The sequence below is a fragment of the Crassostrea angulata genome, chromosome 6 (assembly GCF_025612915.1).
Source record: "Crassostrea angulata isolate pt1a10 chromosome 6, ASM2561291v2, whole genome shotgun sequence".
Taxonomy (NCBI): domain Eukaryota; kingdom Metazoa; phylum Mollusca; class Bivalvia; order Ostreida; family Ostreidae; genus Magallana; species Magallana angulata.
This window is the reverse complement of record NC_069116.1, coordinates 57,216,881-57,338,776: the sequence shown is the minus strand read 5'-3', so window position 1 is coordinate 57,338,776 and position 121,896 is coordinate 57,216,881. Positions and strand designations below refer to the sequence as shown.

The 121,896-nt window shown below is 35.1% G+C and overlaps 12 protein-coding genes across 22 annotated transcripts; 6 read left to right on the top strand and 6 right to left on the bottom strand.

The window, feature by feature from the left end:
- Positions 1-3,742: 3,742 nt before the first annotated feature.
- LOC128186834 (argininosuccinate lyase-like) lies at positions 3,743-12,425 on the bottom strand. The gene is made up of 16 exons (XM_052856762.1): positions 12,288-12,425; positions 12,100-12,207; positions 11,735-11,821; positions 10,661-10,744; positions 9,194-9,348; positions 8,895-8,972; positions 8,404-8,481; positions 8,229-8,281; positions 8,056-8,118; positions 7,516-7,630; positions 7,267-7,351; positions 6,737-6,796; positions 6,539-6,622; positions 6,372-6,452; positions 5,952-6,058; positions 3,743-5,670 (listed from the first exon to the last, which is right to left on the bottom strand). The coding sequence occupies exons 1-16, from the start codon at positions 12,291-12,293 to the stop codon at positions 5,523-5,525; spliced, it is 1,392 nt and encodes a 463-aa protein (XP_052712722.1). The 5' UTR covers positions 12,294-12,425; the 3' UTR covers positions 3,743-5,522.
- A 2,939-nt stretch (positions 12,426-15,364) lies between these two features.
- LOC128186837 (E3 ubiquitin-protein ligase RNF34-like) lies at positions 15,365-29,227 on the top strand. 2 transcript variants are annotated; one of them, XM_052856767.1, is made up of 9 exons: positions 15,379-15,497; positions 19,806-19,921; positions 22,440-22,625; positions 24,368-24,667; positions 24,864-25,064; positions 25,505-25,642; positions 26,343-26,550; positions 26,665-26,691; positions 26,819-29,227. In XM_052856767.1, the coding sequence occupies exons 3-9, from the start codon at positions 22,458-22,460 to the stop codon at positions 27,001-27,003; spliced, it is 1,227 nt and encodes a 408-aa protein (XP_052712727.1). In that variant the 5' UTR covers positions 15,379-15,497; positions 19,806-19,921; positions 22,440-22,457; the 3' UTR covers positions 27,004-29,227. The 2 variants fall into 2 exon arrangements, with proteins under 2 accessions (XP_052712726.1, XP_052712727.1); XM_052856766.1 differs by lacking the exon at positions 19,806-19,921 and having other exon boundaries at positions 15,365-15,497.
- A 400-nt stretch (positions 29,228-29,627) lies between these two features.
- On the bottom strand, positions 29,628-53,560 carry LOC128186829 (segment polarity protein dishevelled homolog DVL-3-like). 7 transcript variants are annotated; one of them, XM_052856749.1, is made up of 17 exons: positions 53,298-53,559; positions 50,519-50,588; positions 50,088-50,212; positions 49,423-49,502; positions 39,682-39,735; positions 38,005-38,222; positions 37,468-37,537; positions 37,204-37,291; positions 36,948-37,076; positions 36,605-36,831; positions 36,332-36,463; positions 35,910-36,077; positions 35,490-35,507; positions 34,038-34,340; positions 33,550-33,810; positions 31,500-31,697; positions 29,628-30,851 (listed from the first exon to the last, which is right to left on the bottom strand). In XM_052856749.1, exons 1-17 carry the CDS (start codon positions 53,456-53,458, stop codon positions 30,829-30,831), a joined length of 2,325 nt encoding a protein of 774 aa, XP_052712709.1. In that variant the 5' UTR covers positions 53,459-53,559; the 3' UTR covers positions 29,628-30,828. The 7 variants fall into 7 exon arrangements, with proteins under 7 accessions (XP_052712709.1, XP_052712708.1, XP_052712714.1 ...); XM_052856748.1 differs by having other exon boundaries at positions 29,628-31,697; XM_052856752.1 differs by lacking the exons at positions 29,628-30,851; positions 33,550-33,810 and adding an exon at positions 32,071-32,394 and having other exon boundaries at positions 31,560-31,697; positions 53,298-53,560.
- A 232-nt stretch (positions 53,561-53,792) lies between these two features.
- LOC128186827 (E3 ubiquitin-protein ligase MIB2-like) lies at positions 53,793-63,951 on the top strand. 3 transcript variants are annotated; one of them, XM_052856746.1, is made up of 19 exons: positions 53,793-54,222; positions 54,303-54,369; positions 55,241-55,468; positions 55,588-55,759; positions 55,872-55,993; positions 56,134-56,328; positions 56,419-56,558; positions 56,669-56,779; positions 56,926-57,030; positions 57,236-57,404; positions 57,882-58,015; positions 58,240-58,388; positions 58,618-58,774; positions 59,242-59,396; positions 59,588-59,714; positions 59,967-60,176; positions 60,747-60,925; positions 61,872-62,044; positions 62,232-63,951. In XM_052856746.1, exons 3-19 carry the CDS (start codon positions 55,246-55,248, stop codon positions 62,426-62,428), a joined length of 2,718 nt encoding a protein of 905 aa, XP_052712706.1. In that variant the 5' UTR covers positions 53,793-54,222; positions 54,303-54,369; positions 55,241-55,245; the 3' UTR covers positions 62,429-63,951. The 3 variants fall into 3 exon arrangements, with proteins under 3 accessions (XP_052712706.1, XP_052712705.1, XP_052712707.1); XM_052856745.1 differs by lacking the exon at positions 54,303-54,369; XM_052856747.1 differs by lacking the exon at positions 54,303-54,369 and having other exon boundaries at positions 53,796-54,222; positions 55,872-55,987.
- A 3,189-nt stretch (positions 63,952-67,140) lies between these two features.
- Positions 67,141-68,199, top strand: LOC128186843 (uncharacterized). The gene has a single exon (XM_052856772.1). The coding sequence runs from the start codon at positions 67,355-67,357 to the stop codon at positions 68,156-68,158; it is 804 nt and encodes a 267-aa protein (XP_052712732.1). The 5' UTR covers positions 67,141-67,354; the 3' UTR covers positions 68,159-68,199.
- A 5,930-nt stretch (positions 68,200-74,129) lies between these two features.
- On the bottom strand, positions 74,130-77,520 carry LOC128186841 (uncharacterized). The gene is made up of 2 exons (XM_052856770.1): positions 77,450-77,520; positions 74,130-75,838 (listed from the first exon to the last, which is right to left on the bottom strand). The coding sequence occupies exon 2, from the start codon at positions 75,640-75,642 to the stop codon at positions 74,746-74,748; it is 897 nt and encodes a 298-aa protein (XP_052712730.1). The 5' UTR covers positions 75,643-75,838; positions 77,450-77,520; the 3' UTR covers positions 74,130-74,745.
- Positions 77,521-78,947: 1,427 nt separating this feature from the next.
- Positions 78,948-81,038, bottom strand: LOC128186844 (uncharacterized). The gene has a single exon (XM_052856774.1). It carries the CDS (start codon positions 80,696-80,698, stop codon positions 79,901-79,903), a length of 798 nt encoding a protein of 265 aa, XP_052712734.1. The 5' UTR covers positions 80,699-81,038; the 3' UTR covers positions 78,948-79,900.
- A 154-nt stretch (positions 81,039-81,192) lies between these two features.
- On the top strand, positions 81,193-86,291 carry LOC128186845 (E3 ubiquitin-protein ligase RNF185-like). Its single transcript, XM_052856775.1, has 5 exons — positions 81,193-81,451; positions 81,669-81,800; positions 83,094-83,148; positions 85,194-85,311; positions 85,538-86,291. Exons 1-5 carry the CDS (start codon positions 81,306-81,308, stop codon positions 85,633-85,635), a joined length of 549 nt encoding a protein of 182 aa, XP_052712735.1. The 5' UTR covers positions 81,193-81,305; the 3' UTR covers positions 85,636-86,291.
- A 4,235-nt stretch (positions 86,292-90,526) lies between these two features.
- On the top strand, positions 90,527-102,659 carry LOC128186826 (uncharacterized). Of its 2 annotated transcripts, XM_052856744.1 has the most exons (31): positions 90,527-90,665; positions 90,772-90,787; positions 91,294-91,344; positions 91,563-91,762; positions 91,867-91,913; positions 92,612-92,790; positions 93,027-93,143; positions 93,471-93,546; positions 93,712-93,797; positions 94,177-94,337; positions 94,467-94,603; positions 94,824-95,058; positions 95,342-95,434; positions 95,645-95,768; positions 96,241-96,317; positions 96,653-96,764; positions 96,925-97,017; positions 97,233-97,316; positions 97,409-97,484; positions 97,690-97,763; positions 97,955-98,079; positions 98,676-98,791; positions 98,903-99,012; positions 99,436-99,583; positions 99,973-100,136; positions 100,325-100,407; positions 100,516-100,582; positions 100,732-100,902; positions 101,293-101,511; positions 101,818-102,003; positions 102,147-102,659. In XM_052856744.1, the coding sequence occupies exons 4-31, from the start codon at positions 91,620-91,622 to the stop codon at positions 102,372-102,374; spliced, it is 3,531 nt and encodes a 1,176-aa protein (XP_052712704.1). In that variant the 5' UTR covers positions 90,527-90,665; positions 90,772-90,787; positions 91,294-91,344; positions 91,563-91,619; the 3' UTR covers positions 102,375-102,659. The 2 variants fall into 2 exon arrangements, with proteins under 2 accessions (XP_052712704.1, XP_052712703.1); XM_052856743.1 differs by lacking the exon at positions 90,772-90,787.
- A 139-nt stretch (positions 102,660-102,798) lies between these two features.
- LOC128186842 (uncharacterized) lies at positions 102,799-108,241 on the bottom strand. The gene is made up of 6 exons (XM_052856771.1): positions 108,219-108,241; positions 105,626-105,818; positions 105,181-105,328; positions 104,924-105,069; positions 104,659-104,838; positions 102,799-103,622 (listed from the first exon to the last, which is right to left on the bottom strand). Exons 2-6 carry the CDS (start codon positions 105,813-105,815, stop codon positions 103,441-103,443), a joined length of 846 nt encoding a protein of 281 aa, XP_052712731.1. The 5' UTR covers positions 105,816-105,818; positions 108,219-108,241; the 3' UTR covers positions 102,799-103,440.
- Positions 108,242-109,796: 1,555 nt separating this feature from the next.
- LOC128186838 (SWI/SNF-related matrix-associated actin-dependent regulator of chromatin subfamily B member 1-A-like) lies at positions 109,797-120,348 on the top strand. Its single transcript, XM_052856768.1, has 10 exons — positions 109,797-109,944; positions 116,026-116,131; positions 116,427-116,553; positions 116,878-117,018; positions 117,316-117,443; positions 117,569-117,735; positions 117,838-117,946; positions 118,061-118,142; positions 118,379-118,510; positions 120,071-120,348. Exons 1-10 carry the CDS (start codon positions 109,855-109,857, stop codon positions 120,108-120,110), a joined length of 1,122 nt encoding a protein of 373 aa, XP_052712728.1. The 5' UTR covers positions 109,797-109,854; the 3' UTR covers positions 120,111-120,348.
- On the bottom strand, positions 111,633-115,594 carry LOC128186830 (uncharacterized). Its single transcript, XM_052856756.1, has 4 exons — positions 115,259-115,594; positions 114,688-114,791; positions 113,831-113,988; positions 111,633-112,795 (listed from the first exon to the last, which is right to left on the bottom strand). Exons 1-4 carry the CDS (start codon positions 115,454-115,456, stop codon positions 111,726-111,728), a joined length of 1,530 nt encoding a protein of 509 aa, XP_052712716.1. The 5' UTR covers positions 115,457-115,594; the 3' UTR covers positions 111,633-111,725.
- Positions 120,349-121,896: the final 1,548 nt, after the last annotated feature.

Genomic DNA, 121,896 nt, shown 5'->3' with positions numbered 1-121,896 from the left:
CCTTAATGCAATCTTCATTAATTAATTACTGCTTAGTTAATAATATTTTAGAAAATTTCTCTCGGTAAATCTTTTTCTACTCTTAAGTGCTTTAAATGAATATCAAAGTATTAAATCCATGATGAATATTCAAGGTTGGAAAACTTGGTCCTAATATGGATCGGTACCTTAACAGAGAAGAATTATACAAAATCTCAAAAGTTCTCAAATATCGCCCAACTGTGACATCCAAGATGCTAGATGCTACCTTTTTATGTCGACATGCAACTTATTTATGTTAACATGCAAGATAAATATGCTGACATTCAACTTATTTATGTCAACATGCAACTTATTTATGTCAACATGCAACTTACTTATGTTGACATGCAATATGAATATGTTGACATGCAACTTAGTTATGTTTACATGCGAGATAAATATGTTGACATGCAACTTATAAGTTGTATGTCAACATAACTAAGTTGCATGTCGACATAAATATGTTGCATGTCATGTTTCCCGCAAATATCTAAATGTTCGCTAACTTTTATTTTACGGTATTCTGGATGTTGAATTTGCTGTTTGTGTACTCGGCTCCTAGTACGGAGTGTAGTTCCGGTTTCGTCGATGTAGTATTGTCCACATCCCACGTACGTTATACAATATATTAAATTTTTGGTTCCGCACGTCATGATGGGGCTTACTTTAAATTCCCTGTCTCCGATTTTGAAGATTTTTCCTTCCGTTAAATATGGACAGGTTCCACATCGTTGATCTGGACATTTTCTTACTGTATGCAAATTGTTATAGCGAAAGTTAGATTTGCAAAATATGCATTTCAGATTTTTAGGTTGTCTTTTACTTTCTAATACGCGGAAATTTTCAAGAACTTTAGACATCCTTTCATCTGTTTTGAGTAATTCGTTTAGGTGTTTAACAAACGGTGTAATGTTCTTATTTTTAACTTATAACTTGTACCTTCCATTTGTCGCGAAACGAATTGAAAGTGTCATGATTCTTTTCCTCAGCAAAAAAATGTGGCAGAGATTTATGAAAACCAACTTTTGCTCAAAACGCTGATATACATGTAACCTTTGACCCAACCGTAGTGGTTCACAAGTAGAAAGATAACCCAGAATTACCACAGTAAGTGCCAGGATAGTTTTACTAAACGACTTGTATTTGTAAGACCTTAAGGTCTATAAAAGAACACTATCAGCTGTTTCTTGATTTGAAGGAAGCAATTTTCCGTATGTCAACAGTTCAAAAACATGAAAAGTTTAGTTGTTTGCCTTTCTCTGCCGAAGACACTATCAGTTGAAGGCTCTTCCGTTTGCTTTGTCGTCTGTCTTATAAGTGACATCTGTAATAGGGATACTCTTTGGGCTTCAATGAACACTATCGTACCAGTATTTAGACTGTTTGGAATAGACAACATATTTGTGGTTCTACTCAACGAAGAACAAAATTGAACATTTGGGAGGACTTTGTTCTGTAGTTGGGAAAAATTAGACTTGCCGAGAACCCAAACAATCAGCTACAGGAGGCAGTGACCAGCTGGTTAATACAACCATACACAGTGTGATCTGTTTTTTCTCCATCTGTTCTCCATCTGTCTAAATTTATGATCTTTAAAGTACCGTTATCTACTTGCATTATGGAGGTCAATTGCACTCCGAAAGCATTTTTATCCCCTGATTAGCATATTCCGTAGTATGATTTAGACAGGAACGATTACAATGGTTTTTTACATCAGGAAACAATGTGTGGGAGCTCCTTTCAATCCTCTTTCCTATGAACATGGAAATTGTGGTATCAGTCAAAGGTTATACCATTAACCATTCATATAGCAGGAGCAGGCATACTTTTAAGGAAGATGGTCAGATACACACTTCTCATAAGATCAGAGTCAGGCATTATATTTCTATTGGCATCGGCAGAAAATCACAAACGACTTACCGTTCTTGAAAAGAACTCCCTTAACCTCTGTCGTATGTGTCCTGATGAGGGACAACCGAATATATACTGTTTCTGAACATAAGGCTATAGGAACGAGAAGACAAATGTCATGTTTTGTAAATTGCGCAACTTTAGCCTCGTAGATTGTCGTTCCCAGCGAATCTTAGACTGAAAATCAGAAGATGGAGTGATTAGAATGGGGAAATTCCTGAATTATCACAGGAAGCAGAACAAGAAAATGACCTTGGTTTTTACAGCCGAACAGCTACTAAGGTGAGTGTGACACTCTGGTAAGCAAAGTAGCCAACTAGTATAGCTTGTTTGAATTATCTGTATTTTGCATAGACATCCCACATCCCCCATCTTAATTTGTAAACCGCCTATACAACAAAATGAACAAGGCGTTGATTAAGAAGTATAGAAGGTATACTTTTTTGTATACAAATTAAATGAAAATTGCATTTATTGTTATTACCAACTGGTCCATATAATAATTTGTTGATAAGTAGTTGTGTACTGTTTGAGATTCGTGAAAAACATGCCAACTGAAACCATTACCAAGTGGTGGACAAAATTGTTAGTAGATTTCTCTCCAAGCCCCCCCCCCCCCCCCCCAAAGCTACGTGCCTGCGCAGGATAAAATATGATGTAAAGGATTTTTACCGTTCGCTCCAAACGCTGAGATGATGACCCAATCAAAGTGGTTTACCATGGGAGAGTCCAAAATTACCGCCTAGTGCCTAAATGATAATTCACATAACAATTTTTTCTTACCACTCCACACCCCCCCCCCCCCCCCCCAAAAAAAATTAAAACAACAACTGAGGAACTGAGTCTCATGATGACTGAGTACATGTATTGTAAAATTCAACTGAATATTTGGAAGGTAGAGAGTACTATCTCCTAAAATCTCCTAAAACTTAGAGAGTTTTCGGGACTTGAAGGAAGCGTTGTTCAGTTGTTGACAGTTTGACAGCATTTATTTGGGATTTTTTCTGACAGTTTTGTCATTGGGAGTTATCAGTCTCACTTTTCGAGAATTCAAACAACCACCTTGAGGAGGCAGTGACTAGCTGGTGCAACAACCATACACAACGTGCTCTCCTGTTTCTTCATTGATTTCAATGTTAGAAATCATTTCAATGTCTTGGCAGTATTACTATCAAGCATAATGGAAGTCAACTCCACTGGACTATAACATGGACTTGGTGGATGAGTCGGATCTAGAACTTTCTGCCATCATCCGCCAATTATAGCAGGAACAGGATTCCTGATGCACTCTTCAGGATGAGGGTTAGAAAAATTAGAAAAAAGTGGGCATTAGATAAGGTGAAAGTCATGTGATTTATGGCAATTAGAATATTTTGGCATAGAGAGAAAATAAACGTCCTCCTGTCCTTTAAAAGACCATTGAGCTTTGTGGATAGATAGTTTTTCAGCATCCTCTTGAGGGAATAGTGGATATATACCATTAATTCGATCATTTTAAAGGTTCTAGAAAATATAGAATCAAAGAATACTCAGATTCTGTAAATGTGCATCGTGGTGGCTTCGCAGATCGTGATTTCCACCAAAGTGGTGAGCGAAGTTGCCCACGAGTAGGTTGTTCAAAATATTAGTATTTTGTTGTGACATATAGAGAGAGAGAGAGAGAGAGAGAGAGAGAGAGAGAGAGAGAGAGAGAGAGAGAGAGAGAGAGAGAGTGTGTGTGTGTGTGTGTTGATTTCATTTATTTATTTGGAGTGCATGCGAGGTTTGCATAATTATACGAAATGGAAAAAAATGATTGAATATTTAATTGCTGAAAATTATATAAATATAAGCAATAAGGAGTCATTCTTATATTTATGTTCGGGTGTGATCAAATCTATCATAAAGCCCTTCAGGCTTTATTGAAAATGATCACATTCCGACCAAATTTATCACCTCATAATATTCAAAGAATGATTCTTATAATATTCAAAGATTGATTCTTGAAAACTGTATGTGAAAAACAAGCCAGCTGAACAATTACCACGTGGTGAATGTTCTTTTATAAATAATTTCCATGATAAAATTTAGCAACGTTTGCAGATGTGTCTAACATTCATAAAGGTTGTATTATTCAGTAGATAATAATTTTAGAAATTTTTCCAAAATTGCTATGAATGAAGATGCAATACAGATCAAAGAAATTGTAACGAAAATAAATTGCATACGAGTCCAGCAGTGCTTGATCTGATATTCAAATACCTGATTACATACTGACATTGCTGTAATTGACGGTAGCATACAAATTACAACCAAACAAAATCTGCATTTATATATAATCATATACCACACATCACCCCCCAGTGTTGGTGACAAGTGTTAATTAAACCAATAGAAACAAAGAGGGGGTGTTGATGATACAAACTGCTACAGAAGTAATTCTATCAGTTAATAATTTCAGTGAAACATTCTAATAGGATCTTATATTGGCAAAACGTTGATGCATCTAATAAGTTCCAATTTTAAACAGGCATTTCAACCATGTTATCTTTTTTTAAATAAAGAAATAAAGAATTCTGTCTTTGTTCTGGATTATTTCTTTATTGCTGTAGTCAGTAGGTTCTCACACAGTTAACTGCTGTAGCCAGGACTGTAAGTTTTCTATCTGTGCTGTAAATGCTGTAGCCAAGACTGTAAGTTTTCTATATGTGCTGTAAATGCTGTAGCCAAGACTGTAAGATTTCTATATGTGCTTTAAATGCTGTAGCCAGGACTGTAAGTTTTCTATATGTGCTGTAAATGCTGTAGCCAGGACTGTAAGTTTTCTATATGTGCTGTAAATGCTGTAGCCAGGACTGTAAGTTTTCATTTCTATATGTGCTGTAAATGCTGTAGCCAGGACTGTAATTTTTCTATATGTGCTTTAAATGCTGTAGCCAGGACTGTAAGTTTTCTAGATGTGCTGTAAATGCTGTAGCCAGGTCTGTAAGTTTTCTATCTGTGCTGTGACTGCTGTAGCCAGGACTGTAAGTTTTCTATCTGTGCTGTGACTGCTGTAGCCAGGACTGTAAGTTTTCTATCTGTGCTGTGAATACTGTAGCCAGGACTGTAAGTTTTCTATCTGTGCTGTGACTGCTGCAGCCAGGACTGTAAGTTTTCTATCTGTGCTGTGAATGCTGTAGCCAGGACTGTAAGTTTTCTATATGTGCTGTGAATGCTGTAGCCAGGACTGTAAGTTTTCTATCTGTGCTGTGAATGATGTAGCCAGGACTGTAAGTTTTCTAAATGTGCTGTAAATGCTGTAGCCAGGTCTGTAAGTTTTCTATCTGTGCTGTGACTGCTGTAGCCAGGACTGTAAGTTTTCTATCTGTGCTGTAAATGCTGTAGCCAGGACTGTAAGTTTTCTATCTGTCCTGTGACTGCTGCAGCCAGGACTGTAAGTTTTCTATCTGTGCTGTGAATGCTGTAGCCAATACTGTAAGTTTTCTATCTGTGCTGTAAATGCTGTAGCCAGGACTGTAAGTTTTCTATCTGTGCTGAAAATGCTGCAGACAAGACTGTAAGTTTTCTATCTGTGCTGTAAATGCTGTAGCAAGGACTGTAATTTTTTTCTATCTGTACTGTAACTGCTCCAGCCAGGACTGTAAGTTTTCTATCTGTGCTGTAACACTCTCCTTTCCTGTCCCTCCATACACATTGTACTGATCCACTGACATCTCATAATTCCAGATGGATAAAATGTCGTCAGTGAACTCTTCACTGCAAAATATATAGCAAGAGATTTTGTGATTAGTTGAAGCTCATGACCTTTAAAAAGAGCCAGATGGTCACGTCCATTTTGGAACTTCTTAACAAAGGAGTTCTGTATAGAATTACAGGAAAATATTTAAAATACATTTAATTCTAAAGCTGTTAATGATGATTTCAAATTTATCAAGAAGTAGTTTATGGCTAGGAATATTATGTTTAAATGAAATCTGATTCAACTTCACTGTATTCAAAATTCCTCTGAGCCTGGATCATTTTGGTGCTTGTCGTACCTTACGGATTTAAAGTCTTCCAGACTTAGACTAGATAGAGGGCACTGCTTCTTCTCAGCGAGAGCCACACACATTCCAGATAAACCATGAGCTTCTCGGAACGGGATCTGTAAGTTACCAAAGTGATAAGAAACTATATTTGACAACTCTAACTTTACCACTTTACCTAAAACAGAACTTTATAATATTGTTAACTTTATAACATTTTAAGAAATTCCAAAGATAAATTCATGTAAAGGCCATTACAGTAATTTATTTACATACCGGTATATCTTTTTTGATTAAAATTGAGGTAAATAGAACAGCAATATATTTTCACAGTTTTTATATAAAAACTGTGAAAATATTCCATTTTTCAGCTTTAAGATTTTAAGAATAAACAAGGTATATGTACTAACTGTGAGTACTTTTATGACTTACTCCTTTTCTGACCAGATAATAGGCTATGTCTGTGGCCAACATCTCAGGACTCAAAGCCTGTCGCATCTTGTCTCCATATATCTGAAAATCAAGGTCATTCCACATCATGAAATCTCAAACAAGACTTTCTTAATGTTGTATAGTTATCGTAATTCTATTAGACATACCTTTAAGGTAGATAGCACACCTGTGGCCACCTTGATCACACCTAACAAAGTGTCATACACATCAAACATGGCTTCCTTATCTTCCTGCAAGAAGAGAAACAGTCATTAATGTTTGCAACAAAACATCCTCAAAATTAATTGAATCTTCTAGGTAAAATGTAAAACATTTCTGAAATGGAGGTGAACATAGAGGCTTGCCTGTAGGTCTTTGTTGTAGGTGCTGGGAACACCCTTCAGTGTCATCATAAAGCCCGAACACTGGGTAAATGAGAGAATAAGGGATATGGTTGAGGCTACATACTGACTTAACATAATACGAATAAAGGTTTAGCATTATAAAAGGCCCATTAGGATCTCTTTTGACCATTAATACATGTACCCATATTTCATAGCGTAAGGGTGGTTAAAAAGAAAGAGAATCAAGAGGAGTGATTGTGATTAAAAATTATAAAATTAGGAAGACAATAAAACACTACAACTATCTTACTTGACAAGCAACCAAATGCAGAGTTTAATATCATTTTATCTATTACCTTAGTCTTTTCATTTCTAACCATGTAACCAATTATAGCTTTTTTGCACGAGAATACTTGAATATTCATTTAAAGGAAAAAAATTTGAAGGCAATTAAACAATATGAAATTAGTTCTGAAGTGTATGCCTCTATAAAAATTCTATATCTTCTACATTTTTCTGTCAAAATTTAAGATACATTTTAGAAAACTGACATGACCAAACATCCTTCCCGCCTTTCCTCTAATTAGCTCCAAACTGTCGGCGTTCTTCTTCTGGGGCATCAAACTACTTCCTGTGCTAATATAAAGACAAGATACAAGTGTTATTCTGACCTATGACAATGAAATGAGAAGGAGGGGAGTACCCAGTCAGTAAAACTGTGAATACACGATTAAAACTGATTAAAAGAGGAGATTTTGTTCTCACAAATAGAATATCAGTAAAAAATACAGTTGACAGACCTGTAGGCATCTGCCAGTGTCACAAAGCCAAACTCCTTGGAGCTGTACAGGATAAGATCCTCTGCCCAGCGACTCAGGTGGGTCCCCAACATGGACGCCCAGAATAGGAACTCCGCTACACAAACACAAAAATTATATATATAGTAGGGTGTGTTATTTGTTTTAACATTTGGATCTTATATCTTGACCAGCATCTACAAGGTGAGTAAATTGTGAATACTACTCCATACCATACAATGAAGCTGTGTGTTTTTTGTGTAAACAACATCTACGACAATAATCATTTTATATATTTCATTACTGTGTACAATTAAATTCATTTCACCTGTCTGCATTTTACACAAATTTATTTGATACCATACCATCATCATCAATATGCGTGTAACTATTACTTGGTTACATACAGAACAAACTTTTTTTACAGACCTCAAGATGACCTGCATGATCTCACTTATTATTTTTGCTACTGTTTTGCTTTTATTTTCAATCTCACTGTATATCATTAAGAATATTACAGTCATCAGTTGAATCTTCACCTACCTACAAAGTCTCTATCACTCACTGCATCCAGGCTGTTACCAGACACCTCCATAAACCCAAGGTCTGCAGCAAAACAAGACCAGAATCTATACAATTACATTAGGTCACATCTACCTTGAAACTTACGAGAGCAGCATCAGCAAATATCATGATTCACCTGATTCGTTTCTTACCTGTTGCCAATGATTTTCTGTCAATGGGGAAAGGATTTCCTGCCAGAGCCCCACTAGAAAAAAAAAGTTTCCCCATGTTTATATCTAATGGGGAAAATTAGGAAATTTCAATTAGTAAATGTTGATTCATTTTTAACTTCTTTAAATGTTTATAACATTGGATTGTAGAGGTCACCTTCCCAGTGTCAAAGAGTTCACACGTGTCTGCAGTCCCAGCATGCGCTCAATGTCTCGCTTCAACATCCAACCATAACTGAAAATAATCAGGTGAAATATTGGTTGAAGATACCAAATACCATTGTTAAAGCACTTGGTAGGGGCAATTTTGAATCGATGTAACTATATTTTATTTATCCAATAAGTTTACAATACAAATGTATGGTAAGGTGGTTGAGACTGACTTCACTGTGAATTGATGTAAGCGTGTTTGCTGTATAATAATTAGGATTAGTTGAGTCAAGGTCAAAGGGGTCATAGTCAGAAAATTAATAAACAGATGGTCTCCTCAATATGCATCTTTTCAAAATTTGATGCAAATATATGTACATGTATCTTCAGCAGAGTTTTGAAACTGGGCTATAGGCAAAGTGTGATGAACAAACTAAAGGGCGAGAAGATGGATATTACACAAACTATATGCAAGGCAAAATTTCTATCCTGCTCTACCTGAGCAGCCAGTGGCTCCATCTGATTGGCTGAGCCCTCTGAAGATGTGTGTAGCCAGGCATTAAAACATCTATCTCCCTGAAAAACGATGTTGATAATAATAATAGTAAAACAATAACATTAATGCAATATATATGTGCAAACTCAATATTCTGTCCATTAAAAACCTAGCTTGCTGAAATTGATACATATCTAAATTAAAGGATTTCATTTTTAAATGAATTGTTTCAATGAATATTTTTAGCAGAATATAAAAAGAAAATGAATTCTTTAATCTGAAATGGGTGAATGCTACTTACTGCTTGGCTCGTGTGATGATGACCGACATGAAATTCTGCACCTCGGCCCCAAGTTCAGGAAGAGCGTTCTTCATCCACAGCCTCATGTCAGTGCTGACCTGGTCGTTACGACTACGACCTGTGTGTAGTTTGCTGGCAGTTATACCGATCAACTCCTGTAAAAGATTACTGCAGACTTTAGCTGATTTGTTGAATGAAAATAAATTATTAAGCCAACTGTTCAGCTCTCTTGGAGGTTATCCAATAACAAACATTTAATGTTGGCCACAACTAAATGATAGAATTCTTTGGATTTTAATAATATTGCATGACTGAATTAATCCCACGTCTCCAACAGGCTGATATTCACATTCTTGAAATCACAAAATATTATCACACCTTCATTTGACATATTAGGTGAATATATCATTTGATTTCTTTTTATTTAGGACTAAAAATTATATATAGATTATCCCTCATGATTTTGTGATGGTATATGATTTCTTCCAATGAGTAGTGAGTAATGCAGTATAAATATAACATACAAACAAAGTATAAAAAGTGCAGTGCTGTTTCAACTGAAAATGAACCATTTCAATAAGACCTTGGACTTTCAGTAGGACGTGACTTTCAATTTCTTGCATCAAAACAAGTTAAAAATGATGCTGATTTCCTGTGAAATATGCATAGATTGCATAGTCTTAGCTCAAAAGCAAGAAAACTTGTGTTGATTTCAAAGAGCCATGGCTGAGTGGCCAGCAATGAAATAGACAGACCTACGTCACATTGCTGTTCGACACATCTACACTAAGTCCAAACTCATGTTATAACAGCTCTAAGTATATCACTCCACCAATCACTTGTTAAATAAGCTTCATTTGTGTTTACCCACCCTGTTAGTAATTTATTATACACACCCTTAGATTTTGTTGTGTATGTGTTAGAAATTGTTCTTATTAATTAGTACAAAAAGATTAGGGTAATGAAAACATAAAACTTGTTAGTCCACTTCCAATCTTCATACATACCACAGTTAGAGACCCTGTAAGAGATTCCATTACAGCAAAAGTGATCATATAAAATTACAAATGCTGGAGCTGTCCAAAGCAAATATAATCAACTTCAAGTCAGCTACTTGGCTTATTTGCTTTAACTATTACATTGATTTTCTGCAGTTATTAAATCTCCCCCTCTTGCTAATAAAAAATATTGCCACAATTAATTCTAAATTAATCAATATAGCTGCAGGTAAAATTATGGTTTTTCTAGTATTTGAAGAGCTGGAAATCAAACATATGGATGAAATTTGCTTTGTTGATTATTTCTCCAGATAACATCTCTAAGATTTATTGAATGATTTAATACATCCAAGATGTGGAAAATTTCAGTAAATAAAAAGTTTCAAACTATAATGCACTCCCAAATGCTAAATCATGCACCTTGCCATAATACATCAGTATGTACACAAGGATACTATGTAGATCATACCTTGAGTCTCCTCTCATTGGCAGTATGAATGTCTTCATCAGTCTCTTTGATCTCAAACTTTCCACACTCCCATTCACCTGCTACCTGACATATTTATTGGAACATTTATTTTAACACAAAAAGTATAGGTTTCTGTTGACAATGTGGACATTAAATGAGATAAAATAAACAAGAGGCCACATCGCTCACCGTGATAAAATCAGCTATGACTATCAGTATGGAGTTATAAATTATACAAAATATCTGAACAATGTAGTAAAATAGATCCTGTATAAAAAGATTTTCACAATTTTCACCAAATAGTATTATGCTAAACATTGGGCCCCTTTTGTAACTGGATGATTTCATGGTCATAACACATATTAAACATTAAAGTTCTCAAGAAGATTTAAAAGATCAAGTTTTCACATTAATATAAACCTGAATCAAACTTGAATTGTCCAGGGGCCACAGTTAATCGAAAATCAAAAAATGTCAAGATGCTTGTATATAGGTACATGCAATACCATATATTATAACAACTGAGTTTTTGAGAGTATAATCAACTTTATTTCCTCCGTAAAAAATGCACTATTGCAGGTCCCATTGTAGCCTCATTCTATCCCCAGAGATCGTGTTTTGAACAAACTTGAATCCACACAACCTGAAGATGCTTCAACACAAGCTACAGCTTGTCTGGCCGATTGGTTTCTGAGAAGTAGATTTTTAAAGACTTTTCTCCACATACATATATATATATATCTACCTAAAAATTCTACCCCCCAGTGTGGCTCTACCATACCCGCTGGATCATGATTTGTACAAATTAAAGTACTCTAGCTAGTCTAACTAGCTATTTAAAAACTGCTTCTGAGAAGAAACAAAATTTTTGCAGAACTGAAAATTAAATTGAATTTGAGAGATAAACTTCTGTTTACCTATATTCTCCATCAGAGATTTATTCTCATTCCTTGTAAAAATTTATGGTTCCACTTTCAATACTTATACGTGTACATAATTGTTTTTTTTTTTTATTCTAAACTGACTTATTCATTTCAAGAAAGGTGTTTAGATAAAAAAAAAAAAATAGCTTACTTTTTCTAATCCTGACAAAATCAATTTGCATTCATCTTCTGTTACTAATCCAACTTTCTGGATAGCTTTGACATAGGCTTTGCTTCCCTGGAAATCAAAAGTTAGCGTTTATATTTTTTGGCAGATTCAACAACAAATCTCTCTCTCTCTATCTCTCTCTCTCTCTCTCTCTAACAACATCCCTTCCAAATTCTTTTGTCATTGTTAATTAAATGCATCCTCTGCATTCTCTTAATTGCCAGTCAATAAAAGACGAATGCACCTTTCCTTCCTGAAACATCTCCCTTTCTCTCTATATTCGGTTGTCTCTCTCCCGAGATTTTGTCATTGTGATTGAATACACCCCCCTCTCTCTATCTTTCTACCTGAACGTCCTCTCTCCACATCCTCTTGTCATAATGAATGGATGCGTTGAATTTCTCCATGACTGGGTCCGTAGCTCCGGTAAATCGTCCACCCCATAGCTTTTGCTTCTTCAAGTCAAGAAAATCATACTTAAAATTGTACCGAAATTCAAAAATAATGTTTATTTGTTTGTTTGTTCAGTTTTTACCTCCATGTCTTGATTATTTGGCGCTAAAACGTCGACTGATACGCAACACTAAATAAATTCAATACGTGTCCACTTTGCAATCGTTTTAAGTCTCACAATCGCTTGTATTATAGAAAATCTATCCGCAATCGAGCAGAGGCAATGTTAATCTCAGCGAGATTCGCCGAGACTGAAAAATTTTTGACGGACGTCTCTTCCGAATCTCAGACCAGTGCCACACAAAGTGATTCGGGAAAATTTGCACCAACTTCGGCCGGTTGTTATGTTAGAAATACGCTGAATTAAATCATCTGCTCGCTTCAACTTTTTACTTTGAACATCCCTTTAACTCCCTATCAACATAAAATGTTAGGTTCCTACCGTTAAAAGATTTATATCCCACAAAATATGAGCTTGTTTATTTTTCAATTCATTTCCACACTCATTCACATCTCCAATGCTGAAGAGCTCCAGTCAAGGTCACAAATAGACTGTTTCAAAATATGTTGTATTCGTAGTTTTACATAGAAAACTATAAAAGGGCAAACAAAAACTTTATAAATGCATTTAGATGTCAAGTTATTTGCCAAAAAAATAAAATATGGATTTTATAATATATAAAAAGGAAATATCCGGTATTTATAACTAAACCTTTTAATTTTATAATGAAATATTCATAAAATGATAAGGTTGAAACCTTTGAGTACGACATATTCTGAAACAGGCTATTTGTGACCTTGACTGGAACTCTTCAGCATTGGAGATGTGAATGAGTGTGGAAATGAATTGAAAAATAAACAAGTTCATATTTTGTGGGATATAAATCTTTTAACGGTAGGAACCTAACATTTTATGTTGATAGGGAGTTAAAGGGATGTTCAAAGTAAAAAGTTGAAGCGAGCAGATGATTTAATTCAGCGTATTTCTAACATAACAACCGGCCGAAGTTGGTGCAAATTTTCCCGAATCACTTTGTGTGGCACTGGTCTGAGATTCGGAAGAGACGTCCGTCAAAAATTTTTCAGTCTCGACGAATCTCGCTGAGATTAAGGCAATGTCAGCCCCTGTGAATTATCGATGCTAAATTGCTAATGTACATCACACATTGACATTGGTAGTACTTTGTTGACATCACGTGATCAGAGTTTTGTTGGAAAGATAGTGCGGATAGAATTGGAAAATAAAATTTCATGCTCTCGAAAAAATAATTTATTTTTAATCAGGTATACAATGTTTACAAATACATTACGTAGTATTTACAAGAATATTGATTAAAACTAAAAAATGGCAAAATAAATTGGTTTTACTCACATCCTAAGGAACTGAAAAACTTAAAAAAAGAATTGGTTCGCAAAATATTCTTGTAATATGCCAGACACAATTAAGAGACATAAATACGTTATTTATGTCTCTGCAGGGCAGTGCAGGCACGTATCATGATTTTTAATGGGGGAGGGGATTACACTATACATAAATCTTGACGAGTATTGAATAAAAAACATGCAGCGCGCATATAGTCTCAGGTGCGACAAAACTCGTAAGTTTAAATGATCTGTATCGAGAGGTTGGATGGGACACTCTACACAATCGTAGACAAAAACATAAACTAATAAAATTCCACACCATGGTCCATAGAAGTGCTCCAGATTATCTATCTTCTCTAATCCCCTTAAGAATCAGTGAAACACATCATTATCCCACAAGAAGATCGCACTGTATTACTCAACGAAAGTCTAATACAAACCACTATTCACAATCTTTTCTACCGTCCACTACACAGCTTTGGAACGATCTTCCGATAAGTGTCCAAGAAAATCCTCCAGTATCCAATTTGAAACGTGTGCTTAACTCAAACTGTTGTAAAACCCCAAGACACTTTCTATTTGGTAAGCGCACAGAACAGATCTTACACACACGACTTAGACTCAATTGTAGTATACTTAATTCGCATTTATCTGAAAAACATATCATAGATAATCCTAATTGTGCCTGTGGACAAATTGAAACAACAATACACTTTTTATTGGAATGTCCTCTATACACTGATGCAAGGAAAAAATTCATTGACCCATTAAGACCGGTCACTTTAAACATTCTGTTATTTGGAGACCCAGATAGAAATTATTCCTATAATACAAACATTTTCAAACATGTACATCAATTTATTTCTGCTACTAAACGATTTGTAACTTAATTCCACTTGCTACCATATTGTCGATTTTGTTATTTTTGCATCGTACGACTGTTTATTACTCGGCACTTTTAATGCTAATTCAAGTTATGATATCTCTCTCTGTATATTTTCTATCATATTTTTTCCTTTTCATTTTTTTGTTAAATTTTTCATCTTTTTTTTCATTTGTTGTTCCTAATATACTTGCCATTCAGCAAGGGCAATTATTGTTTTTAATAGTTGAAAGTCAACTTAAGGAAACGGATTAATATATGTTGTAACAACTTGTTTCCGAATCCTGTTTGTATTATTTATTGTTTATATTGATGTACAATTCAAATGAAATAAAGTTTAAACTAATAAAAAACACTTTCGCGAATCCTCAAAATCAAAAATTATAATCCATTTGGGGATAGTGCAAAGTACTTAAAACTTCCACATCTAATAATTTTCTCAATTTTATCAAGTTCTCAACAAGTTAAAGTGGGTGTCGGCCCTTTCAAAACTAAATTTTTTATATTCGTAAAGAACTTTAATCAAAAATTCAGCGTGTTATGCTAAACACGTGCTTAATTGTACTGAATACAGTATTTTTTCGATATTTAATTAACATAAGTCTGAATAAAATTTTAATGTATATTTTATGAATTTTCTATTGAACACCTAGATACACTGTAAACCATCAAAATATACTTGCATAACAAATGTAAGACATATGAGAGAGAGAGAGAGAGAGAGAGAGAGAGAGAGAGAGAGAGAGAGAGAGAGAGAGAGAGAGAGAGATGTTATGACTATGCCACTAGGTAGTTTGCTTGATGTTTTAAAGCACATTTTCCGTATTAATCCGTAAAAATACCGGGACATTTTTTTTTTACTTCTGTAAAGCATCTTTTAGAATCCGATGATTTATAAGCGTATCAAAGATTCGGAACTTGTGACGTAAATTTGAGGCATTGGAGATTATGGCGCATTGACAGAAGAAACTAGAACTTGAAGTTGTCATGAAACCGAAAGAGTAAGAAGACAACATTTAGTCTCCGTTTCTTTAATCTTTGAATGTAAGTATGTTGTCATCCCTATCGTTTTCACGCACAGCTGTTAATTTGACGTTCATTTACTCGAATCTTGTCAATTTACCTGCTCAATATCAGATTTTAAAATGAAAGCTGCAATCATATACTCAGTAACATGGTCTTCAACATTCAATGGGTGCGTTCTTACAGCTTTCAATATATCATTGGTACAATTGGATGACAATGGTACTGTACCAGTTGTACCAATAAACCCTGAACGGGTTTGGCATACAAATGCTGTTGACAATGTAACCATGCAATGGGAGTCTAGATTGGTCAGGTCCAGTGCAGTCACTAAATTTAGCTAGCAGGGGTTTTCCTACTGTTTTTAAACTGGGTCCAGGGTCCGTGGAATTGGGAAAATTGACGCGTAAACTGTTCAAATTGGGAAAAATTACAAAAACATACTAGTTTTAGTTGATGACCAACCTATGGCAGAATTTTATATGCCCACAGAAATTAGTGAGAAGTTTGGAAGACTTAATTTATTTTACGATATAACAATGATATATACAGATTTTAAACTGAATTTTTAAATAATAAGTGTTACTGAAATAAAATAGAAGGAGACACACACTTACATTCAAAGATTAAAAGAAAACAGTTTCCTCCAAATTTCTTAAAGTTTTCCAATTTGTAAAAGTTAAATAAATTCATGCATTTTAACCTTTTATAGATGAAATGTTTTATAATTATGTAAGCCAATTGACAAACATGCAATGAAATAATTCTTTGCATTCTATGGCAATGATATTTGCATTTTGGGGTATTAGTCTTATCCTTTGACCCAATTACAACCATTATACAACTGCAGAATTACAATTTTATGATAGTTTTAGCATTTAATTGGCACAATTATTAATAATTATAAATCACCAATTTTAAAAATCATCACTTAATAAAAGCAAATAACATCGGTTGAAATTAATGCACAGGATGAGGATATTCTGGCGAAGTTACGGAAAGCGAATGTGTCAATGAAGTTGCCCCTCAAGTTGGACTATTATTTATGCTCAGTAATAAACAAATATGAAGAAAAAAAGCTGTTTAAGTTGCATTTTATATACCAGCAGAACATGTTCTGATATTTTAAAAATATTGACACTTGATTGGGAAAAATGGATCTGGATTTGGGATAATATCAGTAATTTTTGGATTGGGAATGGGTCTGGTAACAGACCCAAAACTAAGCAAGGAAAACTCCTGGCTAGGTAGCTTGAATTACCTACATAGCTTTATTTACCTTTAACCTACCTTTATGAAATTTTGCATTTTATGTAAAACAGACAAAAGTCGCAAGGAACTGTCAGCCTGTATTTGTACTGTGTAGTTTTAGAAAAGCAACTCAGAGCAAAATATGGTTGACAAAACATTGCTGCTTTTGAGCAGATTTAAGCAAAACATGCATTTCTATTGTTTGAGTAACTGCATGACACCTTATGTGCAATGAGGCATATGGATATATGTGATTTCTTCATATTGCATTTTGCTGAATTGTAACAAATCAGTTATGATGTTAACCAGAACTGTTCTCTGTTATTCCATTTAAGAAGTACCTGTTTGGTAACACATAAACAGTTACACTTAGCCTCAAAACTGCAATTGTGCTGAAAGAGCAACATTTTAAAGAGTGATTTTTTCATGAATTTTTTTCAGATCAGTTCAAAGTTGAAATTATTTCTGCAACTAAGTGTGACTTTTTGTACAAATGCCCATATAAGATTAAAAGTACGATTGAGTAGCTGAATGAAATTACTTCAAGTAGGTAAATAAGCTAGGTAAGAAAATTCAAGCTTACATACCTAAATCTAGTGATTGTACTGGACCTGATGGTAAAGTTGATATTTGTAAACATGTCAAACAACAAACATCTTTTTACTGCAGTAATTATACAACAACAACATTTTTATCATATATTGCACATCAGTCATCATATTAAGAATGAAAATCGCTCACCAAAACTGGGATCTAATGGCTTGATTTTCGTGGCCTTGTCTATCATGAGTTGTGACGTCATTTACCAATACTTCCTACGCTCTAGATCGTCTGCAGAAAAATATACCATTTGCAAAAAACATTTATATTACCAATGACATGCCAATGGTAGTTAAAAATTTACCAACAGCAACTTTTGTTTACCAAAGGCAGAACTATGAACACGATCTTTCGATCATCATTAGCTTCAATTTATACAGTATCGGGGAACGTCAAATTTTTGTTTTTTATTTGTTTTAAAAATCCCAAACGTAATCATAAATAAAAACCAACAGGTGAAGTGCTTACCAAGCTTAAAGTACACTCTTATTTCTGTTATAAGTTTTATAAGAGAAGTACCGTAATGTATCGTGTATAATACGCACTCGTGTATAATACGCACCCCCCAAAGTTGACCAAAAAATAGCGAAAAAACAGCAGGTCCTATGTATAACACGCACCCAAAAAATGGCAAATTCAACGGCCGCAATTTCCCCCAAAACAATCGATGTTTCATGATAATTTTATAATCCATGCGCAATTTCTTTAATTTTGTGATCGGAACATAGCACAGTGATGAAAATCGACGGCCGCCAATTTTCCAAATAACTATCGATGTTTAATGATAATTTTGTAACCCAAGCGCAATTACTGTAATTTCGTGATCGGAACATTGCCCAAGCGATATTAGAGTCAAAGTTCTTAAAATTTTACTTAAAAAGGACGGCATGATTTACATTGGCGGTATCAAATATCATTAGAGTGGAAAAGTTGAAGATCATCATACGTAGGGAAGAACGGCAACCGAGCTTAAAAGTTATAATGTTTGCAGATATAAACCAAAACAACATCAAAAGAAATGATTTAATTGATTAATTATAGTCAAACTCATTGATTGTTGTTAAATAAACATTCTGAAGAAACGTATGTATGTCGTATATCGTCATTATCAAGTCGTACAAATGATCGATGTATTTTTAGCTGTGTCTTTGTAAAGCAATAACGTTTAACTGCATAACTGGACACGAAGTAATCAAGTTTAATAAAATCAGAATAATCGCTAATCTTCATGCACTTGAAAACACCATGTGAAGTCCGACACAAGACAGGTGCATGCTTCTGACACCGGAAATTGTTAAACAAACATTGACCACGCGCCGAGTCAACAGGTGATTGCTTACGTAATGGCGAATACACTGGCGATATTTAAACTTGTTTGATGCAAGAAATAGTGTTGAGAGTGGATAAATATTTCAATACATGGAAATAAAACTAAGAATAAGGTATTTCTGATGCAGTAAATTTAGTATTTAGTTTACACTCGTACAACCTGCATAACGCGCTATATCAGCAGAAAATGTACACTCATACAACTTGCATAACACGCTATATCGGCAGTCACGTCTCCCGAGGTATTAAGCATGTTAAGAATCACGGCTTGAAAAAATGGGGTAAAATTTTAGTCCTATGTATAACACGCACCCCCCACTTTTGATCAAATTTTGGCTGAAAAAAAGTGCGTGTTATACACGCGACATTACGGTATATATACGAACATCTTAGCTGCAGGTCTGTAGCTCCTGGTCTGTAATTTATGGGGCACAAAAAATTGCACTAGTTTTGGACTAATTAACCTTATTTTCACACAAATACTGTGGAAAAAATTAGTACCATTAAATTCTTTAGTCAATTTACTACAGTAAGTGATATAGGTACTTTACGTGTCTCAAACTTAAACATGCCAACTGACCTCGGAAATTGAAATTTGTTAAATTCATGTTGAGAACAAGAGTCGCCATTTTAAATGTAAACAAACTGCACCACTTCGCTAAAGGAGGCTGGTGATGGTGTTTAGAAGAATATCAGAGGCAAGTAAATTGTTGATATCTGTAGTAAAATGTATGAGGAATTTTTCGGAATCAAATATTTGAATATTAATTAAAGATACATTTGGAAATAAAGTTAATCAGTTCAAAACTATTTTTATACAAATATTTTGCACATTTATCTGAGAAAGAAAAAATTAGAAACTTAGATTATGTTAGATTAGATTATATGAAGGAAATGATAAAAAATGTCTTTTAAATAATAATATTATCCACAGTTACATGAAAATTGTTGTGCAAATGATTAATTAAAATTTCTTTAAAATAATTTATAGTTTTGAAAACGTGCATAAAATATGTTCCGTAATCATATAATGAGAAATGAAGCAATGCATCAGGGCTTGTAGAGAATGCAGACTCTTATGTTAGGTGGTTGTCTTATTTTCTAAGAGTGTACAGGTAAAATTAGATCTATCACCTTGTTCAATGGTAGGTCACACTGCCACTGTTTAAGATGGCTGCAGTGATGAATTAACCACGATGGTGTAACACGGAAAGGATTAATTAACCTCTGGGGGAGCTTGGTTAAATAAGGGATCTGCGGTGATGGTACTGTATAATGCAATAACCCACTCAGATTTTGATCACATATGTCGATTATAATTAAGGGACTTTGGCAATCGCTATTTTCAAAAGTCATTTGGAAAAATAATTACAGTAAAACCAGTTTAGTTTTAACACAGGTAGAGCGAAATCTTTGATAAAGCGAAGTTTTGTGGAGTCCCTGGCAAAATTCTTAACAAATCCTTGCTAAACCTTTACGGTTAAACGAACTCAGTTATAATTAATTAATTTACGTATATAACGAACTGATTTTGAGTGTCGTAGAGGTGAAAATTAATGAACTTTACATCTTTTATACAAATTGTTTTATAGTTTTAAAATTATACTTGAACCAAATACCAATAGACATAATTGTTTGAATGAATTTATTTTTGCAAAAATCCTATTTTTTACCAATTATTATTTAAGGTTTCTAAGGAAGGTATTTTATTTTATGCCTCAGTAACCACAAATGGTAGTAATCTTGAAGAAAACATGGATATGACAAATTTGCTATACTTATTATTACGAATTTGCTATACGTATATTTAAGAAATAAAAATATGCCAGCAGAGCAGTTGCTATTCATAACGCCATGTTCACCAAATAATTGTTGTTTATTACTTATATAAATTGCATTTTACCACTTGCAAATACCCTTTATTAGCCTAGACCTTGACATTTAGCTATTGCATCAAAAATAAACATTTAGACTGTTATTATAAGACATGTTTTAATTAAATACATTAATTTTTTGGAATTGGAAAAAAACACATGATGTATCATCAAAAATAAACATTTAGACTGTTATTATAAGACATGTTTTAATTAAATACATCAATTTTTTGGAGTTGGAAAAAAACACATGATGTATCGTATAGTGGTTTAAATCTATAACGTCATGGAAAAGTATATGACGTCACACCTTTATGATATCATAGTATACAGACAGAGCAATTGCGATTATAGAAAAATAATTGCAGTTCCTCCGTGTGCACTTACAGTGGAAAAGAACAATGGATATACAAATTAATATAACGAATTACACAGCGAAGTAAATCCAGTGGTCCCTTGGACTTCACTATAACCGAGTTTTACTGGAACTGACAAAATGTAACAGGGATATCTGTCTGTCTACCTAACTATTCTTCTCTCATTCAGTCCTTGACCACTGTTTCTCTGTATGACTGAAGTCAACTACTTAGTTTGTGATCAGTCTGTCTATCTCCCTTACTCAGTACATCTATATATTGTCCCTTTGTCACTCAATTAGTCAATCTTTGGTTACTTTGTCAGTGTGTGTGACTGTCCCATTGTCAATCACTCTGCCTGTAATGGATCTGATCATCTGTCATTACTCAGTCTATGGTCACTTTATCTATCTGTCCCTTTGTCACTCCGTCAGTGGTCACTGTGTGACGGTGACTGTCCATTAATATTTGCACATCTCTCTCTCTCTCTCTCTCTCTCTCTCTCTCTCAATTACTTTTAGCTATATGTTTTTTCAAAAGATATGATTACAATGTATATATGGAGCTCATGTCTTGGTCACATTTCCTGTGTACAGATTCAGTGTCCTTATATTTATTGTGGTGAATGAATATCGGTATACCTTTGTGAATCAATTTTACTCGGTGGTCTTTCTGTAATGGGATATCTCACAGTTCCAAATAAAATAGCCTTATTAGTTAATGAGGAGGAAGAGTAATGAGCATAATGAAAAAATCAATGTCGTCGGGAATTAAAAGACTCTGCTCGCTTAGACAGGTGTACTGAGCAGTTTCAAGGCCAGTCGTCATGGTTACTGGACATCTCGAGCTCCTTTGTTTCAATCTTTAATCTGACTAATCTTTGATTCAGTGTTAAATAATTGATCCATTGGCAGACTGAGTAACTTGTATTTTTGTTTTAAATATTTCCTTCAAAGATTCTGGAACAGGCTGGCCGGCTTATATCATTTAATTATTATTTGATAATCATATTTAATTCATATCTTAATGTAATTAAATTAAATAATCAATCAGAAGATTTTATCAGTAAATTGTTGCATTTTGTTTTTAAATATTTTCTGCATGGAATGTGAATCAAATCTTTCATTCACTGTATGAAGAATGTGTTTTAAGTATGTGAATCAATTGCCAATCTTTCATTTATTGTAAAGTGTTTTTCTGCAAAGATTATGTACCGGTATTACTAGAGTAATTTCACCAAAATGTCATTAACACATGATGACAACGGCTTAGGTCAGTGCTATTTATTGCTTCAAGTATTTCGCAAAAGTTCAGTCATGTATAACGTAAGCGTGACTGTGACATTTATATCCTTCTGGTATCAGTGATTATTTAACTCCTTGTTTATCTATGATCATACCTTATATATTTTTAAAATTTAGTTTTGACTACTTCTTGCCCGGCTAGCTATGCTTTATTACACAGCTGTTTATTTACTCTGCTCTACAGAGAAATGAGTTGTGTGAAGTGCCCCTGATCTCTAATCATGCAGCTGACTCTGTTTTCATACTTAGGTGTCGTCATCTTTCTGAATGGGACAAGGAGCCAGTTTTGTGCGCGATGACATTCAGACAACACATGCGTACACGACATCACAGCCCGGCACCAACCTAGCTAACCCCACTAACCCCACTAGACCCACCTCCCCAGAGATGGTGTGCGAGTCCTGCAATGCCAACTTCCACATCTTCAACAGAAAGGTCAGTCAGTCAGCGGACAGTTGTCATTTAATCTGTTTATTTTTATTTGTATACTCTTTCTGGGAACCAGGAAGTTCTTTACGATACAACTGATAAACAACGTGAAACTGGGTCAATTTACGCCTGTAAAAGTTTCCCTCATAGTTTGACGTGTCCTGAGATTGTAACAATGTATGGTGACAAAAAGTTACAATGATTGTATTATAATACATGTATTTATGTTATTTATTGTATTTAGTACATTGTTGTGAGTCTGATGTCAGAGTTTCAATGCTAGACTTAACAAGGAAATCTTGTTTACTCTCATGTGTAAAGGATTCGTAGAAGTATTAAAAATCTGCTTACATAACCTTATTATAAAATCAATAGATTTTTTTTTTTAATTTAATGGTTCATAAATTACAAATAAAAATTTGAAATTCAAATGCAGTTACAGTAATAATGCAGATATAAACATCTAACATAAACATCCGGTAAATGTAAACAGGTTGGACTTTGTTAGGAGATTAGGAAGGGTTGCAAGCTTAAGATAAATTTAATCTTTGAATGCACAACTTTATGATTTTGGTCTATAAGTAAAGAAACTAAATTCTTGTGCATGTTGTGTAAGAAAATGCAAGAATACATTCCTATGAGGAAGTTGGCCAGCCACCAAGGTCAGCCATTAGTGATGTGTTTGATGTAGACTGATGATAAGTGACATGTATGTAAACTTACATATAAACATCAGAAGGAAGCATTTCACATTTACTCCAGTCTGTCACACACTCTATAGTCAGTACGGTATAGTGGTGGGATGTAGATGTGAAGATCAGCCTTCAGACATTGTCTATCTTTTGCAGACTCTGGTGAGGCTTTCTTGGAGAAATATCAACAGTATTTTGCATCATTTAGCAATTAAATGTTTTCATTAGAGTTTAATTATTCGTTTTAGGGCTGTGAATTTTGGTTTTGGTCTCATGTCATACATTGACATACCGCTATATGAAATTCATATTTGCTGAAAAATTCCTACAAGATGACGTCACTGAAATGTGATACATGTATATGATCTGTATGAAAGTCAGGGTTGGAAACATAACTTTAATTTTTCACTACTCCAGTCTCTTGGGCTTTTATCTGGAATGTGCATGCACTTGTCAATTTAGGATTTTCACAGCCTCATGTCCCATTAGACCAATATGTTGAAAAGAATTAACCGGCCTAAAATACTATTCAGAAAACAATATAAGCCCAGTTTTAAAAAATAAAAATAACTGATTAGAGACAATACGGCCATTAATTATTTGTGAGCCCTGTAAGTGTTTAATACACTCATATATCCGGTATATTTATAAAACCTGGAAGATTAGAGTGCAGTGCAAGACTTAAATGTAAAGTAAACAACATGAATGGTAATTACATAAGCATACAACCTAAGTATGAAGTGTACAAAATCAAGATGTTAGAAATCTGTTTGATAAGTTATTTAACCTGTATGTTTGGAATGTGAAGATTAAAGTATGAGAACAACTTGTATCATATGTTATTGTACAATTTATTTAATAAAATTTAATAAAGATCAAATCTATATAACAAGCATACCATAAGTGTATTTTAAGTGAAATAACCTGGCTGGAATGTATATCATTCTGTGTACTACAGATATAATCTGCATGATATATGTACAAACTGTTTGATAGGTATATAAACAAATCTGATTGTGGTAGTTATATCGCTCACGTTCATTTATTTGCTTGTAGAAACTATGTAAGGACTGTGGTCGCTACTTCTGTGCTAACTGTGTGATGCAGCTACAGGAGAATGTCAAAAAATCACATCGCCAATGTAAGAAGTGTAACATCCTGACCTCGGGTAGATTCACACGACAAGACCTCCAGAAATGGAAGGTCAAGGACCTGCGGTGTGTGCTGCACAAGCGAAACATCTCCACGGAAACGTGCCGAGAGAAGCACGACCTGATTGACCTGTTGGTCATCACGTTCGGTGTGGTCAGTCAGAACAACTCAGAGGAAAGGTCTTCCAGCTCATCTCAGTCTGCCGTAAGCTTTAGTTATCTTATTGTATGGGTAATTTCACTTAGTTTTCAATAATATTTTCTGACTGTTTAATATTTTATATAAATTTCTTGACTGTTCCTCTAAGTTTATAATGTAAATCAGTCTTTTATAGAAAACTCTTTTTGGCTGCATTTAGAAATTAATGTATTTTTGAATTTTTATATATTTTTTTTTGTAGACTACAAATATACATGGTAACCGTGGTAATATCCCCAATCCAGATTCCTCATCAGGCAGTAGTAGTAGAACATCACCCTCCAACTCTCAACAGGAAATTCCCCAGAGGTCCCGGATGGCCACGGATCCTGTCCCTCCCCCAACCACATCCACCAATCAGCAGCGATCTCAGTCCCTCCAGGAGGGCCTGCCTCCTCACCAGGTATACTTATAATGATCTGTGTACATGTATACAGTAAAATACAGTTATAGCGAACGCTTATAATGAATTGACACTTACAGTGAAAGGATTTTCATTCCCCATGACTAATTAATTAGATGTAAACTTGACAGGTATAACGAATTACAATTAAAGTGAAGGAAAATCTCCGTTCCCTGGCACTTTGTTATAAGGAAAACATTATACCATTGATCTCTGTATAAACTCTGGCCTTTCTCCACACTTAGTGTACTTATGATCTGGGTATAATGCCTGTAAAGAAACAATCTTCATGTTTGGTGTAGTATGATCATGGGAAAGTAATCTTCAAGTGATTCCATGCCAGTTTAACAAATTTCTTCTTTATAAAAGAATATGATACTTTTATCTGCATGGTGATACTGAATGGAATTCATGGTATATTTTGTGGGGGGTTTTTCCAGGAAGAGCCCCAGCGATCCCAATCTTTGCAACAGAATGAATCCGAGGCAGCTAGAGCGGAACGATTACGTCAGCGTCAGCAGGAGGAACTGAGGGCTGCTGCGAGACTTCAGGAGATGATGCGGCAACAGGAAGCTCAGGTTAGAGATCATCACAGAATCATTATGATGGGCAGTAGTTAAAATTGTGTTTAAGTGTTTTTCTGTCTGGCTGTCAAAAGATTAGTTTTATATAATCATCAGATTTTTTGGAGGCAGTGTTTTCATGGTTTTTGATGGTGTGAATTTATGGTGTCACTTATGAGACTGTTTTCACTATTTGTTGGAGACCCCATTAAGAGGGCTGGATGATAGTGGCCACTTTTAGGCTATATTTACCTCTTTTAAACAAAGAGCTCTGTAAAAGATAAAGGAAAATTTTCAAATTTTAAAGCTAAAATACTGTGGAATCATTAGAATTCGTGGTGGCTCAATTTTCGTGGTATTCGTGGGTAACCCTCCCCCACGAATTTACATCCTCAACGAAAACAATTTTGAAAGAGTATCTTTGTTCCTGAAACTGAAAATCGGTGCATCCACGAAATTACATCCCCACAAATAAGCAAAAAACCCACAATCCACGAAAATTGGCACCCACGAATTTAAATGATTCTACAGTATTTTTTTGTTTTTTTCTTTACTAAATTTAAGTTAATGGCCAAAAATATGAAATTTAATTGTTTACGACAGACTGTTGACCATCCAGCCCCCTTAGATCAATGAAATCTGCAAAAATTGATCAAACATTGACCAAGCTGAATTCACAATACTCTAGTAATGTTTTACAAATGTTAACTCACAGAACCAAGTTCAAGAGCAGCAGGAGAGAGTGAAACGGTACACATTGGAGGACATCAAGTCGGAGGAGGAAATCGACGGCCTGACCGTGCGACAGATGAAGGAGGTGCTGGTCAATAACTTTGTGGATTACAAGGGCTGTGTGGAGAAGAGTGAACTACATCTGAGGGTCACTCGGCTGTGGAAGGAGCATCAAGTCAATAAACAGAAAAGTAAGTTTAGGAAAATGGGTTTTCCTCAATCTTCCAATCGGCTTTGTAAATTTGTTTAATCTCCATAAAAAGAACTCTTAGAAAAATATATTTTGGGGATGTTTTTTCTTTCAGCACAAGAAATAATTAGTGCGTCTGACAGTGAGTACCTATTTTATGTCCTGTTTTAATCAAGTCTAAAGGAAACTTCTGCTTCCTGCAATTTGTACTGAATTCTCAAAGCTATTTTTCTTTCTACATCCTTTCACCGAGTTTAAATATTTTGCAGGTGCCCCCAGTAATGTGGCATCCGCGGAGGATGAGCTGTGCAAGATCTGTATGGACGCAGCAATTAACTGTGTCCTTCTGGAGTGTGGCCACATGGTGACATGTACCCAGTGTGGGCGTCGCCTTGCGGAATGCCCTATATGTCGGCAGAATGTGGTGCGAGCAGTCCACATATTCAGGAGTTAATGACCATGTCATTTAAGTGCTCTGATTTTGGACAATGTCTACAAAGGACCAAATCAATTGTGATAAAACATTATATACAGGAATCAATCTTACTTTTGAAGACAACTATATAGTTCCCCAGCACTGCACAGTCCAGTACCCTGGTGCCATATACGAGTGACATGAGCAATTTTGCTCTTTTCTGCCTAGCAGGCTGTGGTAGAAAATTTTTTACATAAACATCGCTGAGTGTGTGTGCATGTGTTATCTGAGATTATTATATGCTTTCCCCCTGTAAGAATTTTATATGCCGTACAGAACTTACAATTAATTGTGATATATCAGTATTAATTACAATGTCTTGTCTATGGAATACACTTGCAAAGTGGGTGACATTATAACATGCTGAATGCAGGAATTAATTAATATGCTTTATTACATATCAGAGAAGATCAGAATATACTTCAGAGTGTTTCAGTCACTAGGGAGGATGCCAGAAATCTATTGTAGTGAAATAATTTTGTTTGTAGTGTTGAAATGTACCTTTGTAAGTTTTTGTTTTAGCTAGGCTTTTATACTGGCAGAGAGAATACATGGAGGGTTGCTACATGTATGTTACCCATATCCCAAAAATACATGTATTTGATAAGTTCTTGGGGTATTAATGTTTAGATGTTGTTGAATACCCAGATATAGTTATTTTTTTACAACATGCAGATTTATTGGCAATCGTACTTTACCTAGCTGTTCCAACATTTACATGACTGTAGAACGGTACCAGCTTAAACAACAGTCAAATTGTCTATATGAATCCTGATGAAAGTACTCCAGTCAAATTGTCTATATGAATCCTGATGAAAGAACTACAGTCAAATTGTCTATATGAATCCTGATGAAAGAACTACAGTCAAATTGTCTATATGAATCCTGATGAAAGAACTACAGTCAAATTGTCTATATGAATCCTGATGAAAGAACTCTACAAGTCCAGAGCAAACGCATCATAACAATCATGTGTCTATTAATGTCTATTTTAGTTTTCTTGTTTTTTTTTTTAAACTTGCACAACTGCTTTCCACTAATGATATGTCTCGTATACATGTTATTATATTTTTTATTTTTTCAAGATATGATCAGGAAATAAACTCAGATATATGTAGCTATTTTTAAGAAACATTCAGAACCCAATGTTAGCATGACTAACAAGATGACACTAGCACTGGACAGTAGTAATTTACAGTATTATCTGGAGACAACAACGTACAATGATAATGTTCAGTATTATCTCTGACAGTGTACAGTAATTAGATATTTGAGTCAATATCTACAATAATGAGACACGATATATGTTGAGAATCACCTTTGTACAGTTTTATGTCAAGATAACATTTTACAGTATCATTAAGAAGGTACTGTACAGTATTATCACAAAACACCATCAAGTTGTAAAGTAATGCTAGACAAGATCAGATTTTCTGTAGGAATACCACATACAGTAAACTCTTACAAGTAGTGCTATCCTTTAAAGAGTATCATAAGAGCATCAATAATTTTTTTTTTTTTGTGAACCAGAGACTCAAACTTCAGTATAGCAAGTTTTTGTGAGTGTATTTATTACATTTTAATGCAAAAAGCATTCTTTTTTTTTTAATGACTTTTCACGCTCTTCAACACTGTCAGTGTTTAAAAAAATAGTACTATTGGAAACAAGTTCTGCCATGCAGATGTAACGCTCTGACTAAGAATTGTTTTCTGTCACAGCGAAATGTTTTAATATTCATTGTTTTTCAATCACAATTAACTATGCCTAAATGTTTTTGTGTATTCTTTTTGTTTGATTTGTAAAATCATTTTTACAAGCTGTTACTTTTTGATTTAGAATAAGCTCAATATTCAGAATTCAGGTGAGGGCCAATTGTTAAAACAGTAGTCTGATTTATGTCGAATCCCTTCTCCATTGGGAGAAGGAAGAAAAATTCTGTTCAGACTGTTAAAGCAGAATTAAATGCATTTATCATTATATTTTTGTGATGGATTGTGGCTTTTGTTCATTTACTCTTGAATATCACAGCAAGTGTTTTGATACATCATCATGACTCTGCGAGTCCACTGTAGTTTAGAATACGTTTTGTTTTACTTTGTTCTCGAAGACAAGGGTTAAAAAGAAAGTACAGTGTACTAATTCTTGTCACCAGGATAATTTCCATTTTGTTTGAAAAATAAAAGTATTTCTGAAAAACAATCATTCTTTGTTTCTTTTAACCATTCCTTAGCAAGGTTCTTTGGTATTGTTTCCATGTATATATCGATTGTTACAGTTCATGTTGTCATGGAAATAAATAATCAAATAAATACTGGTAACTGGCATATGCGACCTTACGTGCAGAATGTTGCTCATACAGGTATTTAGCATTTGCTACTGGAATATTTCTAATCACCAGTGGGCCGGGAATCTGTTTCTCAATTTGAACAGCATTTTCTTATTCAAGCAAGTAAACAAACCATATTCACCCTCCTTTATAATCAGGAGGAGATGCATGAGCACATTCCAGATTTAGGAACTTTTGTGGCAATTGAAAGGGTAGATAACACAAGCTTTAACTACATATATGTAGTTTTGGATAAAGATATAAAAATAAACACTCTATGCTTGTGAAATTTTTTTAATATGGTCAGGTGACCCTCATGTACATTCTACAATTCAGCATATAATACTATCAGATGTGACAAAAGGTTAAGACAAATGTGACATGATTTGTTGGGGACTTGACAGAACCCACGGTTTGTTCGATGTACATGTATCTACAAATGGTTCAATAGGACATTACTACAACCACACTACCTCTCTAATTACTGGACAGTCTCGCCATGTTCCGCTATCAATGGCAGTTTGTTTCGATAGAACACAGCTACACTCAATTCCAACATATCTACATTTGGGTTATTCATTTTTCAGTCTGAAGCAGTTAAGAAATGTATGGACATAAAAGAAGGCACAGCTTAACAACCTTTTATAAGCATCATTTTAAATTTTTGATGAATTTCAGCATGCACATGGTGATTTGAAACTGAACTGATAAAGTGATTGCAATATAAAATTCTTTACACACTAGAGAATAAAACTCTCTATCATTGTGTGTCATCACAGAGCAGGGGAAATCCCCCACTAAACAGCCTGCTCATTACAGCTAAGGAGATGGTTTATAATGCCTTGCATAAAGATAAGATATGTTTGGTGGGCAAATCACAACAATTGGTACAAAACTTCACTGATTTTGGCAGCTGTTACCAGGGTAACAATTCACAGAATTAAATTCACATTTATCAGCACCAAATGAAACAAGAACCAGGGAAAAACTGAAAGCAAAATGTTGGGAAAAGAAACTCAATGACAGAAGAAATAATTCCGAAACAGTTAGATCTGAGATGTCATGCACAACTTAGGCTGAACAAAAGGAAGAGAGATTTGAGAGCAAGGTCTAACTCATGCAACGAACTAAATATTGAAATACTGTAGACATTTTGAAATAGAGTAAAACAAAGAAACAAGATTAAAGAGTTTTGATCCCAGTTAAAAGAAAACATAATGGGAAGGTGAAAAGAATGAACATGAGGTCAGAGCCATGCCAACTGATAGGTAGCCACAACACGGACCGGTTATCACATGTGGGATTGAAGGAGTAAAATATGAAGAGAGATTATGTGTCAGGATTCCTCTTATGATTACATCAGCCAACCAATCAGCACCAAGCATAGACTCCTAGCAGCGGTACATGCACCACGTCAGCCACTCCACATATGGAAGTCGTTGCCATGGACACTAGAGGGATCTAGGAAGGCCAAAGGTCATGAATCCATGACAGAGTCGCCTAAAGGAGAGAAAAGTCAGCATCATCAGCAATGTAGAACATAGATCCGATAGTGTTGTTAGCTATGACTTGTTTCTTTATGTAAGCAACAGAGGAAAGCACCATTTAAAATTCTGAGGATATTCAGTAACCTGTGAAATAGTGGTAATGGTTAAATATGGGAAATGACTTGTTTAACAAAATCAAGTTTACAACAAATGAAATACAATGTAATTGCACTCTGAAACACTTATTTATAAAACAAGCATAAAATAATACAAAAAAATCACATCCATTTTGGAAAGATTTTCTTTCACACTCTCACACTTCATTATCTTTCTCCCAAGGTTTTTTTTTTTCTAAATAAATAATACTTCTGCTGGCATGCTATAAAACATCAATTAAATGTTGACAAATAAAATGAATTATCATGCAACTATAAAATTATTCTAATATACAAAACAGATTTGTACCATAATGCTCACACGTCATTACACAGAGTCTCTGGCTGCCTTGTACAAACCAGTTGTATTGACCATGTATTGTAGTCATATTGCAGCCAAAACCAAAACAAAGTATAGAAGAAAGGATCATGCAAACTTGTGTATGAAATCTGATGGCTGTAAAGGGGCCACATGACTGATCACATGACATCCACAAAGAACTCACAAGGATTTCCCATTGCCATTTTGAAAGACTGTCTACTACCACTAAGGTCCTGTGGCACATTGGATATATTTCTGGGTGATGGTTCGAGGGTTACCCGCCTTGCGCTGGCCAAGCTTGCATTATCCGAGTCGCTTCCACTTCCCGCCGGACTCCCAGACTTCCCTTTGTCTTTCCTACTGCTTCCCGAAGCACTGCTTCCTAAAATGACAAGAAGAGAGTTTAATAACATAGCATATAGTTAGGTCAAGCAATATCAGGATTACAGAATCCAGTGGTAAATAGGACACAATGATATAGCAAACTCCATGCGGAACCATATCTACAGAATTCTATATAATATAATGTCATCACTGCATTACTCCGGTAATCTGCTGCACACAGACTAGCAGACAGACGGTCACTCGGTGAGAGTGGTGTGCTGGAGGCCACAGAAGCATGAAGCAGGTTGTCATGGCTACACTCTGGTGGTTGGAGGTCAGTGTCTACAGAGTTAATAGAAGGCCATGCATTACTTCCCCTGAAGCTCTGCGCACTTCATCCCACACACATGCACACAAGTAAACAGAAGTACCTTCCTACAGGAAGATGTGAACCTTGTCACCTTCTGGTGACTCGGCCTTGACCTCCTGACCTTCCTCAACACTGTCCTCCGAATTCTCTTTAGTTCTCACCATCTTAGCTGGTTTTACTTTGTTTTCATTTACGTTTTCCTGTTTGGTGTCATCAGATTTTTTCACAATTTTCTCTTGCCCCTCTTTTTTTATTTCTTTTGGTGAGTCGGTGGGTTTTTTCCCCTTTACATTGTTGTTTGGTTCACTTCCCTCACAAAATGCTTTTGAGAAAAGTTTTTGTGCAGCGGGTTGTAGATTTACCGGCAAACAACAGGCATTGTGAACTGCCAAAAATTAAGGGTACAGGGTCAAACGGAGACATCACAATCTACAAGGTTTGCTAACTATCTTTATCATAAAACATCTTGTGATTATCAGATCAAGGAAAAGACATTTCAATAGAATCATGCTTAGACAGAAAGATATTGGTACATAGGGGAGTTTTGTTAACAGTATAATCTTAGCTGTTTAGGAATTCAGTACATGTATCAGGTTTTTTATAAGTACCAGTACATTAACAGTAAAGGGACAAACTCCTCTGAAGTAGAAAACAAATATATCTCTCTTAGAAAACCATGAATGGTAGTTAAAAATTACAAGCTGGGTTATGAAAAAAAGGATTTGTTTAAACAATAAGAAGCAAAATCTGAAAAGCAATTGTGAAAGCTAATAAAAGTTAAAACATAAAATGTTAAAGAAAAAGCTTATATTCTTGAACATTGATATACTCGACATTTATCAAATCAATTAAGAAGCTTTAGTCAGGATCCAGAAGTCTGTTTTTTAAAGTTCAAATCAAATGGGCAAAACATTTTTTGCATTATCATTTACATTACATTATTCATTAAAACCCCTTTCCTAAGAATATTTAATCACTGAATAAACTGCTCTTAGGCTTAAATGAGACATGTTGGAGTTGCAGCCAAAATTAATGCTTCATTTTGTTTTAAAATTGTCTGTTCCCATGTTGAGACAAAATAAGGCAACATAAAAATGAAGGTAGTTATTAATATATAAATATATGTCTCATCAGGTCATTAATGTTAATCAAAAGCGGATGAAACAAATAAAATAGAAATGAAGGTGGCAGGGTGTAACAACAAATAAAACAGGAAGTAGCAAAGAGCAACAGGGGGCAGAGAGATGAAATGACAATACGACTTGTTACTGTGTTACTGACAATTGACATGAATCTTTAAGAGCATGCACATAGAGAGATAACAGTGTAGTTTTGGCAATTCACAAACCCCTGTGTGGACCAGTAACTCTAGAGGATGTTCTGCACAACAGCTGTACATTACACACACCTGCAAATACTCCATCACAAACACCCCCAAAAACTGCACTCACACCCTTAACATGCAAGACCTACAGTAAGGAGCCTCCACAGTGTATACTGGGGCATTGATAATGAGGTGAAGTAATCAAATAGTCATTACCAGTTGAGCTAGCTAAAGACGTTTTCGAATACGCTGCTTGGATCCTGGGATCTGATACACAGTTAGCTCCCCCTGTCAGCGTGCCCTGGGTCCTGGCGTGATCATGCCGGTGATCTGTGGGGTGGGGGTCTCCCCCTGTGTGGGTCCCTGTGCTATGAACATGCTGATGTTGATGATTATAAAGTTCTTTATCTTTGTCTGTCCATAATTTTCGGATATGATTGTAAGTACTGAGTATACATGTGCAGTCTTTGGGGGTGACTGGAAAAACAAAACATGGACATGCAAGCTTCAGTACAAAACTAAATCAAAAAGCTGACAGGATTAGTTGCATGACAAACTAGCAAAACAAAATAAAGCTACAACAAAATCAGAGTCAGGGCCATGGACCAATTAATCAAATACATACAAGTAAAATGGAAAAACAAAAATAAGATGCATTTTTCTGTAACAATTACAAACTTTGCTCATGCAATACAAGACCTTACCTGAGGCACTATGGACACTTCCTGCACTGTTATTGCCCCCTCCTGCACCCCCGGCTCCCGCAGTGAGCCCCGTCATACCACTGACCATGCTTTTATCCCCGTCCACAAAGCTACCAATATAGCTCTGAGAGTCTGTGCTGGTATAGCTATAGGGAGGGATATAACTAAGGTTTGGGGGCAGGTACCCTGGGTTACTGCCGTAGGGGTACTGGTTGTTCCAGTGTGGGGGTGGGAGGGGGGCCAGGGTGTCACGGTCGGCCTCCGACACTGAGTCCACATCCTCCAGACTTAATGCTGACAAATCTGTAACAAAACAATTGACAGAGTGCAAACAGTATGAAAAACAGAGTTACCTGAAAGCAGAAAGAGCTGTCAACAACTACCTATCGCATTGAATGATTGATAATGAATGACTGGATGACATATGATAATGAAACCATACCGGTAATCAATTTTCTACATTTAGAAGTTAAGTTCATTTGATATCAAAACAGCTTTGATACAAGGTAGCAATCATTTTGTAACAGCAGCTTGATGAAGAGGATAAGACTGATAGCAAAAGATCGGCTATCACGTTCATTACAGTTTTACACCGGCATGCATTTATAATATGGAAGCCAAGCATGAGTATATGACAGCAACAGCATAGACATAAAGTCATAAATAAATGCAACAGACTGAAACTTACATGTAAATGGATACAGTTCTTAAGCACTAAATCAAAATAGACTCTTTACTTATATGCAAGCATTAAAACATTTTGTAAGATAATTGAGTAGTTAAATGATGATGAAAAATGGCATGAAGAGTTATACAAGGACATATTCAATTAAGCTGCATTCTTTCTTGTTTTGCAAAGATTTGAAAATGGCTTAAATGATATATTTTATGAAAGGAAGGGGTAAAAGAAAAGATGCTGAATGAATCATTGCAAATGAAGTGGTAATAGTTTGTACCAAGAACAGTTCCCCAAAACCCAGAACACTACTAACTAGTAATGAAAAGAACAGGTCACTTTTTGGAATGTGAAAGAGGAGTTAACTGTACCCCTTAACTTTAGAAGATTCATAGCTAAAAGTAGCACATCAGCTGTATTAAACTGACAAACATGTAACTGCATAATCAAAGAAAGTTTAATATTGTAGTACTTAGAGAGAAACAATATCATGCTGTTAAAATATTTGAAAGTTGAAAAATATAGATAAGTTGTTTTCGTATTTAACTGGAAAATTTGTTAGGAATGAAAGATCAAGCTAAGTGTATTCTGCATGCAGTAAAATAAACAATTATATAGATGCAACCTAATATGTTATTTCTATGAAAATAACACATTTTCTCTTTAGGTCATTTTTGGTATATGTATATGCAAAACTAAAATAAACTGAAATGACCACAAGATACTTATGCGTCTCTACTTCTAACTGTACAAGGCAATAACCTTGACCTACTAACCTGGATACATGGGCCCATCTACAAGGACAATAAAGTCTGGTTAACCATATTAGCCCATTGGGCAAATGTTGAAGAATTGTAGTTTCCACAGAAATCATGTGGTGAAGCTTCTGATGACAATGAAATGATTTTTTCAGCTCTTGGATACAACTTTATGATTCTGGCCTTGGTCAGAAGACTTAGCTATGGAGTGCTTGATTGAGTAGTTGAGTTTGACCGACAAAGCCGAGTGAGGGAGTTGCCAAAGTGCTGGGTTAACCTACACTGTTATTGTTACTACCTCTCACTTGCACTTGGTCTACCTTGATACCAAAAACCACTGTTAGCCAATTTCTGATTCCAACAGGTATATATCAAAAAGCTCCAATTAAAACATCAATGTCCAAAATTACATTTCACTGTTTACAAATGTGTACTTACTTCCGTAAATATCTCCAAATATATAGTAGCACTGTTCTGAGAATGTGATTTTGTTGACCGTGTGTCGGATAAATCCTGCTTTCAACAAGTTACAGGCATACTTCCTGGCATCTCTTCTATCAGCAAAACCATCTACATGAGTGAATAACCAGTCCACCAAGTCTGAGCCTGCAACACAAGACAAGACTTACACAGTAACTCAATGTGTCACAAATATACATACCACAATCTCTCAGATAGCTACTGAATATAACACATGTATATGTATATATAAAATTCAACATCAACATGGCAAGATTTCTATGTCAAGATTTCTTATTGCTGGCATGATTATCCGTTGTTTAATTCTGAATTCCATAGAAACATAAGCATTCCATCTATGAGTACATGTATTATCTAATACTACATATAATGTGACCAACCTATAAATGCGTTGGGTATTGTGATTTTTAGCCACATTCTATCACGGATTTCCAAGCCGGAGTCTGGCTGAGCCATGGCTTTAACCACAGTGGCCATGTCAGTGTTGATTGAGAGATTCAGGTCATCGAATCCTGAAAATCAGAGAAAAACAGGGTACGTCATCGAAGCATTCCAACATGCACTTCGTTAATCTAAATCATTTCACAGTTAGTCATTAAATTTATTCTCTAGCAGTTTGTACAGCAATTAAATGAAGAGCTGGTTGAACCTACTCTCTGACTCAGGTATTGAGCTGGTCAGTGAGGAACTGGTGGATGTCATATTGCTGATGGAGGGGGCGGGGCCACCAATACGACTCATGTACTCCCTCTGCATTGCCGTAGTGTGAGCCACCCAGGCCGAGGGGTCAATAGGTCGCACCGGTTCCTGGCGAGGCACGGTGAAGTACCCTTTGGTGGGGTTAGGGTCCCAGCATTTGGCTACGACTAGAGTGATGGGACTGAAACAGTTGTTTGTACACATTAATACAAGCCCCTCATTTCTTACCTACTGGTGAACAATATACTGAGGTCTATAAAACAACAATGTACTTGGTAATTTGGAATTGGATCTTACCCCGGCTTTGTTACAGCCTCCCGTAGAGTGCGTACAGCATCGTCGTTACTCATGTTCTCGAAACTAACACCGTTCACCTCCAGAATCATATCTCCTGGTTCTATACGACCGTCCTGTGCCACCGCACCTCTGTACCAAAGCAAGACTCTCATGTTATATCACATTGTATCACATAGAAATAATTGAATGAAATCATGTCAAATTTCTGAGTTAATGACATATGTAAACATTCTTACTCTACTGTGTTGTCACCTACCCTTTCATTATGGACCCCACATAAATTCCTCCATCCCCTCCTTTGTTACTTTGGCCAACAATACTGATTCCCAGGAAATTAACTGTGTCTGAAAAACCAAACATCATACCATGACATGAAGATTCCAACTGCATCAAATTTTAAGTATACTAAAATAAATCTTTACATTCAATAGCAGTTTGATAACTTGAGCAAATGAAGTGCAGTCCACAAGAATAAAGTACCTTGTTACGGCACCAGAGTAGAGCATACAGAGAGACTTACCCATATTAAGAGTGACTGTGATAATGTTCAGAGACATGGTGGAGTCAGTGATACTGCTGAAGGATGAGGCCTGAAAGTACAAGGTTCCTAGTCAGCATACTAATCAACTTATATACTGTTACAGTCCCAAATAGAGAAAAATTGTTAAAGACTGCAACCAAGGTTTGAATTTCTGTATCTTAAAATTAAATCAGGAAAAAATGAAGTAAGCTTGCCACTACCAGTTAAAGTAAGTGAAGTGAATTCTTTAAGGCTCATTTTCTGTGCAAGGGACAGAACAATAAGAACTGAACAATCTGTATTACAGAAATGAATCAAGCACTAAATGGTGGGACTTAAATGTACAGAAATGAGCCTATTTCTTACTCAGTTCAAAGGATGGACTATGTGCCAACTTATTGGAGATTTCTCAGTGTACACATGAATTACAACACCTTAGTATAAGTCTTACCCATCCTATCCATCTACTGTTAGTGCTTTAGTCTAATCTAACTCTAACTCGACTTATAACAGAAGTGCTTTATTCTAGTCTCTTACTCGGCTTATCGGCGGGAGCTTGTGCTTCCTCCTCCTCCGTCGTTGTCGGCCGTAGCGGGAGGAGGATCTATTGGTGGTGTCTGTTACTGTAGAGAAACGACTGTCGTCCTCTGAGTCAAAGAAACTTGTGGTGTCAAGGTCACTGCTGGCCATAGTGGATGTGTCGCCATACATGTGCCGGTGTCGGTCACGTTTAGGGTGGCCATTAAGACGAGGAGCTGCAAGGGGAAAATCATCACTAGTTACTATCAAAATACAGACAAAATTTGATCATTTATATCTAAAATAAGTGAGAAATCATTATAAATATATTTAAAATATGTTAAACAAATTTATCAATAATAAGAGTCTATGAAAAAAACAGACAAAATTTGAATATGGCTATAGTTGTAAAAAGTGAGATACCAGTCTAAAAATACTACAACTAAGTTAAACAGATAGAAGTATCTTCAAAATAACCGTTTCTGTTTATATATAAAACTAAGGAGTGCAATTGGATAATTTCTGTTTGAATACCAAACTGCCATGTAATCTTATGCTTACAATAAATCAACTTTAATTTTTTTTTTCTTCTTTGAAATGTCATCCAGCATGAAGTTTATAAAAATTTTGTTTGCATCTGATTTACATTTCAATGATTAAATCCATGTGCTAAACATCCATATGCACTTTAAAATGACTTAAATCAGAGTGCTGTGGAAAATAAACAGAAACGAATGTGAGCCTAAAATTAAACTATTTTCATATTTGATTTACAAGCCCAATCTATTCATCATTGTGAATGGAAATAGACCGCATTCACACCCACTTGAAATCTTTTAAAGTTTTAAGTTATTAAAACATCATACATAAAAACAGGTGACATCAATGATCTACGTCAGTTCCTGACCTAGTAGGCCACCCTACACTTCACAGCTCACCGACAAGTGTAGGTAAACAGACTATACCTGGTCATTAATTAGTATATACAGGGCAACATGAACAGAGAGAGGTGTACTTTAACAACAAGACAGGCAGGTGACCAAACACAGAGAGAAAGGTAGTCTGGATCTGTCTGTTGAATTTAATTACACATAAGTCATTACAAGTAGACTTCAAGGTAACATAAAAACAATCTAATGAATGAATCTGTGTATTGTCCAAGACCCATTTAGGGATAGAGGAGTAAATGCATTACCTCACTTTCAATAGGGAATTGCAACAAATCAAATTAATTATTTCTATGGGTATAATAAGTAATTCAGTTATCCAAATCTTCCCTCCCCTCCCTTGCATAAATATTGCAGAAAGCTGTAACTCAGAGTTAGTGTAAAATGCTGTAGACTTTATTTGCATTATGTAGCAGCAAGATTCCTGAGACAGGGGGTGTAAGCAGAGCAACTTCAATAGCCAACAGCAGAGGTAACATTACATACATAAACCAGCAGACTTACGGTACATACACTTTAGTGCAAAGCTACATTAACCAAGTTTTTATTAGAATGAACATTTAATTCAAACAGAGTATTTTAGTGAAGCGACACAGCATGGCCTCTCCTCAACAAGACATGACTGAGTGACTGAGGGGTTAGGCAGCAATAGATGTGAGCCTCGTCAGAAGCAGAGAGAGGCGTGTACAGTGAAGGGGGGATTACTGTTAGGTGCAGAGGGTGGGAAGGGATGCCACATGAAGCTTACCATTTGGATCATTGTTAAGGCGGTGGTGGTTTCTATAGTGCCTAGATCGTCCATCTATTGAAACAAAAACATGAGCTACAGTCTACCAATGGACACACTCTGTCTACCAATGGATACACTCTGTCTACCAATGAACACACTCTGTCTACCAATGGATAAACTCTGTCTACCAATGGATACACTCTTTTTACCAATGGATACACTCTGTCTACCAATGGATACACTCTGTCTATCAATGGACACACTCTCTCTACCAATGGACACACTCTGTCTACCAATGGACACACTCTGTCTACCAATGAACACTCTGTCTACCAATGGACACACTCTGTCTACCAATGGATACACTCTGTCTACCAATGGATACACTCTCTCTACCAATGGATACACTCTGTCTATCAATGGACACACTCTCTCTACCAATGGATACACTCTGTCTACCAATGGACACACTCTGTCTACCAATGGACACACTCTCTCTACCAATGGACACACTCTGTCTACCAATGGATACACTCTCTCTACCAATGGACACACTCTGTCTACCAATGGATACACTCTCTCTACCAATGGACACACTGTTTATCAATGGACACACTCTGTCTACCAATGGACACACTGTCTATCAATGGACACACTCTCTCTACCAATGGACACACTCTGTCTACCAATGGACACACTCTCTCTACCAATGGATAAACTCTGTCTACCAATGGACACACTCTGTCTTCCAATGGACACACTCTCTCTACTAATGGATAAACTCTGTCTACCAATGGACACACTCTGTCTACCAATGGATACACTCTGTCTTCCAATGGATACACTCTTTTTACCAATGGACACACTCTCTCTACCAATGGACACACTCTGTCTACCAATGGACACACTCTGTCTACCAATGAACACACTCTGTCTACCAATGGACACACTCTGTCTACCAATGGATACACTGTCTACCAATGGACACACTCTGTCTACCAATGGACACACTCTGTCTACCAATGGATACACTCTGTCTACCAATGGACACACTCTGTCTACCAATGGACACACTCTGTCTACCAATGGACACACTGTCTACCAATGGATACACTCTTTTTACCAATGGACACACTCTCTCTACCAATGGATACACTCTGTCTACCAATGGACACACTCTGTCTACCAATGAACACTCTGTCTACCAATGGACACACTCTGTCTACCAATGGATACACTCTGTCTACCAATGGATACACTCTCTCTCCCAATGGATACACTCTGTCTACCAATGGATACACTGTCTACCAATGGACACACTCTGTCTACCAATGGACACACTCTGTCTACCAATGGACACACTGTCTACCAATGGACACACTCTGTCTACCAATGGATACACTCTGTCTACCAATGGATACACTGTCTACCAATGAACACACTCTCTCTACCAATGGATAAACTCTGTCTACCAATGGATACACTCTGTCTACCAATGGACACACTGTCTACCAATGGACACACTCTGTCTACCAATGGATACACTCTGTCTACCAATGGACACACTGTCTACCAATGGACACACTCTGTCTACCAATGGACACACTCTGTCTACCAATGGATACACTCTGTCTACCAATGGATACACTCTGTCTATCAATGGACACACTCTCTCTACCAATGGATACACTCTGTCTACCAATGGACACACTCTGTCTACCAATGGATACACTCTGTCTACCAATGGATACACTCTGTCTATCAATGGACACACTCTCTCTACCAATGGACACACTCTGTCTACCAATGGACACACTCTGTCTACCAATGAACACTCTGTCTACCAATGGACACACTCTGTCTACCAATGGATACACTCTGTCTACCAATGGATACACTCTCTCTACCAATGGATACACTCTGTCTATCAATGGACACACTCTCTCTACCAATGGATACACTCTGTCTACCAATGGACACACTCTGTCTACCAATGGACACACTCTCTCTACCAATGGACACACTCTGTCTACCAATGGATAAACTCTGTCTACCAATGGACACACTCTGTCTATCAATGGATACACTCTGTCTACCAATGGATACACTCTTTTTACCAATGGACACACTCTCTCTACCAATGGACACACTCTGTCTACCAATGAACACACTCTGTCTACCAATGGACACACTCTGTCTACCAATGGATACACTCTGTCTACCAATGGACACACTCTGTCTACCAATGAACACTCTGTCTACCAATGGATACACTCTCTCTACCAATGGATACACTCTGTCTACCAATGGACACACTCTCTCTACCAATGGATAAACTCTCTCTACCAATGGACACACTGTCTACCAATGGATACACTCTCTACCAATGTACACACTGTTTATCAATGGACACACTCTGTCTACCAATGGATACACTCTCTCTACCAATGGACACACTGTCTACCAATGGATACACTCTCTACCAATGTACACACTGTTTATCAATGGACACACTCTGTCTACCAATGGACACACTGTCTATCAATGGACACACTCTGTCTACCAATGGACACACTCTCTCTACCAATGGACACACTCTGTCTACCACTGGATACACTCTCTCTACCAATGGACACACTGTTTATCAATGGACACACTCTGTCTACCAATGGACACACTGTCTATCAATGGACACACTCTGTCTACCAATGGACACACACTGTCTACCAATGGACACACTCTCTCTACCAATGGACACACTCTGTCTACCAATGGATACACTCTCTCTACCAATGGACACACTGTCTATCAATGGACACACTCTGTCTACCAATGGACACACACTGTCTACCAATGGACACACTCTCTCTACCAATGGACACACTCTGTCTACCAATGGACACACTGTCTACCAATGGACACACTCTGTCTACCAATGGATACACTCTGTCTACCAATGGACACACTGTCTACCAATGGACACACTGTCTACCAATGGACACACACTGTCTACCAATGGACACACTCTCTCTACCAATGGACACACTCTGTCTACCAATGGACACACTGTCTACCAATGGACACACTCTGTCTACCAATGGATACACTTTCTACCAATGGACACACTCTCTCTACCAATGGACACACTCTCTCTACCAATGGATACACTCTGTCTACCAATGGATACACTCTGTCTATCAATGGACACACTCTGTCTACCAATGGATACACTCTGTCTACCAATGGACACACTCTGTCTACCAATGAACACTCTGTCTACCAATGGACACACTCTGTCTACCAATGGACACACTCTGTCTACCAATGGATACACTCTGTCTACCAATGGACACACTGTCTACCAATGGACACACTGTCTACCAATGGACACACACTGTCTACCAATGGATACACTCTTTTTACCAATGGACACACTCTCTCTACCAATGGACACACTCTGTCTACCAATGGACACACTCTGTCTACCAATGGATACACTCTGTCTACCAATGAACACTCTGTCTACCAATGGACACACTCTGTCTACCAATGGACACACTCTGTCTACCAATGGACACACACTGTCTACCAATGGATACACTCTGTCTACCAATGGACACACTGTCTACCAATGGACACACTGTCTACCAATGGACACACACTGTCTACCAATGGACACACTCTCTCTACCAATGGACACACTCTCTACCAATGGATACACTCTGTCTACCAATGGACACACTCTCTCTACCAATGGATACACTCTGTCTTCCAATGGATACACTTTCTACCAATGGATACACTCTGTCTACCAATGGACACACTCTCTCTACCAATGGATACACTCTCTCCCAGGCTCTAGTGCAGATCGATACATGATGATTAAGAAAAGAAAATTGTTCGATAAACTATGTATTTTTTCTTTATTTTCTCTCCATTTAAATGGTTTTTGAGAGAATAAATAAAATCAGCTACTGTTACTAAATAGCCACTGACCAAGATTTCAATATTTGTTTTATCAATATCAAATGTCTACCGGTAATCAATTTCATGTCTACCCAAATTTGTTTTTATTTGATCACTTCTCAGATGACAAGAATTGCCTAGTTTAATGGATAAACTTCCTCCCATTGTTATCAATTATTAACTTCCACTAAGATAACATAACCTAGAAAATCTTCAACAGCTATTGTTAATTTAATTCCTTATTCAGAGTACAGTAGAACTTGTTAATACGTAGAAATTGCAATGTTTTGCGGTGTTCCAGCAAAAATCTTAATTTCTTTTAAATCCAATCTAATTAACAATTAAAACAAATTTTGATATAACAAATCTATAGATAAAGCAAATTAATTAAAATCTTATAAACATTGAAAGTAATGAAATTTACATCTCTTATTATAAAGCTAACAATATTTTAAAATGACTTAATTTTTACAAGTTTCTACTAATATTTCAATAAAAATACATAAAATTACAAAATGATAGTTTCAGTTCTGCTAGCCAAAGTAAGTTTGGTGCTTAAATATATGACCTCACTGGGTAATCAGAGAGAGGAAAACTTGTTAATTCCAAGATCTTTATACTTATTATTACAAACTTGTTATATGGAGATATAGTGAAGTAAGTCAGAGATCCTTGGTAATTAGCTGTAATCAAAATAACAAGACTTCTTCTTGCCAGTAATTTAATTGCAAAAACAACTTTGTTCCAAAAGGTAGCTTATTCTAAATGATTTGTTTTATTTCCCCATCAATCACTACCCAAAATTTTTCAAAAACATTGGGGACATCTAGATATGTAACAGCAAAATTTTCTGGTTTGCGCAAAATAGAAATAAAGATCAGAAAACCAAAAAAGACAATGCCAGCATTAATCATTTATATGTTTGATATACTCCGACCCAAATTTTTCATGGTTGGTAGGTAGGCAGCGCTTTTATTTTTTTTAATTTTCTTGCACATTGATATTCTAAAAATCAGACAATTTTTGTGTTAATTTCTATGCTGAGAAAGTAAACAAATTCAATATTTGTTGATACAAAAGCATAATCCAATTTTTTTTTTAATATGACAATCAATTTTTTAAAAAATCATCAAATTTAAAATGCTAAAAAAATTATTGGATAGGGGCAATTTTGATGGGTTGATTTTTTGTATTTTTGATTTTTATTATTTCCCCCCCCCCCCCCCCCAAAGAATCCATTATCCTATTAGGAGAATGTGTTATTAGGACCCTGCAGACTTCAGAGAGAAGTTCAATGATCAGCCAGGTACCTGTTTGAGACAGCAGTTCCTTCCTCAAGCTGTCCGAGTTGTCGATTCTAGTACAAGAAACCACAAACCAAGCCATACAGGAATAAACACAGAGCTGGTTTACACAAACAATACAGTGCCTACACAACTAGTCCACAGGTCTACATCATATCAGAGAATAATGCAGGACTCGCTAGCAGAGGCCTACAGCATCTCAAAAACAGTCCAGGACCTACTCGCACAGGTCTAAATAATCTCATAGAAAACTCCAGGACTCGCTAGCAAAGGCCTATATCTCACAGATAATGGTCCATGACTCGCATGCATGTGCATTTACAATCTCACAGAGAATAGTCCAGGACTCGCCTCCAAAGGCCTATAAAATCTCACAAAGAACTGTTCAGGACTGATTAGCTGTGTTACATCAAGCCTGTACAGATCTCCATCCTAGGTGACCGACAGCCGAAACAACAAATTACCCTACTTGCTTTAGGTACAAGTTTAAATTCTCAGTCGATAGTATCTGATAGCCCTTTTTTCCACATTTTAAACCATGAATTAGTAAACAACTCTCTGTTGTATCCTTGCACCTTGGATGGCATGTAAGAAATAATTACTCCCTTTCCCTCTTGGGTTTTAAAACTTTTTTCAGAGATCAGCAGATATGTAATCATTTAGGAACAAGCAAATTGCACCCTTCTCCTTTTATCAAGTCCATCAAAATGATTCCTACAGAAACCTGCCATGGACCTGTTGATAAATAACGCCCGTGTGACCTTATTGAAATTTTTGAAATCACACCTGATATTTAATTTTCCAGAAGCAACAATAGGTTGATATTTAGAAGTCCTTACAAAGAGTCTACCATTTGCAGCCAAGTGGGGATTATACACCTGTTCTTAATACCTAACATTAAAGACATGGATCCTGATTTTTAATTTAATCAAACTATTCTTTTATGACATATTCATACATTGGTGTTAAAATTTCGAAGCCTAGAATTTTTCAAATTGTCAAATGTCTTTCTGGAAACCAAGTGTCATTTATGTCATCAAAGGGCTTTATGAATTCCAGTGACAAGAGAAAACTGCCCATGTAACACCCAACTGTCTGCGAGACCGGGCAAGAGAAAGCCAGGACGGGGAGAACTTTATATCCCTCCCAACATTTATCAAATCTCTTCACTTCAAAGCGGCTCACTAGCACGCTCATCACACACTCAATCTTGGGCCTGATACCCTGACTCGACTAACCCTCAACAGAGACCCATTGATAGACTAACATGCTTCTTGAGGCAACAATTTTATTACAACTAGCATGTCTGACTGCAAATTAAACTTATTTTGTGGAGGTTGCAAACTCTAATTCTCTAAACTCTTCTCCTTTAAGATAAAGCTTGCATCTGTATATTGCAATATTTATTTGTGTTTTTTCTACGATGCTGAAGAGAAAATTCATCCAGGATCTATAATTTCACAATTACACAATTCATCATCCATACACAAATGGAATTAGAAGTAACACTACTGAGTGAATGAAAGACAAACTAGCAGTATATTGTAGGTTTAGCAATTCAGTGTTGAATGAAGTCTGGTAAATGTGTCACTTTTTTGTCATATGTAAATCAAGAGGATTAGAGTAAGAATGCTACCTCATAGTATCTCCCCTTAATCACAAAACTGTCCCCAACAGTGAGATGTTTAAGCAAACAACGGTTATCTGTAGAGTGAATATTGTGTCAATCACTAGTCAAAAATTTGATTTAAGGAGTTTAATTTCTTCAAATTCTTGGGTTGAATAAATACAAAGAAGATCGAAATGTTGTGTGTTATCTCACCATATATAAATCTCTGTGTGTATCCAATGTTTTGGCGGACAGCTGCATGAGAAACACAGTGGCAGTTGAAATCATTTTATCTTAACAGGGAATTGGTAAAAAATTAAATTTTAATATGAGCGAAAATCCCTCTGAAGATTTAATACCTAGAGATCATATCACTGAGCAAATATTCTGTGATTAGGACTTGATTAGAACCCTGGTTCTGAATGCATTTTCCTTCTCCTTCAACAATGCGATTTCCACCATTGTTTTGAATTTATTTACTTTCATTTAGAGCGTTGCGTTTGGGGGATTAGGCAGCATTGGAGTGTTGTTGAGTTTATCTGGCTGCCTACAGTAACGGTGGGTAACCATCTCAAGCTGGGGATGACTAACCCGCCAACAACAACACTCCCAGGCCTTTGTTCCTGCCTCTCATTTACAGTCAAGGAGATATAACTAAAAGCCCCTCGTACACTCTTCAACACACACATAAATTTGCAATCCATTACCAGCTGTAACATTGTTTTCAATTTGTTGGTTTTGCCATATCATTAATGGTCTTGATGGCTGTCAAGGTATTTAAATTATGTGCACAAATGTATTCCTGTAATGCTGAATCAAATATTGACTGTTTTTGCACCAAGGACTATTTCTGTTAAACTTCACTTCACACAATATTATACTTCGTAAACAAGAAAAATATGCAAATTTTCTGTGCCTTGTTCATGTTATTCGTTTGAACAAGAGAGTGTTTATCAAAACATACAAAAAAAATTAGCACTACAGCTGGCTACTGCAATTCTAAAACTTCAGTATACACCTCATATTCCCTTCAATTCTTTTTCAATTCCAAAACCTACTTCACATTAGCATTTCATACATACATTCAAAAATAGTTTAAAATTGTAACTAAAGGAATGCACACAGAGGATTTAATTGCAACAAGATAATGCTGCTGATGCATTCAAGCTTAAACACACGCACATTCAATATGCCATCATTAAACGTCCGCTCAACACTGAATTAAACCTACTTCTTGTCTGAGTTTTTTTTTTCTTAATGACTTTGTACTTTCGACAAAAAAAAAAATCAATAGAAAAACACATTTAAAACGTTAATTAAAGACCTGGGCTCATCTGATGATGGTTAATTTCACCTTGACCCTAATGACTTATGATATTCTATTCAAAGCTTTCAAGGAGACCTTTCTGCTCACAATAACAAAGTCTTCATCTTGATTAAAAGTTATCGTATGACCCTAAATGAAATTTGGAAATTACAAAAACCTCAACAAAGACAATATGCCATGTGATCTTTGCTATATTGAGCAAACAAAATACTAACATGTTACATGGATTCCTACTAAATGCATTTCTCCTTTCTCAAGACATCAGAAACATTTGTTACAAACAGTCTTCTTTACATCTACAGGTTTCCTTACCTATATAGCTGGCATGCTTCTATCTATAGATGTTCATTTCAAATAGCACAAAGACTTAAATTTCATAAGTAATCGCATCCAACCCTGCTGTCCAATGTTCATTTTACATTCGATGTTATCTTTGAAATACAAACCTAAACATGAAATTTTCAAATAGGTGATTATTTTCATTCACAGGTGACTCTCGATGGTTCGAAGACCATGAGACTGAGGAAAAACTTCAAGGGATCAAGTGTTCAAGTCTTCAAGAGTTCCCAATTTTCCAGGTCGACCGTCAGGTTTAAAATTTAGTCTTACCAGATGCTATGGTTAAGCCATTTAATTTAGTGCTAACCTCATGCATGTTCTTTAACAAAGTTTGTCGTGATTTATATATACAGATCTGGATGTTTTAAAAACTGAATTTGAAATAAATATTGAATGAAGTCATGATATTTATTTATTTAATGCATCATATTATGACAGAATTGCTCAGTACTTCTGCACTGCATGACAACTTGTTGTAAACTGAGTATTACCCACTGTACAGGTTCTTCACCCGATTGCTTAGTGGTGCTACTCAGTTCTATTAATACTCTAAGTTTTAAAGTTACATGTAGAACAGTTGAAAATAATATGTTCTTTAAGTTATAAAGTCAGTCCCAGTGAGTATGCAATATTTTAATCCATAATATATTCTAAATATTTTGCATTGAAAATTCCAACAGATTGCAGTTTTATAAACACATCGAACATATTGGAAAGGATATTATTAAAATCAGGGTTTGGGTTTTTTTTTCTCCCTTAAACAACATTTTCTCCTTAACCTACACGCACATGCAACACTAAACATAGAATGAACTTATATACACAATGATATGACCTCCACAATCACCCAATCAGGACAGATGGCTGTTTTCATGATCAAATTTCACAGAAAAGAAATAATACCTGTCACTCCAATTACCTACTCCTCATGCTATGTCAATCACAATTTAACAAGACTTCACTGAGTCTTAGAACTATAAAGCATTCATTGCCCTAACCAACATTTTGGACCATATGTGTTGTAAAAGAAATTTTAGTTTAAATTTGGTTTCAACATTAATTTTGAATTATATGTAATGGCAGTGCTATCAATGGTACAAGTTTCTACTTCTACTTTGCGGTTTATATATGTACAAGATATAATCAAAATCAAAACATGCAGTGCATGACTACAGACTAGACGTATACAGGGGGTAGTGTATTGAGGGACTCACCACGGCGCGAGCTGAGGACAGAGTCAGTCTCTGTGCAGGTATCACAGGTCTGGTCACGGCTGCCTACAGAGGCGTTAGCGCTACAATGAAAAACAAGATAACAATCAAACAAAACATTATAATGACCAGAATGATGCCAACAAGCTAATAAACATAGCAGATTTATATTGATGAGTATGGATTTATCTGAATATCATAAAATAGTTGTTCATTGGCAAAAATATGTTCAGGTATAATCAATATGGTTCAATATTGCATTTATAGAACAACCACTATCATGCAATGCAATATAAAAGAATAATAACTTAGGACACTAAGGACAACCCATTGTCGCCTGGTTATCTGCCCTTGGTATGTGCGGACCAAGTTATTATCATTTTTGTCTTTAAAGTCTTTCTCCATGATTAATCATGTCAATAAACTAGAGCAACTATCACAGCTGTGAAAGTCTATCTCACTATCCTGCAGAGTGCGTGAATAAAAAAACCACATCTATCTCTTCAATATAGTTTGTACAAGTTGTCATCATAAAATATCAACAATGTGTTTTATTTGATCTTGATTAAGTTCTCAAGCAAAACTCAGTAATCATTTTCACTGCAAGAAACACTAAAGATCAGCGGAGTTGTCTCTCTTGATAATGGGATTTTTATAATGGCACTTACTGAAAAGAAGGTGGTCGGCTATCTCCTATCCCCCCGACCCTCTCCTGGGGGACATGAACATCTCCCGTCCCCGAGTCTGTACACTGGGACTGAGTATCGGATGTGCTGTTCTCTGCAGGCACCAACTACAATAAAAACATATATTGTATACACAGCAGTCGTTATCTACACTGTGCAAGACAGTGTGCACCAATATCTTGTTTAAATCTCAAATGGAGTTTATTCTATCTCTCTAAATATTTGTGGAATAAACTTGTTCTTTTGTTTCAAATCTGACATTTCAGAGAGGCTTCAAAATATTACGAGCATGCACTTATTACATAACTTGAAGTGTTTGGCATCTATCAGCTTAAGATGGATCATTTTTTTGTCTGACAAGAACAGACTGTGGAACATAATCAACACCAAATGTTTTAAAACTGATTACTTACCCAAGACACGACACGGCCATTAAAACATGGCAACCGGGCTTCATCATCAATTATTTCTTCCTTTACAACCCTGTAAAATAATTTCATTTCATTTATTAAGTCTTAATATACATGCACTTTTTAAAAAAAAGCAATTTGTGTAAGCGATGAACAATGGTAGTGACATGTCAAAGACTCAAAATAAGCCTGTTAGACTAAAAAGACTATCATGCTAAATTGGTATGTAACTGAATTAATCAAACGTAGCATCACATGCATATAATACTAGTAACCTATGTCATCCATCTGTTCATGTTTGTTTCACAACATACTTAACAAATGAATTAGGACAAGTCTTCTAATCACATGCATAAGAGTTTTGGCATCTAAAACTGGAGAAGTTATTATCTGAAATCCATCATATACATGTATTGAAAAGTGCTAAATAAAGAAATATTATTTTTTAAACTACTGAATTTTCTTCTGTGTTATAATAAATAAATTGTTTATAGTGTTAGCCATTGGGTCATTACTTTATTACTTTGTAGAATTGGTTTTATTTATTGGGGTGTGTAGGTCTTGAGAAATTACATCTGTAAATGGTAAAAGTGCCAAATAAATACATGTATTATTTTTAAATCTACTGAATTTTCTTTTGTGTTATAATACATAAAGTGTTCATAGTGTTAGCCATCGGTTCATTACTTTATAGTATCGGTTTTATTTATTGGGTTGTGGACTCCACACTGTGGAGGTCTTGTGAAATTACATCTGTAAATGGTAAAAGCCTAATACAACACATTTGTATGTTTTGTAAGTACAGTTCATAATGAATCATTGAGATTGGAAGTCTAGAATGGGTCCTAAAATTTACTCATTATTCTGTTTTTTGAAAAACACAAAAAAGATGCAACACATGAATAAATAAATGTAAGAGAATGCATAATTTTTAACATAAGGTTATATAAAATATGTCAGCAAACAAAGGGTCTAAGATTCATAGCCTACATGGATACTTAGTTGATCATTCTGTGTCCTTATTCAACAGACAGTATCCATCAGAAGCATCAACACTACTTATATTGAATTACAAACAACATGCCCCCAATGTCAAATCTGTTCTCATCTTCAGCCAACCTGCCCCTACTAGCTCAACCCCACTAAAAAATTTACCCCCATGCCAACTTGGATGCACATAAATTTGTCTCTCTATTTAATAAAATGAAAGTAATTATCTTCACATTTTGAGTTAGGTCATTAGGCTACCATGCAGGCACAACATAATCAGTTATAATATTTAGCAAATAAAATTTAAATTCTTCAAAATCACAATGATATCTCCCAATATGGCTAAAGTCTACGTTAGTAATTATGAAGGATGTACGGTAATGTGGCTATTATATGAAAGCTATAAGCAGCTGTATATAAAAAGATAATTAATTTTTGAATGAAATTATGAATTTTTAAAACAAAACTTTGGACTAATTTAAGAGATTTGGAAGGGACGAGTTGGAAATAGAGCAAAGATTACTTGAAAAACATGAGTTCAAGTTATAAGGGGGTGGTGAAAGGTGATGATAATAAGATAAATTGTCTTGCACCCTTGAGTGTGTATATTTTATTTATACAATTTATCTATGTTTCTTAATACTTATTTGTGTACAAATGTTTTATACAGGAACACAATGTAAACTAGTATATAGTTACTAATTGTGCTATCCTGTCTGAATAAAAGACTTATCCTGTCTGAATAAAAGACTTTATCTAATTATTATTACCCTTGATGATTGACTTGATCATGTGCACAGTGGTTTGCTGACAGGGTCAACTATAAAATCAGAATTGTTTTTCAGCTTTGACTGTATCTCATTCCTATCCAATTTTAGGGAGTAATTTTATAAATAATGATCCATACTAGTACCCCAATCTACCTTTAGTTAAATAGGAAATGAATAGGAAAAATTAATGAAGATACAGCATGTACACGTCTCCTTTCAAATTGAAACCTTTAACATTAAATATTATTAAAGTTTTTTCATAAAAAAAATAAAGTTTCCATTCAAAGCATTTTAAACCATTATAAACAACATTGCACAATATTACAGTAGGTATTGTGTCAATATTCACAACACTAACTTCTTGTAAGAATAAAGCGTGGTTTGTTTTTCCAAACCAAAATGCAAAATTAATGAGATTTAGAGAAGCTTCATACATTCATAACTAGAATTTTTTTTCCTACATTGATTTTTACTCAAAATGAAAGGTTAGACATAAATGATCTGCAACATTTCTTAACCCAATTGTCTGAAAGACACCTAATTGAATCAACAAAACAGATCTTTTATTTCCCAAACACTGGATACAAGTTGATCCTTTGAAGTAAAAGTTATAAGTATCAAATTTGTGGTGCAAAAAGTTTTAACACCAGATAAACGTTCTGCTATTAAAGACTATGAATCTTTTTGCATGCTAGCTTTTTTGTTAATATATACTATTAGGTATCAGTCCCTTCAGGAAATGAACACTTTAAGTAGTTTCATTACCAGTATGCTTTATGTTCTTATATGCATGCTTCTGCATGGAAGCAATGCTACTGATTGAATATGAAGGCCTAATGGATAATGAAAATTATCTCTAGTCTATTATAGTGCCGACTGACCTCACATTAAATTATCATGAGGATCATGCATCCCCCAAAGACATGACAGAAGTATCCAAAATTCACAATCAAACTACAATAATTATGGCAACTGCTAAAATTAACAAAATAATCAAAACACAAGCCATGAAAGAAACTCACCCAAAATCATCATCCACACTTTTGAAAAAGAATTTATAATTTGGTCGATTCAATGCATTCTTGAAATCGCCTAACGTTACCCGATCGGCAGGTATGGGTAGTTTGATCAGATATGGAGTATCTTCATCGTCAATATAGTATATTATTTTTGTTTCTTCCATCCCGAAGGAAGGAGAAATCAAGGGAAGTTCCTACAATGACTGTTTACAATTAAAACCAAAATGGCTGCCCCGTTGATCTGAAATGCAGTGAACCGAACGGAAATATGTAAAGTCATTTTCGAATCATTCATTGTCAAAATTCACTTTAATAGTTGATAATAAAATCTTCATTTTTCTAACAAAGATTTTTAAAATAAACGTAGAATTAACTATGCCATACAACACAAATTAAAGGTATTCGGTTGTACATTTAGGATATATATGTTCATTTCCGATATATCCCATACGTACTCCGTTTTAAAGTGCGATGACAAATCGGCTTTTTTATGAGTATTAGAACATAAAGAGAGGAAAATTGTAAAATATAGAAGTTTTAGGGATGTAAGAAAATTTTTGACTCGCAATTATATGATCGAGAATATGCAAAATGTTAGTTTCAACATTTAAAACCTTTGCATAACAAGAGCATTTTGCATAGGGGGTGTGTTTACCAGAAGAAACTTCCGTAAACAAATGTCTTCAAACGTTTTATTTGGATGAAAATGCTCGAAAACATGTAGAGAAATTACTGTCTCATGCGTTATGAATCATATGTTATATAGTTTTTGAAAGCAGTAACATATTTGGAATCTGTGAATTTTTTATTTGCTGCTGAAAAGAAAATCTACTTCCGGTACATTTTTCTTCATATCAATAATGAGAGATTGTCAGACTTTGTCTCCTTAGACAATTCTACATGAGAAGACTAGTAGTCTGTTTATAAGGTAACTCTTCTTCTACTCTTGAGGGAGAAAATGTTGGTGTGTGTATTTATAGAATTCTGATTTCACTTTTTGTTGAACAGACCTTAATCCAGAAGTGAATTGTGATCTATTGGCAAAAGTTGGAACAGTTCTGTGATTTTTATCACTGTAAGAAGTTAACATTTTAGATAACATTTTCATACACTGTGTAAAAATATTACAAGACCATATAATTGGCGGATTAATATTAAATCTGTGATTTAGAGTTGTAATTTTTTGTAACAGTGGTTGCCAAAGCTGTTGAATTATAACGTTACTGATCAAGCATCTCCTTTATTGGTGCATTGAAATGTCATGGTGCATTGTTGTTCACAAAGCAGTGTAGTATTACATTGCCATTATATCAGCCTGGAGAATCGGGCTGCACTGTACATAAAGATTTAAGTGACGGCATGTACAATTTTAATGACAGGTTACAAAGTATGTCTTTAAAAAATAAATTGAAACATCAAAATTGTTACTAGGATGTTAATTTTTTTTGTCCATCATGTTAGCTTTAATTAAATTTTAAGTAAAAAGTTAATGATATCTGATCTAAATATGCAAGTTTGCTCCTAATGTACTTTTTTATAAAATGACTGGCCCTTATTTTTCTGAATTTACCTGGTAACTTCCAGTATCTTGTGAAAATACCTAGGGTCTAATATTTATATCAAAACAAATGCATGATTTTTTACTGTGTGATGCATTACTTAATTTTCTTTCAGTAATTAATGAAAACTCAACATATCATTACGGTTTTCATTGTCTCAAAGATGCCACTTGATTGTCAAATATTTAAAACATTTTGTCATTACATTGTTTCATAATTTCATAGTTTTTTGTGTTAGTTAGTTTTATTCTAAAATCATTATGTTACTTTGTTTTAATTATTGTAGCTGATGTTAGTTTTGTTACTTTGATATGATTAAAGAACCCGTAACCAATTCTTATGTTATTGTTATTGTGATATTAAAATGACATTATTTGATTTTTACAGGTAGTATGGAGGTGGGTCTGAGAGTTGTCAGAGGCCCTGACTGGAAGTGGGGAAATCAGGACGGTGGAGAGGGACATGTGGGGACTGTTGTTGAAATCGGGAAACCAGGGAGCTCCACCTCACCAGACAAAACCGTGGTGGTGCAGTGGGACTCTGGGTCCAGGACAAACTATCGTGTGGGATATCAAGGAGCTTATGACCTACGAGTTTTAGACAACGCACCCATAGGTATATAATTAGTTAACACATACTAGTAGATATACATAGGACTACATGTGGCTACAGAATAATTTAAATCATAGACCAATTCGGATATACCTTATGAAATAATTTTTTTTTTATATTAGGTGTCAAACACCAGAACATAATTTGTGATGCCTGTAAAAAGCAAGGAATTCAAGGCATGCGATGGAAATGCACCAAATGTCATGACTTTGACCTGTGTACTGCATGTTACATGGCCGACAAGCATGATCTAGGACATGCATTTCTAAGAATAGAAAATGCTTTGTCTAGAGGGTTAGTTGATCCTTTTATCTTCTTTTAAATTACATATGGTATGGACTGAAATTCTTAAAATTTTAACGAAATGTATTTGGTGTTATCAAATTTCATTCTAAATGGTTTTTAGTGAAAAAATGCCGAAGAGAAAGGACACTCAGAACAGTACCCGAGCTCAGTCCTTTGGTATATTTTCTGGAGCCAAGGTCATTCGTGGACCTGACTGGGACTGGGGCAATCAAGATGGTAAAGGTTGAATATGATTTCCTTTTTGCATTTGAATCTCTTTTTACTATTTTATTATGATCTTGAATTTAAAATCAAAAACAGTTGGTATTTTACCATACACATTGATCATTCAAACCATAAAGCTCTTGAGTTTATGATTACAGGTGGAGAAGGGAAGATAGGAAAGACAACAGACATCCGGGGCTGGGACTCCGAATCTGGGCGCAGTGTGGCCCATGTAACCTGGCAGTCAGGCTCAACCAATGTATATAGGGTGGGACACAAAGGGAAGGTGGATCTCAAGTATATCCAGTCAGCCCCGGGCTGGACTTACTACAAGGAGCACTTACCTGTTCTAGGTAAGAAGATACAGCAAGCGTACAGAATCATCTTGTCAGAATTTGTTATGTGTGTATTTTACATAACATCTTTTTTATTTCAATGTTCAGGAGAATTTACAGATGTTGTGGCCCAGGGTGGCATTCCATGCCAGTTTAAAGTTGGAGATAAAGTCCGCGTGGACCTGGAAGCAGACATACTGAAGTGTATGCAGGAGGGACACGGAGGCTGGAATCCTCGAATGGCCGAGGTACTAAACATGTCCAACTGACAAAACATGTGTCTTAATTATTTCTAGGCTTATTTGATAATATTTAATAATATTCCATTATATATATTAAGGTGTCTTTTTTATTCTAGTACATTGGAAAGGTTGGAACAGTCCACAGAATAACAGAGAGGGGGGATGTCAGGGTGCAGTATGAAGGGTGCTCCAACAGGTGGACATTTCACCCTGGCGCTCTCACAAAGGTTATTACATGCAATTTCATACTTCTTTTCTCCCTTCATTTTTTCCACAATTTTTACCTGGTACATGTACATCCTTAATGAGATAAAAAATGATGTCTCAAAACAATTCAGCCAATCACTGACCTCTCGTGTTTGTTGGTGTTAAGGTTCATGTGTTTGCTGTTAACGATTGTGTGAGGATCTCGGACAACATCCATCAAGTGAAGGAGATGCAGAAAAGCCACGGCGAGTGGACAGAGAACATGAAAACAGTGAGTTACTGGCTTCTTATTGCTGCATTCAATGCTTTGAATTCATAGAATGGAAATAAGTGAAAACGATGGAATTTTCTTCACCTAAAAACTGCTACAGAAATGAGGAATAGATCAATAAAGGAAGTAGAACATACAAACCATTAGATTTTGTTTATCACCTGAGCACTGTATGGTATCTTGATAATACATGTTCCTGTTACAGACCCTGGGTAGAGTAGGCAGAGTGTTAAAGGTTTACGCCGATGGAGACCTGCGGGTGGCAGTGGCCAATCAGACGTGGACGTTCAATCCAGCGTGTTGTTCTATTGTTCCGTCAATAGAGCCAGATAATAACAACACAAATGGCGGACATGAACAGCGAGATCACTCAAGTAAGTCTTATAGCCAAATCTCAATAAAAAATACAGGTCTTCAGTACATACAATGTTCTGCACACAGGTGCATGACGACAGGACAGACACCCCCCTAGTTAGATTAGAAGTCATAAAAGGATGATCTAATGGGGGGAAAAAGGAGTCTATACTTGGGGGTGGAGGAGGGATTGAGGGGTGGTCCTGTCCTCAAGCACCCTCATCCATCAACATCTTTAAACTATTGATGACTTTGCTATACATGTACTTAACAAAATATAGGTATATAAGACAGCTTTTTAGTTTGAATGATTTTTCTTTGTTAATACATATATGTTTAAAAGAGGCTAAACTGGAGCAGATTAAAATATTTCATTATTTACCCTGAGAAACTTTTTATTCCTTATTTTTTGCCTTTGCCTTTTTCTGATACATATATCCTTAGTAACCATGTAAGTACTTGTTTATATCAGCTAATGGTCTTTATTATTTTTACAGCAACCCTCTCTGACCTTTTGGAGCAGTTGATGGACATCAGAGCTGATACCACCGGCCCTGAGAGATTGGTCAGGGAGGCTGCTCAAGGTCATGCTGATGCGGTAAAGGACATTGTCACAAAACACCCAGATAAGGTCAGTAGCGCCAGTCACTTCAAACTGTGTATTTACAAGTTATAGCAAAGGAGAAAAGGATAAGTATACTGAAGTATGTGTTGATACTTTTCATGTTGCTTTGTTAATGTTTTTATAATGTTGCTGTTTGTGACACTAAGGCGTTTGATTGATTGAAGAGGTTTGACAAGTACAGTTTGTGATGTTAAAAGACTGACCAATCAAGGTGTTGATATCACTTGTAGGTGGACCAAAAGAGTTCTGGGAAGTCGGCTCTCCAGGTGGCCAGTCATCAAGGTCACAAAGAAATCGTTCAGATCCTCCTGACTCACAACGCTAAGCTCACCGTACAGGACGAGGACGGTGATACAGCTCTCCATTACTCCGCTTTTGGGTGTGTTTTTTTTAAAATAATATACAATCATTAATTATGTTGGACTTATTTTAAGCTATATAGATGAAACATTGCATATTGTACAGCTGAAAATTGCAGTAAGGTAGGAAAGTTTAGAATAACAGTCAATTAATCAAATGTCAATCCAACTTAAACTTCAATAAATGTGGATCTTTGTTATTGTTATGAACTGTTATACTGATGGTTTGTAAATATCTCTCCTTGTCAGAAATCAACCTGAAGTGATGGAACTTCTACTCAAGAAAGGTGCTCAAATTAATGCATTGAACAATGGCGGATGTAGTACATTGCATGTGGCTGTCAACAAACAGCATGCGGAGTGTGTCCGAATCTTGCTTAAAAACAAGTGTAATGTAAACATACAGGTAAACAAACTAGAAAGGCTTGTACTCTAAAGAAAAGACATTTTATTATTATTTTTTGTCAACAAGTTTCTGTGCTTTTGATGAAACGAGGGAGATGATTTATGTCATTAAGAATCTAAATTTAGAGAAGTGAATTTAATTAAGAGAAAATTTACATGTTGCTGTAATGGAGAGGTAGATATGCCAGGTTGCATTTTTAGGAGTTAGCTTGGTGCATGTAAATCTTTGTATTGCTGAACCAAAATTTGCTTGATTATTTGTTTTCTGAAGATAACTTTAAATAAAAGCATTGAAAGTGAGTAAAGCCTAGTGGAGATATTAGTGCAGGGCATTACATGCACAAGTATGATGACTTCTGTTAGCTGTAGGGATATGCAGTGTGATTCATAGATGTGACTGGAGACTTGTAAGATGAACCAGTTGATGCTGCCTATTTGTAATTTGACAGCGAGTCTTCTGTGTTGTAGGATTCTTATGGCGACACAGCTTTACACGACGCCATCGGTAAAGAAAAGCAGGACATAATAGACGGCCTGATTAATTACCCAAGTATTGACTTCACTCTGAAGAACAAGCGAGGATTCAATGTACTTCACCATGCTGCCCTAAAGGGAAATAATTTGTAAGTTCATCACCAAATTTAACCCCTCCACCACTCCAAAATTTTATAGGGTTTTTTTTCTATTTTTGTTTACGAGTAATTTCAGTCATACTTTGTTGGCTTCTTGTATTTGGGATTTGAATTGCTAGGCTGGTAAATGATAAGACTTGTATGGTCTTATATTTCCATGTATATCAATAATTCTGTTACAGTGCTACAGAGAAGATTCTTCAAAAATGTCGACAGATTGTGGATATCAAGAAGGATGATGGATTCTCTGCTATTCATTTGGCAGCACTAAATGGACATCGAGATGTCACCTTTTCACTTCTGACACTGGTCAGTGGCTCATTATCTAATGTAAAACAGATAACTGAATATGTTTGTAGTGACTAACATTATCTTATTATATTTTCAAAATTCAAACTTATGCTTTTAATATTTAAAAAAGGGTACCCTTCCTTACTGAAATGTATTTGTGAATTCTGAATTTTGACTATAAAGATCGATCCCATTAGAAATACTGAAGGTTCTTCCATCTGTAAGGGTAATGGAAGAGTCATTTAAATGATGTATTAATTGTGTCTGCAGGGCCAAGCTAACATCGAGATCAGAAACAACCGCCAGCAGACTCCGCTACTTCTGGCGGTGTCTCAGGGCCACACCTCCATTGTGGAGCTCCTGGTCAGCAGCGGTGCTGACCTTAGGGTGGAGGACGAGGATGGAGACACCACACTCCACCTGGCACTGATGCGGCAGAGCGTGACCTCAGAACAGGAGAACACACCAATGTTGGATTCGGTAAGTGTGAACTGTAAAACATGTAATTGTAAGGTTTTTAAGTGTGACCTCAGAACTAAAAGACGTTAGTGTATGATGCTGTAAATGACACTTCAGAACTGTTTAATATGGAGACATATAAGTGTGACCTCAGAACTTTGAAACATGCCAATGTAAGGTTCTTTAAGAGTTACTTACTTCTGATTCTTGAAGTTCTTTAAGTGTGACCCCAGAATTGCAAAAACATGCCAATGTAAGGTTTTGTTAGTATGATCAGAATTGTAGAAAATGCTTAAGTAAAGTTCTGTAATTGTGAACTGTAAAAAGATGTCAGCAAGGTTCTGATAGTTGACTTCAGAATAGTAATCCATTAAGTGTTATATTATGTGTTTGTGTTAATGACTAATTTGACTGCAGATTTGTAATACATGGCAATGTTCCATTACCGGTAATTTGACGTGCTTATTTTCATCAAGTATGAATGCATGGCCTTCAGTTTTTTTAATATTGCTGCACAGTAATTTTAGTTCCTGATCATGCCATGTGTACATGTATGTCTGTTTCAAATACTTTTGGGTTTTTTTATGAAAGATTCGAGAACATTTAGAGAAGAAGGGTTTGGAGGACATCACCTGGGGAATTCTGATGACGTGTTACCTGGCGGAGAAAGGAGCTGACCTGTATCACAAGAACCACCAGGGAAAGACCCCCCTCAGTATCATCGGGGACTCCAAAACAGAGGAGGTGGTGCAGGAGTATGCCACTGGAAAGTGAGAGCTCTTCACTTTACAATGTCAAATTACTGTAAATTTCTCTAGGAATTATGAGATGACTTGTTGATGAAGAAATTGTGGATTTTCCCCTTTCATTGATCTTAATTGTACTTCTTTGTCAGGCTTGTGTATTTCATTTAAAGCTGCATGGTCCGATTTTTTTGCTCTTACGGTATCAAATAATTTTCCATACAAACCAGTTATCTTAGAAAGTTATAGATCTTTGCCTATTAACACCAGCAGAATCGGTCTCCTTTCAAAGTTAGAAATATACAAAGTAAATAAGATAATTTCTTTATGGGCATACAGAAAAACAAACCAAATTGCATCATGTGAATATTTAGAAAAGGAAACCGTTTGGTTTGGTCCCCTGAATGTTTGGGTTTATTCAACTCGCATGTTATGCATCAACTGTAAACAAAACAAACTTTAGAAATGCATGTATTAGTGAACAAAATGTACACAGGTTTATTTTTGATTTACCAAATTATTACAATCACAGCCGCCTCGACATCGGGGGCGAATTTTGATATGAGGCAAAATAACACTGTACCTCTTTATGTCATCTGTTTTGTTAACAAATTTATTCATCTTTTTTTTTATTCTTGATTGACAGGGAAAACTACCGCAATATCTTTAATTATGCACATACTTAGTAACTATCTTTTAAAACCGTTCACAAAATTTGATATGAAATCAGACCAAGCAGCTTTAAAGATCACCAAAAAAGTGACGGAAAAACACATCTATATTAATTTTCTGAAATTAAATATGAAAGACATAGTTTTACCCATAACAATCATTCTAGCAAATCACAGCTTTCCTGCATCTTTTGACTTTTTGATTTGATTTAACCTATCTTACTGGTTTCTTCTGTATGTAATAACACTACAAAATGCTACACCTAGGATCCTTATATCATGCCTTGCTTTCTATATTACAGTGTCACCAACATTCCCTCCTCAGAGAAGGAGTGTATTATTTGTGAGGATCAGCAGGCCAGTATCAAGTTTGAGCCGTGCGGACATGTCGTGGTCTGTCAGGAGTGCTGTCAGAGGGTCAAGAAAATCAAACGATGTTTTACGTGCCGCGCCAACATCGAATTCAAGAAAATAGGTACGCAACATCTTCTATTCTAAATCCTACTCAGTACTGCTAATTTTATCTCTTTTTAAGGTGTTTGTTATGAAGAACATGTAACCAAGACACATCATCATAGAATTGTTTTACTTTTTATGCAATGTTAAGTTTAACTTTGATTAACCTGTTATTTTTGATTTGTATGTTTTTTATGGTCATTCAGGTGACAAGGAATTGAGTGAACCGATTGACAATCCATCAACGGATGAAGACATTACGGTGTGTACAATCTGTATGGAGAGAAAGAAGGACACGGCTTTCCTGTGTGGTCACATGGTATGCCATGTGTGTGGGGAGTCGTTGCGGAACTGCCACATGTGTCGGAGAGTCATCACCAAGAAGATTCCAATCTATTTATAGATCTTATGGATACATATTGTTTATGGTTGTTTCTACAAATAAAATGATTGACTTCAGGGGCATCCATTTTTGGAAAGCACCTGATCAGAGACATAATGTCAATAGACAAGCACTGTATATGAATTACAAATGTTTGGGAGTTTTTATTGCTCTATAGCATTGTATTGAATTATAGCACATGTAATGTGTTCTGTGTGACTGTGCAATTGTGTGGAGATTTGTACATGTGTTTTTTTTTATGCATTTACATGAAATAACAGTACAATATTGTAACATTAGTGGCATTTTTTCTGCATGAATTCATTGAGTTTTATGATAATTTATGACTCTATTACAGCTATTTGCTTATGAATTTATTATAAGTCACTCTAAAATTAAATTATTTTTTTTGATAATTTTCTGTTAATGTTGAAAGTAAGAAGACAGCTAACAAATAAGACAGTATGTCATATAAAGAAAGAAATTATTTTGGTCTAGATTTGAGGAAGATGAATAGTATTCTGTGATAGAGTGGTCTCCCTTGGTGAGGCTCTCCAGGGGTTCACAAAGTGTGATAGAAGGATTGGACTCAACTGTCCGCTTCATACAAACTGTGTATTTGATATCTTTTGTTGTTGTATTTGATACACTACATTCGATGTAAACCATTGCTTTTGTTTATATGCAACCGTTCGTCGTCTCTCTCTCTCTCTGTCCTATTTTTGTGTGATACTTTCTCTCTCTTCCAGTAATGTGCCTTGCTTCAATGTTGGGCATTTTCGCACATGTAGTTTGTTTCCTGTTTGCTGAATGCATGTAGCAATCCTTGTAATCTATTTGAAATTATAGGTAAGATCTGCTCTCTTAACGCGTAAGTGAACGGATCTACCATCTTATTTTTAATTAGATTGCTATCAATGGTTTCTTATCAGAAATTACAATAATTAATAAACGATTGATTTTATTTGTGCAAGCTTTGATAACTATTAACTTTTGAAACTTAACTTTATTTTGAAGAAAAAAAGTGTTATACTACAAAGAACCAAAGAGAAAATGCTTGTTTCTTCATATTGTAAGGCGATGAACTGCTTCCTGTGGAGAGGGAACTGAGACTGCATGCATTCAACCACAGGAACTATAGAAACCTGTTTAATTTATTTATTATTTTATATAATTGATGGTCTATTTCTTGTGTTGGAATTATGTTGCTACCTCTTTGAATAAGGCATGTCCGTGATACGATTATAATGATGACAAGAACACCAAATCATGCGCTACTGTAATTAAGTAGTGGGGTTCAAACTGAGAAAATACCTAAGATAGTACGATGCAAGGAGGATTTATATAGACATTTTTATTTGACGATTTTTTGTACACCAGGTTATGTTTTCATTATTGATATAGACCTCTGTAATAATTTTATCTATTGACAAGTGTACAACACCTTGAATGGAGAATTTGTTTTGAATGTTTAAACATATGATAGTGCTACTGAATCAATACAACCTGGGGTTATTTTAACAAATAAATGTGTCATTTAGAAGGCTTTGTGTTCAGTTGTTCACTTGCATTGTAAGGTTATCATGACATCTAGATAAAAAAAGATTTCATTGCTGTATACTATTCGCACAGACTCCTGAAGATCAAGGTCTGCTACAGCACATATACATAAACCACCCAAATTAAACTTGGTATAAGAGGATGAATGAAAATGACACCACAAAACCGCACACAGGCTAGATTGGATATCTATATTATAGAAGATATTAGACTGTGAAGAGATCAGTATATAGCAGACAATGCTCCGTAAAGTTACCAAACTACAATAATTAATGCATAGCTTCATTTATAATGTTTTAGACGGATTATGAATTGAAAAGGTGTATTTCTCAAATTCTTCAATATCAAGAACAGATAAAAAAAATTGTAGAGTTAGTTTTAAGTTCGTACGTGTGAGTAAGTGCCGTTTCTATAATACTAGTATATACCACAGGCACCTGACGTTAAATGTTTCTATTGTAATTACCGATAAAAATATCCTGTATTGCGAATGCCCATTGAGATCATTTTCGTAGAAAATGTTTTTTTCGTGAAAAAACTCGTAAATTTCGTGAATAAATCCGAAATTTTCGCGAATGAACAAATTACTTCACATATTAACACAAAACTTTCGCGAATAAACGCGTAACTTTCGCGATATTACGCGAAACGTTCGTGCAAAAAAGTGTTACATTCGGGTTTACACTAAACAGTAAAACTACGAGATGCAATAAGTGCATTTCCAACCAATATCGGTTCAATATCACGTAAATATTTGGGTTTTTTTAATTGGGTATTGATGAAAAAAAATTATATACTAGTAAACACTACCTGTTTAATTCTCTTTACGATGTACGCGTACTTCCTTTAACAGTGTATGATAAAAGATATATAATACACTAGTGATATATTTCAGTACATATGTTTAACAGTAATGTTACATTTATCTTCATATTTATAAGTGCTTCCAAAATGATAAAAGAAGTTTGAAATGAATCATAGAAGAATTAATATTTATACAAATATGAATATTTATAGCTTATTTTAATCAAATATCATTGTAAAATAAAGGATATCATTTTTTTTTTTAAATGTTATATATACATATTTGTTATACCTCCGCGACATAAATTAACGTCTAGTTTGACAGTTTTATACCAGAAAAATAAGTCAAGCTTTGAATTGAAATAAGTTCAATCTACAAATTTTTTCAAGTTATTGTTCAAATTCAAATAACGTTAATTTGTCCTCGAAAATCACCTACAGATTTCCTACGTTTGAATTTGTATTAATTTCAGAAATAAGATTATTAATGATTGCCTGTTCGAACACAGGATCGCCGAACAATGAAAAATGATGCTCCACCTCCTTATTTACTTGGAACATCTTACATCTAACAGTTTTATGAAGTTTTATCAGATTTATTTATATCTACATGTATGCATGTATATAAAGAAAGCAGAAAGCTGCTTGGTCCGATTTTATATCAAATTTTATGCACGCTTTTAAACGATGGCTATGCTTAGTATATGTAAAATAAAAGACATTGCAGTTTTACCCGTCAATTATGCCAAATTTCAATGAAGAAAAATACGTACAAAATTTGCTAACAAAACAAACGATATTAAAAGGTACCGCGTTATTTCGCCTCATGTTAAATTTCACCCCTGACGACGAGACGGGTATGGTTGTATTACGACTTTGACATCGCTTTAAATAAAGGTCGAAATGATCAGACAATTACAAATAAACATGTGTACGTTTTGTTCGCTAATATTTCCAAAGTCTGCTTTCTTTACAATCGATGCATAGCATGCGGGTTGAATAACCCCAATCATTGGGGGGACGAAACCAAGCGGTTTCCTTTTCTAAACATTCCCGTGATGCATTTTGGTTTGTTTTTTCGTTTGCCCAAAGAGAAATTATTTTTATTTACTTTGAATATTTCTAACTTTGAAAGGAGACTGATTCTGCTGGTGTAAATAGGAGAAAGTCCATAACTTTCTAAGATTAATGATTTGTATGGAAAAATTTTTGATACTGTAATTACAAAAAAATCGGACCAAGCAGCTTTAAATTTTTTTTTTGATAAATCAACGTAAAAAGATGATATGATATTAATGAATAGTATTTATTTAAAACTATAAATTTATATTAAAACGCGTTTATTCGCGAACGTTTCGCATTTATTCGCGAAAGTAATGCGTTTATTATAATCCGATTATTAATCGATTTAATTATACATTGTACCAGGATCTGTAATAGCTTTCTAAGCTTCTTGCACATTTCTACACTATTATATATTTATTTTTTTTATTTTTTACCTTTATGATGAGTAATGGGGCATTTGAAAAGTATAAATTTTGTAAAATTTTCATTGCTCTGCAAGTTTTTTAATCTATGTAGCTAATCATTCTTATTTCTGTTGACAATAGGAAGAGGGTCTGGTTTTTAATAAGAGTGATTGATGAATTTTTTAAAATCATTTTTTTACTCATACGAAGTGAGTTAAGGTCAGACGACACGTTCCTCAATTTTAGATAACTTTTTCCAGGAATTTGTTAATGGTTTACTACTACTTTGACAAGCTTTCTAGCAAAAAATTAGGGTACCTTACCAGGCATTTCTGCAAAATACTAGAATATGCAATTTCCTATATAATCTTCTTGAAAATACACTTGAATTGCTGTTATAGAAATATTTCATTATAACTATATTTCCGCCGGGGCGGGGCTTTGAACTCACGACCTCTTAATCCTATAAGCTTCTGGCAGTGAGCGACCACGGTTCTAACCACTCGACCATCTAGACATGTAACCAAATTCAAGTAAATTTTGATCATTCTTAAAGTAATTATAAAATTAATATTTTTTATTGGAACTCTTTATTACGAGGAGATACAAAAAAGATTCTCGAGGAACGTGTCGTCTGACCTTAAATTGGTGTAAAGTAATAAAATTGACATGTTTTGTGTTAAAACAAATTTGTGGAACAAAAGCATACTTTTCAGGGTATTAGTTGTTTCCTCTCTATGACATCACTGGTACTATGACGTCATAATACTTTATGAGGCATATCGGGAAATTTTTGGACATTGATAGTTTGCAACATTCTTTCCAACTTCGTCTTGTGTTTTCTGGCGTTGAATCTCCGTGATGATTTGATTTTTCTACGACCCCTCGCAGTCACGAAATTTGGGATAATTAGATACAATCGTACAGAACTTATCAGGTAAAACTCGGCAGCATCTAAATAAATATACTTCTTTAAGAAATTGTCCATGATATGTCCCGAGTATTTTTAATGCTGGGAAATAAATTATTTCTTAATTGTTCATATGTCTTAGACGAAATGTATATTATTTTCATCCATAATTTTTCGTTTCAGTCGAAAAAAAACTTCTGAGAAATGGATTTCACAAATAGGAAAGACTTCTTGGTAGGAAGACTTCCCTTTAATGATGACAGAGATAGCTTGGACAGCTGTTCCCTGGACAGCTATATGAACAGCGACGCCTCTTCTCTCGGTCACTCGCCTTCGTTCCATGAGAGCGGCCGCTTGATTCCAGGGAGTGCCTACACAGAGTTGACAGACTCCACACTAACCTTGACCCCACAGAGTGCCAGGTGGCGACCCCCCACTGGCTTCTCGCCAACCAGTCCACCACCGATGTACTATCACCCCGGTCAGTATCATGGTAAACACTGCCGAAATGTAATGGGAGTCAAGGGACAGAAAGGGACCAAACCTCATGGGATCCCTGGTAGAGGATACCAACCGACACGATATGGCGGACAGTACGTAGAGGTCAGGCATGTAGACAGATATGGCCACAAGTACAAGAGCACCAAGCTCCCTGCTATCCATACAAAACTTGCTTCTGTGTATGGCATCCCTCAGACAGTCGAGCCTATAAGATGTGCAACGGTGGTCCACAAAAACACCGGACAGCGAAAGACTGGCCCAAAGCAAGAGTCCATCGGAGTGACCCTACCTCCCATACACACGGGGCATGCTCAAAGTCAATGCAGGAAAATCCAGAACAAAGCCACCAAGAAAACGGCCTCAGTTCAGGCCAAGGCGACCTCAGGGACCATCCGATCAGACCTGGATGTCTTACAAACCCGTGCTATGGCCCCACCCTTCAACACGTATGTAGACGAGGCAGCATCAGCCCGATTTGTCCGTCATTATTACGACGAGCATCGCTGAGTACAAAGGCAACTTTACAACCTAGCGAAGTATTATGATGTAATGCAACAAACAATAACTTTATTTTTTTTTTGGGGGGGGGGGGGGGGTTGAAAGAGCTTTCTGAGTCAAGGTCTGGTTCTTAGATCTTTTCTTGACCTCTCTAACGTGTTAGATTCATTAGATTCATGGGTAGCTACAGATACCTTCGTCCGTACAAGAACTGTGTATTTTTGACAATGCATGATATGTCGATTTTTTAAATTCATTGGCATAAATTCCAATGCCCATCGCAATAACTCCGGTTAAAGGACACATGTATCCAAAGCTAGTATTCCAGTTTTATAGCTAGTACTCCGCTGCATGGATGACTGGATTCGGCAAGAAAGGCAAATATATACGTCGGTGTCACAAAAGCAAGGTACCCAAAGCAAACATTCCAGCGTATCAGGAACCCGGTACCCATCGCTAGTACTTTGTGCGCTATAACATGATTCCGGTACCCGTTTATAACAATCCGGTGTAACAGATCTCTGGTACCCAAAGCTAATATTCCGGTATATCAGGGATCCATTACCATTCGTTAATTCTCCGGCATAACAGGAATCCGTTATCAATCGCTAGTCCCCTGTTATAACAGAACTCCGGTACCACAAGTACTCCGGTATCACAAGCACTCCGGTATAACATGACCCCGTTACCAAAAGTACTCCGGTATATCAGAACTCCGGTACCACAAGTCACCAGTATAGATAACAGAACTCCGGTACTCATAGCTAATGCTCTGGAATAACAGGACTTACTACCCATAATTAGTACTTTGGAGAGTCTTTCGTAACTATATTTTAAATTGAAATTTACTTTGGAATATTTATTATCTACCATATTGAGTTTTAAATGTTACTTATGTTAATTTTATCTGAATATGTATTTACTATTTACACGATTTAACATGCTAAACATATGGTCTTTTTGCAATATGCATATACCATATACATGTATTTAAATTTTAATCAATAAATAAAATAAAATGAATACTATTTAACTTGTTTTCGTCAATTTTAATACCTTTCTGGTTCAAACATTGGGGATTTATTTATTTATGGTGGTATGGGGCACCTGTCGATATTAATGTGGATAAAAGAATATTACAATTGAAATACTTTCACCGGTACATAATTTCCAAATTTTACATTATTTTACAAAAAAAAAATGTTTTAAATATTTTTGGAAAGGTAAAACTTATAAAAGCCGCAGTGGGATTCGAACTCATGGCTTACAGATTCATAGTTAACGCTCTAACCCATTGCGCATTCTATATTTTGATGTTGACATTATTTATCAATTTGATTTCTAGTGTCAAGGCCTGAAGTTAAGTATTTTTCTCATATAAACAAAAAAATAAATAATTAAATAATAAATCCTCTTCCTAATAGGTAGAGGGTATATATGATTTCTTTTTATATATGTGAAAAATATCACTCTTTGGAGCTCTATGAATAAATCTGATTATTACCGTAAGGGTTGTAATTATAATCATTGCATGTTTCTATAATATCCTGTACATTTAAACAATAAAATGCTTCCTTTTGGGGATTCATTCGGGATATGAAGGTAGCGACATTGCAGAAAAAATACATAACCCGCGTTAGCGATGATCGCTACCTTCATAACCCGCATGAATCATCAAAGAAAGCATTCTATTATTTATATGAACATCTTTCTTTAACTAATTAATAAATTGATTATGAAAAGTTAGTAAAATTCACTAAATTACTGTTAATGTACATAAGTACGTTAGCTAAAAGAAACAGCCAAATCGTCTCCTGTGAGACTTTGAGTCTGACATCATCATGATTATTTTGTGCAGTCCGTGATTTTTCTTACGCAGGTTGCTGGTGGCTTCGACCAATCGATAAACAGAGCGTGTCCATTTTATTCCTGTCAGTATCTTGTCAGTTTCAGCCGTTGTAGATTTCGACCAATCGATAAACGGGGCGTGTAGATTTCAGTCTGGCTGTTTCTATAGAGCTATGAATTAACTATATGTTTCCGTAAGAAATAGAGGAAATAATATTTAGTAGATGTAAATATATATCGTTGAAAACGGCATACCTGGTTATCTCACAAAGAAGGAAAAAGTAAATCAATTTTCTACATTAATTGATACGGTCAGCGTTGATATTCTTTCGGGGTTTTCCCAATTATTTTGTTTTGTTTCTTTGTTATTTTTCTTTTTTCTACATGAAATCAAATAGCTTGGAACAAATTTAAGAAATTCAAAAAACAACAATAAAACAACACACACCAACAGAAACCAAAAAGTTAAGTTTTTAAATGGACAACCAAGACAATGCTGTCATTTACTGAACTTTATTTTATCAAATTAGATTTAGTACAAGAGTGCCTAATTTATTATGATAAAATAATTTAGTAATGATAAATGACTGGAATGAGACTATAGAGGGTTTTTTGTTGACTAGTTGCAGAATTTCTCAAGCAACTTTATGTCTGCTTTTTTTGTCTAATAACGCAATAAAAGTTGTAATTTAGTGTTACTAGTACCATAAAATGCAAACGTATTTATTGTTTGTTTTGAAAGAAATAGGGTGGCAGTTTACTTTCTCCTTAACCAAAACTGTGCTCTGTTGCTTCTTTTCAAATACGAATTGGTCAAGCACCAAGTCGATTGTAATATGAAATGCAATATAAAATAGTTGTTTCTTCCTTAATTTTATATGGATCTGAATTTTGAACCCATCACAATGCATAATAAAAACACAAGTTATCTAACTCCGAAGTACGTGGAGTACCCCTTACGTGAATTACATTCATTTTTGGATTCGCTGTTAACGAAAAATCAGCGAACGTGTTTATTCCTTTCTACGGTAATTTATCTTGACATTTAGAGTCAGACAATTTCTTGAGAACTGCCATTCCCGATTTTTGTTTCAAGGAGGCGTATTTTCTCAAAATCTAACTTTTGAAAAAAATCATGAATACCTTAAAAATCTATGAACGCTGTGTTAAATTTCCCCAATTTGTGTCTTGTCTAGATTAGTAGAGTGGTTATGCAGTAAGTATATAGATTGTAAATTAATCCAAATTTTTTGATTGGGTTCGAATCACGGAACAGTTGGAATTTTTTTTAAACGTTTCTTTTAATTGCATATAAAGGTATTGTACATGTACGTATATAGATACTCAAGAATGTCAGAATAAAATTAGTTAAACGATTGTCAATGTAATATTTTTCATGCGTGGCAGTGGCGTAGCTACATTGAAGCAGTGTAAGCACGTGCTTACATTTTTTTAATCCCAATTCTTCAAAAATTGTATTTTTTTTTATTGCAAATTCAAAATTGGGTTTGTGCCGAAACTTTTCATGAAGCATAACGAACTTGTTCCACAGGCGCTTGTTTTTACAGTATAGTTCAGTATAATATTATAACAAAAGGTATCTTACTTCGAATTTCGAATTCCTTTTACTACCCCCTCCTCACCTTTTGGAAAAGGCATTCATAAATTTCACTTTTGAATCTACCCTACCTGAGGATGCTTCCACACAAGTTACATCTTTTCTGTTCGATTTGGTTTCTGAGAAGATTTTTAAAGATTTCTCTCTATATATTACGTTGTGCCCCCCCCCCCCCTTTTGTGGACCCACCCTATCCCTGGTGATCATGAACAAACTTGAATCTACCCAATTCTGGCCAAATGGTTTTTTATTTAAATTTTTAAAAATACCAAAATTAAAAAAAATAATTTTTAATTATCTCCCTTTGAAAGAGGGCATGACCCTTAATTTTAACAAACTTGAATCACCTTAACCTAAGGATGCTTTGTGCCAAGTTGGGTTGAAATCAACTTAAGTGAGCTAAGAACCAATTCATACCTGTTAACCTTTCAAAGCTGCTATGTGGGAGAATCTCCCCCTTACCAACTTGGCTAAGGGGGAGATTTTGCGTAAACGACGTTTTTTCACGTGAAATGCAAATATATATTAAAAATACTGTTGGATACCTTATTTTACCATTGTAATTAATGCATTTGCAGTCATTTAAAATTTTATTATTTCTATGACTACCAGTGTGCAATTACAACTTGTGTTGCTGTACATGTTCAGAAAACTATTATTTTGTTTGCATGGTACAATACAAGAAGCCAATAGTGCCACTTTTTAAAGCGCTAAGCATAGCTGCAGCGCTTTTTTGTCGCCAGATTTCTGATCCTACTTCCACTTTCGATTTTGCATTTCCGAAATACCGCCACCTACTGGCGGATGCTAGAGAAGTCGTACCCTGGAGAAGTCGTACTCGGGAGAACTCATAGCTATGCAGTAGGGAAAACATATCTTCAAGTTATCCTGCATGCAGATACATTTGTTCTATCAGTTTTAAATTGGGAATAAATTCAATTAATGAATATTATTATTATATATCGGATATGGGTGCTCCTAAAGATATCATATTCATGATGATGATTTCTTTCCAATTATAATTTTTAGGGGGAAAATGCATTTGGTTGTGTATTAGGTGTTAAGCAATAATTGGAATAACTTAGCAAAAACACATGTGCATCCATCAAGGCGTGAGAGTTTGTTACGTCGAAGTTACACGTGAGCTTAAAAAGCACAAGACCATAAGTCAAGAACTTTTCATCCTTCTTCCCCTTAAAAAAAAACAACATGCATAAAAAATTCAAATGATCTTGCATTATTACACAACTTGGATCGTCAGACACCTTACACATGCTTTTTCATTACATAAAAGATTATCCCTTGTCGCAGGTGGAAATGGCCCAAATTCGAAGGAAAAATCGGTAATCATTTTTCCTCAGCCCTGTTTTGACGTGACCTAAGATGAAATACTGTTGTGACAATTGAATCGGCGTCCATGACAACACCCTTTAAATTAAATTATGTTGGAACACGCTACTTTTTACGTATGATAGGATGTGAGCTAGAGACTTAATTAAATTTAATGATATACCCTAAAATATACCGCAGAAGAGACTGTCTATGATTTAACACTTTCTTCCCGGCTTAGCGCTTTCCAGTACTTTAAGTACTTTGATTATATTAAGTCTTCTTATTGTTCAGTATTGAACCATCACTGCATGCTGACATCTAGCTAGGGTAAAGACAGAAAATTTTATTTTGCCTATTTTGAATTTGCAGTGAAACCCAGTTAAGAAAATACCAGAAAATAATATTCATTAAAATTATTTTTTGCCTTATATATCGGATAGATTTTTCATTCACAAAACAACATGTATTTCTCCAGTATCATTTAAAAATGATCTCTGTTGTAATGTCTATAGCATCCCAGTAATTCATAGTACGGTACTATAAACTTTAAAAACTATTGTGAAATGCTTTTACACTTTTTCCTCGAGCTTTACTTCATCGGTAGCTTGTATAAACACTCAGTGTTCCAAACTCACTTTGATTTTTACCGACCGTGCTGGCCAGACAGAATTAGTCACGACTCACTGCACGTGGCATGGGTGCTTTACCTGTGCACCTGTTAAGTGACACCACTGGCTGTTTTTGTTTTCTTTGGTGTTACAGAGTAAAATCAAGATGTTTAAAGCTTTCACTTATTTTTTTTTATAAGGCCTATGCATAACTAAATACGTAACTGATTTAAGTCAAAACCGGAAGTAATCGTAAAAAGTAAACTGGGCTATAACATGTCATACTATGATCACGGTAGACAGTACTTGGATGGATTTTGATATATTCAAGCTACACAGCAGCTTTTTGAGCTCAAAATCAGAGAAAAACCCGCAGTGGTTGTTTAAATTTGCATGTAAAGATACATAATGGGGGGGGGGGGTATGGGGAAGACAAATACGATTGCGGGAGAAATTTGTCTCCCGCGCGGGAGATAGGTTGGATGCGGGAGATCATAGATTTTTAGGCCGTTTTGCGGGAGTCTCCCGCGCAATGCGGGAGGGTTAACAGGTATGCCAATTCAAAAAGTTGTTTACAAATTATTTATTAGACATAATAAGACACTATTTAAGGTATACAATGCACAACTGCAGGGTTTATTACCGGTACTGGTGTGCATGAAACAAAAGTTACTCTTTCTTCGTGGAAAGAAATCATAATCGAACAAAGTCAAAGAACACCATTCAAATGTTCAAGAAATGTTGTACCTTCGTTTTTTCAGCTTTGAGAAAAGAAAATGTATGCAGAATTATATTTTTATCTTTAAGAAAACGATTCAAAATTAACTCCTAACTCCTAAGAGAGCTAAAAAAAAAGTCTTTTTTTCAATTCAAACTTTAGTGTCATTTTTTCAACAATAAAATGTTTTGATTTTTTGGACATATACCAAACAATGTTTTTCTGATTGTATTCATATAATGCACATAGTTTGTTTTGACATTAAATGCATATACAGTCAATTTGTTGACAATACAATCAACACACTAAAACAAATACCAGTAGTTTCTTTCCATGATGTACATGTATAAACATGAAAAACAAAACAATGATATTGTTAACATGAACATATATTTTATATGCAAGAATCTATTATACAATATACGGTAGTTAATTATCTTTATGCAAATACATGTTTTATATATACCCACAGTCAGTTAATCAACATGTAATACATAAAAACAATGTTACACTGCTGTGTTATGTTCCAGACATATTGTATTTTCTTCACTATGCCTGTTCCTACCTCAGCCACAAAGAGGTTGTCTCTGGTGTCCACATATAAACCCCATGGATGGTCAAAATGACAGTTGTCAATGTAGCGGAGGAACTGTCCGTCCTGATCCAGGATGTGGCTACGGTCGTTGTCAAAGTCTACAGTCAGGATCAGACCCTGGCTGTCTGTTGTGATGCCGCATGGACCAAATGATCCTTTGGTAGTAGAAGGAGGACCAGTGTAGGTAAACCGGAGTTTTCCGGCCTGATTGACCACCACTATTGCACTGGCCTCATAGTCTGCCACACAGATATCTAGGTTCCTGTTCTCACTGATGTATTTAGTGCCACCAGATGAATAGAGAGGTTGTCCTTTGTCATCGTACTGGATACTTTGTTTCTCTGTGGAGCCAGAGTAACACATAACTTTTGTTTGTTTATAACAATCACTGTTTACAACAATCAGAAGGTCACCAGAGGAGGTACTACAGACACTGCGAGGTTTCCACCCCTGTAGTCTGATCACTGTCTGTATCTGTGTATTCTTCACAATGTTCACAGTTCCACTGTAATCAGTATAAACTAGATCCCCACTCCATGTCACTGCTATGTCCTGTGGACCATTCCCTGACTTGGTTTGGATTGACTTCATTAGTTCCCCCTGCAGGTTATAGAGTCTCAGGATTTTGTCATCACCACACGTCCACATCTCCTCATCACTCAGACAGGACACACTGCGTAATCCTCCACACTCGGTGTTTATCTGTGTGATGATATGTGGTATATCGATGAGTGGTCTGTCCGGGGGAGAAGACTCAGCACTGGGAGAATTCATTGTGTGGCAATGTTCTTCTGTTTTGATAGATAACGCTAACTGGATTGATCAGAGAGTTCTTCCCCCTCACAGGGTTTACACAGATGTATGACAAATGTCAAAGCTACATAGGGGGGGCTGGGGGTCTCACAGAAATGACACCGTAACACATCCTGGGCCCAACGCTCATCAATGGTCAGATACTTTTACTCATGTTCTGAAAAGTAACAAGAGGCCCATGGGCCACATCGCTCACCTGAGCAACAATAGGTATGATACAATCGCCTTAACGTAGTCATAATACAAAGTATCTGGACAATGTTGTATAATACATGAAGATCCTGTATAACTTAAAGTGCATTTATTTCACCCTAGACATTCTTATATTTATATAATCAAGTCCCTTTTCTAACAGGATGATTTCATAGTCATATCACATGTAGAGCATTGCAGTTCTCATAAAGATCCTAAACAATTGTTTATATATGGGATATAAACGTACATCAAACTCTGAACCCCTTGTGAGGCCCAAGAATTGTCCAGGGGCCAAAATCTAAACAATTTGAAAGAATCAGCAATACGTCAAAATGCTTGCATGTGAGTAAATCCATATATCATAACAATTTCATTTTTTGTGAATAATTGAAATATTTTCCTTTGTAAAATTGAATCCCCAAAGTGAATCTACCCTACTCCTCAATATTTTGATTTGAAAGTATTTAAATCTACATTATTTGAGGATGCTTACAGTAAAGATACAGCTTTTCAAGGCAAGTGGTTTTAAATAAAAGATATTTTAGAATTTTTTCTATTTATATACATATATAAATTTTTGCCCCCTCCCCCTATGTTGTGACCCCATCCTACCCCCCGGCGATCATGATTTCAATCTACCCTACTTGAGGATACTTCCACACAAGGTTCATCTTTTCTGGCCAATTGATTTTCGAGAAGAAGATTTAAAAGATTTATACTATATATTCCTATGTAAAAGTTCCACCACCCCCCCCCCCCCCCCCCATTGTGGCCCCCACTCTACCCCTGGGGGTCATCTTTTGAACAAACTTGAATCTACACACCATGAGGATACTTCCACACAAGTTACAGCTTTCCTGGCTAATTGGTTTCTGCAGATTTTTAAAGATTTACTCTATATATTCTATGTAAAACTTTGACCCCCCCCCCATTGTGGCCCTACCTTACCCGCAGGGGACCATGATTTGAACAAACTTGAATCTACACTATCTGAGGATGCTCTCACACAAGATTAAGCTTTTCTGGCCTAATGGTTTTGGAGAAGAAGATTTTTGAAAAATATCAACAAATTTTCAATAAATCCTAATTATCTCCCCTTAAAAGAGAGCATATGGCCTTCATTTTAACAAACCTAAACTCCCTTTACCTAATGATGCTTTGTGCCAAGTTTGATTGAAATTGGCCAAGTGGTTCTGGAGAAGAAATCGAAAAGGAAAAAGTTTACAGACAGACAGACAGATGGACACTGGACAAAGAGTGATCAGAAATGCTCACTTGAGCTTTCAGTTCAGGTGAGCTAAAAACCATTAGTATTTTGACAATAATTTTTATGTACACCATTTAGTCTTTTTATTTTAAGTCTCGTCCGGTCCGGGATAAACAGCCGGTTTAATTATCAATGAAGATATCTTGGGTATCATTGACAAGGTTGGGTACAATAATGATTACGCTATTTATGATAATAAACGTGATTTTGACACGTTCTTCCATTCACGTCTTGTTTTCCTTAAACCGAACAATAATCGCAAGAATATTTTTACATTTTAAAAACAACAAGGACCCACTTAATTACTATCACTATGTGTATGCCTCAAACAGAATCCAGTAAGTGAGTAACATAAACATCCAACAACAGCAAATTTCTTACGGTAGCCTCTATGGATAATAAATTGGTTATTCTGTACACATGTAAATCGTACATAGAATTTTGATTGGAATGAAGTTTTTTCTAAGTAAATAAAGTTTTATATCATTTTTAATGATTGTTTACGATAAGTATTCAAGTCATTGCTGGTACAAGCTTCCGTAGTTTATATGGTATTCCCGAGAGTAAATCCAAAGTCAACAACAATTTATGCATTTATTTTTTTAAATTCTCTTGCATTCTGAAGCTGTGTCATTTCATTGAACAGAAATCTGATTTTTTTTTGGGGGGGGGGGGCAAAAAAAAGCAATCTAGCAATGGAAAATTCACGATCAATGCAAGAATACTCACGATTTCCACGAGTTCGATCAAAATTATTCACTTACCACGAGGTCAGTTCACAGAACTTTTCACAGAAGCGGTGCGGATCAGAAAACCTTGGCTAGCGAAGATGAGGTCAGTTATACAGGCACAGAGCATCGTTTCTTAAAGGGGGGGGGGGCAAAGTAACACATCTAAAAATCTCGACAAGCGTGAAAAAAAAAATCAAAATCATGACAGTCCTGATCCGTGGGTGGAGGTGGGGGGGGGGGACATATATAACATTAATTTCACTGTTAATATCCTCCCATTTAATTCCATTTTTACATGCTCCCACAAAAGTTGAGGGGGTTGGGGGAATATACATGTTAATTTACTTTTTTATATGTAAATTAAAAAAAAATATGTTTGCTTAAAAAAAGGGGGGGGGGGGGGGGTAGCCCCTGCCTAGCGGCAATGTTACTGTGTTTGAACCACGGTATTGATATCAGGTTAACAGACATCTGGTAAGTGACAGTAGTTGAAAGTGCATGTGTAAACATTGTTATGGTGTTCCAATGGGACCACTTCAACCTTCGCGCTTTCGCGTTTTGGGCGAAGATGCGAGAATGCGAGGTTGCGAAGGAGAAAGTGTGAAGGTGCAAAGGGGAAGAAAAGAAATCGCGAAGCGCGACGATGCGACGACGAAAGTGCGAAGTTGCAAAGGCGAAAGAGCGATACTACTATCGCTCCTTTGCCATCGAAACTTCGAAATCTCTTAATTACTAGTACTGTATTTCGTTATAACAAGTCAATGAACTTTATTCTCTTAACTGAATTTACAGTGTAGAGAAAATGAGTCAGTATAAGTATCACTTTATAGCAAATTAGATATCTCATTTTAACGAGTTCATTAGTTATCTCGTTATAACGGTTAAATCATCTCTTTATAATGCAATACATGTGTATATACCGGTATAATGTCAATTATCCATCGTTACTCTGGAATAAGCCGTTCTTTATTAAATCAATTTTCAATTCCGCATTTTATGATGTAAGCAAAGACAAGAAACAATGTATTCAATAAAAGCTGTTTATTACAATCATTCATCGTGATAAAAGACAATGTGAAATTCATATAAATACATATTGAAATAAAAAAAAAAGAAGCATAAATGACATATTATTGACTTTATACGACTTTCTGTAATATATAATAGCTAATTACACGCAAAGCAAATTTCAACTTTGAGAAAATATAATCACGAATCATTCTTCACCAGAGAACTATCTATGCATGGGTACCGGATTCCTGTTACAAAGGAATATTAACATTATAATGAATATCAGACTCCTGTTAAACACCGAAGTTCATTTGTAATAAAGTACCAGCTCTGCGTACTGGAACCCTGTTATACCGGATCTCGAGTACTAGTATTCGCTATGCCGGGATACTGTCCAGGATCCTTTTATACCGGAGTTTTAGCTATGGGTACCGGAGTCATGTTACCGGGGTATTAGCTAAATCTGGGTACCGGAGAACTAGCTATAGGTATTGTTTACTGTCCTTTTATACCGGAGTATTAGCTTTGGGTACTGGAGTCATGTTGCCGGGGTATTAGCTTTAATTTGGGTACCGGAGTACTAACATATGGTTACTAGAGTCCTGTTACACCGGAGTGTTAACAATGTGTACTCAGTCCTTTTCTATTGGAGTGTTAGCTTTGTGTCCCCGAGACCTGTTATACCGAAGCATTAACAATGGTTACTGGAGCTAGTCCTCTTACATAGGAGTACATGTTAAGTTATAGCGATGAATAAAACATTGAAAAACCATACATTGTCGTCAGATACGGTGATAAATAGGGGATGGGGGTTGTTGAAGATATACACATGTAAACAGATTTCAACTGCTAACATAAAATAGAAATCAAGAACACTATTTCTACCACACAGACCATATCTGCATGCCAAAACTCGCGCAACGAAGTCTCAAAACTAACCAAAAATGTTTCTTTACAGGTTCCATATACCGGGTATCATGTATTTCGTTCAGTTGTTAAATTATTGCCTTTGTATTCAGCGGTGCTCGCCGTAATAATGACGGACATATCGGGCTGATGCTGCCTCGTCTACATACGTGTTGAAGGGTGGGGCCATAGCACGGGTTTGTAAGACATCCAGGTCTGATCGGATGGTCCCTGAGGTCGCCTTGGCCTGAACTGAGGCCGTTATCTTGGTGGCTTTGTTCTCTTTTTTCCTGCATTGACTTTGAGCATGCCCCGTGTGTATGGGAGGTAGGGTCACTCCGATGGACTCTTGCTTTGGGCCAGTTTTTCGCTGTCCGGTGTTTTTGTGGACCACCGTTGCACATCTTCTAGTCTCGACTGTCTGAGGGATGCCATACACAGAAGCAAGTTTTGTATGGATAGCAGGGAGTTTGGTGCTCTTGTACTCGTGACCATATCTGTCCACGTGCCCTACGTACTGTCTGCCATAGCATGTCTGTTGGTATCCTCTACCAGGGATCCCATGAGGTTTGGTCCCTTTCTGTCCCTTGACTCCCATCACATTTCGGCAGTGTTTACCATGATACTGACCGGGGTGATAGTACATCGGTGGTGGACTGGTTGGCGAGAAGCCAGTGGGGGGTCGCCACCTAGCACTTTGTGGTGTTAAGGTTAGGGTGGAGTCTGTCAACTCTGTGTAGGCACTCTCTGGAATCAAGCGGCCGCTCTCATGGAACGAAGGTGAGTGACCAAGAGAAGAGGCGTCGCTGTCCATATAGCTGTCCAGGGAACAGCTGTCCAAGCTATCTCTGTCATCATTAAAGGGAAGTCTTCCTACCAAGAAGTCTTTCCTGTTCGAAAAATCCATTTTTTACTTCTCTCTGAAATAAAATTACAAATATGAAGTTTTTTCTAAAAAGACAATGCATGGTTGTCAAAAAGATACAATTATTAATGAAGGCTATACAGTTTTGAATAATTTACCTGTAAATCGTTTTCAATGTCCAAGCTTACAAGGCTGTTAATACGATTTACTATGAAAATTGATATTTGGCGAAGTTTCACAACTTTTATCAAACTATGGATATACCACAATACATTGACGTCATAATAGAATAATTCTTAATAGAATTCTGGGAATGCACTATGACGTCATGAATAGGGACGGTTGAAAATGCTATGGGTGGCCAGTCTTTATTTTTTCTGTTTATCAACCAGAATTAAATTGGGCTTAGTTTCACCTACAAAATATATAGACCATTTATCATTCTGAACTCTTATGTATTCGGAAATAAAAACTGCTCATAGAATATTTTGTCGTTTATATTCGTATTCGCATTGCGCATGATTGAAATAAACTGCGTGTACTTCCGGAATATTCTGACAGATTTTGTGAAAAGTGCGTTATGTCAATTAACAAGTAGATTTGTACTCGGAATTCAGTTTCCAGTTATTTTAACCTCGTATAGCAACAGATGGCCGCATCAGAGTCATCGCAGGACAACGGCCCGGGGGGAGCGACGGGTGGACCCGAGGAGGACGGCAGGGCTTTTTTCGAATGCAATATTTGTCTTGATACAGCAAAAGATGCCGTTGTTAGCATGTGTGGTCATCTTTTTTGGTAATGAATATGAGTCATGTGTCCCAATTATACCAATCATCTCTATTCATAATAGATTGATATAGAAGTTTTGCAAGAAAAAAGAATAAAATTATTGTGATGAAACTGTTACAGAGACATAAATAAGTACGACTTGATTAGATGTATTAGAATAATGCTTGTCACCTCTGAACGCATGTACTACCTAGTGTGTCTTATATCTGTTTCAATTTTGTAGCTGGCCTTGCCTGCATCAATGGCTCGAGACAAGACCAAATCGTCAAACATGTCCTGTGTGCAAAGCAGGTATCAGTAAAGACAAAGTAATTCCAATTTATGGAAGAGGGGCATCAGAGCAAACAGACCCAAGGTAAATCATTGTAAATTTTCTTTAGGAGAAAGGCAGTTATGTTTGAAATGTACGACTATACTCTGAGGTATCCTTGAATCACATTTTGTTTAATTATTTTAACTTAATTAACTTCTTTGACTGAATGTGTTTTTAAGTGTAAAATCAGAAAATCTGTTATAAACGTTTACTTGGGACAAACTACAATATCTTTGTCATTTTTATAGTTGATACAGGGGTAGACAAATAGAATTTTAGAGTACTTGCCCTCGGACAGGTCACAATCACTAAATTACCTGCCCTACCAAAAAAATTGCTCGCCCTACATTCAACTTAAACAATAAATAAACACCAAATCATTGTTATCAAGTTCATTTATTATTTTTTAACAGACTCATAGATTAAGTCATCAAAATCTGACACTTGATCAGGCAGTTATCATCCTGTGCTTTAATGTAGCCCTTCTGACGTTTTGTTTGATTGTTTTAGCATGTTTGGATGGAATGTTGTTGTCATAGATCTGTGTCTGCCGTTTGTTTTTATACTACGGAGGCTACTATGGACATATTTGAAGTTGACCTACTGATTACAGTGACGAATTTCTCCATTTTCTATTGCTCTATGTTAATTTAAAGCTTGCATCGCTACTCAGATAAACATCCCATAGAAGCGTTTAAACGACAAGAACAACACTCATTACGACCTTAGAGGGGGATATAAATAATTTACTTTATTATCGGAACCTCTCTTTATTTTATGAGTTTCATGTTTGTGAGTTTACTTTCGTTTCACAATACTCTGAAAACTTTCGTCAACTTTTTAATTGTATTGGAAATACAAATGATTTAATGGCTAAGAAATAAGTACTTGTCCGAGGACTACTACTACTTAACATATTAGTTGTCCGACCAGTAAAAATACTCGCCCCGGGCGTCGGGCAATGCTATTTGTCTGGCCCTGGTTGATAGAGGGCTATAAATTATGTCTCAAGGATTCATTTAATCTTGGTTGAGATTTGACTGTGCTTGATATTTAAAATGGCACCGTCACCAAATCTCTTGACAGTCCTTCATATTCATGCCTGGAAGTTCAGCCCAAATGTTGGCCACTTGTCTTGGTTATACTCGTAATATTTATGTGTCTTGCCTGCCTTAAGATTGCAACTCTCCCCCATTCCCACACTTAAAAAAACAAGGTGGAAATCTATTAAAACCCGATTGATGCATGCATGATTATATCAATTAGTCATTGTGATTAGATCATTATGTAAATGGGTTACCGGTATATGCTAAATGAATTTTGTTACTTTTTCAGGGAAAAATTACCCCCCAGACCTCAGGGTCAGAGGTCAGAGCCTGAAAACAACAGGGTAAGCATGTAAACTTAACATAAACCCATGCTTGTAGTGAACTGTGCACAGATTATTTGAATTAGATATACATGTATAGATTTTTAAAAAAGGGTTATGAAGATTAAGGCATGACAAAAAATGTTTCGTCTTGTCAATTACTGTAAACTAACTTTTATTTGTGTTTGAAAATTTTTTGTGAGATTTGCGTGGCCCTTGTCATCATGAATTTTTTATGCTGTGGATGTCTAACATTTTTGTAGCATCTAGTTCTTGATCACAAAAATTAGTCAACACGAACCAGTTTATCTTTGGTAGGTCGTGAAATAAAATCAGTAAAAATTAATATATGTTAATAACAAATATATTTCTTCTGCTTTATTTTGACTTATTTATATGCAATCTAATGAAAATCAGACTCAGGAATATTTGATTAATAGGCATTTTGTATTGTAGATGTCTTGTTTTAATTATATTGAGCTATACATTCAAACGCAAAGATGATTTAGATTATACCAAATGTGAATCCTCTTCCCTCACAGACAGCTACATGTATGTAATATGAAGGCCCAGAAAAGTTGCATAATTAGAATACATGTGTATTGAAATTCAAATTCTGTGCAAGTCGTTAAGTAAGTGTCATACAGAAAAAATACCTTAAAAGTTTTATTTTAATATAAACTATTCTTATACCAGTTTTCTTTATGTAAATTGAAACACACAAATTTTGAGTCCATAATTATTATTTATATAATAGTGCTGTGATGTGCATGAACTATGCCTAAATAATAAGTCAGGGTTTGATACATGGTGCAGGAGCCGGAGGCGAGTGTACTATGTATCAAACCCTGACTACTATTTAGACATAGTACATGCACAACGCAAAACTATTGTTATTTTAATGCCGACTGTTGTATATACATGTACTGACGTGCTTTGCTATAAGTAGCTATGACATTTGAGTGTTGTCTTGTCCCTCAAAATAGTAACTGGAAGAGCAAGCATTTGTTCTTTCAAATTAATCTATTGATTTAATTGATTTTTTAATCAACAAGTTCTTGTACATTAAAAAGATCAACAAAGGTTTATGTTTTTTTCAAGAAATGAGGGACGTTTGACCTTTCCGAGAAAACTGGAAATGTTTAGCAGACAAAATCTGATTGATTTTTTTCTTGTACATTCTTTATTAAGCGACATTTAAAAAAGCATTTTTGCGATTCTCATGTAGAATTTTGTTGAAAAATCTTTAATCAATTTGTTCAAAAGTTTATCAGAAATTTAACTTTAAAATTACCATCAGTATTGAGGTGTTTTTGGAAAGATTAATAATTTTAGTTGCTTGATGTCAATCTTATGTATCTACATTTTATATTATATAAATACCATTTTACACATCAACGGCTAATGTTGGGATTCAAGAGGTAAAGATTTTAGGGTCAAGAGTACGGAACCCGCTGTCGGCGCTTGTAAGATTTTCATTAAAACATTTGACATGCTCTATTTTGGTATAGTATGCTTAAGCTATATAAACCCTATATGAACTATGCGGAAATAGATGAGTATTGTAAATATAGGGACAAATTGACAGGAGGTATAATAAATACCGGTAGTCATCCAGACTTGAAATTCATGTACTGGTATAAATACAATTTGGCATTGAATTTTCTTTGTGAACTTTGACTAAAAGAGTCTGACTTTGACAACCAAAGTTCAAAGATGCACATTTTCCAAAATCGATATTCTCCGACTTATTACATTGTTACTGTGGTTTCATTAATATTCAAGGGTATCAATTTTCGTGGATAAAGTGAAAATCACAGTTTCAAGAATACGTAAATTCGTGGCCAATGACCCTATCAATACAAAATGTTAATAGAAATTGCATTTCAATGAATACTTAATTTCAAGGATCAACTTAATAACGAAATCCACGAAAATTGGTATTCAGTGAATAGTGATGAAACCACAGTATGTTATTTCAATTGAGAAAATTAGTTACTGCATAAACATTTGCAACTCATATAAATGGTATTAAATTTTGAAAATTTATTTATAAAATATCTCAGGGTTTCCCAGGCTTTGCCTTTGGAGATGGTGGCTTCCAAATGTCTTTTGGAATAGGAGCCTTTCCATTCGGAATCTTTGCCTCCACATTGAACTTTAATGATGGAAGACCAGGTCCAGGTATACCTAGAACTAATTTGACTCGTCAAGAGTTTTCTGTTAGCTTTCATCAATTTGAAATAAAATGATACAGGTACATTGTGTAGTTTTGATTTCCAGTACTTGTAGAATCAATAATCACAATAATCACCATTTATGATAACTTTGTTGTAACACATTTTAAATATTGATTAACTTTAGCTCTGAATATGAAATGAGAACTTATCTATGTTGTTGTTTTTTTCAGCTCCACCTGGCACTGCACATCATAATGAAGAACAGTTTCTGTCAAAAGTCTTCCTTTGGGTGGCTGTTCTCTTCATATTTTGGCTCTTAATAGCTTGATGTAAACATGAAAAAACTTAAGAGGATTATTATTATTGTCATAATGATTAAACAGAAGAGAGAAAATGTGGTGTATGTGGGTGTGTGTGTGTCACTGTGTGTGTGTGTGTGAGAGAGAGAGAGAGAGAGAGTGTGTTAAATTAACATCACTGTGTGTGGAGTGTATATTTTGATTTATGAATGGGAATACATATAATTAGTAAACTGATTTAAATTTGCTTGACATAGAATTTCACATTACCAAATGTTAGTATATATTCTGAGCTGCTTAGAAATTCCAATTGTGAAAAGGATAGATATTTGTATGTGTGATGAATGCAGTTGATTGTTTAAGTTTGTGTGAGATTAAATTTTATATTGTTTTCAAATTGATATTATTGTGCAACACTAGAGAAACATTGTACATGTATACGCATATATAGCAATGTCATATAATTATATGTTAGTACATTTATTGAAATGCTGTAGGCGAATTTTATCAAAAGAATTGCAAAGTTTGTATGATTAATGGAAAAGAAACTGTTCTGTCGTATCGTGCCAGTGCAGGTATACAATATGTTCCAATATTCATTAATGTGTTAAAATCAAAGATTATTGTGATAAAATAGTCTTAACTTGTTAATTGTTGTTATGAAAATAAAACTCATTGAATGAGATGTATACAGAGTTGGTTTTATGTAAACAGTGATTTTAATTTGACTACACGAAATAATCATGACGATGTCAGACTCAAATACTAACAGGAGACAATGTGGTTGTTTTTATAGCTAACGTACTTGGGTACATTAACAGTAATTTAGTGAATTTTACTTATTTTTCATAATCAATTTTTCAATTAGCTTAAAGAAAGATTATAATATAAACAATAAAATGCTTTCTTTGATGATTCATTCGGGTTATGAAGGTAGTGATCATTGCAGAAAAAATTTACATAACATGGGTTATGTATTTTTTCTGCAATATCGCTACCTTCATATCCCGAATGAATCACCAAAGAAAGAATTAAATTGTTTAAATGAATTCATTGTCTTTAAGTCTTAATCTAAGGAAATTTAACACTTCAAGAATTCTTAATTCATGATCATACTGAAATGGTCTTGGCAACAAAGTTGAAAAATATATACCGGTATCACCATCCACCATTTAAGTTTTAATATGCTTTGCTTATAAACTTTTTATTAAAGTAAATATAAAGTGTATGAGTTCCTATGAACAATATCTTAAACTTTTTTAGTCTATATAGTAGACCAAGTGGTTATAATTATTATCAGTGACACATACCTGTTAACCCTCCCGCATTGCGCGGGAGACTCCCGCAAAACGGCCTAAAAATCTAAGATCTCCCGCATCCAACCTATCTCCCGCGCGGGAGACAAATCTCTCCCGCAATCGTATTTTTCTTCCCCATACCCCCCCCCCCCCCCAAATTCTGAATCTTTACATGCAAATTTCAACATCCACTGCGGGTTTTTCTCTGATTTTGAACTAAAAAAGCTGCTGTGTAGCTTGAATATATCAAAATCCATCCAAGTACTGTCTACCGTGATCATAGCATGACATGTTATAGCCCAGTTTACTTTTTACGATTACTTCCGGTTTTGACTTAAATCATGATCAGTTACGTATTTAGTTATGCATAGGCCTTATAAAAAAATAAGTGAAAGCTTAAAACATCTTGATTTTACTCTGTAACACCAAAGAAAACAATAACAGCCAGTGGTGTCACTTAACAGGTGCCACGTGCAGTGAGTCGTGACTAATTCTGTCTGGCCAGCACGGTCGGTAAAAATCAAAGTGAGTTTGGAACACTGAGTGTTTATACAAGCTACCAATAAAGTGAAGCTCGAGGAAAAAGTGTAAAAGCATTTCACAAGAGTTTTTAAAGTTTATAGTACCGGTACTATGAATTACAGGGATGCTATAGACATTACAACAGTACGGAAGCGTATTAGGGCCGCAGCAGTATTTTTTATTAATTTGTTATAACAGATTAGTAATTTGTTATAACAAATTAGTAATTTGATAAAACAGATTATTAATTTGTTATAACAATTTATTAATTTGTTATAACAGATTAGTAATTTGTTATAACAGATTATCAATTTGTTATATCAAATTATTAATTTGTTATAACAGATTAGTAATTTGTTATAACAAAATTAGTAATCTGTTATATCAAATTATCAATTTGTTATAACAAATAAGTAATTTGATATAACAGATTAGTAATTTGTTATAACAAATTATCAATTTGTTATAACAAATTATTAATTTGTTATAACAGATTAGTAATTTGTTATAACAGATTATTAATTTGTTATAACAGATTATCAATTTGTTATAACAAATTAATAGTTTGATAAAACAGATTATCAATTTGTTATAACAGATTAGTAATTTGTTATAACAAATTATTAATTTGTTATAACAGATTATCAATTTGTTATAACAGATTATCAATTTGTTATAACAGATTATCAATTTGTTATAACAGATTATTAATTTGTTAAAACAAATTATTAATTTGTTATAACAAATTAGTATTTTGTTATAACAAATTAATAATTTGTTATAACAAATTGATAATTTGTTATAACAAATTAATAATTTGTTATAACAAATTGATAATTTGTTATAACAAATTAATAATTTGTTTTAACAATTTAATAATAGCAAAGAGATATCATAGCATTGCAAAGAAATCTCATAGCATTGCATTTTAATACTTTTTTTTGGTATTCTATGATATTTTCAATGTTTTGTAATGAGATTCCATTGCTATGCTATATGATATTTGACTGTCATTTTATGCATATCTATTACAATCTCATGCTATGCTGTGCTATGAGATTCGAGTAATGTTTCGAGATTCATAAGCAATGATATGAGATTCCTATGGAATTCTATAAGATTTCTATGCTATGCTATATTAAATTGAAACGAAATGCTTAATGATATGGTAAGCAATGCTATGATCAGTGAGAATCATATGAAATGCTATAGGATTCAAATGCTTTATAATATATGTCGATGTTATGCTATGAAATCAAAATAACATAGCATTAAAATCGTATGACATAACATTGGAAACTTACAGCGTATCACTTGATTCTCATTCATCATAGCATAACAAAACCTAGCACAGCATACCATATCATGTAATATCATATATCTACATAAAGCATTTTATTTAAATTTACTAAAACAAAAGCATATAATGATATACTATGATATTTCGATACTATTCAATGTTATGGATATAAAAGGCTAAATGATGCTATGCTTTGATGAATGAAAATCAAATTATATGCTATAAGATTCCAATGGTATATATGTAATTCCAATGCTATGCTATGAAATTAGATAACTGTAAACATATCATTGGAATTACATTGCATAGGATTGGATCTTATAGCATATCATTTGATTCTCATTCATCATACCATATCATGTAAAATCATATATCGTCAGACAGCATTTTAATTTACCAAAAAATAGTATAAAAATGTAATGCTATGAGATTTCTATGAAATGCTATGATATATGTATGCTATTATTAATCTGTTAAAACAAATTATTAATTTGTTATAACAGATTGATAACTTGTTATAACAAATTATTAATTTGTTATATCAAATTACTAATTTGTTATAACAAATTGATAATCTGTTATAACAAATTATTAATCTGTTATAACAAATTACTAATCTGTTATAACAAATTATTAATCTGTTATAACAAATTGATAATTTGTTAAAACAAATGGATAATCTGTTATAACAAATTATTAATCTGTTATATCAAATTGATAATTTGTTTAAACAAATTGATAATCTGTTATAACAAATTATTAATCTGTTATAACAAATTACTAATCTGTTATAACAAATTATTAATTTGTTATAACAAATTGATAATCTGTTATAACAAATTATTAATCTGTTATAACAAATTACTAATCTGTTATAACAAATTATTAATTTGTTATAACAAATTGATAATCTGTTATAACAAATTATTAATCTGTTATAACAAATTACTAACTTGTTATAACAAATTATTAATTTGTTATAACAAATTACTAATTTGTTATAACAAATTACTAATTTGTTATAACAAATTACTAATTTGTTATAACGAATTGATAATCTGTTATAACAAATTACTAATTTGTTATAACAAATTGATAATCTGTTATAACAAATTCATAATTTGTTATAACAAATTACTAATCTGTTATAACAACTTAATAAAAAATACTGCTGCGACCCTAATACGCTTCCGTACAACAGAGATCATTTTTAAATGATACTGGAGAAATACATGTTAAAATTGTTTTGTGAATTAAAACTCTATCCTATATATAAGGCAAAAAATAATTTTAATGAATATTATTTTCTGGTTTTTCTTAACTGGGTTTCACTGCAAATTCAAAATAGGCAAAATAAATTTTCTGTGTTTACCCTATATACTGAACAATAGAAAGACTTAATATAAAAAGTGGCACTATTGACTTCTTGTATTGTACCATGCAAACAAAATAATAGTTTTCTGAACTTGTACAGCAACACAAGTTGTTATACTGGTAGTCATAGAAATAATAAAATCTAAAATAATTGCAAATGCATTAATAACAATGGTAATATAAGGTATCTAACAGTATTCTTAATATATATTTGCATTTCACGTGAAAAAACGTCGTTTACGCAAAATCTCCCCCTTAGCCAAGTTGGTAGGGGGGAGATTCTCCCACATAGCAGCTTTGAAAGGTTAACAGGTATGAGTGACATAGGTACATTATCATTTGCTGGAATTTTGAAACTAGATTTTGATACCGGAATATTGTAGTTTAACTGTTTGTGGTTTATTTTTTAAACTAATTTTACCGGAAGTGGACAAATTGTTTACATGAGAAACGAGTTGAGAAAGATATCTAAATTCGTTTCTATTTGACTAAAAGACAGTCCGAAGATGGATTGATTAAATATTAACTCAAAATAATGTCGAGACAAACAACTTCACAGTCACAGGTATAACGTCACTTGATCAATATTCATTATATGTGAAAATTCCATGTTTCGAATTTTCTCTTCAATTTCAAGGAATGAAAATGTCCGGAAAATTTTATTTTCATAGATAATATTGACTGTTGGTAAGAAAGGTTTGCAGATTTTTAATGATGCTTATGATTAACATAATTTGTTATGCAGTTGCTTTTAATTATTGTTGGATTCGGAGCAATCGTATAAATATTGTGATGGAATGATCACATGCAACTCGGAGTTTGTAAACATTCCCATTTAATATAATACCATATGGTCAAAATGTTTATATAACATCTGTATGCATGTGATGCTAAAAAATTTAATCAATATAATGAATGATATGACACTTTGTATACAGTGGAATGAGTAATAATTAAATTTATATTAATCAGGTTTTGCTTGATTTACATCATATGTAACCGTTTATTTTATAATATTTGATGCATATGCAAGTGAGAGTTAATGCTGGAGAAAAGGACACCACAAATTCAGTAGAATAAATCAACTCTATCACAACTTTTTTATGTTAAATGAGATGAGAGGCATTGTGGATTTAATTTGTTGATTGTGAACATGCATGTATATCAGAAAAATTGTGGATGTAAATTTACAGAGAGGAAGCCAGCGTAGTAATGTTCCATCTAGAGCACAGTCACAAGGGAGGGTAAGTTAATATGGGAATTGGCAACTAAGCCTCCATTCTACTGTTGATTCCTATAATTAATCATGAGGAATTATATTAGCGTAAAATTGCAAGAAGCTTTCCATTTTTTAATCATTAAGAGGTTGAATCTGTTTTTAAGTCCCTCAGCAGAGCAGGCACTTTAGTAAATTACTTTATACTAGCAGTAGCTCGATCATGATGTCATAATGGTTTTCTAGGAGGAACCTATAGACAGGCGAACATACATTCCTCCCGATGGATATGATACAGATGCCATGAAGCAATTCAGATCATACTTGGCAGAAACAGGTGTAGAGGAAACCTTCAAGAAAATGGTCAAGTTGCTGCTGAACCGACCCACCCTTCCTTACAATCCCTACCCAGGGTTTGTCCTGAGATTCAGACAGTTTGCAGAAAAGTGAATCTTGCCTTGTCTTTATGCTTTGGATGATTCAATGATTTGCATGCTCACTTTGCACTCTTAGATATTTTAAAATCAAACCATCTATTTTCTTATTGTAGATTTCACATGGAACAGGAATCCATAGAAAAGATCCAACAATCTCTAAGTAAGTATGATAAGAAGTCTTAAACTTATCAATGTACCGGTATAAAATGTTGGGTTTTTTTTGTACTCAAGGCTATTTTTTTTACTTACCAATAAACTTTGAACACGATGATATGAATGATAAGGATGTTTACTATTATTTGGCTATCTGACTTTTACATGGATGTTTAACCATCATTTGTTCAATTCAATTCATTTATTGACAATTACCATGTCAGAATACAGTCATGAATATGAGTTAATTACATAAAACAAAACATTAAACATAGCATTGCCAAAGTTAAACATTAACTAATAAATCTACAATAGACAAAACATTAGGTGAACAAAACTAGGCTTGTGTGAAGACTATTATTGGTATTCATAAAATTGTATATAAAGTGTTAATTGTTGACTTTCCTTTCTAGCGTTCAAACAGTTTTTTAGAAAACAACATATCCATCTAGCAGCTGTAATGTTTTTAGGATTGACAAGTTCCTTAATGGGATTGACATTTGTATATGTGTTCACAATAAATATATCATTATAATTCAATCTACATTGGTCATATTTTGAACAATGCAATACAAAGTGTTTCTCATCTTCAATAAACAATTTGCAAAAATTGCACACATTTTTCTCTTGGAATAGGAGGTCTAGAATATCTACCATTATTTAAATAGGAAAGTATCTAATTTTGATGTAAACTTTTTATCCTAGGAAATGCTCTACAGGAGACCTACATACCTAACCTGTTTTGTGTGAAGGGACATGACACAGTGTGGGGTTTGTCCAGCATCCTGAGGGCTGTGAATCCGTCATCTCTGGAGAAATATCAGTGGCTGATGGATGACCTCACCCCCCACCCAGAGGACATCATGTCCACACAGGATTACTCAGTAAGTATATATATATACGGGGTCAGTAGAGTGTAGACAAATACATGTACATGTATATGTAAACATTATTTCAGCCATCAGCATTTCAAATCTAGAAATGAAATTTCTTGACTTGATTTTTAACTTCATGTATAGATAAAGAACAGTACAGTCACTTTTGATGATGGATTTTCAGCATTGATTTGATAGGTCAATCATGTTTCATTTAGAAATGTTTAGTGTCATTTGATTTACAGAATCAAGTGATGTTAGCATTGGTTGGTCCAGCAGTGTTTGATGGAACATTCTATCCTTATGTACATAACATACAGATCAGAATGGAGCATTTGGTCACCGGTCCAGACGTTAAGGAGGTCAGTATAAAATCAAGGTACTGACATTACTGAAAGTCAATATACTCAAGATCAAGACTTTCATCACTAACCCAGATGCTAATAGGTCGATCGATCAGTACATGTATAAGGTCAAGGTTCCCTTTACCAGCCCAGATGTCAAGGAGGTAATTTGAAGGTCAAAGTTATCATTTCTTTGTATCGTAATTTCTTATAATCATGTGATTTTTTTTTGGCAGGGGAATAACAGTCTAAAAGACTACATTGACTGAATGCTGGTCATGTACCATATGTGTATCGTGTTAACTTTTGAATGTATGTATGTGATCTAATGCAATAATTTTGTAGGGAGTGGCTGTCTTTGTGAACAGTGTAATGGCTTACATTGATTCTATGTACTCCAACCCTCGACACCTGATCCTAGGTAAGAATCTTGTTTGAGCTGTTATCAAAAGTTTATGTTCACTTAATGTGAACAATTCTTTATTTGAAAACAAGAAGGAAAAATTAAATAAGGATTTTCTCTTCTGAGACAAATCGTATATAAATACACAAACACTCACCTGCATTTTATCTACATTTAATCAAGGCGTGAATATACCAGATATTGATGAGGAATACCCAGATATCACAGTGTATGATCTATGGGACCCAGATAAAATTCAAGAGGAAAAGGTAAAAACTTCGAAAAGACCCATGGCATGTGTAAAGAATTTCTTTGATTTGGACATTCCTAGTATTTCATTGCAATATTTTATACAATGGGATTGGGCACATTAGTTCTAAAAATTTAATTTTTCCTTTCCCTTAATTAATACTTTTTAATTTACTGCTATGCGATGCTGATGTAAAATTAGCAAAATATGATTGGGTCTAGTTCCTGAAGTAAAGATAAATCTGAACCTAGAAGAGAGATATGTTATTGAGGATTTAAATGCTTTTTATTTGTTTTGCCCAATGTAATTTTACATAAAGATGTGAAGAACTTAAATTAATGCAGCATTATGGAAAATTTCCCAGGTGTTTATTGTAACCATGTTCATTTAATCTACAGGAGGAGTTTCTACAAGTTTTGAGTGACACTGTGATTGGAAACAAGTATATTTGTATGGAATGTATATTAAAAGCTGATCCTTACTACCCAAAGTACATCAGAGCACAAGTTCAGTTTGGTCTCAACTTCATTGAAATCAGCGAAGAGAATGTGGAAGAGGGGTAAAGTATTTGTTACAATTGATTAGATCTTTATCAAGATTGGCTGGATTCTAAATGTTTCATTGTGTGAAGATGAAGACCTTTGGTTATTACATGTAATGTGTGTATATGCATCTTATTTTGTTTCAGACTTGTCAGTTTCTGTGAGTTTCCAATGGCTTGTTTACACGAAGGAGTGTTCCTGAGCAGGTCCCATGCAGAGCAGTACATCTCCATTTTCTCTCCACAAGTGGATCCGTTCCAGAGGGATGGACCAAGATCAGCTTGTATGTCATGGTCATCATTCTTTTCACAACACACTCAGCCATAATAAAAATATTTATTTTATCGTAGAATTGCAAATTAACTTCACATTCTAAAAATTGTTTTACATTATCATATATGAGATATAAGGACTTTAATGATTGATTGGTAATACATTGTACTTTGAAAGAATGCACTAGATTTTCAATAAAGATAGACTTATAACACTATATGTATGATCAGTGGGACAGCCCCCTGGGGCAGACAAACTGGAGATTGGTGGTCCAAGGAGTATGAGTCGACAGAGTAAGAACCGCCAGCCCACCTCTGCTCAGGACCAGGGCATCAGAAACATCAAGCGCCACATGTATGACAGAACCACCCACATCATGCCCAGGAAAGTCCGGATTGACGGCTTCCGAATCGGAGACGAAAATAGCTATGGTCCCTATGCTTGGCAGATTACTACTCCAATCAAGTATGTACCTCCATGACATACTGTAAATGTCTTATGTTGAATATGAATAATATTTCGTGGAAAATAACTTTTCACAACTAGCTGACATTTGATTTAGCACGTATCTATATGTACCTATTTAAATTTGTTTAAATAGGACATTTGGCAATATACTTGATTTTGCTGAATATAATTGCCAAAAAAAGCTAAATAAAGTACATCGACAAATGTAATAAAATTTAAAAATTCTGTTTGTTTTAAAAAAATAATGTTAGAGTGTATCTCATGAGCTTTTTCCTGTCAGGTCACACTTCCAGAAGAGGATAGCGGGCCATCATATGCACGCGGAGCTGTGTGACGCAGTGTACTGTGCCATCATACTCCTTCTGCTGGACAGGTCCGTCCTCTGTCTTTTGTCTTTATACGTCAAAAATGTAAAGACAGCCAATATGCTAACACAACTGATAATTAAAATATTGCATCATGTATTATGATTGAATATTTGTTATTACCAGGATGCATGCACTGGTACAAAGTCATGACCATACGTGTGTCATTAAGCTTATAATCAATGACGTTTGAAATTCAGTATCCTTTTGCCTTGCAGAGATTCCTACGCACAGGAGCTTCCATTTGAGTTGTTCCGACTCCTACACAGTACTGTGGGGCTGTTGTACTTACTGATGGAGCAGAATAAGTCAGTGCGCTACATGGTGAAGGGTTTCTCCAATGTAAGTCATTCAATGAAATTCCACATTGGTGTTTTCATCCATGAACTGTCAATACATTTGGCTCCCCATTGTCGGAATAATTGCTATTGCATTGATATCATTGGCGTTTCTATTTTGCTAATTTACTCTGATGTAAAGCCTTCTAGACTGCTCCCGTAGGATACTGTAAGTTATGAATCTTCCAAACAACTGTTGTACATGCATGTATTATTAAACTGGGCTTTAGTAATCAGAATATAAATGTTAATCAATTCTGAAATTTATTTAGATATTCTTACATTTTAAATCTTTAATCTCAACAATTCTGTTTAAAATGAAAGTGTCAGGTTTAACAAGTCTCCATTGTACATGCAAATAGGTAAAACAATTAAATACAGTTGCAGTATCTGTTAGATAGGTAGATTTAGATTCACACATACTCGGATGTGAATGGACCAGTATAATCTTCTCTAACTTGATTTTTTCACTTCAGACAAGTCAGCTTCAAGTTATCCGAGAATACCTTGCTCTCTACAGAGAAGCAGTGGTGCATTTGTTCCAGAGTTCACTGTAAGTCTCATATCAATATATCTAGTCTTTAAAAGGTACAAAAATATTGAGGAAACTATGTGATTTTCCAGTACAAATGTGCTTTGGGAAAATACCTGAATGAGAACATGTACAATGTATGTTTCGTATCCTCATATCTAGCTAGTAACAGATATTTGAAGGTAATATCTGAAGATTCTTGTGTGCTTATAAGTGACAAACAGTGTTCAAAGTTGCAGGAAATTTGATTTGCCCACTGCTTAGAAAAAGAATTCAGTTTTGTGTATCCTTAATTATATTTTGTATATTGGTTCAGTGTAGGAGACTATAAATACTTGTCCTATAATACATTTTAGAAACGACAGAAGCCTGGAACAAAAGACGGCTGGGAAGATCATTGTGGCCCAGGTGGAGGATTTCCTGCCGGGGGAGGGGATGTCCTTTGAATCAGTTCTAGATGTCCAAATGGTAACATTTATTTAGGTCATTTTTAACCTCAAGGTCACTGTCACATAATATGTAAATAATCGAATTTTCTTTTATTTTGCCCATGGAAGAAGATTAGCTCTGTATCTAACTATTAGTGCTCAAATTCTTAACAATGATTTTCTGGTATTTTTTGTTCTAGGCTCTGAAGACATTAAAGGACATCAACTGGTACTGTCTAACATTGTCCATACAGTTAGCAGAAGACTCTCTCAGCCAGACCCCAGTGCTAAAGGTATTCTCTCTCAGATGTACATATAAATATCCTGTGTTAATATATATCTCAGGTGTATATGTAAATACACAAGTACATTAACATCCAGTGACATTCACATATGAAGGCTAAATTTTCATGGCCTGCTAAATTGAATCTGACAAGAATTAAGTGTAGCAGTAGAACTACATGTACAGTGTATAGAAGTAAAATTCATGTCTCATTGTCATATTTAGGAGGTGATGATTGCCATGAAGAACACATTTCCCAAGGTCATTCCTCAACCTTTGACCCGTCATAGACAAAGGCGTGACCCAACGGTAACAATCTCACACTGCAATTAAACTGGCCGTTAAATGTCAATACACTTTGATAACTTGATGAAAAAGGAGGTTATTCTTTGTCTCTCTAGGGTACAGAGATGGACGCCGATGTTTCCCATGGACTGGAGCATGAACATATGAAAGATCTACTGCATGAAAAACTCAGTGAGTTGTATAATGAAAAACCCATCCAATCTTACTCCCAAATATCATAAGAAATAAAAACTTTAAATTGTTAAAGTAGACCAGCAATCCAATTTGTTGTATATGTAAACATATAATATCCTCAATTTAAGTGCGTCTGTGTTGGGGCTTGATTAAAATTTTTTTTTTTTTTAATTAACAGTATTTTTTAAAAAACAAATTTTAGTTATTGATGTAAACAACAGTATGGAAAGTGGAGATTACAGCAAAACTATAGCAAAAGAAGCAATTCTCATCCAGGTAAAACACAATAATATTAAATAGAAATGTTTTGCTCCTGTTGTTTGAATCCTTCTGTATATTCTATGTGGTACTGTAGTAAGTTTTGGTTAATTACCAGATAGAGGAATTACTTTACCACAGGCACATAATTACAACATGGATTTTATTCTTATTCCTTTTATCTTGTGTCTTCATTCCCCTTCTTGCAGTACATGCTGGACACTCATCTAGATGGGGTGTGGAAGGAGTATTTACTGGAGATAGCCAGAGCACAGTTCTTTCCCCCCAACCCCTACCCCAGACTTGTCTCTCTCCTCAGACAGCAGGCCATGAGGTATTGTAACATACATTATGTAATGTAAATGTTTAAGGAACATTATATAAATAGTGCCTGTTTGGGAGGGTAAGAGTTGAAATTGACACCCCGAGAAAGCCATTGTCAACCGATGCGAAGCGGAGGTGACAATGGTTTTCTCAGGGTGTCAATTTCAGCTCTTACCCTCCCAAACATGCACTATTTGTTTTATTATACTGAATGTCTTAATTCTAAGGAAAGCTTTACGGAATAACGTGGATTCTATGGTGAACCGTACGCGCATAATTTACACATATGTAACAATTTGTTGTGTTACCCGTTGTCAGGTGTGTTGCTAATGCTGAGGGTAATAGAACGGATTATCAACTTTGTCTTAACCAATCAGATTTTAGTATTTAACATGAAAGTATAATAACAATATTTAAACGTCTTGTTTTTATCCATGATGAAAATGAGGCACCTGGTCATTACCGAATTTATGTTATTTGAATGTTTCTCCACGATGAAAATCTTTCATTGAGGAAGTATGTATTTCCATGTATTTTTCATCATCTCCATGTGTTAACTTTCACATGTACAATGAGTAAAGAATGATTTGAACATTTTTTTGTCAGAATGGACCTATTTTTTGAGAAGCCAGAGCAGACAGAAGCTGTGTTACTGGCCACAGAGCTAAAGATGGAAGATCCAGAAAATTTTATCTACACAATCAATGGAGTCGATGCATATGGTATTTCTAATAAAAATTCAATTTTGTTCAGATTCCCATTCAACTACCGGTATAAAACTACCCTTTGTTAAGCAGATGCCATTATAATTTTGCCATGCTCTGAATTTGTAGGGACATCCAGTGCTGTACGAGTGTTGGACACTGGAGCTTTCATACCACTGAGCCAGATTATTCAGCTCTTTGTTCAACAAGACTACATTCAAAGGAAAGGAACCTACAGGGTATATCTGAATTCGATTTTAAAGAAACGAGGAAATGTAATAATTTATGGATAGATATTTGTGCTTGGTTCAAGTATGTGTACCGGTACTTGTATAGATTATTAGAATCAATATTTCCCGTAGCTGCAGGTTTGTAGCTCCCGGTCTGATAAAAATTGGATGGATGGATGGTACTAATTTTTTCCACAGAATTTAGGTATAAATAAGGACAATCAGCCCAAAACTAGTGCACATTTTTGTGCACAAAAAATACACAATTTTTTTAATGGGTGGCACTTTAGGTCCCAAGTTGTCCATCCGATTTCTTTCAAACCGGGAGCTACAGACATGCAGCTACATTCCCCATTTCTTGGGCATTTATACGAAGTTTAATTATTTAATATTCAGTATGTGTATTTACATGTATTTGAGATTGTGTTGTAGGCAGGGATCTGCCTGGCCCTGAGTGGACCCAGTATTCTGTACGGGAAGATGCAGCCATTCCTAAATGAAGTTGAACTGCATGAGCACTATTACATACAGGGACCCCCAGGCTGTTCCGGGGATGGCATACAACTCTTCGCTATGATGGGTACGATTCATAGAGTCCTAGTACTATGCTAAACATGATTCAAATTTAGCTAACCTACAGTGGGTAGTGCAAAAGTTGCCTTACCGCAAGAAGTTTCCCGAAAAATTAAAGAGCAAACTTTTCACGACTTTTTTTTTTACAAAATTATCTGGAAAATGTAAGTTATACGTATAACTTATAATCCATCACTTTCAAAAGTGTCTATATTTTTAGTTACTATCATGTATCACAATGAAAAAAGTTGCTTCTTTAAACCCCAATATTTAGTATTCCTGAAATTTCCAATTGCAAGGAATTGTAATAGAGTGTGGTTGTGCATTACTAGATCTTTCTCTTTTTACAGTATATAACCATGTGATGTGTATCACTATATTTGTGTCTGTTTACAGTGTATAACCATGTACATGACATGGTGATGAAGAACACCATCCCGGTGGTGGGGGTATTTTTCGGGGAGATGAAGTGGTCCTGGGAGGAGGTGGTGACCAGAAAGCAGGCCTTTATGGACATGTTAGTGGGGGCCACCTCTAGGAGTGAGCCTGTCTTCTTAAAGGTACACATGGTGAAAACCAGTAAAATTAATTGTTAAAGAATTAAATGATGAAATCAATTGAAACTCTTAAAACAGCAAAAGGAATTTGTATTAAGTACCGGTAGTCAAGAAATAATACTAGAGTTATTCCCCCTTTTATCATTTACAGGAAATAGAGTTTAGGTGTACTTGTATGTGTACATTTACAGGCATTCATTCTGATGGACCACTGGAGATATATCCCTGTGAGGAAGTACTTCTTACTTCACTTTATCACAGATGATGAGCTAGAGTAAGTACACTTAATGGCAGTAGTTTTAGAGTGACAGCTTTTAAATTAAAAGCTTATTGTGACTAGTCCATCATTTAATACATGCATATTATTTTGCTTTTTTTTCAGTGCTGAGATCTTTTACCCTGATAACCCTGTAGCCTTTTATCAGAGTGTTTTTCTTTCAAGAGACAGGGTAACTTTTAACACTAAGGCAGACTACATTTACTTTTATTCATAAAGGCATAAATATGTAATTGATTGTTTAAAAGATATTCAAATTAATAACAATATTTATCAAATTGTACAAGGATGGATTTTATGTAAATTGCATTGTAATTGCAGGCAGCCTTCCACTATCAGAATGGGGGACCGACCAATGGCGGCGACCCAATGAATGCAACCAATGTCCGACAGGCCCAGCAGTTCCTGGATAGAATGATCTCTGTCTCCAAGGATCGCTGCGATTGGATGACCGTTCACCGAGGGCTGCTGCTTAAAAGCCTGATGAATCAGGTAATATCCACAGCATGAAAAATCTAAGATCAATGCCAAATTTGTAACTACTGTGGAATCATTAGAATTCGTGGTGGCCCAATTTTCGTGGGTAGCCCTCCCCCACGAATTTACGTCTTCCACGAAAACAAGTTTTGAAGTTATTAAAACTGAAAACTAACACATCCATGAAATTACATCCCCATGAATAAGCAAAAAACCAACAATCCACGAAAATTGGCCCCCACAAATTTAAATGATTCCACAGTAACTGATATTTGAGAGATTTTTAATAGATGTAATTAATTTATATATAAAGTACATCTGTAATCAAAATCCTAATCAATACAATATTGGCATCAAGTTCATTAAGTGCAATTGAATTCATGATTGATTCTCATTTTCACCTAGGATAAGGTGCACCTTGTAGAGTCATGGAGAATGTTACATAGCATGGCCGCCCAGATAGAGTATGTTATAGGGATGCTGGACTCCCTGCAGGACCTTCTGGTCATCACGATGGAGTCTCTGGAGTACGCAAACAGAAACAGCAGCCGTGGGGCCACAGGCAACAGCCAGAGGACCAAGAGTCGAACACCCCGCCAACTAGGGGTCATTCCTGACTTTGAGGTACATGCAGATACAGCTGTCTGATTCTAGGCCAGAGAAAACTAATCTATAAGTTTCTCAGGTCAATATTTTATCAAACAAGTAGAGGTATAAAAATGTGCCATGCTGGAATTTTATTCTTATTGCATTGGTTGATAATTTCATTTGACTTTAAAAAAAATAAAAATTGAAATATTTCCCCTTCATAATATATAACAAAAAGGTAATCAGTGTGGCAGCATTTGGCATGGTGCTATAATGCCAGATATACTAAGAGCCTAGACTATAAGAATTTAAGGGAAGTAACTCTTGTTCAATGTTTATCAGTGTACGGTAGATGAAGCCATTTTTGGGCGGATGACCATGGTCATGCATAAAAAGTTAGTGGAGGTCACTCAGGCGCGGATCTTCATGACTGGCACCCCCCTCACTGAGTTCCTAAAGGCCAAACTAAAGACCTGCATCGAGGAAGACCCACGACTGGATAATTTCTACCTGGCTTTTAATACAGAGGTAACCATTACAGTTCAGACGCGATGACAACATTTTAGCATCAGTTATTATTTGTTGTCTTATTAAAATGTTAAAGCAATCCTATTTCAAGTTTCTTGTGATCTTTTTGGATTTCTTTTTAAATATCAGCATTTACTTTACAGTCTCTTTTCCGACTGGAGGAAGTGAAACACATGTTGCGTTTTGTGCAAGATAGTTTAGCAGCAGATGTTCACCACATTTCTCCTAATGCTATTTCCGCAACAGAGAACCTTGCTCCTGACGAAATTCTTCAAGGGCGACCCAGTTCTGTGGTGTCCTACATGCTCAATGACCCATATGTGTACCGTCAGCGACCCCAGGCTCAGATGATGCAGACCATTCTAGAATGACCTGACCAGTTCAGCTGACATTGAAGAAAGCTTCCAATTCGTCTTGGACTTTTGGCATTTCTTCTAGATCTCTAGTGGATACATGTGTATTGTAGAGGACAAATATACATTAGTAGAGAAACAAACAGAGGAAATCCTTCTAATGTGAACCCTAAAGTGATAGGAGTTACCAAGGTCCTTCCTTGAGACATCAACACATTACTGGTGAACTTCTATTGCCGGTTTTCTCTAGATGTCCAGTATTACTATATGACGAATACTCATACCTTGCTCAGCTTCATAAAATAAATGATTACATTGTACATGTATTTAAAAAATTTATTTGAATAATACATAGACTGTGATATAAATAAAGCTGTGATATAAATAAAATATGTAAAAATACCTTATGCAATACTTACAGTAACCAGTAAAAATTTTGGAACTCCCTTATATTAAAAACATAATGTAGACAAAGAAAAATCATAAATTATAAAGATTATATTCTTTGTTGTCATAATAACAACCTTGTTTTTAAGTATGATTAATTTTTTTTTTCTCTAAAAGGTAATCAAAATAATTATTGGAACATTATTTACTTTACAGATTACCTTCCTATGTAAAAATTCTCTTATTCATCTATACTGCTGAAAAGCATTTCTTTGGCAACAAATAAAAAAAATCCATGATTGTTAATATTAACTCCATGTACATACAAATGCAACCTTTAAATGATGATTTATACAACTGTCCCATACCTGAAGTTATGATATTATTCAACAAACAGTCTTTGACTGTGAAGAATTTTACCTGATTACATAGATACACAGAATGCAAAGCCAAGCCTTGTAATCTAAACTAGAAATTTCAATCACAGACAAAACTAAATGACTAGGGCATTACTTTGGTTTTACCTCTAGAATTGAACACAAAAGAATAATGCTGAGAAATACATGGTAACTAATGAGCTATCTCCCCTTATACCGGTATAGTAGTAAAATAATCACAATAGTACAGTCGTAGAGGTGGTGTATTCGTAGATATATCACTACACTGTGGTGGTCATTGCACGGTACATTGCAGTAGTTTAGTAGTAGACACTGGATAGACTAAGCCCCTTACACAGGTCCATCAGGCTGGTCTCTAGATCATACAGAGAGTCATCGATCTTCGTGTACCTCTCGATGTTCCACTCCTCTAACTGTGGCTGCCATTCCGGTAACTTGTGCATTCCTAGTAGAGCCTCTGAGATCTGTTTCTTCACGTTGGCTGAAAAAGAGTCAACTTTCTTTTCAACAAAAAGAAAATAGAAAAGTACATTCAAGATGGTATGGATTTCATCAAGTTTATAAAATTTGTACCAAAACACATTCTTGATAACTATGGTCAAGGGTCTAGTTCATACACATTGCATGTATTTCTATTTTGTATCAAGTTTTGTAAGTTCATGTTAAACATCAGTAGCCCTTTTCACAAAAAAACTTACAATTAAATTTTATCGTAAGTGAAAACTTAAGTTTTTATTCATTTTCACAAAACATCATATGAGATTCTTACGTGTAAAATTTGTCGTAACTTTACGATAGCACATACCCTCTCGTAAGTATTTCAAAACTGTAAATAATAATCGTATTATGTAAAATATACAAGAAAAACAGCTAAATTTAATGTTTTAAGCCGCATTATACCATTATTTCGCATTAATTAGCAGTTATTGTTGAAAAAATACACAAATAAATTCTCCAAAAATTGTTACGGCAAATTTTTCTCGTAAGATTTTCCTACGTCACACTAAACACACATTGTGATTGTGACGTCATATTTTGATTTCTACTACACAACACTGATTTCACTCGATGTAAGTGTATATAATTTCAGTTTTGCATCTTTTTTATGAGAATGTTGGTTAATTTATATGTTTCTCCTGTTTTATAAGAATTATTAAGTGAATTCAAATCGTTGCTAGGGAAAGGATAACTCGTAAGTAAATTCTTAAGTGAAACCTGTTACGAATGCGTTCGTGAAAAGCACTTAAGATTTCTCGTAAGATATTCTTAAGTTGAAATCTTACGCAAAACCTTAAGATTTTTTGTGAAAAGGGCTACAGATGATCATGAGGCCAGGACACATTTTACTGCCTTGAAAAAGGAATGTTCCTGCAGAGTCGTGACAATATAAGCTGCATAGTCAATAATGAAAATATAATTTACCGGTATTAATTCAGACTAATGTTTTTATAATATAAAACCAATTTATCTGAGTAAAGTGTAGGTATGAAGAAAAAAGACAGGATCTACAGGCTTACCACTAAGCCGAGAGTTGAAGACAATAGGGTAGACTGGCATTGGACCCAGTGAGGTCACAGTGGACAAGTTCTCCTCGTCCCGTGGGTTTTGTTGTAGATAAAATTTCAGGACATTGGAATCAATGGCGGCAACATCTGCCTTGTTGTCCAGAATCATCTTAATGGACTTCAGATGGGAACCTGTGGAGTGTAGGTGAAGTAAAAACAACAGAAGAGAATAAGATAAAAAGGTGTTAACAGGTAACGCTTTATGACTGGGACCTACCTGAGTGAAGCATGTTGCCAAAAAAAGAGGAGTTGTATCCATTTTTCTTCAGGTGGCCCAGGACAATAAGACTTCCACTCAAAGAGATTGGATCATTGAAGGCAAAAGTCTGTCCTTTTAAGTCAACAAAGTTACCATAAACTGACCTACATATATGTTGGAAATGAAAATTCCTTTAAAAAACATTCATACAACTGTAACCCAGTTCTGTCACACTTCCAGTTGTAAACAAGTAAAACAAAACAAAGAGTACTTGCTTTTTGCTGCTGTTGACCACAAGGTCGGAGAAGTAAACTGGTTCCCCGCCACCTTTCTCATGCCTGTGGACAGGGGCTACAGGACACAACTCCATGTATTCATTTTTGTCGTGTTTCAGGCGCAGGTATGCTGAACTGCACATAAATACTGAGTTATAAAAAAAATCCAATGAAAGATAAGCTACATTGATACACAGCAATCGTACTTGATACAAAGTAATTACTGAAACTGCGAATGTCAGTCTGCCATTAACGGAATAGGTTCTCAACTTGCCATCAAAAATGGTTTTTGTACTTCAAAAATTATTTGACATGGTAAAGCAACTTTTTATCTGTAACCATCTATACTTAAATATATGTACTTCAAAGAACTCTTCATTGTTAGTGAATTCATCATGTTTAATCCCCAACATCAACAATTACATCATCCACTCCCATAACTCACCAACATCAGCAATATCGTCAATGAAAGGGTCGCCCCACTCTGCTGGGGGTCCGCTCCATCGGGACTCAGTGATCAGGTACCCCTCCATCCCCGTCACTTCCTCCAGGTAGTGCAAGAGCAGCTCAAACACCTGGATGGGAATCCCCGAGGATAAGTAGGTCATCAGGCGCAGCTTCTTTGGGCTGGACATACTCTGGAAAAGGCACATAAATATATTTTGGTTACTTATTAGCACAGCTAGTGTAATTTCTTGTAGAAATTAAATGAACGGACAGTTCTTTTGTGATTTGGTGAAGCTTTAGGCTTGAGTGAGACGGGATGAAGTTTTAAGGGAATACCGATAAATACCTATGAAATATATTCATAAATGATTACATGTACTTGATATTATCTGTTTAATAAAAATAGCACTTACAATCTTTAATTTTTTACCGTGACAATCAAGATGCATTTTTGGATAAGGGGATTTTAAAAAGTACAATTTTCAAGTACAAGTACACACTACCACTGCTAAACAAGAAAGGTTATGAAAGCTGGTATGCATAGTTCTAGCTTGTAACCTTACAAGTACACTTACCCACTGGTCTGCTAAACCTCTCCGTTAGATTATGAAATCCTAAACTATCTATGTACAAGATATACAGTTACTGGGTATATTGTGAATACAGCAAGAACTGTTAGTTGAACCGTGGTTTTATTTTTACTTTAAATAGCTTCACTTTTAAATGTCCCCATTATTAGACAATCTTTGAAAAGAAACAATTTTTTTTTATTAAAACCGGTACCCAAACACTTTACTCAGAGACCTTTTTTTGGGAGTAACTCGGTAACCAATCAAATCATTCCCTTATTGGTTGTTCTACAGAATGGCTAAATGAAATAAATACAGCATAACTAGCCAGTTATGACTGGATCCTTGCTGCTTTTCCTTCAGTACAATTTTTCTTGTAACCATCAGTTTATTCTTCTACTCTTTAGAATATCTACCAGTTGTTGCTATCACTGGGCTAGCAAATGATTGATTTTATGAACGATGAGAAGAGAGGGAGAGGATCTTGAAACTAAGTTGAAAGAGAAATAATTTGACGTGTGACTGGAACTGGTATCAAAGCCAGGACTGTTGTTGAGGAGTCAGCTCTACTGCAGCTGTTCCATATCAAGCTACCCTTGCCAACAATGATAATGAAAATGTGAGGACCTAGTCTGCATGACTTATTGTTAATAATTTAGGTGCTCTACAACCCTGGATTACAATAAAGGATCTCTACAAAATGGACTATTTGAACTTATTTTAAAATAATTTTAATATTTACATATAGTAAAGTTACCGAAAAATTAGTCTTGGACTCTGGCAAATATAAAGATTCTCTGTCAACCCTGAAAGATACAGAAAATTTTCCAAGGGATAATTTTGTTTGCCTGGTAGGAAATGAAAGCATTACATACCAGTCGTAACTGCATTAAATATTTTGGTCAGACTACACACATTTACACACCATAATCTAAATTTCTGGACTCTGCTTCATATTTTCAATGGCTTCTTCACCTGAAGAACCATTAGCTTTTGAATTTTTATTGTTTTAAAAGAATGAAAGGGAGGGAGATATATGTACCCCACTCTCCATATATATATGTTTTTATATAAAGTGTAATCACTGTAATAAGATGGGAGAATTACAAACCAGACCATGATTCCAGTAGTACTTCACAAAATATCTGGGGCTGATAACCAAACTGGTCTAACTTTCACATAAACTCCCCCCCCCCCCCCCCTTCAAATAATCTTCCCCTTAAATGATCAACATCCCAGGTTCCTTCATTTGTCAATTCAAGTGGTTGGCATGATACCAGATGTAAGAGAATGGGAGAAATGATGACGGACCAGACCAGGATTCAAACCTGGGCCCCCGGAAACTCTAGTCAGGTGCTTATACCAACTGAGCTATCTGAAGCTGGTCTGACCATCTCAATAGAAAGGTACATACTACCCTAGCCACATATTTTAAAGCTTATAAATAGACATTTAGAGGTTTGCACGTGGAAGGATTCAGTCCAAAGAAATTACAGGTAAACATCCCAAACTTCAAGAATAAAAACTCTACATTTATTTAGTACATGTACCTTGATAAATCAAAAAAAAAATTAAATAATTTGAGGTGGTCCCTAAAGAATTCTTCTACAATATTACAAGCAAAACATGAGAGAGAGAGAGCGAGAGGAGAGAGAGAGAAAGAGAGAGAGAGAGAGAGAGAGAGAGAGAGAGAGAGAGAGCTTTTGAATTTCAATAAGCCATTGCATTTGCAAGGGGCTTTATGAAAAAAATTTATATAATGAGGGCTCTTAATTGTTTGGTGTATAAACAAAGGGCTTTATTTATGATAGATTTGATTATTCCCAATTGACCGTATTTGATCACCTCACAATACTCAAGTGATTAATTATACGATAGAGGATACAACGTAACATATCACACATTTAACGGCATATTAAGCTGATTTAATTTATTGATAGAAATTCAAAGGCTTGTGGAGAGAGAGAGAGAGAGAGAGAGAGAGAGAGAGAGAGAGAGAGAGAGAGAGTATGAGAGGCTTACTGGTCTGTTCTGTCGAGTCACGTTCTCAAACTACAGCATAGTGCCATAAATGAGTCAACTTTTTTAATGGCTGCCATTGTTTTTAAATAAAGTCAGCTTACCTGAATTCGCTGCCAGTCCTCCAAATGAACTCTTATCACTCTAATATTTTGTAATGTCGCCTTTCTGAATCAGTACTTCTCTACATCTTCTTGGTAGACTTGTGTACAATTTTTGAATGTAAAATAATGGAATTTCTTTCCAAGCCTTAGTTAACTGTGTTTTTAGGTCATTTACATTTCGGATCAGGTAAAGTCTATTTTTTATTTTGTTTTTCATTAATAGCCAAACATTTTCGATTGGACTCAGGTCAGGAGATTGGGGAGGCCAGCTTATCTGTGGTATTCTGTTCTGATGTTTCCAATTTTCAGATTCATTGGACCGATGACATGGGGCATTGTCATCTTGAAAGTACCATGTATTGTTGCCAAAATGTTTGACAACAACCTGCCAAATATTGTCATCAAGTGTTTGAATATATTTCTGAGAGTTCATATTTCCATTTACAAATGCTAAACTTCCTACCCCATAGTATGTTATACATCCCCATACCATTATTTTGATAGTAGCAGACGACATTGGTGCAAAATGGCCCAAACACTCGGGTCTCCATTTTTCCGACGACTTTCTCCAGACTTTAAACTTTCCGTCAGGTTTAATAACAACCATCATTTCATCTGTAAACATCACCTTCTTCCACTGGTTATTAACAGTCCAGTGCAACTTTCCTCGGCACCAAGCTATGCGTTTCTTTTTGTTTACGTTCCGAATTCCAATGGACTTCCTCGAAGATCTCCTTGTATATCCCAGCGAGTGGAGTGTTCTTTGTACTGTGCGACGAGAAACTTTAATAGGTGTACTGTTATTAAAATCAGCAGTAATATCTTTCAAAGTTGTCCTACGAGCATTTTTTACTAGCCTGGAAAGTGTCCGTTCTCCTCTGACAGTAACGAATCTCGGTCTTCCCTTTCGCGGCCTGTTTTCTACATTTCCACGTTCCCTCCAACGCTTTAAAAACTTAGAAATTGTAGACTTGTTTATGTTTAAACTTTCAGATATTTCTGACGCCCTGTGTCCACTTTCTATAAGTTGTATGATCACTTTTTTAGTGTCGTCTGACAGTTCATTACCGTGTTTTGCCATTTTGTAAACAAGCGGGAAGTGTAATAATAAAATTGAATTCGATACGGAAAATTCCGGAAATAAAAGTTCGTAAGTGTTACTCCCCTTAGATCATAAAAAAGATAAGTGTGACATCGTTTTATTGTCTAAAATGAAACTTCGAAGTTCTGAGGCGACGCTAATTATTGCGCGCCATTAAAAAAGTTGACTCATTTATGGCACTATGCTGTATACTTAAAGATCCTTGAATTTTCTGAAATAAGTTATGTGTTTCACAATTCAGCACTTCTTACTTAATTGTTCACAAAAATACCGCCCTTGACAAAGTCATGATGCACAACAAAAACATTTAAATGCGGCGTGAACTTCTCCTTGACCGGTTTAAACAGGCAAAGTGAAAGTAAAAGCTTCTGCTTCTTTGACTGGTTCCCCTGATCCTGATAACGCTAATGATAGAGGGCGCTCTGTACAAAATATGGCGATGTTTGGCACAAAGACTTTCGGCGAAAAGCCGAAACCCTTTCAGATAGAGGAGGATGGGGAATTTTATTACATTGGATCAGAGGTAATCATTTTTTTATAATAGAAGAATGCATGATTATCTTAGACTTAAAGTGTGATAATCCAGAATTGTTATAAGGTAATTTATTCAGAGGCCTCTGAATTCATCATTGTGACTGCCCTTTATAAATACTTAATGTGTACATTAAGGGTTATACATGTCATCCTGAATTCTGATTGAAAAGTTCATCGATAAAAACGCAGAGGCTTGCACACATTTTTTTATTGTTTTATTATAATAACACTTCAGCCTATTTCGTTTATTATGGCATCCTGTGGGTTGGTATCGTTCATAATTCACGCTTCCACGCCCCGCCCACCGATGGCAACCAAAATCACGTGACTCTATACTCCGACAAACTTTGTAAACAACATGGCGGGTGATTTAGAACTCGTCCCCGACAACTTCACAATAGCGTTGTTTAATCACGCCTTTTCTGAGAAAAGTCTATCAAAAGGTTTAATTTATTTTCAAGAAGGGTACATTCACAACGTAACTATTAACAAAAACAAAGATAACACTGTAATTATCAGCGCAAGATGCTTCCGAAGCATGAGGAAGGGGGAAACACCTCACCGGCTTACTGTTGATCTCTCGGACTCCGCTGTAACGGACGCGTATTGTTCATGTACTGCTGGGTAAACTTGACAGAGATAATTAAACCTGTTTTTACGAGTTCTTTTGCATATTTGTTGCTGTTTGGTGTTTTTGTTGTTAAAGAGGTATTATAATTTTTCAAAAGTTGCTACATGTATGTTTCGTATTCAATCAGCTGCTCCGAGTCCACTCCTTTTGTAATATTGACGGTAAATTATTAATACACATGTATCAGGGTAAAACACTACGTATATGTTATATGAAAGGTAAAACTGAATTGATGATTTTATAAAATATAAATTGGGATCCTTGTGATGATACACAATATATATACCTGAATTTTGTCATATTAAATCTTATTGCTAAACTAGTGACAAACAATCAACAGTTCTTTGTCGCACATAAATAGTTTCACTAACATATATTTACTTTTGCTGTTTTGTTGATTTGTTCTAATCTTCGTACTTTCATCTGTGTAAATATTTATAAAACTTCTATTTTACTGTTATTAAAGACAGCAAATATCCTATAATTCATGAGAAAATAATCCAAAAAAATTGCAGGGTTTCAGGTAAATGCTCCCATATAGTTGGACTAACAAAATGTATACAACAGTTCAAAGTTCTTGGTCTTAAGGATGTCCCCACCGAGCAATCTTGTACAAGCCTTCCCCAGCAATGGAATATACCAAGAGGAAATAAAATACAGCCTGTTTCAATAAATGAAGTGTTGGTTGTTAGAGCTAAGGAAACTCACAAAAAAGTTCCAGTTCTTCCAAAAGAAATTAAATCCAGGTATATGAATTATCTGATAAATTGTAAATTTTATTAATTCTGTTGTAAAAATCATTGCCTGATTCAATCACATCTGAATTAATATAACAATAGAGTACCCGAGTTGACAGAACGATCACATCAAATGCTGAAGTCATTGGATGGACTACCAATATCAAAGTTGAATACAATACATGTACCAACAATAAAAAGTGAATTTGGTGATGTGAAGCTTGGGTCAGCTCTCAGCTATCAGGTGTGTAATACAATACACTGCTCACACATAATCATCCAACAGAAAGAATCAACATAAGACATACATGTATGTAACCATATATATTCAATACATACATGTTCAATTCAAGAATCAAGATTGTACATATCAAATACATGTTTTTTATTAAGCAAAAAAAATCACTTATTTTTCAACACCGGATTCTGCCACAGAGTTAGTAGTACACAAACGGTCCAGATTTTATTAATTGATCCAAACAGACTAGTAGGAATGCAACCAGACAATATTTTGAAGGTTCTTATTTTCCTAATTGCCCTTTCAACATGAATACGATGGGCTGCAATTTTTTGTGAAATTTCTACATCTGCCTGACACATTTGAATACCCGAATTCACAAAAGATGGCAAGTTTAGATGCAATCCAACATTCTGAAGTTCACCAGATATCGTGAAACCTTTGTCGGCCATAATAGAATCTCCATGATGAATATATCCTGTTAAAATGAGCTGCTCCAAGAGTTTATAAAACCCACTCTTTGCTGTAATTTCTACATCAGACATTGATCCTGTAAACAGCTCACTTACAAAAATTATGTTGCCCATGGGGTCACATGCTACCAGTCCTTTCAGGGTTGTTGCTGACTTATAATCAGAGTACATCTGTGACTGTAATTTTAACGATGACGGTTTTTGGGTCTTAAGTTCTGTGCAATCAATAATGGCTAAAGTGTCAGGAAATTCTACTCTGAATTGCGAAGGCATATTTCGAATTATGTCATTTCTGTGTGGCCATATTGGTATGGATCCAAGGATCAAATACATATGTTCAATCCACGCAGAAAATATTTCACTCACAGACTGAGTTGATATCAAAAACCTAGCAGCTAGGTCTTTCAATCCAAAGTTATGGCGAAGTCGCATCAGAGTTAGTAGTAGTTGAGTTTCTGGTTTCATAGTCTTCACATCTTTCCTTTTCTTTGGGAAAACTGGCATTTGTTGTTCAGTTAAAATGTTGTACAAAGTTACAAAAGTTGAATGTTTAAGGTTAGTGTAGTAGAAAAATAAACCAGTGATTTTCTTCTCTTGCTGAATAATTTTCTCAATATTGAGGCCTTCAATTTGAACTTCTGGTTGATTTCGAACGGTTGATAATTGTAAGTTTAAATGCTGGTTAAGAACTGTCTGATGATGAAGTTTTTCCTCTGTCTCTTGTAGCTTTTTCTGCATTAGATGGTCTATCTGACATGAATCTGTGGACCAAATTAAATGTTTAATAGCATTAAGATACAAATAAAATTTGCCACTTAAATACCTATTCATGTATTCTATAATGATTTTATATTAGATGCAAACTTGAAAGTTTCCATTGCATTGATATATTTCTTTATTAATAAACACATGTACAAACAATATAATTACTGATGCGAACTTGATTAAAACCAATTGTTAAAAAAATTATTTTCAACATGTTCAAAATTGGTGCCTAATTAATTTCAGTCAAAATCAAAGGGCATACGAGTGAATGATGGAGTGTTAATGTATTGTGGAAATACTACCTTTCCACAGACATCAGTTGTGAAACTCCCCCCATGGTACAAGGAATTACTAACAGAAGAACTGATCCCCTCTAATCCAGAAGACATAGAAAAAACAACAAGGAACCAATATGAAAATCCTGTCTGGTTTAAATATCGGGCAAACCGCATCACAGCATCACAGATGCATCGAGTTGTAAAAAGGAAGAAACAACCAAATGATTTGCTGTTAAACTCCCTTTTTCAAAGTAAATCATCGACAAAATCTGCAGCTACAGAATATGGATTAAGTAGGGAAAAACTGGCCAGGGAGAAATTAGCAAAACTCAAATCAGTCCAAAATGCACACCTTCATGATTGTGGACTGATTATCAATAATGCATTCCCATTTCTTGCTGCAACTCCTGATGGTAAACTGTGTGAACATGGAGAGTGTGGGATTTTTGAAATTAAATGTCCATATTTGGCCAGAGATTTGTCAATTTCTGAAGCTTGTTCTCAGATAAAAAATTTCATGCTAAAAGAGGAAAATGGTCTGATATCAATAAATAGGAATCATGATCATTATGTTCAAGTACAGGGACAATTACTTGTGTCTGGTGCACCATGGTGTGAATTTATAGTCTACACAACAAAGGACATGCTTGTTGAACGAATTTTCCCTGATGTTTCATTCATGACAGACATGCTTCTAAAGATGTCTTTCTTTTATAAATTCTTTGCTGTTTCCTTCTTAAAGAAGCATATTACCTGCAAGTAATGATAGCCCCTCAAAACAATTTTCAGCTGGAGTTGGCCCCCTATCCAATGACGACTCCCCAATCTCATCAATACATTCTTTAGGCGAAGTTGTACATGTATCACTTGCAGTTGTTGTATGTGAATTTTGTTGAATATTATGGTATGGCCTGTAAATAAAATGTTTAATTATGAATAATTGTTTAACTTCAGTATTGTTTTAAAATCTATCATAAATTTACAAATTAAAATTTCATTCATTATAAAGGAAGTACATGTAGTATTCATATCAAATTAAATGGGATAAGATTATTATACTCTGTCCCAAGTTTCAGCTTCCACCACTTTTTGCGTAATATTTCGAAAATAATAAATACCTCTCTGCCCAAAGTACATGTGTACATCCATTCACTAGAGTGAAAAAAATCCAGATCCCCTAGCTGTTTTGAATCGCCCTCTTTATTGCTTAAGGTTTCAATACACAGCCCAAAATAAAAAGTCTACAGGGATTTTGCACTGCAGACCATATAAAAGTATCTCATATGATAACGTTAAAAAATTGTGCGAGGTGTCACAAGTACTTCCAAATCGAGAAAAGTTGTCAACATTTTCCATTATAAATAAGAAATTTGTTTTCGTTCTTGTGAGATTCTCCAGGTAAAAACAGATTATGTATTTCAATGAAGAAATCTTGGATTTTTTCCTTTTAATCAATCTGAATTTGTACTTAATTGACAGGTATGTTTATTTTCATTAAAAATCATAAAAAGTGATGGAAGCAATAACTTGGGACAGACTATAATAACAAGAAAAAAATATATAACCCATTGTGTGATGGTATTCTCTTTGAAAAAAAAATTAAGACCAACCCGCTTCGTTCTCTCCAATGACGTCTGATTTTTCTAATGTTTGAACCATCAGAAGGTATTGGATCTGGATATTCCTCAGTGGGACCACTGGGATCCACAAAATGCTAAAATAGAATTCTCAGTCATAATTTATGATCATACATACACTGAAGACAGTGAACAAATGATCATGGATGGTTTTGATAAATAATTATCATACCATGATCATTATACTTGTAGACAAAAATATGTTGATCAAATAAGAAACTTGGAATCTGTTGACAAGTTTAATGTACAAGCATTCATCTTGAATATTCCTACTTATTTTATCTGCTTGTCAGATTTGTTTGGCCATTCTGGTTTTATTTTACGGAAGGGGACTTACATGACAATCTTATGAGTGTTTTTTCTACAATATTACAATTTTAATTTAAGGAACGGGGAACGGATATGATCATATACACATTCTCTCTCTCTCTCTCTCTCTCTCTCTCTCTCTCTCATTTATCATACTGACTTCTTGGCCTATATGGTGTTTTAAGACATATGAAATTTTACATTATTTCCTTTACCGAGAAAATGTAATATTCACCTTTGTACACACAAACGTGTGTCGATTTATTCTGCTCTCATTTAGCTGGTAGTGTGGTCTCCCACATGCCTTAATCCACCTCAGACATCTGTCTTTCTGCGTTTTGGGCTTGGGAAATGGAATAAAATGCACTCCCTGTATTCTCTCAGGACGCCTGGTATCGCTGTTGCATCGTCCCCACGCACAGGTCTTCACCATAATAGAAATTTTAACAAATGCTAACCTCCGACATCATCGGACATGATGTTTATTGTCGGAGGTAATGGCCGACAAATATTCCGCAATTCTGATTGGCTGAGCAAAGATAGCAACAGCATCACTAGTGACGACGTGGAAGCGTGAATACTCGCTGTTTAAACTGTATCACCAGACTGATCACCTCACCAAGGAAAAGCCAATAGGTACTTTATTTGTGCAATAAGAAGGGAGAATAATAAGAAACTAGACCAGGATTTGAATCCTGAATCTCTAGTCAGGTGCTCTACCGAGATATTTGGTGCTAGCCAACACATTGATCTGGGATTCTTCCCTTAAACTGTTAAATCATATTCACCCTCATAGATCAACATCTTAGGTTCTCTCCATCCAAGAATTTTAATGGCTTGTTAAGGCACCAATTAAAATGTTAAGGAATGGGAAAAATAATGACAGAGCCGACCAAGATTCGATGGGCCAAATAAGTCTCTAGTCAAGTGCTTTATCAACTGAGCTGGGTAACAAACCAGTCCGAGTGTCACACTTGTAACCTTCTTTTAATACTCTATCAGGTTGGAAATTATTTGCGAATGTTCAGGGGATCTCTCTACAAGAAGTACCCGTCTATGTGGAGGAGGCTGCTTACCGTGGAGGAGAGGAAAAGAATATCAGAACTCAGTAAGTATTTCTTTGATGTGAATATGAAATTACTTTACATTATTTAATCAGCCTAGGTTTTTATTTTTTATCTTTTTAGACAATTCTTCAGAATAAAAAAACAATGAGCTGTCTGTTAAGAATGATTGAATTCAATGTCTCATATTTCTTTATTGAGAAGTCATCTATTTTTACTCTTATATATATTGACAAGAACAAAATCAAATATTGTATTTAGATTTATATCAATTAAAATCTCATTAAAACTACCATCAATCAGAATAATAATATTGTTATTACTTGGCTTCTTTAACAGACACAGGAGCGCCATCCCTAGCTACCAACATCACGCTGTTGAAGGCCAGTGAAGTGGACGCCATCTTTGAGGGGAATGATGACATGTTTAAAACAGTATCCATCAACAGTGATTCTTCTTACCAAATGTAAGAACAAATGTCGACACAAGTTGGAAATATTGTTTGAGCCTGGATATTTCAAAAGGCTTTAGCATGCATCTCGCTTTAAGCATTAGCAAAATTACATATTGGAAAGTTTGATGGTTTTAATTTTATTTGATTATAACTTTAACCCGTGAATCTAGCATATAAATTAAATTTTTGATGTGAAGTTTGTATACCAGTATGTTTAATACTTTGTTTTTATCTAGTAAATTATACTTGCAAATTTTAACATATGTAAAGATTTGAATCATTGATTTACGGTAACAATCTTTATTGAATGGCATACTACTTGTGGTTACATTACAGTAGCCGTGATTACAAATCCAAGCGTAACAACTGGGTTCCCACAGTTCCTAGCAGCTCACACCATCTAGACGCAGTTCCCTGTGCTACCCCAATCAACAGAAACAGATTAGGAAAGAAGCAAGTCAGAACCTTTCCCATGTGGTAAGTAGCGTCAATATAAAATCAGCATCATTGTACAAATATCTGGTTGAATATACTGCACCGGGATATTATTTCTTCAACACTACATTTGCATTTAACTGTATTATTATGTAGCTTTGCATTGTTCTTTCATTAAATAGAGGTAAGCAATGAGTAAAAAAATAAAAAATGAAAACTGACTATTTTAAATAAAAATCAGGAAGAGAAACCTTTGATACTATTTACCAAGTTATTATAAATTTATTTTGCATTTATTATAAATTGTAATATGTTAATCTGTATTTTGGTGATTTTCAGTTTTGATGACACTGATCCAGCTGGTATCCATGACAACGCTAATCAACAGGAACAGCTTGTTCCCATCCGTCTGGATATGGAGTATGAGGGTCAGAAGCTTCGAGACTGCTTCACCTGGAACAAGAATGGTAAGATGACAAATCTGGATGAAATTCACTGTAGTAAAAGTTTTGTGCAAGGGGTCAACAAGCATTTACCATCATGTATACTGATGAGCATCATATACTTACCGGTACTGTTGTTTATTTTGCAGAGAGCCTCATCACTCCTGAGCAGTTTGCAGAGATTCTGTGTGATGATTTAGATCTGAACCCCATTAACTTCATACCAGCCATATCTCAGGCCATTCGACAACAGATTGAGGCATACCCTCAGGAAAACTTGTTGGAGGAGCAAAAGGACCAGAGGGTCATTTTGAAGGTCTGTCTGACAAAGCCTGTAGTTTGTGCGAAAAATTGTATCATATATGAGGGTTTTCCTAAATCCCAGTATTAACTGAATAATGATATCTTGTTTTTGCAGTTGAATATTCATGTCGGTAATATATCCTTGGTAGACCAGTTTGAATGGGACATGTCTGAATCAGATAACTCACCCGAGGACTTTGCTCAGACCCTGTGTGCAGAGCTTGGTGTGTATCTAGCCTCACAATCATACATTCTTCTTCAGCTGGGGTGGGTTCTCAATTTAAATTTACAAATTACTTGTATCACTGACGTGAACATTTTGCCTGTCATTATTTCAGGTCTGGGTGGAGAGTTTGTCACATGTATAGCATACAGCATAAGAGGGCAGCTGAGCTGGCATCAAAGAACCTACGCATTCAGGTAAGGGGCTTTTCTTGAAATAAAATGGTAGAATTGGTAAATTTCAGTTATTAGGTCCTTTTTTTTTTCAACCAAAGCCTACCTTTCTTGACACAGCATGCAATATCTCAAAGAAGAAAGTCACCCTCTACCTTGAAACTGAGCAGATATCGAGATATTTTGTTTTACATAGGAAAGGAAATGTTTTTCACCACCTGTCAGATATATGTTTAAAGTGTACGTGGCATGTATTGCAGTGATCAGCCATTGCCGATTGTTGAGGTTGCCATTAGGAATCAGAATGAAGCAGATGCATGGTGTCCATTCTTAGAAACCCTCACAGATGCAGAAATGGAGAAAAAGATCCGCGACCAAGACAGAAACACAAGGTTATATGTTGTTCATGTTCAGGTTTTTAGGTGCCTCACTACACCTTGAAATAGTTTCTCAAATCAGTAAAAAATCACTTGATTATGACGCGTAAAAAGTATATAAGTGAAATAGGAGAAAAAGACAATTTTGGATACAAGTGTGTGATATACACAAGACTTTATAGTAAACTTTTGATTTTCAAAAATCTAATTCATTAAAGATAAACACACGCCTCAGATGGTTTCAAACTTGTTTTCTGCTCTTCACATGACCGATACTTTAAAGGGGAAGGAAACTAAAAATATGTTGTACAATAAATCAATTAATTATCATCTACTATAATTGTAAATCGTATTTATTTTCATTAAAATCCCCGGAATAATGAATAAATCAAGAAAATCGATCGCTAAATTTAAATTTCCCGCCGCCATGGGGGCTGCCATTGAACTTAAATCTATGATGTCACACCATCTATTCCGGTTTGTCTTATCAACATAACATCAGTATTAGTAAATCATGATATTCGCTCTAAATGACAAGTTCTGGAAAATTTGAAACAATGGTGATTTGAGACCGTTCTTTTACCTTTGCAAACTACAAACTAACGTCAAATGGAGCATGTTCGTTGAAATCTATAAGCGGAGGTTAGTGTCGGAGAAATTTCCGCGTCAACAGATGCCAAGTATCATAGAAAATGTCTGCCATCGTTATTTCGACATGGTAATTCCGACTTTAAAGAATGAATTTTAAACATCCCGATTACAATTATAACATTTATTCATTTAGCGAAGAACTTGACTTGGAATAAAAAATTTAATCGAGGTCGTTTTCAACTTTGAATGATTGCAGATTAACAGCTGTCATTTACTTATAAAAATGCATATATGTATGCAATGACTATTTATGCATACAATGATACATGTATTTATTCTTTAGATTGACGTGTGAACTCAAACATTATCAATTTTGTTTAGTCGATTATTTGAGTAACAGAAAGGTATGAACCAGCGTTAATTATATTCAGAGCACTGTGTGCATTCATTTGTATATGTAAACCAAACCGGAATAGATGGTGTGACGTCAAAATAATTGATTTTTTGGGTTTTTATTACAAAAGAGTTCTACATCATGTCAGCCTCCAGTAAATACGATTTCTCCAACTTCAAACGTTCATTAAAGCTTAATTACGTATTTTATTTTCAAAACAGCATGACCACATGTGATAATTTACACCACTTTATTAAAATAAATAAATTATTTTTTTTACTTTCCTTCCCCTTTAACAACTGAGCTATGATGATATTCAACCAAATTGATTGATACAAAGAATTAAACACTACATTTAAATCCCCATCTTGTGACGTGGTGTCTTATAGTATTTAAGTCTTCATGTAGTGAGTTATCTTAATAGGATTTTTACAATGACCACTTTAAATTGTTTATTTATTTCCACCAGATAAGTGAATCATTCCTTCTAATCATTACTGACATTTTGTACTTGTATAAACATGAGGAGATACAATGTACAAAGGGTTCATATATATATTTGGTAAAAATCTTTTTGTTTACATTTGCAGGAGAATGAGGCGTTTGGCCAACACAGCGCCATCATGGTAGCCTTTCATGACATCAACTCGCTCATCAAATCCTGCCTCTTGGAAAATTTGAAAAAGCAAATTCTTGTCATATTAGCATGACGTACAGTTGGCATAGGTGCAAATGGAAATGACATTCCTCCATTTGGCATATTTTACATGTCATCCGTGGTGTGTGTGTGTGTGTCTGGGAAAGAGATTATGTTGTGTAAATGTAGATATTGAGAGAGAATAAAAATTACGGTAAATGTTTAAAACACTGGAATGCCTTTTACATTCATTTAACATTCCTAACCAATCTCATAGAAAAACTTTTAATAAAATTTCATGGCTTTATATTATGCAAAGATGTCTCAAAGAATGATTTCCAATCAAGTTCATTGATAAATGATGTGTCTTTTCAAGGCTACTTCACATGGGAGATAACTTCCTCCAAATGTGATACACTTGGATATTTGATGAAAGGACTTATGCACTTATGGGCCCCGGTGAAAAGTGAAAAAATGAAGATTCAAATTAAGCATATTTTTTCCCCTAACATTATCTATTGATATCTATTCCATAAGAATTAACAAGTTTTAGCGCTGAAATTAGTGTTTATAAAAAGCACGAAGCTTTAAAACATAGTAGGGGTCAGCAGACATTCGTGATTTTGTATACCGGTAGTAAATCGAGGACAGGCATTCATTTCAAAGCCTTTGTTTACTGTCAGCCTAACCGAGTACAAACTTGTGGAAAAGACAAAATACGCATTTTACATTTAGTAAACTCCTGTGAAAGTAAGAAGTTTGTACTTGGTTAGGCTGGTACCTAAAAAATGAAAAAACGTATGAAAATTTCAAGGTTTTTCCTATAGCAAGCAAAAGCTATTACCTGCGTGACCCATGTTTGAACTCGCGCATGGAATAAATTATTTCAAACAATCACGTGGTTTCTATACAGGTAAACGTTTGTCAAATGTGCTCACTGTAAAACATTGACACGTTTTAGATCGCTTTCCATCATCTTTGCATGGTCAGGAATGTTTGTTTGTCACTATGGTAATATGCTACTTCAAAGCTTCATTCGATTTTTTTCCAGACATAAAATAAAGCATATTAATGTAATGAAATCAATATTTAATGTGATCACCAATTGGTCCACCAACAGAGCAATGTTGATTTAAATGTCTCCTCCCTCTGATTTAAATACACACAATTCAAGTAGGTTCTGTTCGATTTTTCCGGATTTAGATTATTTATAGGCATTTAAAAAACCTCAATTTATTAAATTGTATTCTAATTTTGGTAAATTTAAGCGTGCATATAAATCAGAAGTATCCATGAGTGCTTAACTATTACGAGAAAAAAGCAATTTGTTGATATTTTCTACATATAAACGGCACTGAAAAAGGGCCCATTCTCTATAGCTTAAGTGCACTTGTTCTTTCTAAAGTGTTCTGCATTTCTTCTTAACAGTCAGTATTAATTAAAATGTATGGCTTAAATTTTGTAACTGACTGTTCAACATCCATCATTTTCTATATTAAACTTTCATGCTAAATACTGAAATCTGATTGGTTTAAACAGTTGATAATCCGTTCTATTACCCTCAGCGTTAGCAATGGGTAACACAACGAATTGTTACATGCGTGTAAATTATGCGCGTACGGTTCGCTGTAGAATTCACGTCATTTCTACATAAAAGCAATATAAAAATTCTCTAAAATTAAGACATTCAGTATATCAAAATAAATAGTGCCTGTTTGGGAGGATAACAGTTGAAATTGACACCCCTCGAAAACCATTGTCAACCTCCGCCTCGCATCG

Coding starts and splice junctions, on each gene's coding strand:
- LOC128186834 (XM_052856762.1), bottom strand. Junction 7,631..8,055: donor GAGTGATAGAGACTTTGTAG/GTAGGTGAAGAT, acceptor GTGTTTGTGTAG/CGGAGTTCCTATTCTGGGCG. Junction 6,453..6,538: donor GTGTGCTATCTACCTTAAAG/GTATGTCTAATA, acceptor CTTGATTTTCAG/ATATATGGAGACAAGATGCG.
- LOC128186837 (XM_052856766.1), top strand. CDS start 22,458: ATGGGACAAGGAGCCAGTTTTGTGCGCGATGACATTCAGACAACACAT. Junction 24,668..24,863: donor CCAGCTCATCTCAGTCTGCC/GTAAGCTTTAGT, acceptor TTTTTTTTGTAG/ACTACAAATATACATGGTAA. Junction 26,551..26,664: donor TCAAGTCAATAAACAGAAAA/GTAAGTTTAGGA, acceptor TTTTTCTTTCAG/CACAAGAAATAATTAGTGCG.
- LOC128186829 (XM_052856748.1), bottom strand. CDS start 53,458: ATGGAAGAAACAAAAATAATATACTATATTGACGATGAAGATACTCCA. Junction 36,464..36,604: donor CTCAATACCTGAGTCAGAGA/GTAGGTTCAACC, acceptor TCTGATTTTCAG/GATTCGATGACCTGAATCTC. Junction 36,078..36,331: donor AATACCCAACGCATTTATAG/GTTGGTCACATT, acceptor CTTGTGTTGCAG/GCTCAGACTTGGTGGACTGG.
- LOC128186827 (XM_052856745.1), top strand. CDS start 55,246: ATGGAGGTGGGTCTGAGAGTTGTCAGAGGCCCTGACTGGAAGTGGGGA. Junction 55,760..55,871: donor GAAAATGCTTTGTCTAGAGG/GTTAGTTGATCC, acceptor AATGGTTTTTAG/TGAAAAAATGCCGAAGAGAA. Junction 55,994..56,133: donor GGGCAATCAAGATGGTAAAG/GTTGAATATGAT, acceptor TTATGATTACAG/GTGGAGAAGGGAAGATAGGA.
- LOC128186843 (XM_052856772.1), top strand. CDS start 67,355: ATGGATTTCACAAATAGGAAAGACTTCTTGGTAGGAAGACTTCCCTTT.
- LOC128186841 (XM_052856770.1), bottom strand. CDS start 75,642: ATGAATTCTCCCAGTGCTGAGTCTTCTCCCCCGGACAGACCACTCATC.
- LOC128186844 (XM_052856774.1), bottom strand. CDS start 80,698: ATGGATTTTTCGAACAGGAAAGACTTCTTGGTAGGAAGACTTCCCTTT.
- LOC128186845 (XM_052856775.1), top strand. CDS start 81,306: ATGGCCGCATCAGAGTCATCGCAGGACAACGGCCCGGGGGGAGCGACG. Junction 83,149..85,193: donor CAGAGCCTGAAAACAACAGG/GTAAGCATGTAA, acceptor AAAATATCTCAG/GGTTTCCCAGGCTTTGCCTT. Junction 85,312..85,537: donor TGATGGAAGACCAGGTCCAG/GTATACCTAGAA, acceptor TGTTTTTTTCAG/CTCCACCTGGCACTGCACAT.
- LOC128186826 (XM_052856743.1), top strand. CDS start 90,636: ATGTCGAGACAAACAACTTCACAGTCACAG. Junction 90,666..91,293: donor AAACAACTTCACAGTCACAG/GTATAACGTCAC, acceptor GTAAATTTACAG/AGAGGAAGCCAGCGTAGTAA. Junction 98,080..98,675: donor CTCAGACAGCAGGCCATGAG/GTATTGTAACAT, acceptor TTTTTTTGTCAG/AATGGACCTATTTTTTGAGA.
- LOC128186842 (XM_052856771.1), bottom strand. CDS start 105,815: ATGTCCAGCCCAAAGAAGCTGCGCCTGATGACCTACTTATCCTCGGGG. Junction 105,329..105,625: donor TGACGATATTGCTGATGTTG/GTGAGTTATGGG, acceptor TTTATAACTCAG/TATTTATGTGCAGTTCAGCA. Junction 105,070..105,180: donor GTGGTCAACAGCAGCAAAAA/GCAAGTACTCTT, acceptor ACATATATGTAG/GTCAGTTTATGGTAACTTTG.
- LOC128186838 (XM_052856768.1), top strand. CDS start 109,855: ATGGCGATGTTTGGCACAAAGACTTTCGGCGAAAAGCCGAAACCCTTT. Junction 109,945..116,025: donor TTTATTACATTGGATCAGAG/GTAATCATTTTT, acceptor ATACTCTATCAG/GTTGGAAATTATTTGCGAAT. Junction 118,511..120,070: donor GACCAAGACAGAAACACAAG/GTTATATGTTGT, acceptor TTACATTTGCAG/GAGAATGAGGCGTTTGGCCA.
- LOC128186830 (XM_052856756.1), bottom strand. CDS start 115,456: ATGGTGAAGACCTGTGCGTGGGGACGATGCAACAGCGATACCAGGCGT. Junction 114,792..115,258: donor ACACGTTTGTGTGTACAAAG/GTGAATATTACA, acceptor ATTCTATTTTAG/CATTTTGTGGATCCCAGTGG. Junction 112,796..113,830: donor GGGGCTATCATTACTTGCAG/GTAATATGCTTC, acceptor TTTGGTCCACAG/ATTCATGTCAGATAGACCAT.